Below are 144,179 nucleotides of genomic sequence, written 5' to 3'. Positions count from 1 at the left end.
GGAGCCAAGGATGCACATTCACAAATCACTAGAAATAGCTATGCAGGTCAACAAGGCCCTTAAAATAAAACAAGCACTGGGGTTCATTTTTAAAGGGATAGAATGGAAAGGCAAAGAAGTTGAGTTAACCTTGTATCAAATCTTGATTAGACCGCATTTGGGTATTGTGAACAGGTTGAGATTCTTTTTTCCTAGAAATGAGAAAGCTGAGGGGATGGATGTCTTTTTAAGATAATGAAAGGATTTGATAGGGGAGATGATAAGTAAAAGTTTTCAATCATGGGGGAATGCAAAACCAGGGGCCCTAAATATAAATATATTATATTTATGGCATAGTGATATTGTTGCTGAACTAGTAATCTAGCGATCCAGGGTAACACGGAAACCGTGTTCGAATCCCGCCATGGCAGATGGTGGAATTTGAATTGAATAAAAAATCTGGAATTAAAAGTCTAATGGTGACCATGAAACCATTGTAGATTGTCATAAAAACCCACCTGGTTCACTAATGCCCTTTGGGAAGTAAATCTACTGTCCTCACTTGGTCTGGCCTACATGTGACTCCAGATCCACAGCAAAATGGTTGACTCTTAAATGCCCTCTGAACAAGGGCAGTTAGGGATTGGCAATAAATGCTGGCCAAGCCAGCGATGCCCACATCCCATGAATGAATAATTTTTTTTAAAAAGATAGTTACTGATAAATCCAATAGGGAATTCAGGAGAAACTCCTTTGCCCCAGAGCATTAAGAAAGTGGAACAGGAGGAACAGGAACAACAGAAGAAAGTTGACAATGAGAACCCAAATGGGTTCAGCAGCCTTACAGCAAAAGTGCCAGGGTAGTATCAATGTGCCAGACGACCAGGTACATGTCAAATCCCAATCTAGAGATTAAATTTACAGCGAAACAGAAATTGTGGAAGGGCTCGGAGAATGGCAAGGAAATATTCACTTTTGCAGAAGCAGGCTAAAGTTATGCCGTCAAAGTTAAATCTCCCAGAAACCGAAAGAGAGTTTCAACACTGAAATTTCAATGTATAAAAGCAATTGCAAACAATTCAAACATATAATTTCCTGAACTGGTAATCTTATGTTGGTGTGCAAGGGGAAGGCTGCAGCATGACAGAGCAGATAAAGAGCTTTGGGTTGTAAAAGTTAGCTGGGAGACGCACAGAGGAGCTGCCATAGTGACAGCTGGCGGATGGAGGTTTAGTTTGTAACAGGCTATTGGTGACAGAGAAATATGGAAATTCAATCAGTAATATTTGAATGTAGACTCAAAAATCACAATAAAAGGAAGGAAAGTTAGTTGGGTAACAAAACGTTGGCCATCCACAAGATATTCTCTGTAAGATGTAAAAATCTGATTCACACAATCAGATATGCACATACAAACATATGAATTAGCAGCAAGGATAAGCCACTCGGCCCTTCGAGTCTGCTCCACTATTCAATAAGATCATGGCTGATCTGATTGTAGCCTCAACTCCACAATTTGCCAACTGCCAGTAACTTTTGACTGCCTTGTTAGTCAAGAATCTACCTACCTCAGCCTTAATAACATTCAATGACCCTCCCTCTGCTGCTACCCAGGGAATGGAGTCCCAAAGACTCACAGCCCCCTGAGAGAAAAAAATTTCTTCTCATCTCCATCTTCAATGGGAGACCCTTATTTTTAAACCACGGGTAGATTTGTCCCAGATTTGCACAAAGGGTGGTAGTGGGCCGGCCACAATGGTGGGCTTTTGCGCTATATTGTCCCATTCCCAGCCTCATTAATACTGCGTTCCCAGGAAACACGCCTGATCGCTGGCAGGGCGGCCTCAGATTTGCCTGCCCCGCCATCACCTCACGCCTTCAGTGAACCGGGTGCCATATTTAAAGGGTGCCTCTGCACAGAGTTAACATTCTCTCAGGCATCAGAAGCTGCTGCAAAGTCATGGCTGCCAAAGGGAGGAAACATGCTGCCCCCAAATTTAGCAACGTCTCCCTCGGGCGCCTACTGGACACAGTGGAGGCCCACCATGAAGTCCTCTACACCCACTCTGGGTGAAGACCAGTAAGCAAGGTCACCATCCAGCATGGGAGGTGGTGGTCAGTGGCGACACCATGCAAAACAGGACAGTCATCCAGTGCCAAAAGAGGATGAATGATCGCCTCTGTTCTGCCAAGGTAAGTCACTCTTTTCCTCACTCTCAACTCAGAAACTCACAAACCCAGCACAAATCCACAGGGATCTCACTCTTTGCCAGTTGAAGGGACATCACCATTCACTCTCTCGCACACACCTTTATCTGCCCTGCAGATCGTGTCCTCATCCCATCCATGGCACCACTCACCACCCACACATACCAGGCATCCTTAACACCTGGCCTGGCAGGCATCCTACTTACGCTTTCTCTATCTGTCTTCATGCAGGACAAGCTGGCACACAACAAAAGGGAGAGGTTGCAGACTGATGGAGGAATGGCCAACATCAAGGTCCTCATAGACTTTGAAAACAGAGTCATCCAGCAGGCTGACAAGGATCTGGACCATTCCTGTGCCGACGGTGAGGTTGGCGGTGCTCAACCAAGTGAGAATCCAGCAGTACAACATCCATCAGACAACTATGCTGTGAGAGAGTTCCCCTGTTCCTCTGTCCCCTGCCATGCACTATTTATCTCTCCTTGCTTTGGCAGGCACATCTGGGAAACAGCCGAGGGGGTCCATGACCCAAGTCCTCGATTCAAGCCCCGAAGGCACCTCGGAAGAAGAATCTAATGACACCTTCATTGAAGACCCATTACAGCACTCACCCACACCCTCCACCAGTGCAGAGACACACACCTCAGTGTGATCTAGTTCTAGAGTAGCCTCGGGAACACATGGTGAGAACGTCACACTGTCTGATCCACAACAGGTGATGGCAGGGACTTCCGAGGCTTCTGGCCCTTAGAGGACTGCTGAAGCCCAGAAATTTCAAGTCAGTTGAGAAGCCTCTGAACTCGGCCATACTTCAGGTGCTGGAGTTGCAAAGGCAAGCTCGGGAACATCAGGAAGGGATGTCCACTGCACTCCTTTGATTGCAAGGCACGATGGAGGAATATGTCTGTCTTCAGGCTGAGGTGATAGCGTCGGCATGCCAATGCACCGAGGTCAACACTGGTAGGGTAGTAGCCGCCATGGAGACCTTGGTCCAGAACTCCATCGCTGAAGCCATAGTTGACCTCCAACAGTGTCAACGCAAGAGGGATGCGGGGAAGCTCAATCTCACTCCAGCTTCCCCTTCTCCTCAAGGAATCAGACAGGGGCTCACGGGCACCCATAGGAAGGAGGATCAACATGTGCACACCCTGGGGCCATTCATCCAGGTGACTCTGGGAGTGACCGGCCCATCCGAATCCCCTCTTCCTGTGACCTCAGCAGCTTCAGCTCCACAGGTCAAGGAGGGTACCACTACCACACAGCAGGACCCTGAAAACAGGCCAGGGCCCTCCAGAGGATGCCCACCAAGGTCATCACAGCCAGGGCATAACTGTCAGCAGGCTGCCTCCATCTCCGCTGTGGATGTCCAGGGAGAACCAAAATGTACTGGCAGGGTTAGAAAGGCTAAGAAGATGTAGTTGTGCAGCCTGGGCATGGGTGTTAATCACTTGTACATACTGATCACTGTTGTAAATAAACTCCCAAGAATGTCCCCTGCCAATGGCTCCTTGTTCAGATGAGCAGTGTTCATGTCACTCAGATGTGAAACCTTGGTTCCTGCACAAGATAAAGGCAGGTGTCTCAGTCCAGGGCCCCTTCTCTGTGCAGTGTGTAACCTTCAGACCATAGTGATGGTCCGGCTTCACACTCACTGGCCACAATAGTGATGCCTGCATCTCAATGGTGCTTGTCATTGCTGCCAGAATGTTGTGGGCAGGCGTCACAGAGTTCCATCATTCTTTCTGTGTGCTCTCAGCACCTTTGAGGTGGGGCTGGCTCCCATCTCTTCAGTATCTGTGCCTGGTGATGGTGTGTACCTGAAGGGGGCTGGTGCTAAAGGCTTACAAAGGATCAGGTGCATTTAAAGTTTCACTGCTGCGTCTCCACAATATGACTCTGATCACAGAGCACAAGCGAGCTGCCCTAAGTCAGACAGGAGTCAGACATCACAGAGGCTATGTGAAGATCTATGGAGTGTCCTTGCTGCATGTCATCATCATCCTCCTGGAATCTAACGGCTATTAAGGCCTCCGCTGTGTCCCCATGGCCTGAGCACTGACGGTATATGCACTGCCATCAGCCACACAAGAGTCAAACGTTTACAGATGCAAGGTGAGGATGTCAGTAATGTCCTCACTGCATTATGTCATCATCCTCCATGAATTCTGAGGCTATGAGGGCCTCCCGAGCGTGCCTGCCTCGTTTGGCCAGTACGATGGTCTCGCCTTCGAGGATCTCATTATCGTCATCCCCTTCGATGTCCCCCTCATCGGAGGAGACATGCAGCTCTTCCATCTCCTCCTCAGCCAGGTCCTCCCCACCGTTGCAGCGCCAGGTTGTGGAGCACGCAGTGAACGACGATGATGCACGACACCCTCTGGCGACTGCATTGCAGTGCGCCACTGGACCTGTTGAGGCACCGGAACCTTACTTTCAAAGTGCCTATTGTTTGCTCTACCAAAGTCCAGGTTGCAGCATGAGCCTTGTTATATCATCTCTATGCTGCAGTCTGAAGCCGCTGCATGGATGTCATCAATCACATCCTCTGTGGTTGAGCCCTTGCTCCCAAGGAGCCTAACCTGCAGCCTTTCTGAGGTCCCAAGCATCACAGAGGCCAGTCTTCAGACAATTCAATTTGCTCCACGTGATATCAAGAAATGGCTGAAGGCACTGGACACTGCAAAGGCTATGTGTCCTGACAATATTCCAGCAATAGTACTGAAGACTTGTGCTCCAGAACTAGCTGTGCCCCTAACCAAGCTGTTCCAGTACAGCGACAACTGGCATTTACCCGCCTTTGTGGAAAATTGCCTAGTTATGTCCCATGCAAAAAAAGCAGGACAAATTCAACCCAGCCAGTTACTGCCCCATCAGTCTACTGTTGATCATCAGTAAAGTAATGAAAGTGGTCATCAACAGTGCTTTCAAGCAGCACTTGTTCAGCAATAACCTGCTCACTGAAGTCCAGTTTGGGTTCTGCAGGATCACTCAGCTCTTGACCTCATTAAGCCTTAGTTCAAACATGGACCAAAGAGCTGAACTCCCAAGGTGAGGTGAGAGTGACTGCCCCTGACATCAAGGCAGCATATTACCCAGTGTAGCACCAGGGAGCCCTAGCAAAACTGGAGTTAATGAGAATCAGAGGGAAAATTCTCCACTGGTTGGAGTCATACCTAGCATAAAGGAAGATGGTTGTGGTAGTTGGAATTCAGTCATCTCAGCTCCAGGACATCTCTGCAGGAGTTCCCCAGAGCAATGTCCTCAGCCCAACCATCTTCAGCTGCTTCATCAATGACCTTCTTTCCATCATAAGATCAGAAGTGGGGATGTTCGCTGATGATTGCACAATGTTCAGCACCATTCGTGACTCCTCAGATACTGAAGCAGTCCATGTCCAAATGCAGCTAAACCTGGACAATATCCAGGCTCGGGTTGATAAGTGACAGGTAACATTCGTGCCACACAAGTGCCAGGCAATGACCATCTCCAACAAGATAAAATCTAACCATCACCCCTTGACGTTCAATGGCATTACCATCACTGAATACCCCACCATCAACATCCTGGTGGTTACCATTGACCAGAAACGGAACTGGACCAGCCATATAAATACTTTGGCTACAAGAGCAGGTCAGGGGCTAGGAGTCCTGTGACAAGTAACTCACCTCCTGACTCCCCAAAGCCTGTCCACTATCTACAAGGCACAAGTCTGAAGTGTGATGGAATACTGCCCACTTGCCTGGATGAGTGCAGCTCCCACAAAACTGAAGAAGCTGGACACCATCCAGGACAAAGCAGCCCGTTTGATTGGCACCACATCCACAAACATTCACTCCCTCCTCCACTGACGCACAGTAGCAGCAGTGTATACCATCCACAAGATGCACTGCAGGAATTCATCAAGGCTCCTTAGACAGCACCTTCCAAACCCATGCCCACTACCATCTAGAAGGACAAGGGCAGCAGATAGATGGGAACACCACCACCTGAAAGTTCCCCTCCAAGTCACTCGCCATCCTGACTTGGAAATATATCGCTGTTCCTTCACTGTCGCTGGGTCAAAATCCTGGAACTCCCTCCCTAACAGCAGTGTGGTTGTACCTACACCGGACTGCAGCAGTTCAAGAAGGCAGCTCACCACCACCTTCTCAAGGGCAACTAGGGATGGGAAATAAATGCTGGCCCAGCCAGTGAAGCCCACATCCCATGAATGAATAAAAAAATGTCAGGGAATTGAGGCCTGCAAAGGAGGTAGGAGTCGTGGACGCTCCCTGGGAATCATGTCCAGACCTGTAGGATGCGTTTGTGGTGGTCGCACACCAGATGAACATTTCTGTGAGTGAGAGCCTCTGCGGTTGATGTAGCTGACTGATTGTTGCCACGGAGATATGAGTGCCACATGAGTGCGGTCGATGGCACCCTGCACCTGTGGAAAATCAGAGATCTGAGCAAATCCCAGCTCTCTTGCTTCTTGGCTTTCGTGGTCCCGGGTGACATGCACAAAGCTCTGTGCCTTCGTGATGATGGCGTCCATGACCTCCTGGATACACTTGTGTTTGGAGGCTTGTGAGATTCTGCACAGGTCACCTATGGAGCCTTGGAAGGAGCCACTGGCATAAAAACTGAGCACTGCGGTCACTTTCATGGCCACTGGCAGTGAATGCCCTCCATGTCCCCATGGCATTAAATCCTGCAGCGGGTGGCATATGTGACCGACCAGTTCTCTAGACATACGCAGTCTTCGGTGACACTGCTTCTCAGTCATCTCTAAGAATGACAAGCACCGCCTATAGATCCTGGATCTAGCGAGGTGTCTTCAAGCTCATTATGGATCTTCAGCTGTGTGCGCAGCAGGCTCTGCCGCCCCTTCACCTTGAAGGAGATACTCCCCCCTTTGCCAAGCCAGGTGCCTCTGCCATTTTTAATTCATTGTCTTATCCCCAGTTAAAAGCTGTGGAAAATTTTCGATTTTTTTCACACCACCATTCCCTCCCCCCGACCCCAGACCCACTGGGGCCATCTGTCACTTGCTCATGTTGCTCTTTCCAGAGTGCTTGCCCTGGTCCGGCCAATATCACATTCTACTTTCAACTCTTCATGTCACCATTAGCACCTCCTTTATCCAGTATCACCACTATTAACACCCCATTGACCTTTTGTTTATGATGTCTTTTGCAACCTCTCCTTTGCCTCCACCTATCGCCGGCCTTCTATCCAGCTTCCCCTGTTCCACCCCCTTTAAACAGTATATATTTCACCACATTTCTACTTTCCTTTAGCTCTGAAGAAGAGTCGTACGGACTCAAAACATCTTTCTCTCCACAGATGCTGTCAGACCTGCTGAGTTTTTCCAGCATTTTTTGTTTTTGCCCCTGCAACTCTCTCCTTCTTCTTCTCTGGTTTCTATAAGCCATGAGGCAGACCACTAAATCACCAGGCGCCATGATTCTGATGTTCTTCTCCTGCAGGATCAAAGAGAGAGATGTGTGGGTTAGCATAGACATACTATGAACCTCTCTTGGTCAAGTCTGAAAGCCCCACGGATGCAGGAGAGTGCTGACCACCACTTGGATGACCCGTATGTAGTGCACTCTTTGGCTGTCCAATACCCCACCCTCCTCCGCCCCACTCCACTTGACTGGTTGGCGGCAGCTTCAGCCATTGGACTGCATGCTGTCCTCTCAGCTCAGGCACAGGCATTCTCCTAACCCACACTCCAAGACTGTGCTGTTAGCTTGAACCATAACAGATACTGGTCCAAACCTTAATAAAGACATTGCAAGGAGCTGTGTGCAACTCCACCAGTGACTGCGCCAAGGCCACCTTTCGCAAGGGGATTGTACAACTTGCGCAGTCGGCCAATTGCACTGCTGCCCTCTAAAATGTACACTAATTTGCAGTCTACACCCAAATGGTGAAAGGTTCTGAAACATTCAGTGGCACTTTCATGCTTTTATGTTGCTTGAGTTGGCAGAAAAGCTTCACAGGCCCAACTCCAAGCCTGTAAATGGAGCTGCTGCTGAACAGTCTCAATGCTGCGCAAGGTTGTGTGCACTCACCTCCATGTCCCCCTTGGAGTTTAGGTCGCCAGGTGCATGCTTTGCTGCCAGACCTGCTGAGTTTTTCCAGGTAATTCCCCAAACACTCCTTTCAAGTGAAGCAGCATTTCACTTGCATTTCCCCTAACTTAGTCTACTGCATTCGTTGCTCCCAATGTGGTCTCCTCTACATTGGAAAGACCAAATGTAAACTGGGCGACCGCTTTGCAGAACACCTGCGGTCTGTCCGCAAGAAAGACCCAAACCTCCCTGTCGCTTGCCATTTTAACACTACACCCTGCTCTCTTGCCCCCATGTCTGTCCTTGGCTTGCTGCATTGTTCCAGTGAAGCCTAACGCAAACTGGAGGAACAGCACCTCATCTTCTGACTAGGCACTTTACAGCCTTCCGAACTGAATATTGAATTCAACAACTTTAGATCTTGAACTCCCTCCCCCATCCCCATCCCCTTTCCGTTTCTTCCCCCTCCCTTTTGTTTTTTCCAATAATTTATATAGATTTTTCTTTTCCCACCTATTTCCATTATTTTTAAATCTATACCTGTAATGCCCTGTCAGTCTTTCCACCCCACCCCCACTAGAGCTGTACCTTGAGTGTCCTGCCATCCATTCTTAATTAGCACATTCCCTTAGATAATATCACCACCTTTAACATGTCTTCGTTCCTTTGTCTGTGACATCTTTTGATTATCTGCTCCTATCACTGCTTGCTTGTCCCTACTACCACCCCCACCCCCCCCCACCCCAATTTCTCTCCCCCCACCCCACCCCCCACCTTAAACCAGCTTATATTTCACCCCTCTCCAAACTTTACTCAGTTCTGCTGAAGGGTCATGAGGACTCGAAACATCAACTCTTTTCTTCTCCGCCGATGCTGCCAGACCTGCTGAGTTTTTCCAGGTAATTCTGTTTTTGTTTTGCACGCTTTTTAAAGGCAGTTGTGAGCACGTTGTTCTGAAGTCACGCTGGGGTGGGTGGTAAATTTGACATGGGGGGATGATTCCAGCAAGCAGAGCTTATAATTAGATGCAAATGTATTAAAAAGACATTCCCGACGTATGGCAGTGGGATATGCAGCCCACCATTGACGGGTGGAGCGGGCAATCGCAAACTGGTTTCATGATGGTGTAAAACTGATTTTTGGCTTTCCTGCCATACTGTCCGCCCTCTCACCCATCATGACGTCCTACACCAACGAGGCCGGAAAACTCAAGCCTGTATCCCCGAGTTCTAGTCTGTCCCACAAGGGGAAACATCCTTTCAGCATCCACTCTGGCAAGTCCCCTCAGGATCTTATATGTTTCAGTAAGGTCACCTCTTATTCTTCTAATCCCAATCCCAGGTATCTGTTAAATGAACCTTCTCTGAACTACTTCTAACACATTTATATCCTTTCTTAAATAAGGAGACCAAAGCTGTACACAGTACTCCAAATGTGGCCCACCAACATGTATACAACTGTAGCAAAACATCCCTCCTTTTATATTCCATTCCCCTTGCAATAAACAACAACTTTCCATTTGCCTTCCTAATCACTTTCAGTACCTGCATACTGACCTTTTGTAATGCATATGCCAGGACACACATGCCCTTCTGTACAATTGAGTTCCACAATCTCTTTGTATTTAAATAATGTGCTGCTTTTCCATTCTTCCTGTCAAAATAGACAATTTCTCTATTTCCCACATTATGCTCCATCTGCCAAGTTTTTGCCCACTCACTTATCTATCTATGTTTATTTGCAGACACATTATACCCTCATTAAAGCTTACTTTCCTACCTATCTTTGTGCCATCAGCAAATTTAGCAACCATACATTTGGTCCCATCATGCTTCATTGATATAAATTGTAAATAGTTGAGATCACATCATTGACCCCCATGGTACATACTCCTCTTGTCATATCTTGCCAATCTGAAAACGATACATTTATGCCTACTATCTGTTTCCTGTCAGCTAATCAATCCACTATTCATGCTAATATGTTACCCTCTAACACCATGAGACCTTATTTTGCATAGTAACTTTTGATGAGGCACCTTGTCAAATCCCTTCTGGAAATAAGTACAGCACATCTACATGTTTCCCTTTATCCATGCTGTTTGTTCCTTCCTCAAAGAACTCCAATAAATTAATCAAGTATGATTTCCCTTTCACAAAATCATGTTGACTCTGCCTGATTGCATTGAGATTTTCTAAGTGCCCCACTATAAACTCCTCAGTAATAGATTCCTGCAATTTCCCTACAGCAAAGTTAAACTAACTAGCCTGTAGAGTCTTACTTTCTGTCTCCCTCCTTTCTTGAACAGAAGAGTCATATTCACTATTTTCCAATCTGATGGGGACCTTTCCAGAATCTTGGAAATTTTGGGAAATTAAAATTAGTGTGTCTGCTATCTCAGCAGCCAATTCTTTTAAGACTCAAGGATGGAGTCCATCAGGGCCTAGGGACTTGTCAGCTTTTAGTTCTAATAATTTTCTTAGCACCCTTTCAATGTGATTGTAATTATTTTAAGTTCCCCCCTCCCTTTCACCTCCTGATTCACATTTATTTCTGGGATCTTATTTGTATCCTCTACAGTGAAGACTGATGCAAAATATCTGTTCAGTTCATCTGCCATTTCCTTATTTTCCATTACTAATTCCCCATTCTCACTCTCTAGAGGACCAACTCTCACTTCACTTATCCGTATCCTTTTTAAATACCTGTAGACACTTTTACTATCTGTTTTTATACTTCTAGCTAGCTTTCTCTCATACTCTAATTTCTTCCTCATTAATATTTTAGTCATTCTTTGCTGGTCTTTATATCCTGTCCAATCTTCTGAGCTGCCGCTCATCTTTGCGGAATTATACACATTTTCTTTAAATTTGATTAACTTCCTTAGTTAGTCCTGATGGTGCGCCCTTCCTTTAAAGTCTTTATTTCTCACTGTAGATAAAGTTATCCATTCCAAAAACTAAGCACTGTTGGAATTAAAGGAAGGACATTTCATTTCTAAGCATTGCTGAAGATCGGCTGAATTTCTGTTGCATAATAATCTCTTACAAGGAATGTTAAAACTGCACCCTCTGCCTTTAATTTCTAGCTGGAAATGAGGGCTTTAACAGGAGCTTTAGTCATGAACAATGTAAATATTACCTCTGCTCAACCTGATATTCTAATAAAGTCGTTCCAGAAATTAGAACTCTACGCTTCTGCTGAAGTTATACAGGTCACTTTGAGGTTATACCTAACAAAGTATCCTGGACTTTAGTGAGTGTCTCTTGCAGGTGTGCATGGAACTTTTTTTTTGTTATGGCTTATGGCTTAATGTGCTCACTTTCACCTTCGTGGCTAAGCTAGGTTTTTGAACTATAAGCAATGATTATGCTGGACAGCATGTTGAAGGTCATTGTAAAATCCCCCAGCATCAGAAGGATCTATCATTGCATTACTGTTGAGCAGTGAGCACACAGTATTTATAAGGCGTCCCTATGTTCAATGGTTATTGCAAATACTCTACAAAGATAGATTAATAAAGAAGATGGTCACCCCACTGGACCGAGTCCTCAAAAGCTGTATGAAGCTAGACATTATTACCTTAGGCCTTCTAATGCTACTTTTGAAATATGTCTAGGGACAGAAATTCCAATTCCAATTGCAGTGATTTCTTCATAGAGATTCATTATAGTTCACAGCAGCTGGTAAGATTATTCAGAACCATGCTGTGTACAGTTCAAAGCTCAAAATAAATGGAGTTTATTTGAGGTAGCTGTTTGCTTAGAGATGAAAAGAACAAATTAGTTTTATTGATTGAAGAGTTTATACAGCACTAACAGATCTCCCATGGAAGTGCTCACAGAATTCCTGGATTCTGCAGCCTTGTTGGGACAACTGATTTTATGTCTTATTGATATCCCAGATCTTAGTGGGCATAGGGTGATCGCAAGATGAAGATGACAAACAAAACTTTCTCACAACTTTCTGACATTTTGCAACTGCTGAGAGGAGTGGGCGAAGGGGTTGCTTGAAATAGATTTCAAGATTTCCATCAGAAACAGGACTAGTTGTTTTACAAAATCATTCAAGTAAAGCTTATATTGATTTTTTTTTTAAAAAAATGCGGCTGTAGGATAATTTTCACTTTGGGTCTGGGTAGGACATTGGCAGTTACAGCTGATGTGAAAATTGGCCCCACTTTGTTTGAGAGAAAGGAAAAAAAAGAGAAATAGCAGCATCTTGGCCTTTTTGTTTTGGTTCCTATCATCTTCAGAAAGTGTGTAAAGCTGCAAGGATCTTTCCTTACAGTCAAAAAGTTGAATCTTGAAACCAACTAATTAACTCACTTGGGTTTAATTGATAGTTAAAAGAGTAAATGTCCTAATTGAAATTGTTAACATGTGCAAGCCAGTCACAAAAATAAAGCTTCCTCTTTGAGTCATTCACTCAACAACTACATTGTCTTCTCCCCTTGCTCCACCTTTAACCACCTCAAGAGGCGTCAGCTGTGGCTCAGTTCATAGCACCCTCGCCTTTGAATCAGAGGGTTGTGGGTTCATGTCCCACTCCCGGAAACCAAGAACTGTGATTGTACTCGAAAGAGTTGCAATTTGTGACTGTTGATAACTCGAAAGAGTTCCCGGAAACCAAGAACTGTGTTTGTACTCAAAAGAGTTGCAATCTGTGACTGTTGATAACTCGACAGAATTTAACCACCTCAAATTTAACCCCTCCACTCTCCACCACTCATACTTTCTCCCCCAGAGTGTGGATGCTGAGATGCTAGAGACCAGCTCACTCCTAACCAGTTTCACTGCTCCCCTCCCCTTCTATTTCTGCCTACGTGTTCCCTTTGAAGAGGTTATTGTAAAAAGAAATCAGAGTAATTTTAAATGAAGAAAGACACAACTCTTGTCTCTTTCCTTCTCTGACCCAAGTCTCTCTTTCGCAGCCACTTTCTCTCTTACTCTTCACCCTTAATTTAATATCAGAACACAAAATCATTGAGGCCTGCCTGTTTGGCCCCAGTGACCCCAGACAGAATTTAGTTGGCTGTGAGGATGCACGTCCATTGATGCATCCTAATCCTTCAGATGCAGCTCTGGCAGTGGCCACTGCTTTTGGTGGCGCTGCTGAGCTGCCAGCATTCTGATTGGCTGGCAGCCCTTGGGGGCTGGTGGCCATCCTTAATAGGTGTAGTAAATTGTCGAGCTGCCCTGCCTGTTGCCCTCTTTGTTCTGCTGGGTAGGTGTAAATAAAGTTTGTTCAATAATGGCTGCCTGCGGTTGAGGTTGGGTTAGTCTTGCTGAGTACAATACCCAACAGGAAGATGATGACGAGGCTGGGATGGAATTTTCTTTTACATTCCATTTGAGAAATTAAGGACTGAAGAATGATGTGACACATTTCTGGAACTCGATTGCTCCATATTCACATCATATTCACACACATTGAGTCAGCACAGTATACAGCTGAAAAAATGGCACTGAAGCCATATTTGGGAAAATACAGGAATTCAAACTCAACAAAGAGTGTGGAATAAAGGATTAACTAATAATAGCTACTGAGCATGTGCATAAGGAGCTATGTCATCGTGACTCACTGCAAGATGAGTGAGAAGTACCTTAGAGAAGAACTGTAGTTATCTCCTGATGTTCTATAACCTTGTAACTAGTTAGTGATGTAAATAAAGGTACTTTGAACAAAAGACCATTGCTTCTGGCAAGATCTCTTTCAGAGTCAGAAACTAAAGTATCCTGAGACAAACCCACAATAACAGAAAGAGAACAGCTGTAATTACAAACAAAGGTTATACTTCTAGCTGAAAGTAAATAAAATAGGAGATGAGGATAAAATAAATGTTTTCCTCACCATTATGGGGCCAGATGTTTTTGATGTGGTGTCCAAAAATGTTGTCTGTGAAGCCCTGGTGCTTGGGACTAAGCTGAAATTAAGGAGATCCTGGTCTCATTTTATGTCATGACTAAGGATGACATTGCACTGAGAGTTATATTCCGTGAAAGAAAGCAGTTGCCAAGTGAGACTGTTGCAGATTGCGTTCCTGAATTAACAAATCTCTCTTCAATATGGGCAGGGCACAAATTTAGAAACCAACCATATACATATCCAAAGGAGCCCTAATTAACAAAGGCAATAAGCTGACATGGAAGGAGGCCTGTGATTGGGCCACAGCCAAATGGAAATGGCAGAAAGAGATAGTTACACATTGCAAGGTTGTTCTTTTCCTGAGCCGCAGGGGAGGTCCACCGGATTTCAGTGGGATCTACGATCCGGAAGCCAAGTTCACAGTCTCAGAGTCAGAAATTTAGATGCTAAATTTAATTTCCCTTCCTGCCACCCGAAAAGTCGGTGGTCAATTCGTTGTTGTTGTTCTGGCTGCCCCACAGCCATTTAATGCTCCATTACATGGAGGTGGGACTACTGCACCTCACTCAGGAGGAAGTCCTGCCTCAGAGAGCTGTCGGCCAATCTGATTGGCCGGCAGTTCGCTAGTCCCAGCAGTGCCAGAAGCTGCAGCGGACTGGGCTGGGACTGCAAGCAATCCCAGGAGCCTAGGACCAGGTAAGTATGGAGCCTCATGGCAGAGAAGGGTAGTGAGGCCAGGAGGGTGGGCAGATTGGGGTGGGGGTGTTGGTGGAGAGGGCGGGGGGGAGGGAGCACCTGCAGGAACCAGGTGGGTTGGGGGGAGGGGAGAGCCAGATGTTGAATGGATTTTGTTGATGGAGGCAGCCCGTCCTCTTCCCACATGAGACCTGAGTAGGGTCACTTTCTAGGTTCCTGAACTCCTTCTGTCAGCCTGCAAATTGAGGCTGAGCAGGGAACAGCCCTTAGGTGGTCATCAATTGGCCACTTAAGGGCCTCAACTGTGGCAAGGACAGGGCTGGGGCCTGCCTTGGACTCGCCGGTCCCACCATAAAATTGCAGAGGATTTAAGGGGCTCAGGAGCCTGGTGCGAAGGCCATCCAAGGAATTTTTTGGACCTCTTCGCCTGCAATCTCGCCAGTGGGAGAACACAAAATTCCACACACTCCCATCCGCCACCCCTCATTTCCACTCAGTATGACTGTGGGGAAGTTGGTCATATGTTGAAGGCATGCAGACGTAGAGGAAACAGTAAAGCTCCAGGTCATGGTAAAGCTCCAAGTCACAGCCATGCACCAGTTCGAGGTTGTGGTAGATCTAAAGTTAGTTCAGGGGCCTGGAACTCCTCGAATGTGCCTATGATAGATGTGGAAACAGAAGTTGATGTGATCAGGCAGGAAGGTCAAGAGTTGTATTCATTCAGAGAGAAGGAAAACAACACATAGAAAATGAAAGTAATAAAGCTGAAGATAAAATTTCAGCGCCCAAAGTAGAAATGAGAATCGGCGATTGACAACGTGCCTTCATCGTTGGTACAGCTGCAGCCGTGTCTGTTATGTCAGAAGGAGAGTACAGGACGTCTTACACAAAACTGATGTGAAGCTGACTAGTTATTCCAATAACGGTATTCCAGTATTAGGTGAAGTTAGTGTTAGAATGGAGTACGATGATGCATCCTATTACTTGCCATTGATAGTGGTAGGAGGGAACAAAGTCTCCTTGATGGGGAGAAGTTGGTTGAAGAAAGCACAGTTAAACAGGGCCGAGTTATTTACACTAGGGATCAGTAAGAGTACGTCTGACATTGAGGAAGTGCTAAGAGAGCACAAAATAGTCTTCGAGCAAGGACAACCAAATGATCAAATTGGGCATTACAGGGCCAAAGTCAAGATAAAGGACAAAGTACAGCTGACATTTTGCAAGCTAGGCTAGTGCCTTATGCACAGTTGGAAATAGTAAGTAATGAGCTAGATAGATTAGAAAGAACACGGGCATTAAGAAGCTGACGAGCAGTGAATGGGCTGGATGCAGTGGAGCTGTTCAAAAAGCAGACAAGTCTGTTAGAATTTGTAGAGATTTTAAACATATGGTAAACAAAGCGATTGAAAATTACACTTACCCACTGCCTTCCAGCAAAGTTATGTTTTCTAATTTAGCCTATGGAAGTGCGTTAAGTAAGGTAGATTTGTCAAAAGCATATTTGCAATTAGAATTAACTGACAAAAGCAAAGTACTGCTTACCATCCATACAAAGAAGGGTTGTAATGGTATGGAAGGTTACCATTTGGGCTATCTACTGCTTCCACAGTGTTCCAGAGCATCACGGATCAGATACTAAGTGGGATGAAGGGATTGTGCTGCTTCTTAGCTGATATTCTAATTAGCAGGTCGGATGTGTACAGGAGGCCATTGTTATCAGGGACCTCTTAATGTAGAGGTGATTCACCCAAGCAGCCTTTAGAATCTGAATAGACATCCAGCAACATGTCCCAGGCAAGTTGCTGCCACATAAGTGGCCATTAACGTTGGCGTTGCACATCTTCCAGGAGCTGCCCATCCCTAACAAGAGAGAATGCCAATAGCAACGCTTGACATTCAGTGTAATCAACATGGCTGAATTCCACATCATCATCATCCTTTGGTTCACTATTGTCCATTGATTGTCCTTTAGATGTCCTTAAAAGCTGGGCCTGCAGTCATACGTACGAGGCTGACAATTAGCCAGAGACAACTTCACCTTGTGCCTAGCCAAAGTGTGTCCATCATGTTAAGAGTGCGTGCATGCAGTGTGAGTTCAGACTCAGGACTTGCAGATATGAGTGCATAGGCTAGCAGAGATGAGGCGATTAGGCACTGTGCAGGAGTAAGCCACACATGTTCTTGCCACACCATCCACTTTCTTCCGCAGTCACCTCCCTCTAGCGGCACACAGTGATATCAGTGTGTGGCATCTCCAACATGCTGTGCAGCTACTCACCAAGGCTCCTTGTCTGCACACAGCCTCTACCACCTAGGAAGACAAAAGCTTCAATCACATGGGAGCTCCCACATATGCAAGCTTCATTCAGACACATCATACGATGACTTGTGGAGCAGCTACTGTGCTGTCACTGTGCCTTTGACTGCTTGCTGCAGAGCACTCAGGGTAGAATTACACCAGATGGACTGCATCTTCTCAGTAGTCAGATCCTTGCTACTTCCTCAAATGCGCCTATGGATGGACAACAAATTTTAGATTGGCCCTCCACATTGCATCCCTTGGTGGATTGCTACCTTCTCTGAACATCTGGATAATGAACCAACCTTCCACTGCCAGACATGCATGGCCACACACTTCACACTCACTCTAAGTGATGGACCATAAGACCATAAGACATAAGAGCAGAAATTGGGCCATTTGGCCCATCGAGTCTGCTCCGCCATTCAATCATGGCTGATAAGTTTCTCAACCCCATTCTCTCGCCTTCTTCCCGTAACCTTTGATCCCCTTACCAATCAAGAACCTATCTATCTCGGTCTTAAATACACTCAATGACCTGGCCTCCACAGCCTTCTGTGGCAATGAATTCCATAGATTCACCACTCTCTGGCTAAAGAAGTTTCTCCTCATCTCTGTTCTAAAAGGTCTTCCCTTTACTCTGAGGCTGTGCCCTCGGGTCCTAGTCTCTCCTATTAATTGAAACATCTTCCCCACGTCCACTCTATCCAGGCCTTTCAGTATTCTGTTAGTTTCAATCAGATCCCCCCTCATCCTTCTAAACTCCATCGAGTATAGACCCAGAGTCCTCAAATGTTCCTCATATGTTAAGCCTTTCATTCCTGGGATCATTCTCGTGAACCTCCTCTGGACCCTCTCCAGGGCCAGCACATCCTTCCTGAGATACAGGGCCCAAAATTGCTCACAATATTCTAAATGTGGTCTGACCAGAGCCTTATAAAGCTTCAGCAGCACATCCCTGCTTTTATATTCTAGTCCTCTCGAAATAAATGCCAACATTGCATTTGCCTTCCTAACTATCGACTCAACCTGCAAGCTAACCTTAAGAGAATCGTGGATTAGGACTCCCAAGTCCCTTTGCACTCCAGATTTCTGAATTCTCTCCCCATTTAGAAAATAGCCTATGCCTCTATTCTTCCTACCAAAGTGCATGACCTCACACTTCCCCACGTTGTATTCTATCTGCCACTTCTTTGCCCATTCTCCTAACCTGTCCAAATCCTTCTGCAGCCTCCCCACCTCCTCAATACTACCTGTCCCTCCACCTATCTTTGTATCATCTGCAAACTTAGCCAAGATGCCCTCAGTTCCTTCATCTAGATCATTAATGTATAAAGTGAAAAGTTGTGGTCCCAACACTGACCCTTGCGGAACTCCACTAGTCACCGGCCGCTATCCTGAGAAGGACCCCCTTATCCCTATTCTGTGCCTCCTGCCAGACAGCCAATCTTCTATCCATGCTAGTACCTTGCCTTTAACACCATGGACTCTTATCTTACTGAGCAGCCTCCTGTGAGGCACCTTGTCAAAGGCCTTCTGGGAATCCAAGTAGATAACATCCATTTGCTCTCCTTTGTCTAACCTACTCGTTACCTCCTCAAAGAATTCTAACAGATTTGTCAGGCATGACCTCCCCTTGATGAAACCATGCTGACTTTGCCCTATTTTACCATGCACTTCCAAGTATTCTGAAATCTCATCCTTAATAATGGACCCTTAAATCTTACCAACGACCGAGGTCAGGCCTGTAATTTCCCGTCTTTTGCCTCACTCCCTTCTTAAACAGGGGGGTTACATTAGTGATTTTCCAGTCCTCTGGGACCCTCCCTGACTCCAGTGATTCCTGAAAGATCACCACTAATGCCTCCACTATCTCTTCAGCTATCTCCTTCAGAACTCTGGGTGTAATCCATCTGGTCCAGGTGATTTATCCACCTTCAGACCTTTCAGTTTTCCTAGCACCTTCTCCTTGGTAATGGCCACCATACTCACCTCTGTCCCCCGACTCTCTTGAATTTTGGGGATGTTACTCGTGTCTTCCACCTTGAAGAATGACGCAAAGTACCTATTCAGTTCCTCTGCCATTTCTTTGTTCCCCATTATTACTTCTCTGGCGTTATTTTCCAGCGGTCCAATGTCCATTTTTGCCTCTCTCTTACCCTTTATATATCTAAAAACAGTCTTGCAATCTTCTTTTATATTACTTTTATATTATTTATGGACTACTGGCTGCATTGCCACTGGTAACAACCTGTTGTTTTTTGTTTACCTGGTAATTGTAGCTATTACTGTACAATGACAGGCCACCACATCCATCACAGAAAGTATATAGTGTATTTGCAACATGCAGTGCAGTAACTATTAACATGGTGATTGTAAATAACACCACTGTGAACTGATTGGCCCTGCTGCTGTGAACACTCCTACTTAGTGCCCCCCCCCCCGCCCCCTCACCCCATGTTGCTGTAGAGGAGGTGGAGGCAGGCTGCTCAGCTGTACAGCATTGAGGGTCCTGGTGCCTGGCCACTGGGAACCTAGCTGAGACTGCAGCTATGCTCTCTATTTCCAGGGGGGCACTGGGATATGTACTGCAGTCGAGGGCTCTGGAGGAGGAACGGGAGAAGCAGTGGAAAATGAGGGTGCAGAAATGTTCTCGGAACTCTCTTCCCCTCGCCAATCTCCACACCCCTGGATTAGCTGTCAGATAAGTTGGTTGGGGTTGACTGCTGGGGCACAGCAGGTGGTCCTTCCAGCCACCATTGCGCAAACATCCTTTGTGGGCATGCAGCTCCTCACACACTCCATGAAGATCAATACTCATGCTCTGAATGGTCTGCTCCAGCCTATTGAGCCTTGAACCCTTTGCAGGACATCACGTTGTTCTTGCTGCATATGTGTCTCCATGAGGTTGGCCGTTATCTCATGGATGGATCTCATGCGATCAAACCTCAGAGACATGGTTGAGCTCATCACTGCGATAGACACCTCCTCTGCATGAGGAACAACGGCCCGATGTCCGCACATCTGCTGCAGCTGCTCCAAGTGCTGTGACCCATAAGATGACTCCTGAATCCCTATCTACTGGAACATCATCCGCCGAGGGGGACTATGCACCGATGTCTCTGGCTCAGGTACCTTCTCTTGCACTCTGGTGCAGTGTCCTTCACCATGTGGCGCCAACTCTAAATGCGCACACATATGCGGCTGGTCAGATGTGACAGTGCTTCCTCGGGCATTTCTCCCTCCTCCTGATGCCCGAGGGAAGAGCCAGCCCCGGGCGGGGGTGGTGGGGGGGATTGGGGGGGTGTTGTTTTGTGGGGATATGGGCGAGCGTCGCTGGGATCTATGCAATACACAAAGGGAGGAAATAGAATAAGACCTGGACATTTTTAGAGCACAGATCCCAGCCATTGCATTCATCCATTTTAGTGAACCCTTATCACGCAACCCATCCTTCACAATCCCCCTCTCCGCCAAACCAACTTCCCAATCTGCTTCGTGCACTAACAGGATCACCTCCACCATGATCAAAAGTGGTTCTAACACCACCTTTGGCACCTGCTATGGGTGATTCACCATCTTTGATAATGAGCTCAGAATGTACCCTCACAATCTCTAATGCCGTCTCCTCAACTGAGTGAATTGCCTTAGCTGCCCTGACCCACCCCTGGCCCAGGCCATCTCTCTGGCATTGTGAGTACAAAATACAGAATGATGTAAGTCCATTCTGTCCTGCATCCAGGAGTAAAGCTCATCAATGTGGCAGTGGGTCACAGTGGACACTCACACGTCACCCCATAACTACTTGGACCTACATGCATGCCTTAGCCATACACTCGTCCACACTATCGGAGCAGTATGTGCCAACTGTGCTCCAGCTAGTCCATCATTCAGCTGTCTTCCATCACAGGGGCATCTGTGTTTTTCTGCCAAACAACTCACCTTGCCGGAGGACAGAAGGTTGTGGAATCACTTGCAGCACTGGCTCCATGAATGATGGTATTCCCCTGCTGCATTCACCATGGATGCAAGCTCCTGCCAAGCTCTCTTTGTTACACTGGGTGCGTTCCTTCATCCTCTGGGAGAGAGAATGTCCCTCCTGCGTTGCACCACCTAGACCAGAATCCTGAGGCCCTGGTCGCAGAATCAGAATGCCATCCCTCCAGCACCTTCTGCATCTGTCTTCCCCTGAGACATGCTGGTACAACAATGAAGAAAACGCATGAGCAATTAAGATTTCTCGCTTTGTTCAGTGCACCATCTAACCTGTATCCGTTCACATGCAGCAAGCTGATTTTCTAGTTACACACAGACTGATGTTGCTGATGGCTGGTGGACACTGTGAATGCTTGGTGTCCTGGCATTTGCTCTAGTCATGCCAACATGGCATGGTGTGTTCCTGAATGCACATGACCCCTGATGGCTTGGCTTCTCCCTCGAGTCACACTTGTCTGTGATGACAGTGTGCTACTGTGTGGGTAATGGACAAGGCATATTTGGGTGCCCACACCCTGATAAATGGTTGGTGAAAAGGTAAGTAGAAGGGCAAAGGTTCTGCTGGCAGCATCTAAAAAAGCAACCCCTGAGGCCTGCTGAAAGTGCCAAGATGCAGCCATCACCATGGCTGGGTCTGGTGAAGCTTTGCTAACATTAAATTACTGCTGTGTGGTCCTTCATTCCACAAGACCAATAGGCAGCACTAAATTCTATAATTTCCTATGGAAGGTCCATGATGGGCCTTCTCTTCCAGGGTACCTAACCAGTTAGCCAACAATTACATTTCTTACACACCTGACTGCTGACAGATGCCTCTTCCCTTGAATCAGCAACGCCACAACATTTCCTCCCTCACAGCAGGAACTGCATCCCCTCGTATTGGGCCCGAGACGTGATCCATTCATCATCAGAGCCTGTGTTATGTCTTCGGGTTTCCATAAGTTAGAAATAATCACACTTTAGACTCGGCACATGACTGCAGTGCAGCAATGAAATGAGATACCACCAGAATATATATTCAAATAACAATTAGCTCGCAGCTCTTTACAAATAATATATAACATTCCTCTAATTCAGTAAACCATGAGATACAAGATCCAGGTATAAAGATTCATCACCTGGTGAAGGTAACGCCTCTGAAACTGATCCAAATCAGAGATGAGACCAGCAAAGATGAAGAGTTACAGATGCTCACCCAGCAAGTGATCCAGCAGTGGCCTGATAAGATACAGCAAACACAACCAGCAAAATGGCAGTACTGGCCTATCAGAGATGACATCTCACCAGAAGATGGTGTTCTGCTGGCCTGACCCAGAATAATTATACCCAAAAGGATGCAGGAAGAACTTCTCCCAAAGATACATGAAGGGCACATGGGAATGGAGAAGTGTAAACTCAGAGCCAGATCAGCTGTATACTGGATTAGGCTCTAGCCTTTTTGATGCCGTGGGTTCAGATCCCACCCCTGCCACCATGTTATGTCTTCTGGTTCCCATAAATTAGAAATGATCACAGTTTAGGCTCAAAATGCTGGAGCTTCATCGAGTGCATTTCTTTCTGCTCCCCATGTGGCTGGTAGATTGGCATATTGCTTGGTATTTGGCACATGACTGCAGTGCAGCAGTGAACTGTGGCACCCCCAGAATTCACATACAATTGGTTCCTAGCTCTTTCCAAATAATATAACAATATATAACTGTCTGTCTCTGCCACTGATCTGCTTCCCGGGTCCACCCTGCCCCCTCTCCCCTCCCCCTGAGAGAAAATCGTGTGTTTTAGTCACTTTTTAACCAAGGTGCAGCCAGCAATTTGGGAAATTTCCAAACACAAGGTACCCACCTCAGCAATGAAAATCTGACCCGTAGGGAGACGAGAATGAAGGGGAGAGAAAGTGGATGGGAGGGGAGGTGAAAGAGAAAGGAGGAGCAGAGGAGGGGGGCAAGGATGATGAGGGGATAGATAAGGAAGAAGGAGGGGAGGAGGGATGGGAGGTACGGAGAAGGAATATGAGTTGGAGTGAGGCAGGGGAAATGGAACAAAGGTAGAGAGATGGGGGAGAGAAGGCATAGAGAAGGGGATAGCAATGGGGCAAAGGAAGAGAGAGGGGGAGACAGGGTTGAGGGTCATTGCTGTGGAGTTCTCAGATGGTGTTATTCGCTTCCTAGGGAGGTGAGGCATGACTTTGTACCTCATTATTGGTGATGTATGTGATGTATCTCAGTACTGGTTGAGAGTTGAATTCTTTCCTTATAACTGTTGTTTCTTCAGACTGAGTGGGGCAGTTTTTGCAGCTTTGGCACTGGTCTGATTTATAGGAGTGCAATGATTCAACGTGCAACTTCTTGCTTTCCTTTTATTGATTGGGTGCTGCAGCTTTAAGTTGGATCGGGCAGGAATGAACCACCTCCAAAATTGTGCTGAATGATTGTCGTGTCAGTATCCGGGACAGGATTCTCGAGCAGCAGAAGTGTTCACCAATTTCTGTTATGTTTCCATTGCCTCTGCGTTATGACTGCAAGTTGAGCAGAAGCAATCATGTTATCAATCACACCCTGCTGATAAACTCTCTTCATAAAATCGTTAAAGTATTTTGCTCCAATCTGTACCAGCTAACTGTAGCTCTTTAATTCTCCATATGAATCACAACCATTATTTAAACAGAAATGACTTCATGTTGCAATCATAACTGGATAAACATGAAACAATAATCCATGAAATATCTTAGGAATTGCTGAGGTATTACTGGGTGACTATATTTCATAAATTTAATGTAGTAGGTCACGACTTTTCAATGCTTCTCTATTATATAAAGAGAGCAGATGAAAGCAGGTAAATAATACAAATGATACCAAATTTGTACATGCCATGAAGTTATTTAGGTATACATTTGGTGGATAGAATAAACACTATAATGGCCTTGTTCCAAAATTAACCAGGATTCTCACACATCCCAAGCTATTGCCCTGCCCCATTACTTTCTTAGCCTAAAAAAATTCCCCTTTTACAATGTTCTGTCCTGTGCTGAAGGCATTAATTCTTCCTATGGTACCAATCAGTGGGTATCAACAGTTACCCGGCACCTTCCTCAGGTGGTCAATGGTTAGGTGTGAACCAGGCAGCGTCTATCAGGTGGTTATTTAACCACGAGGGGACCCTGGTTCTCTACTCATCCAGTGTCTCCACATGTTTCACAGGAGGAGTTGTTAGAATGAGTTGTCTTTTCCTGAGTTACCTCAGTAACATTGAGGCCAATTGGTATACCCCTACTGTTGTTCATCGTGTAACAACAAATTTAACGCAAATTCAAAATCAAATTTGACACCATCTTTGTGTCCATCACTACACTGGACACCATAGCTACTGAACCTGCAGAGCAACCAATCTAGTATTGTTTAATTGCAGCACTTAAACACAGCAGTGTCCATCTATAATATTCTAATCAGTTTCTGTTTATTATTGATGCTTCTGCTATGATAAAAAAGATCAAATTATGTAATATTTTATTTGAACATGTCAGTCAGTCTAAATAGGTCAATATTTTGGGTGAGACTATTTATATTACAAAATGAGTGTCAGCTTGGAGAAAGAATAATGTTGGAAAGAGGCTAAGGGGCATATTTTCACTACTGAGGCAAATAGTTTGAGTCAGGAAATTTCCCAACTCAGCAAACCCGCTTTGGTTTAAAGGGACCAGTTAGATCCTATCTTCACTCCAAGGAGGTGAGGGCAGGTTGGAGTTGGGCCCTCTGACCCGGAAGCAGATTCTAGATGGCCACAAGGATGAGCAAATGCTGAAGTGGGCAGGTTAGCAGGCCAATTTCAGTTCTCTGGGACTTCATCCCAATTGTTGTAGGCCCTCTAACCCTCATCGCTCACCCACTTCATTCCCCCCATGCTGACCCAATGCCTCCTCCATGCCAACTCTTGCCCCATACCCACCCCTTACGGCCCCCTCATACGCTCCCATGTTGCCTCCATAGCCACTCATCCGGTATCCACCATGGAGTCATGTGGTGATGAAAAAAATGAACTTCTAACAATCGAATACAGCCCTCACTCCTAGACACTTGATAGTGAAAAAAACTCTCATTCAAAAAACCCATTCAAAGCCTTTACCCCTCAAGTGGTTAAACTCTTATAAAAACAAACCAACTTCTATTCAGGCCCCTCAGTAAAGGCAGCTAATTCTTTAACAGCCTCGTTAAACAGTCAATAAAACTGTGAACTCATAACCCCTGCTGAGATAATTTTAGCTTTTGAAACTCAGTCAAGCATTCATAATGACATAATAATAATTGCTCTTGGGAGGTGTCACCAAAGAACTCTATTGAAACTGCATGGCCAGATGGTAATTTTTTTCTAACCTATATCAGATGGCCTGTCAATATGCCCAGCAGAGGGTTTTCTTAAGCTCTGACTGATACCTTCAGCCTTTTTGCCCATGTTTAAAGAGCAGGAGGATTTTAAAAAATCAACTCATGACAAAAGCTTCAAGAACTTTTATGTCTACTCCATCATTTCCCACACTGTGAGTTGGGGTCATTGCAACAACCAAAATAAGATCTGTTTGAACTCAGCACTAAGTTCAAATGGCCCTGCTGAGTTAGGCTTTCCCTCATATGTGATTCATGCCTCGTCTCCTTCCCTGTGCCAGCAAAAATTGGATCTGTTGGAAATGGTGGGTGAGAATTCTCAATATGGGTCCCACCCACCTTCTCTAAAGGTCAGTGGAGTCTGCCCAATTCCATAAAAATCCAACCCTAAGTAACTGGTAGTGATGAACTTGGTCACAATTAATTGTGTGAGACCATCTACAAAAAACACCACAGGAACTCACCATGCCTCCTTAGATGGCACCTTCTAAACCACAATCACTACCATCTAGAAGGCCAAGGACAGCAGACACACGGGAACACCACCAACTGGAATTTCCCCACCAAGCCACATTTCATTCTGGAAATATTGGAAATATATCACTGTTCCTTCACTGTCTGGGTAAAAATCATAAAACTCCTTTCCTAACAGCATTGTGAATGTACCTACACCACATAGACTGCAGTAGTTTAAGAAGGCAGCTCACCACCACCTTCTCAAGGGCAATCAGGGATGGGCAATAAATGCTGGCCTAGCCAGCAATGCCCACATCCCAAGAGTGAATTTTAAAAATTCCAAGAAAGTAAGCAAATGTCATCAACTTTAAAAAAATGAGGTGTGAGGAACATTTGCATTTTTAGATAAATTAGGTTAGTTTGAATTTCAAAGAGATGATAAGATGTCACACCTAGCCATAAAAACTAAGCCAAACTGTGTTTATTTTTCCCAAAGGTTACTGATAATATGCGTACTATGAAGGATTTATATTATGAGAAAAGTAAAGTTGCCAAGACATATTGGAACAATGGAATTTACATTAAAAATGGAGAAACATGTATAAAGAAGATGAGGTTATGTGTAAGGGGGAAGGACTTCTAAGATCTAACAAGTGTGACAAGCCTCCAGCCTCTATGCATCAAGTTGCTGTCTATAGGAACCGAAGATAAGAAAACTCATTGTGAATCTTCCTGTCCAGGGTATTGTGTTGCTTTGCCTGGGTCTGTTGAAATCTACGTTGTTTTACTGCTGCTTTAATGGAGGTGTAACTGGGAGTCAGATTAATTAGGGGAGTTAGGAGTTATCATAGTAGTCATTTGTAGACATATGTATGTGCTTAAAATCTATTAATAAATGTTAAATTTAGTTTTGTAAAAAAACCTCTAAGGCTCGGTGGACTTATTACTACTGAATTCAAGGCACACATCCCAAAATAAAATACAAATTGCAAAACAGCTGTGGCAGCTGTTTCAATTTTCCCTCTGGGATTTGAGCAGCTCGGCATTTACCATCCACTGTGGCATAACAGTTACAACGGGTGCAATTTCAAATGAGAATTGGAACTGGTCCCAGCCGAGCCATTCCCAGTCGGCCAGTTGAGCTGGTCCCAGTTGGCCAGTTGAGCTACTCCCAGATGTCCAGTTCTCAATTGGCCGGTTGAGCTATCCCCAGTTGTCCAGTTGAGCTACTCCCAGTTGAATTCTTTCGACTTGAGTCGTCAAGCTGGTTCTAATTGTGTCCTGTTAGCCTGGTTAAATTTACTGGTCCTGGTTGATCAAGTCTTTTAAAGGGACACTGACTGTGGGGCCAGGTAGAGGGTGGGGTGTCGGTGACCGTGAGTGCAGGGGTTAGGGGTTTGGTAAGTGTTGGGGGGCGGGAAGAAGGGTTGAGAGGGGCAGGGGTTCTTTTAATTGAGACGAAGGGTGGGGGTTATAACTGTTTTTGTTGAGACCTTCCGCAGGCCAACTCACTCAATTGTTGTGCCAGTTGAATCACTGAAACTCACCCTGCAGACTCCCAGGATTGGTCTCCACAAGCTATCCTAGAAAATACAGGACAGAAGGCACCCCTCATGGGACAAACAGTCAATGGACAACCCCTGGAAATATGGGACAGCTAGTCACCCTGCAGCTATGTATTCAAAACTTGCAAAATGGAAACGCTAGAAAATTAATCCATTACATTCACACAAATATCACTGATAAATGAAAACAAAACTAACAATAATGTGTCTGTGTGTGCTATAATGGACTATAACTTGACTAGAATGCCCTGATGCATGAAAACACAAAACACATGATGTGAAACCCAAATAAACCATGCAGGAACCAAAAAATAACATAGTTAAAGTTCAGACATGTTAAATTGCAGCAGTTAATCAAAACCCTAGTTAAGTATTGACATTTACATGTTGAATGCTTTACTGGATTTTTATCTCTTATTGAAGTGCTGGATCTTCTCGAATATAACTCTTTCTTGAAAACCTCCTCTCCTGGGTCTGGAGGTGGCAGGTAAAACATGCTGCAAAGTAAAATCAAAAGTTTAAGCTTGAAATTAGTTGGGGACTTCCAAAGCAGGTTACAAAATGTCTTCTGCTGTGAGAAATTGCAATAAAAAACCACAGCGTACTAGTTCATTGGACCCACAGATGCCAACAGCCAAAGTCTTGACGAATGATGAATTTGTCCTTTGGCCGTGTGACTTATTCTACATTCCCTCTGGTATCTCCATACTACCTGACAGTTTTACCTGTAAGTAAAAAAAGGGACATACTCAGTATCCTACACGTAAAATAGATTAACTAGACTCTACATGTTGAATAACAGTTCAATCTCAATGAATGACAAATCATTAGTGATGGAGACAAGTTTAACTCTGCCGTCATAATGATCCGTCATTTTTTTTGCTGAAACCAACATTGATTATCAAAGGGAAACAGAGTTAATGTTTCGAGTCCGTATGACTCTTCTTCATAGCTGTGAAGAGCTCTGAAGAAGGGTCATACGAATTCGATACATTAACTCTGTTTCTCTTTCCTCAGATGCTGCCAGACCTGCTGAGCTTTTCCAACATTTTCTGTTATTGTTTCAGATTTCCAGAATCTGCAGTATTTTGCTTATATTTATTTATATTGATTATAAAATGTTTTGAAAATTAACTCTAAGAATCATTACCTTGCCATCAATTGCTCACTGGCCTCTTTGTGCTCGACATAGGGGGCTTGCTGACTCTGCCTGTCTTGTTGCAGGGGGTGCAGACATCTCCAACACTCTTTCCTTGTGTGGTGCTGGTGCTGGTGCATCACCTCACCTAGCCACATGATGAGAAATAATTTGCATCAGTCATATGTCAGCGTTGGGAAGCTGTTGCACAAATCCAATTCACTGGATCACCTGTTTCCGACTAGGCAGAGCTGCATTAGTCGCAGAAAGAGGTGCACTATGTAACACTAAAATAGCAGATGTAACTCACCTATTTTTTGACAGTTCCGCAATTTCCTCTTGTAACTTGTGGCTCATAGCTTCCACTTAATAAGTGTTTGTGCGTGTGTGTGATGCGGGCAGGGTTGGTGGGGTTGTGGTGGCGGTGTGGATGGAACCAAACATTTCAATGGAGGGGATGTTGGGTGTTGGGGGTGGTGGAGAAAGTCTTTCAGTGGGGAGGTGGATTATGATGATCGCAGATGGGGAGGCAGCATTAACATTCTGTTGAAGAGTTTGACGGTTGTGGACTCTCGCAGAAATGTTTCACGCTGCTTAGTAAAAGTCTTTTGAGGTTGTTGGGGACAGGGGGGGGATGTTTGAATATTGCAGGTTCTTTTAGTGGGCCTGTGCTTGCAACAGGGGACTTCTTAAATATTCGGAAAATGAATATTAAAGGAGGGCCCGAGGGACTAAAGCAGACAGGCTGAAAAAGGTAGCTTCAGTCATTCCATTCTTGTCTGGATGAAGTTACTGATCAAGGCTGGATGTTGGAAAAGCTGTCTGATCACACAGTGGCAGTGAAGGCTTCAGGAGGGATGGTGGCGAAGTAGAGCTGGCTGTCACAGGCATTCATGTGGAAGCTGACTGCATGGCCTCCATTAGAGTGAGTTTTCTGAACAGGGAGCAGGAGTTGTGGTCCCTGCACACTGTGAGGCTTTTCCAGTGGGCTTCCTGCCCATATGTCAGCCTGATTGACAACAGGCCTGTTGGGCAGGGATTGCGCTGGAGAAGGCCATGGCCCAGGAGCAGGTAGGGAGCTTCGTGCTAGGGTAGTGGCAAAGTGGGGGAATGGGGGTTCCGATTTTTGTGGGGGGGTGTGGTTTGATCTTGGCTGGGGTAGGGGGGTAGGGGTGATGGGGGAAGGGTGGGGTGGGGAGCGGAGGAGGGGTTATGTTAGCAATCCTGATGGGGTAGGGGCGATGCAACAGGCTCGCTTGGGAGGTTGGTGGCAGGTATTCCTGCTTCTCCTGGCCCAAGCAGTGCTGGAGAAGCTGTTACCTATTCCGTGCAGCACTCCTTGCCTCCCTTTTGCTGCCTGGTTTCTCACAGGTCAGGAAACCTAGACGGCCAGGGTTAAGTCTGGAAGATAAGTTAAATCTGGGGCATGCTGCCTCATTATAATGTCATATTTATTGCCCGCTCTCTATCCCGCCTATTAAAAACAGAGATAGGCTGCTTTGAGGCGGATTAAGGTCGGGTTTGAGATTTCTTAAATTTTTGCATAACGCTCGACCCAAGCTCACCTAATTGTGAAGTTAAATTTCCCCTCCATGGTTTTAGATCATATCACCAAGGGGTAACCTCTAAATAATGAAGAGGGAAAGGCCAAAGATGGATACCTGAGGGGCTCCAGAAATAATTGTGCAGAGATAGAATGAAAAGCCATTGTGAGAGCTGCTCTAGCTATTACTGGATAAGTAAAGACGGAATTAAATCAGAGCAGTCCCACCAAGCTAGACAATAGAGGAGAGGGGATAGAAATTGATTTAAGGCAAGCTGCCAATAAGCAACATGACAAGCACTGGAAGCTGCCAATCCTAATCAAAGGTTAAGCAGATTCAGTTTCTAGTTGCAGGCAGATCAGTAATCAAAGGGGACAGATTTTAAATAATTGCCAAAAATCGAGGGATGAAATGAGGAGAAATATTTTTACAATGAGTTGTTATAATCTGTATGCACTGTCCAAAATGATAATTCAAAAGAGGATTGAAGGTATACTTGAAAAGGAAAAAATGCATGCCTGTGAGGAAACAGGAATGGAATGAATTGGATAGCTCTTCCAAAGCATCGGCACAGACACAATGAGATGAATCATCTCCTTCTGTGTTGTATGATTTTATGGGTGGACAAATATAAACAGTAAACTGAACACAGCCCTGGAAATATTACTTTCAGATTGATAAGACTAATGTTTTAATTGACACTACGATAAAAGCAAAATACTGCAGATGCTGGAAATCTGAAACAAAAATAAAAATAGCTGGAAAAACTCAGCAGGTCTGACAGCATCTGCTGAGAGAAATACAGTTAATGTTTCGAGTCCGTATGACTCCTCATCAGTTCTGATGAAGAGTCATATGGACTCGAAACGTTAACTGTATTTCTCTCCACAGAATCTGTAAGTCCTGCTGAGTTTTTCCAGCTATTTTTATTTTTGTTTTAATTGACACGTTTGTCTGAAGTAAATCTGCATTGTAAACCTCTTAGTGATATAAGAAATAAAAGCAAACTTACCTGTACTGTATGTGTTACTAAAGCACAAATTGCTGTTCCATGGAATAGGGATACATGCAGCCAATAGAAAGGTATTGGGCTTATTTTTAGAATACTATTCAAATTTGACACTCGGTCCATTCTCTGTGCCTCATCCTTGAGCTTTTGTTATCGTGGCACATTGCCCTCCTAAAGAACAATTCTTCTACCCTTTCAGGAAAGGAATGAGAACATTTCTTACTTTAGACACCAGAACATTGTACAAGCAGTGCTGCTTCCTTGGTTTCTCTCATTCTAAGTATTTCTTAATCATTTGTTCCGCATTCTGTCTGAATAATCAGTTAAACTAATTGGTCTTATTTTGCTTAATGATATGAATGGGGTTGAAATCCTAGTTTAAAAGTGGAATATGGTTACACATAATGATCCTAGAAAAAAAAATTCAGAGCTTTAATAAATAACAAAAACTGGAAGTATTTTCTGATTTGACCCAACATAATTCCCTCCCGGTTTATAAAGATCAAGATTATCCAAGTGGAATGAATGACACAAAGGCACTAATTTCCCAATAGCAGTTTCATCCTTAAACACTTCCACTAAGTGGTTTGTCATGCATTGTGTTTTGAAAGAGCCTCTTGTGCCTGAAGTATATCTAAATCACTTTGTGTTGGTCCTTAACATTGTTATTATTTGCAGGAGTGTGCCCCTGAGAGGGTTTAGAAAAATGATAAGAAATGCAATTTTTATGATGTGGCCATGTAAACATTGTGTTAATAAGTAGTAAGCAGAACCTTTATGAAACAAATAATGACCCAAATTTTGCAGTAAAAAAAGTGAAACTACCAGCACTCTGCATTATTAAAGAACGAAAAGGACAGCAACTTCTGCCAAACGTATAATGCAGTTATATGTGGAAATCAGGAAGTTGCTGTGTGAGATTCCCTGCCTCTCTAGAAGCTTTGCTCTACTAATATGTCACTGAGAGACTCAGCATTGAAGTACACAGAACAAAGTGAATTGGACTTTGACTAGTTACCCACTAAGCGCACCAGAAAAAGAAGACATGTCATTTCTAGTGTAAGTGGATATTTAATGGCACGATAAGTCTCCCTGGACGCTTTAATTAGAAGTGTCCACCAACACCAGGAGGTTATTTTCCCCAGGGATGGATTCAGGAGGTCCACCACCCTTAACTCGCCAACCAGTAGGTGGTCGCAGAGGAGGTCAGCTCTGCGGGCAACCACCAGAGAAATGCCATCCAAAACAGGAAGAGCATGAACGATCTCATCTGGAACGCCAGGATAAGACAATCTTCAGCTTACTCCAAACTCACACTCTCATAATGGAATTATGCACTCAAAGCATCACACAGCTCAGGGATCTCACACAATATTAATAGGGAAGATATCAGCTTTGAAAGCCTGTTCATTGGCATCTCATCTGTCATCCTGCACAAACAGTGGCTGGAATTTTCCGTTCCCATTGGTGGCGGGCGTGTTTGGTGGCATGAGCTGACAATATGGCGAGAAGGCCAAAAATCAGTTTCACGGCATCATGACACCAGTTTACAATCGGTCACTCTGCCCATCAATGGCGGGCCACGTTTCCTGCTGTCAGACATCTGGGATATCAGTATAATACATCTGCATATCATTGTAAGCCCAACTCGCTGGAATCATCCCCCCAAGTCAAACTTATTGCCCTCGCTGGTGGGAAAACACGTCAGTGCAAACATGTCTTTTAACGTGCAGAAGTTGGGATTTACCATGAGGGCCTTGCTCACATCGCGGGCATCCAAGGAGCAGAAGATGCTGAAGCCTGGAGGAACGTCCATCGTGTGCTGGGTGGATCCTCATGTGCATAGTTCTGCTGCAAAACACCTCGCAGGAGGTGAAAAGTCACCATTGGGGGTCTGCTTTGGGACTTCAGTGTCGGCAATGGATGATCGTCGAGGGGGTGGAGATGAAGGTCCAGTTGTGAGGGGAGAGGAAGATGTACCGGAGTTGAGAGAGGAAGGCCTAGGTTTGACTGGGAGAGGAAGGTGTGTTGGGGTGGGGGTGAGGTTGGGAAGGGGAAACGAAGGGGTCAGGGGGTGGGTTGGGAGGGGAGGAGGGAGTACGAGGGAGGAGGGTGTAACGGGGAGAATATTGCAACTGGGGAGGTAGGTGTAAGGGGGGAGGAAGATGTAAGGGTGGAGGAAGGAGTCAGGAAGGGGGAAGGACCAAGGGCAGGATGGAGTCTAAGGGGGGAGAGCCCGGGAGGTGGGAGGAATAAGTGGGGGGGAGGAGTTCTAAGGGGGGGAGGAGTTTCAAAGGGGGAAGGAGTATGGAAAGGGGGATGTCTGGGTGAACGTGCAAAGTAGGGGTCTGTAGAGTCAATGAGTGCCTCCTGAGCAGCGAACTGAGGGTGGGCGTTTTAGGAAGCAATGGTGAGAATGACAGGGAGCAGAGTGAGGCGTTAGAGAGGGAGGGTGAGGGTGCAACAGTAACAGTTGAAGGGACAGCGAGGATGGTTGGTGGGGACTGGGAGACAGACACTGACCCTGGGGGTGGGAAGGAGGAGGTCGGAAAGGTTAATGTGAATGGGGGTGGGGTTTTCTGGAAGTTAGGGAACATGCATGTTCACCTGGACATCCCCGAAAGTAAAGAGTTGTGGCTGGTAAGTCGTGGGGGGGAGGTGGTAAATGATGCGGGGGCTGTCGACAGTGATGGAGGAAAGGACATAAGCGACAAGCGGAGAGGAAAGGACTGGGGAGCTGAAAACATACTGTACCAGTATTATGATTGTTAAATCAAAAGTGAAAGGGGGCTCATGGCGGGGGAGGTGGGGGGGAAACAGGTGCTGCATGGGAGTGTGATCATTGGGTGGACGGAGATGCAGATCAGCTCAGATGGACAACTGAAAGAGAACTCAGCAGGCAGCACTAAAAATGCTCAGGACATTGAGGTGAGTGTGATGGAGGGAGAGTGCTTGTACGAGGCTCCGAAAGGCCCTGCCACACACACGCTTCTCCCTCCAGAATCACTTGTGGGCCGGCTGCGTGCAGCTGAACTGCTAGTGGTTGCGGGGGGCGGGGTGCAGCGGGATGACTCAGTAAGCCTGTAAATGAAGCTGAAAGACACCATTACACATTATTCAGTGAAAGTGAATATATTTTCAGATTGTAAAGTGACAAAGCAACCAACTGTAATCAGAATTTTTTAAACTTTTCTAGGCCTTAGACTTCTAAATGCTGCCCTGATATCTGCAGCAGGGGTGGAGACAGCCTGTGCAGTGGTTGGCCCTGTTGCATCTGATGACTTTGGCATAGGTCCTCTGGACAGCTGAGGCCTTGGGGGCCCCAGCTTGCTTTGGCTGTGCTCCTGCGGACCAGCCACTCCCTGTGCAGCGACACAGGACAAGGTTGAGGAGGTCACAGGCAAAGGGGACTTGGAGGGAGCATACAGCTTCTGAGATTCCTGAGTGCATGACCCAGGGTTGCCAAGCTGCCGCTCTTCCTCCCTTTGGGTGCCCGAGTGCCCCGACCTGACTCCTTGAGGGCAAGGAGTACCTGGGGAGACGTCGAACTGCCTTGTTTCCCTCTCGCTTTACCACCGCAGGAACTTGTGCATCGCTACCGCGAGGGAGCGCAGGTCTGAGTGCATCTCCGCATTCTGCTGGACCAGGGCTCCATGGCGTCTGCCATCCTTCCCATGGAGACATCTGTGTGTGCACATGTGGGCACCACTTCTTCAGAGAACAGGTGGACGCACTCCTCCAACCCATGTGCCGCTCTGTTGAGGGCTTCTAACAGCTCCGCGTGATGTTCCCCTGCCTTCTGCAGACTCTCCACAATGAGTTGGAAGGCCGAAGCCAGAGGCTCGCCACCTGACTCGGGCCTCACAGATGTTTCTTCCCCAGCAGTACTCCGAGTGCCAAGGAGCTCGGCTGAACTTGCCTTTTCCTGCTATGGACACGTATCCGTGCGGTGATCACCAGATTGTGAACCCGATCCTGCTCTAGGTCTAGGTCCCAACGCACTGGTGGAGGGTGTGGGTAAGTGCTGTGATGGGTCTTCCAGGCTGCTGGGGAGAATGGGGCTAGCCATGACATCAGACAGAACACGGACAGGCTCCTCCAGCCTTCACTCCAATCTGTTGACTGCCCCTTGCAACCCTGCCTGATGTTGCACCATATTTCCAGCATGTTTGCAACAGCCACTTCCAGAGGCCTCCCACCAGGTGCCTCTTCTCCTCAAGGAGTCAGGCAGGGCCTTTGGGAAACCACAAGGACCAGCAGCAGGACACCACGGGACCATCCACCCAGGTGACTCCACTAGTGCTCAGCTGTTCCAATCCGCTCTGTCTGTGACCACAACACCTCCAGCTGTACAGGCCAAGGAGGGTGCACCTGCCTCACAGCAGGAAACCCATAGCAGGCCCGGGTCCTCCAGGGCTCAGCCCTTCAGAGGACACCCGTCAAAGTCATCAAAGACAACGGGGCCTTGCAGTGAGTAGGCTGCCTCTACTTCTGCTACAGATGTCGGGGATCCTGCGGGTCTTGCTGGGGCTCCCCTGGACCATGGTCCTCAGGCCACGCCTCCTCGCGAAGCTGTGCTAGGCGGCGCTGGGCCCTTCTTCTACTCTCCAATTGAATCACTGCCATCAAGAAGGCAGCATTGAGCGCAGACTCCATTATTCAATCCTCTTTCTCCCTGTAGACAGATAGATCCAACAGATTAAATAGTAATGGGCAACTATAGTAGATCTCCCAATTACGAACAGAAAGCCACTGTCATGCCCTAGAGCTGTGTCTACACTACTCGCCTTTCCCTGATCCGGCATTCAGCTGAGGTGCAGCCTCACAGATCTAGGTGACCAAGATGCCACCCCAGCTACTTGACATCTTAATCCCAGAGAGGTTGGAAGAGGCTTGAGTGCATCCAGGATATGTTCAACCTTACCAAATGCACTCCTGCTATGTCTGATCTGGTAAACTGATTTTGCCTAACCTGCACTTCTGGAATGACTGGATGCCCTTTGACCCGTTAGCCATGCTAATTGCAGAAAGCACCTTAGCGGCTTTCATTGGTCATCTTGCACATTATCCAGCAACTGTGCTCCTTCACGGTTGGCTGCATCTTCCATCTCACATTCTTCTCCGTTAATGCTCAAATTCATCAACTTTATTGTGAACCCAATGACTCCTGCAGTCTCACGTTAAAGCGCTCCAAATGTCAGTGGCTCCAATTGCACCTTCTCAATAAACTCTTCCTGAGTTCTAGCAGCTCAGACCCCATTTCCATGCTGTTACTCTAAGCAGTGTGAGGGTGCCCCTGTTAGAGCCCCTGAGTCCAGCCGTCAGCTCCTCCCACACTGCCTCAGCCCTCTCCATTGCAGATTCTTTTCCAGTTTCAATTTTAAACTGCATCATAACTTCAGGGTCTCAAGATGGTGGTGCTGCATTTTTACTTTGAGACCAGCTTCGACTCTCCCCTGCTAGAGTTTAGGTTTCTCCGATCTCCCTGGAGCCTCACGATATGCAGGTAGGAGTCTGTCCTCCCCCAGCCTCCCCCAGTAACCCTGGATCACATTGTCATTGTTGCAGGCATTCCTGCCCTCCCCACTGTACCCAGCTTTTGATGTCTCTATGCTTCATGTGGAGTTCTCCCCTCCCCATCTTGAGACTGTATGCGCAGCCACATACAGGGTTGAACCACCACCAACCCCAGGAGAGTTTCGAGTATCCCCCCACCTTTATTAGATTTTCCCCATTTACAGGCTACAGATGCCTCCCCTGACCATGATCATCCCCATCTGCAGCCCAGAGACACCCTGTCTCTGACTGTGAGACTATGACCATGACCTGCACACCAAGATGTGCCTGATCCCTCCCTGGAGCAGGAAAGCGACGTGTGTGCCAAGCATAGCCCTGTAGCATGGCACACAGAGCCCCAGGACTGCCTTTAATCTCTCACCCTGACTGCAAGGTCCACAGAGACCTAGAATTACCTTTAATCTCACCCTCACTACGAGATCTGCAAAACTCCAGGACTGCCTTTAATCTCTCACCCTGACCTCTTGGCATCAGACCAGGGACTACGAATGTCTTCCACTCAGCTCTCCAGCTCCTTAATGAATTACCACAAGACCATTTCCCTTCCATGAGTCTCCATGCAACCCTCCCCTCTTGTGCCACACTAAACCCTCCCTCCCTTTATGCTCTAGAATTGGTGTACATCACCCCCACTTCATGCAAATCGAATCCAATCTACCCCCTTCTGTGTCTGTGTCTTACTGTGCCATGGGCTCCAGCTTCCCCACCACCGATCTTCCTGCCTGCCATCGTTCCACCCACCACCCCCCCTCCAACTTTACCAAGGCCCCTTCACCCTTATGTATCTGTCATCTCTCCCCCACTGGTCACCACACTGGTCCCTGTTATAGAGTGCAGCCCTGCCTGAGACTCACAGCACACAATGCTGCCCTGCCGGAATAGTGCGGCAAACGCGGTGAGCAGCCCAGCTCCACACGTGAGGCAGCCACGGTGAGCAGCCCCATCATGCACCCCCAGCGGTGTGGGCTAACACTGGCATCGGTGAGGAACTGGAGCAGCGCTGTAGCAGCTAGGCATTAAATGTTGCACTCACCTCGAAGTCACAAGTTAAGTGAGGGTGGGCAGCTGCACGCCATTTATATTCAGTCGTGATTAGGCTGGTCTAATTTCACGTTGATGTGGCACATAATTGGGAGGGGTAACGTGATTCCAACGAGTTGTGTTTTTAATGAATATTCATAACATATTAATGGATGCAAATGGCGTTCCCGACATGGATCAGCGGGAAAGCTGGCCCACCATCTTCCCATCATGAAATGGTGAGGGGAAAATTCCAACTCATTTTTCCGCTGGCAGGGATCCAACTTTTGGCCTCATTCTGAATTTTCCACTCCCGACCGCCACAAAATCCACTGTGGGTGGGACCGGAAAATTCCACCCGTAAAAAACTAAAGCTGTCTTATTGGATGATATCGCTGAGCAATAACATGTAGATAGAAAAGAGGTGGGGAGGGTGGGTGCAAGGATAGATCCTTGGGGAATGATCCACAGGTAATGGTGCAGGAGCAGTAAAAGGAGTCATCGCAAGTAATCCTCTGGCTACGATGAGATAGATAGATCCGGCCGAATGCAGTCCCACGCAGCTGGATTATGGCTTTAGAACACAATGTTGTGCTTAACCGTGCCAAAGGCAGCAGGGAGGCTCAGAAGGATGAAGACGGAAAGTTTACCTTTGTCACAGATACATAGGATGTCATTTGTGACTTTGATAAGAGTTGTTTCATACAAGGAAGGAGCAGAAACCTGATTGGAGGGTTCCGGGAAAGGAGGGAGACACTTTTACATGCTTTGGGGAGGAAATGGCTGTATCCTGCACACTTTGTGAAGGGTGAAGGCTACAGGAAGATGAATGATGGTAGGGAGGCATGGGAAGGATACCCCCCAGTTCACTGACTAATTGACATCTTGCACCCATCCCTCTCAGTCTCCATCCACAAATGTTCTCAACCCATCCTCGCCACACATCCCACTTCTCACACTCACACTCTCTGCTTTCTTGTATTGCAGGAGAAGAGAACACACAACTCCAGGGAAAGGCAGAGAACTGGGGATGGACCTGCAGCCAGAACCACCCTGACCATATTGAAGAAGGATGCATTGGAGATCGGCAGGGTGGCACAAACCGTAGGCGTCAGTCCTGGGCAGATGGGGCTGTCCCACATGCCCGGTGATAACATTAGCTACCACACTGCCACTTGACACATAACAGTCACATGCTGAACTGATGCCACCGCTAACTGAAATGACACGGTGTGCACGTTGTAGAGTCTAATTCCTTTCCCCATGACAGCAACAATTCATGTCCTTCATCTCTCACAGACCCTTCAACAGTGACGGATCAGCTCCACCAGGAGAAGGTTGAGGTGCCCTCAGAGGAAGACGAGCTCTCTGAGGATGCACCATCACAGGACTCATGCACATCCTCCACTAGCACAGATACGTAACTTAGCGGGGATTGCAGTAGAATTAGCTAGGTTGTCACATGATGTAAGCAGTTGCAGGGAGCAGGGTCAGTTCCTGACGGAGGGCACAAGACACTTCAAACTGTGCTCAGCTGAACATAGTTGCTGAGTCTCAGGGGTCTCCCAGGAAGAAGGTATTCTAGAGCCACATGGGAAATGTTAGCATTTCCATACCCTTGGCATCACCTTGGAGAGAGTCTGGAGGGGTACATCTCTATCTAGCAAGAGGAATGCCTCAGGCATTAGTGCCATTGTCCACCTCCATGGAAAAAGTGGCCACCTGCATGGAGAATCACGTATGGTGGGAAACCAGTCCCAGTCTAATGTCCTGCACATTCAGTCTGCCACTTCCTACAAGTTGGAAAAAATCCTCACTTGGTTGTCATTGCTGTTTCTGCTGCAGATGGTGCTGTTAGTCTTGGTGTGGCTTTAGGTGCTGCTGTTGTTGTTGCTGCTCCTCTTGTTCCTCAGTAGAGTTCCATGCTATAGCTGCATATGTTACTCCTGTGCAGTGAAGACCTGACAGCAGGGAAGATCAGATCAAGGTGATTAAAAGTCCAATGTGGGCAAAATGACTTCCAAAATGTTGGAAATCACCTGTGAAGCAGTGAAAACACATTCCCGGCACTATAGTCCTGTGAGCACAACCCTTTCCCACTGTTTAGAGGTTTTCTAGACTGTCAATTTCATAGCTCACTGATTTCTTGCTGTGCTCTAGACTTTTTGACCCTGGCGAATTCCACACAGCTCCTGAAAACTGTAAGATAAAAGCAAAATACTGCAGATGCTGGAAATCTGAAACAAAAACAAAAATAGCTGGAAAAACTCAGCAGGTCTGACAGAATCTGTGGAGAGGAATACAGTTAATGTTTCGAGTCCGTATGACTCTTCATCAGAACTGAAGAGAAATAGAAATGAGGTGAAATATAAGCTGTTTAAGTGGGGTGGGACAGGTAAAGCTGGATAGAGGGCCAGTGATAGGTGGAGGCAAAGGAGAGGTTGCCAAAGATTTCATAAACAAAAGGACAAAGGGGTGTTGACAGTGGTGATATTAGCTAAAGGATGTGCTAACGGTGGCATTAAGGGTAGAAAGCCCTCACACCTTCCTCTCCCTCCCAGAACCATGACAGGGTCCCCCTTGTCCTCAGTTATCACCCCACCAGCCTCCGCATTCAAAGGATCATCCTCCGCCATTTCCGCCAACTCCAGAATGATGCCACCACCAAACACATTTTCCCTTCACCCCCCCTGTCGGCATTCCATAGGGACCATTCCCTCCTTGGCACCTTGGTCCACTCCTCCATCACCCCCTACAGCTCAACCCCCTCCCACGGCACCTTCCCATGCAACCGCAGAAGGTGCTACAACTGCCTCTTTACTTCCCCCCTCCTCACTGTCCAAGGGCCCAAACACTCCTTTCACATGAAGCAGCACTTCACTTGCACTTCCCTCAATTTAGTCTACTGCATTTGTCGCTCCCAATGCGGTTTTCTCTACATTGGAGAGACCAAACGCAGACTGGGTGACCGCTTCGGTCTGTCCGCAAGCATGACCCAGACCTCCCTGTCGCTTGCCATTTCAACACACCACCCTGCTCTCATGCCCACATGTCTGTCCTTGGTCTGCTGCAATGTTCCAGTGAAGCTCAACGCACAATGGAGGAACAGCACCTCATCTTCCGACTAGGCACTTTACAGCCTTCCGGACTTAACATTGAGTTCAACAACTTCAGATCATGAATTCTCTCCTCCATCCTCACCCCCTTTCCGATCCCCTTTTTTCTAATAATTATTATATTTTTAAAATATATTTTTCTTTTCCCACCTATTTCTATTATTATTTTTAAATTTATTTCTATCCATTGTTTTATCTCCACCTTTTAGCCCATTTCGATCCCTTCCCCCCACCCCACCCCAACTAGGGCCATCTGTCACTTGCTCATCTGCATTCTACCCTTAATGTCACCGTTAGCACACCCTTTAGCTAATATCACCACCGTTAACACCCCTTTGTCCTTTTGTCTATGACATCTTTGGCAATCTGTCCTTTGCCTCCACCTATCACTGGCCCTCTATCCAGCTCCACCTGTCCCACCCCCCCTTAAACAGCTTATATTTCACCTCATTTCTATTTCTCTTCAGTTCTGATGAAGAGTCATACGGACTTGAAACGTTAACTGTGTCTTCCTTTCCATAGATGCTGTCAGACCTGCTGAGTTTTTCCAGCTATTTTTGTTTTTGTTCCTGAAAACTGTACACTGGCTGTTAAAGCCAGAGTTTTGAGTTAAAGCTACAATTACTAGTTTGTCTGAATAGTTAAATAACAGATCTGACAGGTGATTGAGAAGCTGCTAGGCAATTGGGAACACGCTACATTAAACCCAGAAGTGGGTGGGATCATGTCAGTTTTTTGGCACACCTTCATTTTTCTGTCATTTAACCGCGCAATCACACCCACACCTGCTCCCACCTCCATCCTTGACAATTATAATGTTAACATTCTGCTCTATGTTTTACCTTCTGTAGATTATTTTGTATTGCATTAAATGTTCTAATTTACATTGTTTAGTTTAGACTCTGCATGCATTTTTCAATCTGATTGGTTAAGAAAATACATAGTTGCTTGCCCTGTTCAAACAGGTCCTAGAATTCCTGTAGAGGGCTGTGTGCTGAAACACGTTCCAAATCACCACAGGTTCCACTACAAATAACAACAGAAAGTCTTTGGGAAAATGCAATGAATGGCTATTCGTCATTGCCCAAAAAAATCCAGGCCTTAGTCTTAGAGTTAGAGCAATTGATTCCTTTAGTCTTTATCAAAGGCATCTCCTATTTATACAGTCACACAAGAGCCAAACTGCCCAATACTACAATAGACAGCATGGTCATTTAAGCTGAATGGAAATGTCATTTGCAAGCAATCAAAGCATTCTGAATATCATATATCCTTATTTTAGTATCACATGAAGTTCATAAGCATCAGTGTTGGGACCCTTGCTCTTCCCGATATCTATTAATGACCTAGGCTATGGTGTGCAGAGCAAGATTTCAAAATTTGCAGATAATACTAAATATGGAAAAGTCATCAACTGTGATGGTTATAGTCTTGAACTTCAAAAGGACATAGACATGTTGGTGGATTCGACAGCCAAGTGGCAGATGAAGTTCAATACAGAGAAGTGTGAGATGATTTGTTCTGGCAGGAAAAATATGGAGAGACAGTAGAAAATAAAGGGAGAATCTCCAAAGGAGGGGCAAGAACAGAGGGACCTTGGCGTATACATACATAGGCCATTGAAGGTGGCAGGGCATGTTGAGAGAGCAGCTAATAAAGCCTATAGTGTCTTAGGCTTTATTAATAGGGTCATTGAGTACAAGAGTAAGGAGGTCATGTTGAACTTGTATTAGGCACTAGTTAGGCCTCATCTGGAGTACTTCATCTGGTTCTGGGCACCATGCTTGAGGAAGGATGTCAAGGCATTGGGGAGAGTACAATGAAGATTCATAAGAATGATTCCCGGGATGAAGAACTGTAGCTATGGGATATATTGGAGAGGTTGGATTCTTTTCTGTGGAGAAAAGGTGGCTGAGAGGAGACTTGATAGAGGTATTCAAGATCCTGAGGGGTATGGACAGGGTAAATAGTGATCAACTGTTCCTGTTCAAGAGAATATCAAGAACTAGAGGGCACAGATTCAAAACAATTGACAAAAGGAGTAAGCATGATGTGAGGAAATATTTTTTCACCTAGATGGTAGTTGGAGTCCGAAACAAACTTCATGAAAGGGTTGTGGAGGCAGGTTCGACCGAGGCATTCAAAAAGGAATTGGAATGCTATGTGAAAAGAAAGAATATGCAAGGTTACAGGGATAAGGCAGGGGAGTGGGGCTAGGTGAAATGCTTTCAGAGAGCCAGTGCAAACTTGATGGGCTAAATGGCCTCCTTCTGCACTGTAAAGATACTGTGATGCTGTGATTGAGGGTCCTTATTATATTTGAACAATGGCTTAACTGCATCTCAAACTCTAATGCTTTGAAATATCAAGGAACAATAAGAAAACAAGAAACTCTATTGCAAATTACAAGCTTGTCATTTATTAGTGTTAGCAATTATGTTCATGATGAGAATACAACATTGACAATTTTTATTTTCTAACATTTGTCAAATATTTATTAATGAACAGAATAAAAATTAGGATATGATCAAAGGAAAGATCTCTTCCATTCCGTCTACTCTGAGTAGATTTTCCAGTGGGGAATAATGCCATGTTTACCTGTCAGTGTAGTTGTAAACAGGCAGCATTTTCTAAACTATTTAATAATGTAACAGGTTACCCACTGGGGAGGAACTAATCTCCCTATCTATGTGAACTATTCCAGCTCTACAATGCTCCAGGAACTCTAAATCCCTCCAATTCTGGTCTCTTGTGCACTGTTGACTTCCCGTGTTCCACAATTGGTGTCGGATGTCTAGACCCTAAGTTCTGGGGCAGGATTTTCCCCTTGGCAATTTGGGGGTGGGGCCCGCTTGCCGAGGGGAAAATGTCACGGGATTTTTAGGAAGGCGGGCGGACAGCGAAATCAGCTGTCCACCCGCCGATCTGTCAATGACCAATTGAAGCCATTGATAGGCTTATTAAGATAATTAAAGACCTGCCTGTCCAAGCTTAAGGCTGGCGGGCAGGCCAAGGGCCCCAGCGGGCTCCAGATTATTCATGAACCTTCATCCACTGGCGGGATGAAGTTTCATGTCAGTTTTTTAAACATTTAATAAATTTTATGTGTTCATTATTAACATGTCCCATCTCGTGTGACATTGTCACATGAGGGGTACATGTTAATAATTTCAATATTTATCTATTTTTACGCTTTACTTACCTGTCACGAATCTCCCTGAGACAGGACTTTGCCTCAGGGAGCAGTGCGCTCATTCAGGCTTCCTGTCAGGCAGGCTGCTGGGCAGGCCTTAATTGGCCCGCCCACTCAAAATGGCGGCGGGTCCCGTTTCGGTGGCGGGGGTCAGTTGTCCACCCGCCGCCGAGCCGGTGGGGCCCGCATGCCATCCGAGGGCAAAATTCTGCCCCTGGGATTCCATTCTTAAACCACTTTGCCTCTCCACCTCTTCTTTAAGATGCTCCTTAAAACCTATCACCTTTGACCAAGCTTTCCTAACGTCAACTTTCCTAATGTCATTTTATGACTCAGTGTCTATTTTTTTGTTTGATTACATTACTATGAAGTACCTTATGATGATTTACTACATTAAAAACACCATATAAAAGCAAGAAACATAAGAAATAGGAGCAGAAGTAGGCCATTCAGCCCCTCAAGCCTGCGCCAACATTCAATAAAATCATGACTGATCTGATCATGGTCTCAACTCCACTTTGCTGCCCATCCCCCATAACCCTTGACTCCCCTGTAGACCAAAAGTTTGTCTAACTCAGCTTCGAATATATTCAATGACCCAGACTCTGCTCTGTTCTCTGAGGTAGAGAATTCCAAAGATTCACCACCCTCTGAGAAAAGAAATCCCTCCTCATTTCCATCTTAAATGAGAGATCTCTTATTCTGAAACTGTGCCCCTTCGTTCCAGATTCCCCCACGAGGAGAAACACCCTCTCAGCATCTACCCTGTCAAGCCCCCCTGAATCTAACATGTTTCAATAAGGCCACCTCTCATTCTTCTAAACTCCAATGAGTATAGGCCCAACCTGCTCAACTTTTCTTCCTAAGACAACCCCTTCATCCCAGGAACCTCGTGAACCTTGTTGGTCAAAGATGAAATGTTTTCTCAAAGCTGTTACATGTTTATAATCATGTTATAATCTTGTTAAAAGTTTGTCATTAAATCTTGCAGTTATTAGGATCATGGAGAGGACAAAAGTTAAACATGGTGCACACTACTAATGATGCTGGCAGAGCTCAATTTAATTTTCCACTGTTCTGCTACATCTTTCTCAGATCAGTCTCCATGGAAACTAGACGAGCTATTTTATGATGGCATTGGGTGGGATGAGGAGAATTTTGCAAACAATCAAATGAAGAATAATTTACTTGGGAAGCACTGAAAAGAACTAACAAAGCAATAGGTCTTGGAGACACTATTAATATGGAGCATCCTTTCCATCAGGGGAGACTCTGCACCATCATAGGAACATAGAAAACAGAAGTAAGCCATTCAGCCCCTCGACCCAGTCCTGCCATTCAATTAGATTATGACTGATCTGAACCTCTACTCCATATACCTGCCTCTTATCCATATCTCTTGATTCTCTTACCTAATAAAAATCAATCACAGTCTTGAAAATTTCAGCTGATGCATTGTCCACAGCCTTTAGGGGTATTGATTTTCAGATTTCTGCTACCCTTTGTGTGGAAAAAGTGCATCCTAATTTCACTCCAAAATAGCCTAGCTCAAATTTTAAAATTATGCCCACTTGGATTGTATTCCCCGATCAGAGGAAATAATAGTTCTTCTGAATCTACCTTATTGAACCCCTTTATACTTTTTAACAGCTCAATTAGACCATAAGACTGCGGAACAGGAGTAGACCATTTAATCCCTCAAGCGTGTTCCGCCATTCAATGAAATAATGGTTGATCTGCGATCTAACTCTATATACCCTCTTTTGCTCCATATCCCTTAATACCTTTGGTTAGCAAAAATCTATCAATCCCAATTTTAAAATTAAAAATTGACCTAGCATCAGTTGCCAGTTGCAGAAGAAGAGTTCCAAACTTCTATTGTCCTTCGTGTGTAGAACTGTTTCCAAATTTCATTACTTAAAGGCTTGGCATTAATTTTTAAACTACCTAGACTACCACACCAGAAGATATCATTTCTCCCAAACTACCTTATCTGCTCTCCCTAATATCTTGAAGACATTTAGTTCTCCCTAATATCTTGAATACATTTATCAAAATGCCCCTTAACCTTCTAAATTCCAGGTAATATAACCTTAGTTTGTTTATTGCCACCTTATAGTTTAACCCTTGAAGTCCAAGTATCATTCTAGTAAATCTACACTGCACTCCTTCCAAGGTCAATATATCCTTCTCAAGGTATGGCACCTGAGCTACTTGCAGTGCTCCAGGCGTGGTCTAGCCAGGGCTTTCTATAGTTAACGTATAACTTTTACCCCGAGTATTTTATTCCTCTGATATAAAGGCAAGAAGCCTATTGGCCTTTTTGATTATTCTCTACACCTGTTCATGACATTTTAATGATCAAGTTCTTGGACACTCAAATCTCTTTGGATCTTCATGGTTTCCAGCTTTTTATTGTTTAGAAAGCACCCTGTTTTATTCATTTTAGGTCAAAACTGGTTGATCTCACATTTGACTACATTGAAATTCATTTGCCACAGTTTTGTCTATTCACTTAATTTATCAATATCTTTTGCAAAGATGTATTTCCCTTTACGCTACTTGCAATACTGAAAATTTCAGTATGTGGCTTTATATCCCATCATCTAAATCATTACCGAATACAGTGAATAGTTGAGGCTCCAACACAGCTTCCTTGCAGAAGACCATGAATCATATGCTGCAATTAGAGCATCTGCCCATTATCCCATGTCTCCTGTTGCTTAGCTAATTTCCAACAACAACAAAGGAGCAAAATACTATGGATGCTTGCGATCCGAAATAAAAATAGAAAATGTTGGAAACACTCAGCAGATCTGGCAGCATCAGTGGAGAGAGACAAGTTAACTTTTCAGGTCCGTGACCTGCAGAGCCAAGTTCCTAACCAGGTCAATAATTTGCCTTCAATTGCAGGAATTTCCATTTTAGCTAACAGTCTCATATGGGGTCTTTATCAAATGCCTTCTGGAAATTCACATAAATAACATCCATCAACATTCCGCTATCCAATATTTTAGTCACCTCTTCAAAAAAATTCAATCAGATTCATCAGGCATGACCTAACCTTTATCAGTCTATGCTGCCTCCTCTCTAATCAGCTGACAAATTTCAACTTGTTCGGTCACCCTGTCTTTAATTATAGACTCTGGCAATTTCCTGACAACAGATATTGTGCTGCTACCATGGTGAGCCAGCGGAGGGAGTGAATGTTTAATTTGATGGAAGGGGTGCCAATCAGGTATGATGCTTTGCCCTGGATGGTGTCATGCTTCTTGAGTGTTGTTGGAACTGTACTGACCTGACAAGTGGAGACTATGTCATCATCTTCCTGACTTGTGCTTCGTAGATGGTGGAAAGGTGGGAAGCAAGAGGGATGATACTCGCTGCAGAATTCCAAGGCTCTGGCCTGCTCTTGTAGCCACAGTATTTATATGGCTGGCCCAGTTAAGTTTCTGGTCAATGGTAACCCCAGGATGTTGATGGTGGGGTTTCAGTGAAGGTAATACCATTGAATGTCAAGGGGAGATGGTTATATTCTCTCATGTTGGAAGTGGTCATTGCCTGGCACAAATGTTGCTTGCCACTTATAAGTCCAAGCCTGGGTATTGCCCAGCTCTTGTCGCAAATGGACTCAGATTACTTCATTATCAGAGGAGTTGTGAATGGTACTGAGCATTGTGCAATCGTCAGTGAACATCCCCATTTCTGACCTTAGCCAAAATTGTACATCAAGGTAAAACCCACCTCCTCTTGGCTGGGTCTTATCAGGGTGATTTAGTGGCCATCAGGAAGGGAATTGGCTCATAGATAGACTTCTGCACCAATCTGAGATGGGGCCCTGCTTCTGAGAGATGCTGACTAATTAGATGGTTAGCAGTTCCATAGTCCTGCCAGCACCACTGGGAGCAGTGGTCACTGCTGGGCCTGCAGTCAGTCCCTAATCTGAGGAGCCATGGAGATGCAGATCCATGGTTTTACTGGAGCCAGACAGGTAGGCACTGGTGTGGGATGTTTGGAGTTGGGTTTGGGAGGGCAGGGGGTGAACATGTGGGGTGTGGGGGCTTCTGTTGGGCATATGGTGCCCAAAGAGGAGGAACGCCCCTCTGCCCACAAAAAGGCCAGCGGGTTACAACAGGCAGCCTCGCTATGTGCCGTTGACACCTCCATTAATTGGCCACATAAGAGCTTCATTGGCCCAAAGGTGGGTATGCTTCCCCTCTCCCCTTCCAGCGAAAGCAATTGGCAACTGGCATGGCTTCGTTGCCATGGCACCTGATTTCAGGGCCCACCCCACTTGCTAAGCCACTCCTGGTGGGGTGGGGTGAGGGGGGCATAAAATTCCACCATATGCTGGTTGGAAAGTCATTGATGATGGTTGGGCCTAGGACACTACCCTGAGGAACTCCTGGGGCTGAGATGATTGGCCTTTAACAATGACAGCCATTTTCCTTCATCCCAGGGATGACTCTAGCCAGTGGAGAGTTTTCCTTGTGATTTAAATTAACTTCAATTTTTCTATTGCTATGTCACCCTCAATCAAATACTGCCTTTATGTCAAAGGTCACTGCCATGTCACTAGCATTCTGGCCAATCTGTGCTGTACCGTATCAAGACCAATATATCAATCCTGCGATTCGGTGCTCAAAACAACAAGTACTACTCCAAGTGGCATCTGAACAAGGGTTTGTCTGGATAACTGAAGCGTAATTTCCTCACTATAGCTTTTTTTTTCCCTCTTCTCCTGATTTGGAAGGTTTGAGACTAACCTAATCAGATGGTTAACTCCAAGATAGAAGTAAAATGAAAATGGCCAGGAGTTATTCGCTAATGAAACACATCACTTCCTAACATTGCTCAATGCTGCCAGGTTAATGATGGGTCCTTTTGAAGCTATAGATAAGTTACACCTTTTTGCATTTCAAATATTTCCTTCGATTTGCTTGTATTTATTTTGACAATTCAATCTCTGTTACAAACACGTGGCACTTATGGAGGTTTCCAAGCCTTACTGAGAAAGGTAAAAGAAACCAATTGGAAAATTGATCAAAGGAAAAGGATTAATCAAGATTGTTCTCTCATTTTAGGAGATGACATAGAATCACCATCATAATGATACCTTCTAGGACTTCCAATTATGAAATAATTATAACTAATGAGGTTGTGGTTGTCTTGCTGCCCCATCAGCACAGGAAATTAATGGCGTTCCTGGAAGTAATCTCTGAATGGCCCTGTAAAATGATTGTGAAACTGCAATCTCAGACTAATCTCATTCTATTCTATTGTAAGATAGGACACTAAGAATATTTATCATTTCAGAGATGATATGGTGTGTGCAAAGGTATTAAAGCATATGGCACTAGTAATGAAGGTGAAAATATAGAGGGGCTTTCAATATGTTTTATCTCTCCCACTTTCTAACCCTAGCCCAGAGTCATGACTTGAAAATGTGCTGACGATGTCATTGTGAATCCACTACATTGTTGAAATTGCGACAGAATTATTTATAAAATGGATTCTTACAATTGACTATTTCTGTTCCTAAAGTAAAACTAAATATTGGCCAATGGCAAAGCTAAAAAAAAAAAATTAGAAAAAAGAATGAAGAACCTAAATAAAAATGCTTTATGAAAGGTTTCCTTTTAAGACAAACTCAACCTGTAAAGTGACATTTGGATTACAGAAGTGGAGAGCCCAGAACGTTTTGGGGTAGGAATGGGCCATGGTCTGTTGTCAGGCATGCGTCCCATCCAGAGACCCAAGGCTTGCATGCAACTGGATCATTTCAATAATTTGAGTGAGGTGTCCCTGGAAGGACAACTGGCCTCCAAATACAGTTTGGTCATTGCCTATTGATCATTTTTGGGCCACTTGTCCCAACAGCAGCAGCCCTCAGGTAAGTCTTCAGGTATGGGCTGGCAGGAACATGGGAAGGGGGTTTGATCAGGGGGTGAATCAGTCCTCCGAAGTGCTGTAAAGCCAAAATAATCACTCCTGCTCCTCCTAGCTCCATTCAAATTTAGAGAAAAAAAACAGAAATTACTCTTCTAGATCACATCATCCCTGGAAAACCTTAGCAAAACAGGAGTGATACCTGCTCTGCTTAAGGCATCCAGTTTCTTAGATGGTGCCTAAAACAGAGATTAGGGCTGGAATTTTCCCATGGGAGGTGGACCGAAGGTGGACCAACTGAGACTGTTGCCGCCTCCATCCCCAGGCTGCCGGACAGCGTAATGTTGCAGTTGCCGGGTTCTTAACCAACCTGGAGCCAGGTCTGCCACCCGGTTAGGCAAAGCTGAGGCAGGAGTGAAAGCAGGCTGATTCCAGAGCAAGCAGATTAAAAAGCTTTCCTTTCCTACCCATTCTCAAATATATCAGCCTGGACCTTCGAATGGATATGTGGTGAATGTTGAGTTATATACAGAAGGCCTCAAACGTATTTGAAAGTGTAAGTATTTTAAAAGTATGAAAAAAAAATTAAATCTATTCACCCATGCAGCCACCCCCCACACCTTTTACCACACCCACCCACCCTCCCCATCCCACCCCATCCAACCATCCCCACCCAACCCCTCTCCAACCATTCCCACCCAAACCACCCCCTCTCCAACCATCCCCACCCCACCCATCCCCCCAACTATCCCCACCCACTGCACCCACTCCCCCCTCTCCAGCCATCCCCATCCCATCCCCTCTCCAACCATCCCCACCCCACGCACCCCCTCTCCCACCATCCCCACCCACCCCCTCTCCAACCATCCCCACCCAGCTCCTCTCCAACCATTCCCACCCAAACCACCCCCTCTCCAACCATCCCCACCCCACCCATCCCCCCAACCATCCCCACCTACTGCACCCACTCCCCCCTCTCCAACCATCCCCACCCCACCCCCTCTCCCACCATCCCCACCCACCCACCCCCCTCTCTGAAACCATTCCCACTGCCCCAATCCCCCCCTCCAACCACCCCTACCCCACCCACTCCCCCGTCTCCAACCACCCCCTCTCCACCCCACCCAACCCCCTCTCTCCAACCATTCCCACCACCCCAACCCCTCCTCCAACCATCCCCACCCCACCCAACCCCTCTCCAACCATCCCCTCCCCATGCACCCTCTCTCCAACCATCCCCACCCCACCAACCCCCTCTCCAACCATCCCCACCCACAGCACCCACTCCCCCCTCTCCAACCATCCCCATCCCATCTCCTCTCCAACCATCCCCACCCCCCAACCATCCCCACCTCACCCCACCCCACCCCACCCCCTCTCCCACCATCCCCACCCACCCAACCCCCCTCTCTCCAACCATTCCCACTGCCCCAGTCCCCCCCTCCAACCATCCCCACCCCACCCACTCCCCCATCTCCAACCACCCCTCTCCACCCCACCCAACCCCCTCTCTCCAACCATCCCCACCCCACTCACCCCCTCTCCAACCATCTCTACCCCATGCACCCCCTCTCCAACCATCCCTGCTCCACCCACCCCCCCACCCCCTCTCCAACCATCCCCACTCCATCCACCAACCCCCTCTCTACCCATCCTCACTCCACTCCCCCATCTACCCCCCTCTCCACCCACCCCCACCCCACCCTCTCTCCACTCACTTACTCTCCACCCCCTCTCCACCCACCCCATCTCCAACCATCCCCAATTTTCCTTCTGGACCGATGATAAGGACCAATTTATTATCCATTACTTATTATAGAGGACGCTCACTGCAACACATAAGGTGAGAATGAGATGGCTAGCTCCTCAACTCACTAATCCATGGATTGATGTTGGGGAGGGCTTGGTGTATTTAATCATTTTTAGTTGTGGCTTTGACAGATAATATACTGCAGTGTATACATTCCAGAAAGAAAATGAGAAATCTGTTGTTAGAACAATGCTGATTGTATCACTTATAGCAATCCAGGGTGTACCTTAAAATAAACTGCTAGTGCTTATAAAGACAGACAATGGCAATGAAGATAGCTTAAGAATAGTGATTAGAGATTTATGAAAAACTTTGGATGAACTAACGATGAGTACAGGAAGTATGAATAGGATTCATAAATCCCTATAAGCTATACACTCAGGCCTGTGTATGCGTGGAATGGGCTCAATTTACAGGCCCTCAACTTCCCTGAGAATTTTCATAATCCATACAGGAAATTCTGGGGCATAGTATTTCCAGTTCACGTGCAGAATAATTCAGCATTGGTTAATTCATCAATAATTAATTTAACAAATAATCAGACGGTTCCATGAGGTGTCAGGCTGCCCAGCCCTCCTTCCAATTCTCACACTCTCAGGAAATCTGGGTAAGACACAGGGGAAAGATGCAGGTTCCGGTGATGCTGACACGTACGGCCTACGCAACTATAGAAGCTGGTGAGAGGAACACGTTACACTTCAATATCTCTTAACCATTCGGTGCCCCTTCTTTTCCCACTTCTTGACAGTATGACACCCAAACTCACCCTTGCAGTGCAGAGGACATCATTCATCCTGTTTCTGCGCTGGACCCTGTCCCTCAGATGGAGCCCACGGCTGCTCACCCCTGCGATGACCTCCGTCCAAGCCTTTGAGGTCATTCATGATATCCTTTTGCAGCCATCAGCTGGAAATGATATTTCTGCACTCCTGAACGGCCTGGGAGAGGTCACGCAGCACGCTCTCGCTAAAATGAGGGGTGATGTGCTGGGTACATTGTGACATCCCTGAGCACAGCTGAATGCCTTGATGACACCAGCTGAACTGTTACGAAGGCGGAGATTTCTTCTATAATTTATTGATTTACTATGAGACGCAATTTAGAGAGGTAATCAGTACAGCAAAAGCCAGGCGCCTAGAAGCAAATTTGCAATCCAGCCGATCTGTACTCAATTTCTTGCAAACTCTTGGTCGATTTCTCTGGCCTTCCTTCCAGGGCCTACTAAAGTTTTTTGGTGCAATATGCACAGATCCCACAATGCCAGTTCAATAGCAATCATCCCTCAGAAAGACAGCATCCAGAGTTGCAGTGGTTACACAGGGACTTCTCCCCTTTAAATATGGCACATTTTCCTGCATGGAGATCATGATGTCAGAGCTGCCCCCGCCACATGATCCGGCAGCAAACCTGCATCATCCATATTCATGAATTTGCCACCACGTGATCAGGTTCAGGTGGCCACATCCTTCCAGTGCAAAATCTGGGGCCCACTGGCAGAATAAGCGGCGGTCACAAAAAATCCAGCCCACGGTATTTACACACTAGTCAATGGCACAAGTGGAAAGCAGACAAGTGGCAGCTGTAGCTGGTTTGCTGTCACTGTGAAAGATATTAAATACAGTGAACATTTAGTCATTCCGGGCCTAACAAATTGACTAAAATCTCTCACAAACATGGAAGGGATAGTCAAAAGCAAGGTCCCCCTCAGAAGCAAAATGTGGTTGCCTGACAGGAGAGGCTATTAAACGCTGTTTCTGCTGTTAGCTAACAGCTGTCAGGGGGCAACCATTGAATGCAAGGTAGCATTCATTGCCTTTTCAGGTCTACCCAATTATCTATATGGTAGAGAATTAGCCGAGACTCTTGCCATCAGAAAACTATCGCTTAGTTCTGGTTGATAATGTTTCTTGATTTTCACAGTTGAAATAATGGAATTTTCAACCCTGTAATTAGGAAAATAATTAAAATAAATTAGTAAATAAATACTGTAATAAATGCTTTATATGGAGTTTAATGTATGTCAGTGCAGCTCGGGCATGTGGAATGTGCATTTTGCGGGATGTAGGAAGTCGTGCATGCACAAAGTGCCCTCGATGACTACATCTGTAGGAAGTGTTACCAACTGCAGAAACTTGAGCTCTGTGTTACAGAGCATGAGTCACTGTGGTGCATCCGCAAGGCTGAAGATTATGTAGATGGCACGTTTAGAGAGGTGGTCACACCGCAGCTAAGAAGTACATAGGCAGAGAGGGAATGGGTGAGTGCCAGAGTATATAAGGGAAATAGGCAGGTAGTGCAGGAATCCCTTGAGGATATCTTGCTCTCTAACTGCTTTTCCATTATGGATACTAGCGAATGAGATGGTTTCTCAAAGGACTATAGCAAGAGCCAAGTTCATGGCACCACGAGTGGCTCAGCTACACAGGAGGGGAGGAGGAAGTGTGGAAGTGCTATAGTAGCAGGGGATTCCATAAGGGAGCAGGCAGGCGTTTCTGTGCCCGTAGACATGATTCCAGGATAGTATGTTGCCTACCTGGTGCCAGGGTCAAGAATGTCACAGAGTGGTTGCAGTACATTATTTTGGGGAACGGTGAACAGTCAGAGGTTGTGGTCCACATTGGAACCAATGACAAAGGTAGGAAAAGGGATGAGCTCCAGCAGATTTTAGGGAGTTAGGAAGGGAATTAAAAAGCAGGACCTCAAGAGCAGCAATCTCAGGATTCTTCTCAGTGCCACTTCCTCGTGAGCATAAGAATAGGAAGATGGAGCAGTTCAATACATAGCTGCAGAAACTGAGTAGGAGGGAGGGCTTTAGATTTCTGAGGCACTGGGATTGGTTCTGGGGCAGGTGGGATCTGTTCAAGAAGGATGGGTTACACCTTAACAGGATTGGGACTAGTGTCCTCATGGGGAGGTTTGTTAGTGCTGTTGGGGAGGGTTTAAGCTAAATTGGCAGGGGGATGGGAACCTTGGGGGAAATTCAGAGTGGAGAGGAGAAAAATTGGCAGTGGGAAGTAGTGAAATATCAACTGATAAGTAGGATATATCAGAGATTAGTGTCAAGGTAGGTAGAATACTTGGAGAGTTTGAAAATTAGAGTAGGCAATAGTAAGCCATTAGATGGGATCACAATAAGAGGGAAAGTTAGAAAACCTAAATCAGGGATAATGTGCATGCATGCGAATGCACAGAGTGTGGCTAGTAAGATTGGTGAACTGCAGGCACAGGTTGACAAATGGAATTATGATATTATTGCTATAACAGAGACCTGGATCAAAGAAGGGCAGGACTGGGCATTAAATATTCTTGGGTACAAGGTGTTTAAGAGACTCAGGAAAAGAAGAAAAGTGGGGAGGGGATAGGGGTTGGTGGGGAGTGGAAATGTTGATTAAAGATGGCATTACTGTACTGGAGAGAGAGGATGTTCCAGAGGGGTCAAGGACAGAATCTCTCTGGCTAGAGGTAAGGAATGAAAAAGGTGCAATAATATAGGCCGCCAACTAGTGGAGGGATATGGAGAAAAAAATTTGCAAAGAAATTGCGGAGAGGTGCAAGAAGTATAGAGTAATCATAATTATCCAAATATAGACTGGGATAGGAATAATACAAAGGGACAAAAAGGGCGAGAGTTCCTCGAATGTGTCTAAGATAATTTTCTGCAGCAGTATGTTTCCAGTCCAACGAGAGGACATGCACTTTTGGACCTTGTTGTGAGTGATGGCCGAGTGGGTACAATTGATATAGTTGATCTACAGACATTTCTTGGGTAGAAACTGTAAGTTTATTTACAAGGTATTCAGCAGCTTTCAACTCAAACTCGATCTCGACATTACTAACTACTGAGGTAGCCCATGCTACTCTCTATTGGGTACCAGAGATCATGTGATCTTCTTTAACAAGCATTATTCTTAAAGGTATACTACACGCTAAATAAAAAAAGAATTACTACAGACTTGGTACTGGGGAATGAATTGGCTCAAATGGATCAATTATCAGTGGAAGAACCTCTAGGGCTTAGGTTAATCATGGAAAAGGACAGGGAACATCCAGAGCCAGGATATTTAATTGAGGGAAAGCCACCTTCGATGGGATGAGAACAATGAGCCACCTTCAAAGAAAAAGTATTGCAGGCAATGTAAAGATATATTCCCTTGAAGGGGAAAAGTAGGACAAAGAAATCCAGAGCGCACTGGATGATGAGAGAAATAGATGTGAAGATGAAAAGGAAGAAGTGCATGCACGACAGATGTCAGGTAGAAAATACAATAGGGAATCATGCTGAATATAGAAGGACCAGAGGGGAAGTGAAGAAACTAACAAGTAAACCAAGGAGAGAGCATGAAAAGAGGCTGACGTGAACATAAAATGGTCTTCTATAAGCACGTAAATAATAAGTGGTAAAAGAAAGAGCAGGGTCAATTAGGGACAAAAAAAGGGACTTGGATGTGGAGGCTGGAGAAATGGCAGAGGTGATGAATGAGTACTTTGCATCTGTTTTTATAAAGGAAGAAGATGTTACCCAAGCAAAGGTGACAGAGGAGGTAATTAGTACACTAGAAGTACCTACAATCGAGAGTAAGGAGGTGTTGGAAATGCTATCTTTACTTAAAATAGTTAAGGTACCAGGACTAGATGAGTTTTTTTTTATTTCATTCATGGGCTGTGGGCTTTGTTGGCTGGACCAACATTTATTGCCCATCCCTAGCTGCCCTTGAGAAGGTGTTAGTGAGCTGAGTACTTGAACTGCTGCAGTCCATGTGGCGTAGGTACACCCACAGTGCTATTATGAAGGGAGTTCCAAGATTTTGACCCAGTGACAGTGAAGGAACTGGACACTGTCCAGGACAAATTTCCAAGTCAGGATGGTGAGTGACTTGGAGGAGAACTTCCAGGTGGTGGTGTTCCCATCTACATGCAGCCCTTGTCCTTCTAGGTGGTAGTGGTCGTGAGTTTGGAAGGTGTTGTCAAAGGAGCCTTGGTGAATTCTTGCAGTGCATCTTGTAGATGGTACACACTGCTGCTACTGTGCATCGGTAATGGAGGGAATGAATGTTTGTGGATGTGGTGCCAATCAAGTGGCTTGCTTTGTCCTGGACAGTGTCCAGCGTCTTCAGTGTTGTAGGAGCTGCACTCATCCAGGCAATTGGGGAGTATTCCAACACACTCTCTGACTTGTGCCTTGTAGATGGTGGACAGGCTTTGGGGATTCAGGGGGTAGTTACTCATCACATGATTCCTAGCCTCTGACCTGCTCTTGTAGCCACAGTATTTATACGGCTAGTCCAGTTCAGTTTCTGGTCAAAGGTAACCCCCAGGATGTTGATAATGGAGGATTCAGTGATGGTGATGCCATTGAACATCAAGGGGTGATGGTTAGATTCTCTCTTGTTGGAGATGGTCATTGCCTGGCACTTGTATGACGTGAATGTTACATGCCACTAAGCCTGGATATTGTCCAGGTCTTGCTGCATTTGGACATGGACTGCTTCAGTATCTGGGGAGTCATGAATGGTGCTGAACATTGTGCAATCATCAGCACACATCCCCACTTCTGACCTTACGGTGGAAGGAAGGTCATTGATGAAGCAGTTGAAGATGGTTGGACCTAGGACACTACCCTGAGGAACTCCTGCAGTGATGTCCTGGAGCTGAGATGACTGACCTCCAACAACCACAACCATCTTCCTTTGTGCTAGGTATGATTCCAACCAGCGGAGAGTTTTCCCCCGATTCACATTGACACCAGTTTTTCTAAGGTTTCTTGATGCCACACTCGGTCAAATGCTGCCTTGATGTCAAGGGCAGTCACTCTCTCCTCACCTCGGGAGTTCAGCTCTTTTGTCCATGTTTGAACCAAGGCTGTAACGAGGTCAGGAGCTAAGTGGCCCTGGCGGAACCCAAACTGGGCATCAGTGAGCTGGTTATTGCTAAGCAAGTGCTGCTTGATAGCAATGTTGATGACCTCTTTCATTACTTTGCTGATGATGGAGAGTAGACTGATGGGGTGGCAATTGGCTGTGTTGGATTTGTTCTGCTTTTTGTGTACAGGACATACCTTAGCAATTTTTCACATAGCCGGGTAGATGCCAGTGTTATAGCTGTACTGGAGCAGCTTGGCTAGGGGCGCGGCAAGTTCTGGAGCACAAGTCTTCAGTATTATTGCTGGAATGTTGTCAGGGTCCATAGCCTTTGCAGTATCCAGTGCCTTCAGCCGTTTCTTGATATTACGTGGAGTGAATCGAATTGGCTGAAGACTGGCATCTGTGATGCTGGGCACCTCCAGAGGAGGCCGAGATGGATCATCCACTCAGCACTTCTGGCTGAAGGTTGTTGCGAATCCTTCAGCCTTATCTTTTGCACTGCTGTGCTGGGCTCCTCCGCATTAAGGGTGAGGATATTTGTGGAGCCACCTCCTCCAGTGAGTTGTTTAATTGTCCACCACCACTCACGACTGGATTTGGCAGGACTGCAGAACTTAGATCTGATCTGTTGGTTGTGAGATCACTTAGCTCTGTCTATCACTTCCTGCTAATGCTGTTTGGCACACAAGTAGTCCTTTTTTTTTTGTAGCTTCACCAGGTTGACACCTCATTTTTAGGAATGCCTGGTGCTGCTCTTGGCATGCCCTCCTGCACTCTTCATTGAACCAGGGTTGATCACCTGGCTTGATGGTAATGGTAGAGTGGGGAATATACCGGGCCATGAGGTTACAGATTGTGTTCGAGGACAATTTTGCTGCTGCTGATGGCCCACAGTGCCTCATAGATGCACTGTCTTGAGTTGCTAGATCTGTTCAAAATCCATCCCATTTAGAATGGTGGTAGTGCCGCAACACGATGGAGGGTATCCTCAATGTGAAGGTGGGACTTCGTCTCCACAATGACTGTGCGATGGTCATTCCTACCGATAGTGTCTTGGACAGATGCATCTGCGGCAGGCAGGTTGGTGAGGATGAGGTCAGGTATGTTTTTCCCTCTTGTTGGTTCCCTCACCACCTGACGTAGACTCAGTCTAGCAGCTATGTCATTTAGGATTCGGCCAGCTCGGTCAGTAGTGGTGCTACCAAGCCACTCTTGGTGATGGACATTGAAGTCCCCCACCCAGAGAACATTCTGTGCCCTTGCCTTCCTCCAACATTGAAGAGCATTGATTCATCAGCTGAGGGTGGGCGGTATTTGGTAATCAGCAGGAGGTTTCCTTGCCCATATTTGACCTGATGCCATGAGACTTCATGGCGTCAACGTTGAGGACTCCCAGGGCAACTCCCTCACGACTGTATACCACTGTGCCGCCACCTCTGCTGGGTCTGTCCTGCTGGTGGGACAGAACATACCCAGGGATGGTGATGGTGGAGTCTGGGACATTATCGGTAAGGTATGATTCTGTGAGTATGACTATGTCAGGCTGTTGCTGTGAGACAGCTCTCCCAATTTTGGCACTAGCCCCCAAATGTTCATAAGGAGGACTTTGCAGGGTCGATAGGGCTGCAATTGCCATTGTTGTTTCTGGTGCCTGGGTCGATGCCGGATGGTCCATCCGGTTTCATTCCTTTTTTGTGTCTTTGTAGCAGTTTGTTACAACTGAGTGGCTTGCAAGGCTATTTCAGAGCCAACCACATTGCTGTAGGGATGACAGATTTCCTTCCCTAAAGGGCATTAGTGAACCAGATGGGTTTTTACAGCAACTGGTTTCATGGGCATCATTGGACTTATAATTCCAGTTTTTTATTGAATTCAAATTCCACCATCTGCCATGGTGGGATTCAAACCCAGGTCTCTGGATTGCTAGTCCAGCAACAATACCACTACGCCATCACCCCTCCCCCCCCACTTTGATACAACCAAGGGTACTGAGAGAAGTGGGAGTGGAAACTGTAGAGGCACTGGTAATAATCTTCCAGTCTTCCTTAGACACAGGGGAGATGCCAAAGGACCGGAGAACTGCAAACCCTTGTTCAAAAAGGGGTGCAAGGATTAAGCTGGCAACTACAGACCAGTCAGTTTGACCTCAGTGGTAGGGAAACTTCTGGAAACTATAGTACAGGAAAAAAATCAATTGTCACTTAGACAAGTGTAGGATAATTCAGGAAAGCCAGGATGGATTCATTAAGAGAAAATCATGTTTAATTAACTTGCTGGAGTTTTTTGAGGAGGTAACAGAGAAGGTTGATAAGGGAAACGCTGGTGATCCGGTGTATATGGATTTTCAAAAGGCATTTGATACAGTGTCACACAACAGACTAGTGATCAAAATTCTGGGTCATGGAATAAAAGGGAAAGTAGGCCCTTGGATAAGAAATTAGCTGAATGACAGGAAACAGGAAGTTGTGATAAATGGTTGTTTTTCAGTTCGGAGGAAGGTTTGTAGTAGAGTTCCCCAGGGGTCAGTGTTGGAATCCTTGCCCTTCCTGATATGTATTGATGGTCTAGACTGTGGTGTGCAGGGCATGATTTCAAAATTTGCATATGATACAAAGATTGGAAATATTGTCAATTTTGATGGGGATAGTCTTGAACTTCAAAAGGATATAGATATGTTGGTGGATCGGGCAGACCAGTGGCATATGAAGTTCAATGCAGGAAAGTGTGAGGTGATTCATTTTGGCAGGGAACATATGGTGAGACAATATAAAATAAAGGGAGAGCCTCTAAAGGAGGTGCAGGAACAGAGGGACCTCAGTGTATACATACATAGGTCATTGAAGATGGCAGGGCATGTTGAGAGAGCAGTTAATAAAGCCTATAGTATCTTAGGCTTTATTAATAGGGGCATTGAGTACAAGAGTAAGAAAGTCATGTTGATCTTGTATAAGACACTAGTTAGGCCTTATCTGCAGTACTGCATCCAGTTCTGGGCACCATGTTTGAGCAAGGATGTGATGGTACTGGGGAGATTACAGTGGAGATTCATAAGAATGATTCCAGAGATAAAGAACTGTAGCTATAAGGATAGGTTGGAGAGGTTGGGACTCTTCCCTGGAGAAGAGAAGGCTGAGAGGAGATTTGGTAGATCCTGATGGGTATGGACAGGGTAAATAGTGAGAAACTGTTCCCACTCAAGAGAACATCAAGAACTAAAGGGCACAAATTCAAAATAATTGGCAAAAGGAGTAAATCTGATGTGAGGAAAATAATTTTCACCCTTAGGGTGGTTGGAGCCTGGAACAAACTTCCTGAAAGGGTGGTGGAGGCAGGTTCGATTGAGGTATTCAAAAGGGAATTGGGTTGCTATGTGAAAAGAGAGAATGTGCAAGATTACAGGGATAAGGCAGGGGAGTGGGACTCGGTGGACTGATCTTTCAGAGAGCCAGTGCAGACTCATGGGCTGAATGGCCTTCTTCTGCACTGTAAAGATACTGTGATACTGCATTGTCAGTTTGTCTTAAAGGAAAGGAGGGATATTCATCCAGCACTCGAGAAGAGTTTAAAAATTAGAAGAGTAAGAAAGAAAGCCAAGTGGAACATTTCACTTCAATATCTGATACATTGATGAAGTAAGTCACAGTTAAGGTGATTAAAACATAGAATAAAGTGATAAGATGTGGATAGTCATTTGGTAGTGCAGAACTTGAGTATTGCTGAAAAAAGAGACATGTTTAAGCTTTTTGTCTTGCAATCATCAGGACGCTCGCAAGAATACCGATATAAGGGGGAAAACAACAATTTATACCATAGGTGAAGAGAGTGCTGATTGGTTGGCAAGTGGGTTTGCCGTGGAGAATGCAACACTGATGGTGACTGACAGTTACCTGCCAAGCATTGTTTGAAATTTAGACCAGGCAGCTTGACCCTGATTGGTCAAGGCATTGCCCTGAGGAATGAGTCAGTGAATGGCTATCACTTATTTTGTTTAGCTGAAACAGGCACAATTTTTTGTACTTGTTCTTTCTGCTTTGGAGATAGAGTGATTGATGTTATATGGAGAGCTTGGCGAGCTTTCAGAGAAGAGAGGGCCGAAGGAAATATTACTTGAACATTCAAAACTCTTAAGCAAGTAGAAAAATTGAACCGTAATAATATATTAGAGATTATTAAAATACTGAAACTAGGGACGAGGCCTCAAGATTAGAACAGGCTTCGATGTAACTACTGCATGCATCATTTTGCACATCGGCATGTGGGGCCCATCCCCGCACACTGGACGGAAGGTTTAGGCCAGTGTTTTTTTTATGTTCTTTTGTGAGATGTGAGCATTCCTGGCAAGGCCAGGATTTGTTTCTCATCCCTAATCGCCCTAGAGAAAGTAGTGGTGAGCCATCTTATTGAACTGTTGCGGTCCATTTGGTGCTGTTAGGAAGGAGTTCCAGAATTTTGATCCAGCAACAGTGAAAGAATAGCGATATAATTCCAAGTCAGGATCATGAGTAGCTTGGAGGGGAATTTACAGGTAGTGGTGTTCCCATTCAATTGCTGCCCTTGTCCTTCTAGGTAATAGAGGTCATAGGTTTGGAAGATGCTGTTGAAGGAGCCTTTACGAATTTCTGTAGTGCATCTTTCACAATGGCTCATGTGCTTTGGGTAAAACCTGTACTTTCTTTTGGGATGGTCCCTTTAAGACAAAAATGAAACTATGATAACTCTGTCAATGTGTCCTTTAATTTCTGGGAAATGCCCCTGTGGCCTGATGTTGCCATGGGGATGAAGGTTAAAAAATAAATGATAAATAGACAGCTAATTGGAGGAACAAATTACAACCTGTCTCAGAACCTCCAGTTCAGAAGCATTCATGCAAAGTGAGGCCAGCCAATATCTCTAAAAAAAAACAATTTCTGTTTGGAAGTGAAAAGAAAATACAATTCCATATGCTCTTGGTGAGACAACATGTGAGGGAGCTAAATGTTTGTATCATAGGACAAGACCATGGATGCTTTGATTGCTCAGTTGGAAAGGAGCTCTGGAAAGCTATGGCATCAAGACTGTCATGACCTGAGAGACAGAGAGACAGAGACAGGGAGAGAGAGAGAGAAATTGTAGGTGAGCACATTGTCAGAGTTAACCTTATCTGGAAACTTTGGGTAGAATACTGCTGCTGGTGAAAGTGACAGCGACTTGAGGGCCAAACCCATTGAGTGGGAAATGAGAGATCCTACAAACCGGAGGCCAAGTTGGAAACACTGTGAGATTGCACGTGATGCCACATTTGTGTGGGTAGTGATGCAAGTGCTTGTAACTATGTGAGGCGTATCTTTGTTGCATTTACTGTTTATGTGAAATTTACCTATTGATTTGAAGTATTGATCGCCTGTTAATTAATGATTGAATTATATTGGTTTGTTCACTTGAAAGTTTTAAAAAGTGAAATCTCATCAATCAGTTTTCTTTCCATTGGCTTCGTGAGAATTCCTTTCTTTTAAAAGGTTATCGGTCTCTATGGCTATTCGTAGCACTTGTATACGGTACACACTGCTGCCATCATGCGTCAATGGTAGAGGAGCGAATGTTTGAGATGGTGGTTTGGGTGCTGACCAAATGGGCTGCCTTATCCTGGGTGGTGTCAAGCTTCTTCAGTGTTTTGGAGCAGCACTCATCCAGCCAAGTGAAGAATATTCCATCGCACTCCTGACTCATGTCTTGAAGATGGTGGACAGGTTTTGGGGGGCTTAGGATATGAGTTATCGCTATAGAATTCCCAGCCTCTGACCTGCTCTTGTAGCCACAGTACTTATGTGACTGGTCCTGTTAAGTTTCTGGTCAATGGTAACCCATGTTTATGATCTGCCATCTTTCACATGTATGTTCATACCTATGTACGTATGTTCATGCTAGTTAAGTAGGTAAATTTTATCTGTTTTTAATGCTGAATAGACAACCTAAAAGTTTGAATATTACTTAAAAAGTAATGTACTTCTGCAATTTTAAATATTTCTGCGATGCACAAGACCTTCTTTGGCGTTTAATACCCAGGTATTGTTATGTTGATTTCCTTCTCAGTTGTTTTTAGACAACAGATCAAAGAGTTACTTTTCTGTAAACACTTTAAGCCAACTCCCTTCATTCACCTCAATGTGTATTTATTGTACTTTTCTTGTAAGACTAACATCTTTAATTGTAATAATGATGAAAAGAATGAAGAAACATATTGTCATGTATTTCTCCTCCTTGCAAATATATTGCCTGTGACCCAAAGTGTTAGTTACTCCTTTTTAACATGGAACAGCTAAAAGGCTTCTTGATCTTCCTTACTTAATGTACTTTTGAAGTAGGTCAAGTAACAGCTGTGAACATTGATATTGATACCACTGGCAGTTATCTGCAGTAGTCCTCATTTTCTGTAGTCTCCGCTGAAAATGCATTGGCTGCTGGTTGCTATGGGTGGTTAGAAGCAGGACACTTCAACATTCAGCGAGATTTTTAAATGCGCCATATTTGATACAAGATCAGTTCTGTAGAGATGATTTATTTTGCTAACAGCACTTCTCTCCATAATTCAGATCCCATCAAAGTAGTACAGTGATCATAAAGAACTCCCTAATTAACATGTGGAACAATGTTACTTTCAAAAGTTGAGGAGATGAATATTGCCACCTTCACATTAATGTTATTGAATAGTGCTACCCACTTATGCATAATACCATACACCCCTTATAAGAAGAATAATGAAAGAAGGAAGAGAAGCAGAAATAAGATTAAAAGAACATTGAAATGATTTACTCCTCAGGGTATATGTTTTCTTCTGTAATGGACAGATGTAATCAATAATAGAGGTGCTTTCAGGAATTTATTAAATGCAAAACTGGTAAACTAATTTAACAATAACAAAATAATAATGTGGTTAGGGATTCCTCACTGCCCAATATCAGTCAATATGTATGAATTTACATTTGATCAAATACTAAGCGTGCATGTCTCCTGATAAGATGCAACTTTAATTAATACTATTCACGCAAAGTTGGTGTACCTGAAGCACTTAAATGACGAGGATTTTTAGTGCTTAATTTTTCACCGCTTTCATGCTCTTTCTAAAAATATTCTCAATTCACGAGAACCTGAAGCTCCTGAAATAGAAGTGGAGCTAATTTTGTGCCCTGATTTCCCACTTGTGTCTACCATATTGTGATATCCACAATAATAATCCACTGTTATTATTCAGATAATAAATAAAATGCTGAAGCCGACTGCATTTTAGAGTTTTCCTTGCGTCATCTTTTATTCCACCATTCACCCTCTCCAACGTAACACTGCCCTTTTGAAAGTGGAAGACCGCAAACTGTCCTGAATAATCCAAATGCGGCCTCATCAGTAAGCTATTCAAGGTTGGAATAACTTATTTCATCCTGGTAAATAAGTGCTTTGGAACGCATCCTAGATAACAGATTGGCATTGATTGGAAATTGTCATTGAGTGATTAATAATCAGAATCAAATCCTGTTCCTTCACTTTTGTCCCTGCAATGTATCCTGGCTATGATGACAGAATTATGTACATGTCTTGGCAGAATTTAGCCTCGGATGAGTTGTGCATTCTCCTGAAACATGTGATTCACCTGAATTGCTCATGTGGCTGGGATTTGGACTCTAATATCTGATGGATGGTAGAGATTGCACAGCAACAATTAATAATATTTCCATTCTTCCACAAAAATAGGCCCACATTTATTAATTCTATGACCAGAGCAATCTGTCCAATATTACAATGACACCCAGGATGTCGAATTGTAGATTAAGGTCATGTATTATTGAAAGGTTCATACAAAGCTGATTGCAAGTTCTGATTTCTGGCGCCTGGTTTTTCCAGTTGCATACAAGGATATAACAAATGTCCCTAGTTAAAGTTGTACTCATTCCCAACATTCAAAGCTTTTATGAATGACCATGCCAAATCAATGTCATTAGAGTTTTATGATACTTCTTTTTGCTCTAAAGTGAATCCCAAATAGACCTCTGGGACAGCTTTTTATAAAATGGGTTGCAATAAGTAATAATGGATTATTTGACCAAGAATAATTTATATTGTGTGATTAAATGTGCATAATAAAGTACTGTGAGAATAATTGATCCCAAATCTGCATTGCAAAATGAATGAGAATCAACAGTAAATAGGCTAAACGATTAATTTACCAATTATTTGAAGTAACTGAGAATCTTATTTAATCACTCATAGCAGCAAGTAAAGCTGCTGTTCTGATGTAGAAGGTTGTTTCAATCAAGTGTTGAATAAATCACCACAGATTTGCTGGCATAAATTCTTTCAATTAGTGTGATTTGTTCCAAAGCCACAGGCAAAGGGTATAACAGCTGATTCATCAATCAGTTGGCTATCAGTAAGTGCTTCATCAATTAGAAATCATTGATTAATCGCTTCTTTATATTTGACTCACTGATTTCACACTTTTCTCCTGTTTAAAAGATGCTACCAAGGTAAAAAAGAGAACATTTATACCACTTTTGATGACCTTGGGAGTCCTGCTCAACGCCTGACCAGGGTTCATCACCTGTGTAGCAGGCAAGAGCAGGGATTCAGTGGCAGGGAGCCTTGGGATAGATCTTCAGTAGTCACTGGCAGGAGGGGTTTGGAGGTGATTATAGGCAGTTGAGGTGTCAGTGTGATCAGGGTGGTGGGTTTCAAGGAAGGCCAGGGGCTCAAATGAGATTGGGGGAAAGCTGGTGCTGGGGATTCCAGAGTTATCAGGGAAAGGCTGGGGCTGGGGTTCCAGTGAGGTTTTGGGATGGCCAGTGTTGGGGGTTCCTGTGAGACCAAGGCAAAACCAGGGCTGCAGATTCCAGCCAGGTTGGGGGTAGGCTGGGCTGAGGAGGTACAGGGACTCTTTGAGGGATCTGGAGGTGCACTCCTGCTCTTCCTGGTCCACATGGAGTTGAAGGCTTAACACAAATAAATGTTTCAGACTTAACTTCTTCAGGCCAGTCAGCAGTTTCCACCATGGTTCCACTGCCAGGCAGTTGACTGGGTGGGGGTCCCCATGACATGAAGTTAAAATTACATTGCAACACCAATGACATAATTGGGTCAAAGTTTTTGAGTACTAAAAATGCCTTTGCATGCCTTCAGTGAGAGCCTTGTCGATGGCATAATTCACTGGCATAAAAGTTAGGGCAGCTGGAAACACAACAGGTTTGAGACAGGGGCTTGATTTTAGCCCATCGCAGGCACAATTCTTGCTTAGTGAGGGGTTCAAAATCACTACCCGAGTTATAGGAGGAGAGCATTCAGCTCCTCACATCTGTTCTGCTGCCAAGGCCTTTGCAGAAGTGAACTCCGGATTTTCACTACCATTTCTTGAGTATTGCTGATAAAAGAGACATGCTGTCAAAGCTGTTCATCTTGCTTTCATCAGGACAGACACAAGAATGCCAAATTTCAAAGGGAACAACAGTATAAATTGAGGTGCTGATTGGTTGGCAAGATGGTCCGATTGGTCAAGATTTTGCCATGATGAATGCACCAGAGAGCTATTGCCCCCCACCATGCTTTAGTTAATTCAAAAAAGGTGCAGTGTCACTGTATGCGTGATGCATAGTGAGCAATGATCTGATCGGGCATGTCAATTGCCTGCAGGAGATCTTCAAGGGGAGACCAGATTATCATGATCAGATCATTGCAGGCTGTGTATTGCGCATAGTCACGAATGTGCCTCAGACTGCCACTTTCCAATCTGAAATGTGCCCAGTGTACCTTAAATTACCCTGGAAGGGTGAAGTATCTCAAAAATTTGAACAACAGGTGAAGCTAACCATTTCACTTTGCTTCTATGCAGTGGCAACACAAGGGGTATTTTTCACTAACAGGAGGCTGTCGACAAGTCAAAAAGACTTTCTGCTTACCACACAAATGAGTAACGTGGTATATGAATTTCAGTGCCGACATAATGCCTGGTATGTAGGCCATATGTCTCAATGATTGGCAGATTGTATCAAACAGCATGTCCCTTCAGCTGTTCGTTACAGGCAGAGTAGTACTGACTACTTAATCAGCCTGTGCTTGCAAAGCTCGGAACATAATGGCTAACATTAGATGTGATTGGGCAGCATTTATGAACAACCCTGAGTGTGCTCAGAATTACACTAACAACCAATTTTGGATTATCTTTTGGGCTTGCAATGTAACTCATTTACGCCTGCTAGAATCTACATATATTCATATTCTCTGCAGGAAAATGGAACATGTCCAGACATTGCACCTTTTTTGAAATATCAAAAGCATGAGGGGCAATAGTTCCCCAGTGTATTTGTCATGGCAATGTCATGACCAATCAGATTTACCTTGCCAACCAATCAGTACCTCTTTTCTGATGCAGTATAAATTGTTGCTCCCTTTGAAATTTGGCATACTTGCATCTGCCCTGATGAGTTTAAGCTGTAAAGTTTCAACAGCATGTCTCTCTTTCAGTAATACCCAAGTTCTGCACTACCAAGAGACTATCATTTTTGGTGTAAAAATTCTTTCTGATTTCATGGCTAAATGTCGTAGCTCGAAATATAATCTCATATTGCCTTGCCCTTGTGTCCTACATAAGAATATACAATTGGGCTCTGTAGGGCTGTTGGCGCCGGAACTGTGTTGTGTTTTATGCCTCAAAAATATGCAGAGATGACACCAGTTTCAATGTCTAAACAGGAGTTTTATTCAATGTGTTTAAGATTTTTGCACTCTCATGCTTAGAGAGTCTTGCTTCAATTTAGTTTCTACTTTCTCAGTAATCACACCCAGGCTTGACTAACAACACACAGAGAACAGTTAACAGACACATGCAATCAAACATTGAACCGTTGAATACTACATCTTTACATCTTGTAAACTAAAATACCTTATTTTAAGTTGTTTATTTGTTCACAGGATGTGGATGTTGCTGGCTAGGCATATGTCTCGATGATTGGCAGATTGTATCCAACAGCATGTCCCTTCAGCTGTTCGTTACAGGCAGAGTAGTACTGACTACTTAATCAGCCTGTGCTTGCACATTTCGGAACATAATGGCTAACATTAGATGTAATTGGGCAGCATTTATGAACAATCCTGAGTGTGCTCAGAATTACACTAACAACCAATTTTGGATTATCTTTCGGGCTGGCTAGGCCAGCTTTTATTGACCATCTCTAGTTGCCCTTGAGAAGGTGACGGTGAGCTGCCTGCTTGAACCGCTGCAGTCCGTGTGGTATAGGTACACCAACAAAATTCCAGAATTTTGACCCAGCGACAATGAAGGAACAGTGATATAATTCCAATTCAGAAGAGTGTGTGGCTTAGAGGGGAACTTGCAGGTGGTGTTCCCATGCATCTGCTACCCTTGTTTTTTGAGATGGGAAATGGTTTGGAAGGTGCTGTCGAAGGAGCCTTGGTGAATTGCTGCAATGCATCTTGTAGATGGTACGCATTTATGCCACTGTGCATCAGTAGTGGAGGGAGTGAATGCTTAAGTAGGTGGGGTGCCAATCAAGCTGACTGCTTTGTCCTGGATGGTGTTGAGTTTCTTGAGTGTTGTGGGAGCTGCACTCGTCCAGGCAAGTGAAAAGTATTCCATCACACTCCTGACTTGTGCCTTGTCAATGGTGCACAGGCTTTGGAGAGTCAGGAGGTGAGTTATTCACTGCAGAATTCCTAGCCTCTGACCTGGTCTTGTAGCCACAGTATTTATATGGCTAAACCATCATAAACAACAAACATACATACGTCAAGTCATTCCTTAAAGACTACTGTGTTCATTTTATCAAAGTACTGAAAACCTTTGAGATATGAATATTGTTGAAGGCAGCACTGAGATCTAAAAACTTGAATTGTGTTTCTGCATGATCGACTCAATGAGGTTAATGATCAACATCACAGTCGCTCATCAGAAAAGGAAATGTATTCCCATCATCACTGTCCTCAAAATATTCTTGTCTGCTCGCTATCAAGCATCTCACATTCCATTTTGTGTTGTCATCCAACAGATAAGCATTGGTACCTAGCAACCGTTTGATCTGCTTTGGTCCTGACAGAGATGATGAGAGTTTGTGGTCGTGGTCGTAATTTAGTCATTTGATGCAAATGCAATCTCCAGTTTCAAATTATGGTTCTCTTGCACGTGTTTGTTTGTCGAAATATGCTTTTGCTTTACCTTGTCGCTTTGCTATTTCTCCAGCTTTCACTCAGACATTCTCATTGGAGAGTGATGGTGGTTTAAGGATGGTCAGCGACATGCAAAAGTTAGGACCAGTCATAAGTTTGGCCAATATCTTACCAGTCAGAGAGTGTGGGATGGATCAATATCTATGAATTAAGATATGAATGGATTGTTCAAATGTTTAACCTTCAACATGCTAATTCTCTGACTGCCCTTGTTCCACCTGTTGAATTGTTGACATCATCATTGGATTGTGGGCTGTATCGCGATGTCAGGTGGTAGTGAATTCCATAGCTTGCTAGGGACTCCATGAACTGACTGGAAACAAACTGCGTTCCATTTTCTGTCGTGATGGTCTCCGACAAACCCCATTTTGTAAACAACTTTCCTAAAATGTCAATCACCAAAGTGGTAGTTATGGGTTTGTTAGAGCGATTTCCAGCCATTTGCTATGTAGATCATGAACAAGAAGCATAAAACATTGATTGCTGGGGCAGCTTGCACTTTTCCAACAACTTCGAGTTGTTGCCATTGTTTTGTTGGTCATGGGGGTGATTGTAGAGGTGGGAGATATGATTTAACAAATTTTTCACTAAGTGTACAAGCTATGTGTTGATCTATTGCTGGCCACCATTGTTTCTTGGAATCGTTTCATCTTAACAACAGCTAGATATCCCTCATGGGCAGGATGCAATACACGTTGCTGTAGCACTTTTGGGATAACCACACGAGTTCCATATGTAATACGGTTGTCATCAAACAATATGAGTTTACTGCGTGCTCTGTAGTATGGGACCAGTTCTTCCTTTATTTCGTGAGGCCACTTGGTTTTTAAGTACTGGCTTATTTTCTTCATAATGCTGTCTGTTGATAATTCTGCTTCAACTCCTCTTGCATAACAAGTCGTGTGCAAAATCAGCACAATCATGTAGTCTTCAATGTCACAAGTCGCTCCACTATTGCCAACGCTGTCTGCGATAGTGGCACGGCTCAGCATGTCAGCTACTCAGTCGCGTGAACCTGCGAGATAATCAACCACAAAATTGTACCGATGAAGATGATCGGCTGCCAGAAAGAAGCAGCGATTGGCTTCTGGGTGATAAGGGATACTCACTATACATCGGACTAATGACTACCCTCTGCCATCTGACCTATAATGAGAGCCATGCAGCAACCAAGGACGTCATGGAGCAGAGCATCGGCATCCTGAAACAACAATTTCTGTGCCTGAATGACTTGGGTGTGCCTTTCATACCCGCTAGAGCATGTGTCCAAGATCATTGTGGCCAGCTACATGCTCCACAACCTCACTATCATGAGGGCACAGTCTTTGCCATGTGGTATTCAGGCAGAACCTCAGCAGGAGGAAAAGAAGAAGGAGAAAGATGCGGCAGGGATGAGGTATCCAGGAACTCATCACTCCAGGCGAATGCTGAAACTTCGGTTCCACTGAGATGTTATCCCAACATCACTGTTCCTCCAAAACTCCCTACATTTCAATCCATCTTCTATGTAGCCTTTCCGCATCCTCCTGGCCTGAAATTAATCTACAAAACACCTTTCCATAACAACTTTATCTAAAAGCACTTCCAATAAAACATACAAAACTGAACTATTCATAGAATTATATCATGGTTACAACACAGCAGGGAGACCATTTGGTCCATCAAGTAAGACCATGCTGGCTCTCTGCAAGAGTAATTTAGCTGGTCTCACTCTCCTGCCACCCTTTCCCTGTAGTCCCATGGGGTTTTTTTCTTTGCAGGTGCTTCCAATTTCCTTTTGAAAGCCATGTTTGAATCTGCCTGACATCACACTCTTGTTCAATGCATTCCAGATCATAACCACTTGCTGTGTGAAAAAGAGTTTCCTCATGTCGTCATTGTTTCTTTTGCCAATCACCTTAAATCTGTGTCCTCTGGTTTTCTCGACCTTTTTCACTAATGGGAACAGTCTCTCTATACATTTTTTGTCCAGACCCCTCATGATTTTGAACACTGTTATAAAATCTCCTTTCTACCTCTTTTCTAAAGAGAACAACACGTGTTCCCTCAGTGTCTGTCTTTTATGGGTCCCTTTCCTGTCCTAGTTAGTGCTAACCTCATGGTTGCAGCATGACTGGCGGGAGGCTGCTCACCTTCAATGGGGAAGACTGCAGATGGCCTTGCAGGACTCGAGAAGCCCTGGGCCTTGAGGGCCCGGCTTCAGGCCGCATCACCTTGGCAGGGATGGCAGCAGTGTGGGCTGGCTGGCTGGCTGACAGGCAACATCAAGGGCAATGGTGGAGTGGCAGGGGCAGGAGGACAAGTGCTATTATTCTGAGAGATGACAGCAGGTTCATGCACCACAGAACCACTGTCATCTCCACAGCACCTCAGCAATCCTCAAAATCTGTTGGGAAAGAGAATGCTAGAGTGCTCTGAGAGACTACAAGCCCCTTTGAACACTGTTATCCTATACCATAGTGACAGCAGTTTGAACTTACATGGCACCAAGCATGGATCTCATGACTTCAGTCTGAGCTTCCACTGCAGCAGCTATTCATTGGGTGGCTTCTGCTTGTGCTGTAATGAAAACTGAGAAATCAGCCATGAGATGCTGCTTCACGGGTGGGTCTGCAAGTACTCCCATGGAGTTAGCTCCCACTTCCACATTGGAAAGGATGGGCTTCTGATGTGCCTGGTGTGATGCCTGTGGTAATATGCCTTTAAGGGATTGCAGAATAGAAGTGTGCCCTGCGATCCAGTTTTAGTTTCACTTTTGCTTTCCTCAGAACACATACACACACCTCTGCAGCTCTGGTGTCTTCAAGCTCTATGCCTTTGTATAAATGTTCCCATGTGCTTAGTCTCAATAAATGAACCCACAACATGTTTACATGATCTCTTATGAGTGATTGGTGCCTTTACATCATTATAAAAACACAACAACGGCCAGCGCCAAGTTGGAGCCAGACTCCTCGATAGCATTTGACAGTGACAAGAGGCTATCTGACTGGCCTGCCAATACACTCAGCATCTCTGTGTGCATGACCATCAGCATTGCCCTGCATACAACCTTATCTAAGTCCATTGCAGCAGAACTCATCTGCAACCTCACCCCCAAGTGATCTGGTGCATGAACTATCCTTTCTCCTGACCTGGCTGCAGCCCACTCATGCCCAGTGACTCACTACTTTCAGATCCAGTTTTTATATTAGCCCCTTCAGTGCCAGTAACTGAGCTGGTGGCTGCAAGTGTCAGATCAAGTAGCAGTGCTTGTTCCTCAGAAGCAAAGTGTAGCTGTAGCCCATTCCACGGCGTTGTACTAGCTGGCCAGGTGGCAGTTCTTGGGTATATAATAGCAGAATTGCAGAAGGACTTGACTGTGTGAGAGGCTGGATGCTGTTCAAGAAAGTGCAAGATTACTTTTGTAATAGTGTCCAGACTCCCGGAGAGGAGCAACGTGGGGTTCCCTCGGACTCTCCAACCAGTGGGCGGAACCCCATTGTCAACATTAAATTCCACCCAATGTTTAGACTGCAGAATGTTAATATAAGGATTAGTGTTCCTGACATTAGCAGTGCGCTAGAACAGTGTAAAGCACAAAGATAGAAAAACTAGAGTATAAATGAGAGGGAAAGTTGTACCAGTTAGCCACGGATTAGGATCACACATACAGACTGAATAGTGATGCACAACAAAATATAGAGTTGTTTATTGTTTGTTTTTGTTTGGTCTCCACATTGTACAATTGAATATACCACAAACAGTACAATTTACAATGGTAGAAACACATGTAAATCAGCATTTCACATGGAAGGAGTGCTTAGGGACAATTGAGAATTGGCGATTGGGTAATTGTTAATGTCTGTTGTCATTGCACTGGATAGTGCCAAAAGAAGGGAAGCTGAAGTTATGGAGGAGTAACTAAGAGTCAGGACAGAAGCAGAGAGGGGAACTGAGGGGAAGATAACATTTGACAACCTTCTCATGCTGCAGATGGCATCTCCTCTGCCCAGCCTTTGCAGTCAATGAAAGCAATTAATGTCCTCCCTGTAATAGGAGTCAGCAATCCTGCATGCTGACATTTCTTATCATTCTCTCCCGCCCTGTTTAGTCCAGTCCTGTTAGGGGGTGTTCATAATCTGCCACTTACCAATTCTGATTCTGGCTGGATCGACAGCCAGGTTAATGTATTAACCTATCTCTTCTCTTTTCTGATAATAATGGGCGTGTTGTATATTTCCAGCATCTTCTGTTTTGATTTTATGCTATTGCCATGTGAACAGAGTATGTATTTTTTGATTCTTCCAAATCATATTTATAACTGGGCACAAAAATTTGGAACTATCAAGATACTGGCTGGTTGCATCAGCACCAATATATTAAGCTGGGCTCTGTCATTGAATGCATTGTGTTAAACCATAAATTGCATTTTATGTTTGATGCATTTTGTATAGATAGGCCCAGTAAATACATGCCATACAGTATTGGAACTGACATTTAGTACACATGCAATTTACTAAAATTAGTTTGCCGATGCCATTTTTTTTAATGTTGGTTTTGAAAGCTGGGTATTACCTTCAGATACTAATTGGATAAATAGACCAGAGCTCTCTTTCATGTTGACACTTTTAATGCAATGCAGCCTGCAGAATATTGCTGAAGTTCTTTGATTATGACCCCTGACACTGTCACTTCTAATGTCCATAAATAACCTGAGTGTCAAAAATGATAATGTCATCAGGAAAACTGCAGAAGAGCAAATTGACAGATCTGCAACAGAATCTTTTAGCTGAAAGGCAGAGAGCTTTATACTGCAAGGCAAGATTGAGGTTAGCCAGTTCAAAACATTAATTACTCAATTGTTTTTCTATCTCTGATTTCCACATGTCAGAATGCATTTTATTCAAATTAATATCTTTTGATTTGCAACTAACCAGAAAACATAATTCTTGTTTCTAAAGGCAAACTTACTTCAGATTTATATTGGTTCGGGGAATAGGAAACTAGCATAAATTAAATACTAATCTGAAGTGAGAGTTTAAGATCTGTAAACTTATAGTACTGAAAGGATACACACTGTCTTGTGTATCTAGGCAATGCATTGACCATTCATAACTGTCACAAAACTCCCATATTTTTTGTAATATTTTTGTGGAGTATTGTAAAATAGGCTTATGTTTGTGTGTGTGTGTGTGTGTGTGTGTGCGTGTGGATGGCTCTGTCTGTGTGGCTGATTTAATTGAATTAGAGTTGGATAGACTGCAAGGTTGAAATTATAGAAAGAATTGGGTGTAAAAAGGGCATTTGAAATGCTAGTGAATGTGCTAGGGTAAAAGTCTCAGCAGATAGGGCCTGAATGAAATTTGCATGTTAAGATAAGTGGGGAGTGGTTTGGTTTTCAAAGAAACATGATAAAGTTTTACAACTGACAGGATAAATAGGCAAGGTTATCACATTTATTTTTCCAAAAAGGAAAAGGGCATATTGACAACGCAAAAGATTTTTAAATTATGGGAAAAGTAAATTCCAAAGACATATGGGAACAATAGGATTTACAGATTAAAGAGGAAGAAATACATTTAAAGAAGGATGGAAGGTTGTATCAGGGGTGGCCATGTAAGACCTAAAAGATACACCATGTAAATAGACTTGGGAAACAGCCTCTAGCCACTTTGCAGAAGTCTGCTTGTCCAGTAATCAAAGTTGTGTTAAAATCCTTTGGAATTCCACTGTCAAGTGAATGCCTCTGGTAACCTTGCTGGATTGCCTATCTAAATTTAAAATCTATTTTAGACTGTTGCCTTAAAGGGGATGTATAGCTGGAAGTCAGGTTGTTATGAATTTTGGAATTTGTTATAATAAGTAACGATATAACTGTAATCTTGTGTATGTGTTTTAATTATTTGTTAATAAATGGTTTAATTTAATTTTTAAAAATCTCCAATGGTGTTAATGGACTCATTACTTCTGAATTCGGTGCACAAACCTTCTCGTAATAAATACAAATTGCAAAACCATTGCGTCGTCATGGCCAAGTTTCCCTTGTGGATTTGGTCAGCCTGGCAAATACCACCTGCGGTATCATAACAAAAACATTCAAACTGGATGCCCAGCAGGCACTGATTGTTCAGAGATCCATTCAAAGAAGATACTTGAAATTCTTTAAGTAATTTGTTACGTCTCACACATGTTGCCTTTAATTAACCCCTACCTGTGAATATGAATCTTTCAGTGCAACATGGGCCTGGAGCCATGGGCGAACCATCATTTCACAAGAGTACGTGTTCTCAGACCAGGCTTGGTTGCACTTTGTCACCATTTCTGCACAGCAGAGTTGAGATGGTGCATGTTCCAATCCAGGAGCTGACCCTTAAAGCAATGTTGCTTATAGTTGGCCAGCAAACAAGAAATCAAAAAAAAAAATTGATGCTGCTGCTTTGCAAGGTTAATCATTGTCCTCAAATTAGCTTCCAGGGTGCAAATTAGGCCAATCTTCTTCTGCCCAGTGGGCACGCTTGCTGAAGAGTTCCATGACATCAGCTGAGTATGTTTTCTGTTGGACCACAGGAGTGTTCTGCAGCTCATGGTGAATAGGAAGTGTCATGTCCACAGGTAGTAGCTAATTAATGATCCTAACCTGGCTAGGACACTGGAAGCAAGTACTTTATTGAAAAGACATCCCTTCCCCAAGGAATGCATCATGAAAATGAGATTCTGAGAAGCTCAAACTCATCAACAGAATAAAGAAAAATAAAAGATTCCCCAAAATAAATCTGACCAACTACTAGCAAAAGGAACATTTGAACCTTCAGTAGGGAGCTGAAGGGAATTGTTGTTGCCTTGTTTCATTGTGTGCTTAGGCACTTATTGTTTATTGGATCATACTCAGTGGCCTTGACTTTTCACATTCTTTGTAGCTAATTAGTGCTGTGACTTATCGCAGTGTCCCATGCCTTGGAGTGCAAAGTTACAAAGTACAACTGAACATGCTAAATGTACAATTGCACTTTTCATCTGATTGTGTCCACAATATTGCAAAAGCAACTTGCATAGAAATGCGCTAGTCACAATATGGACAATGGTCATTCGACCTAGCCAGTCTATGTAAGCATTAATTGTCCACTAAAGCAAATAGTCCACTTCCATTTACCCATCCTGTTTCAATATCCCTTTATCATCATTTCCTTCATCCACCTATCTAATCTAATCTTGAATGTTCGCATAGTTTCAACCACTAACCCTTGAGGTGAGCTCCACACCCTCACAAATCTCTGAGTAAAGACATTCTAAATTCTTTACATTTAATCTTGTATCTATAGTGCTGAGTTTTTATAATGAAATAAAAGGCCTTAATCACTCATAAGAAATTGGGTAAACACGTTGTGGGTTCATTTATTAAAGTTAGGCATATGAGAACAGGTATACAAAGGTAGAAAACTTGAAGACATCAGCAGCAGAGCTGTGTGTGCTGTGTTCTGCTCACGGGCCAAAGTGAAACTGAGACTGAGCCACATGATACACTTCCCTTCTAGTGATGATATGCTGCTATCCCTTAAAGTCACAGTACAACATATAGAAACTCATTTTTGAACCCTCAAAAATGCTGATAACAGTCTGCTTCTATTTAGAATAGCAAAATACTGCGGATACTAGAAATTTGAAATAAAAACAGAAAATGCTCAGCAGGTCAGGAAGCATCTATGGAGAGAGAAAGTATCAATGGGCTGAATTTAATGGGGCGCCATGATCCCTGCCACCCTGGTTAAAATGTCAGGGGGGGAGTTCACCCGTCCTTCTGATGCCTGCCCCACTGCTGTTAAGTAGGACTTCCACCCCCACCTTGGAGCAGTGGCCACTGCTGAGACTACAGCCAGTCCCAAAAAAAAGAGGAGACCAGACTCACAGGTGAGTCTGGGGTATCACCTGGGCCAAGCTGGCAGGCCTCAAGGAGACTGGAGTGAGGGGTGTGGGATGTGAAGTTCTTGGGGCAGAAACAGCCAGAGACACCCAGAATTTATAACTGTATGAGCAAATAATAGCTTCCTTTTATTTCTCTTGTTGCAAACTCCCTCTTCTCATACAAGTGTATATGGTAGTTCCAAGCAAACAAATTGTATAATGCACTTTTCAATACACTACATCCCTCCCCTCAATTAATGAGATACACCACTTGTTCCAATGATTTGTCTCCAAAGTGTAAGCAATAAACTTAAGCATAACTTGAACATACAAATTACTACATATTCTACCTGTTGTATTAATTTAACAATCGATTCAGTCACCTACAATAAGATGAAAGATTTGTTCACCACCAGAAAATAGTTCACTTCATAACATAATTACTGAAGTATGGTGGACTTCTTCTCTCATGAGTGGGCTATCATCTAACATCAGTTGTGGTCTCATTTATTGTATGTTCTTCATCTGAGATGTCCATGTCGAAATTGGATTCAATGCTTGTGAATGGTGTTTTCAGTGCTTTGAAGAATGACATGTTTCATGTGATGATTTGTGAACTGCGCTTAACAGTGATCATTGATCATTTTGTGTTAGTCACAACAGCCAAACAGCTGTGCGCCCACCGACCTGTCAACGACCAATTGAGGCCATTTAAAAAGTCATTAACCTAATTAATGGACCTGCCCGTCCAACTTTAGGGTTGACGGGCAGGCCGGGAGCCCTGGCGGGCTTAAGAAAAAGCATGAAACCTCATCCACGGGTGGGATGAGGTTTCATGAGAGTTTTAAAATTTTAAATAAAGGTTTGAGTTTAAGTGATGGACATGTCCCAACTCATGTGACAGTGTCACATGAGGGGACATGTCAGGGAAATTTTTTAAACATTTACGTTAAAAGTTTTAATTCTGAGCCAATCTCCCTGAGGCAGCACTTAGCCTCAGGGAGATCAGTGCACTCATTCGCATGCATGCGCAAAAGAGCACACTGCCAGCTGAGGGAATCCCACCCCCTCGGCCCGCACAGGGGGCGCATAGCGCTTCCTGGCAGATGTCATGCTGGGCGGGCCTTAATTGGCCTGTCTAAACAAAATGTCGGCACGCTCCCGATTGGGGGCGCCGATTGGAGGCGTGCCTGCCTGCATCCGCTCCTGCACTTCCCCCCCCCCCGACGGGGGGAGAATTCTTCCCATTGATTTTGTGTTCTCTATGTGGTTAACTCCTGGGAACCATAGCTTTTCCTTAAGGAGTTGTTTGGTTTTGACAGTTCCCTGGTGACCGTCGTGTGCTATATCTACAACACAATCCCTCAATGAGTGAGGTATGACAACGCAGTTGTTGCACAGCACAAGATCAGATGTGGTTGTAACGGTGAGCTCATTTCGCATTTTGAAGATTTTGTTGTGTGTTTGTGGACTCTCAATCATGTCTTTCCAGTTTTGTGATTTCATAGCCATCATACATTGTTGCAAAGGCATATCTTGTTTTGTTGTTGCTTTGATGTCAGCTGGTTTTAGCGACTTTGGCATCACATTTATGCTTATGTAGTTAAGATGTTGTTCGGCAACCTTTTCCTCACATCTAGTAGGACTGACTGTTGGCAATAGATGTCTCAAAAGATAATCTGCTGGCTAGAGCTTGCTGATGCTCAACATGGAGCTTGTACTCTTGTAGTTGGAGCATTCAATGCTGTATGTGAGTAGGACGTTTGCTATGTTGATTGTTGAACAAGCTTACTAGTGGTTTATGATTGGCTATGACTTCAAACTCCCTTCTATACAAATAGAGATGAAAATGTAAGAAACCCCATGAGATTGAGAGTGCATCTCTCTCTGTCGTGAATAGCATTACTCTATGGGTATTAGCAATCTGTTTGCCATTGCAACACTTGATGGGTTCCATGCCTTGTCTTTTTACATGCGAACTGCACCTAAGCTAACCGGGCTTGTATCCTTCAACCGGTTGGGTGGTTTTCTCAGGGTTGAAATAAGCAAATGTACAACTTGCTGACAACCATTGTTTGACCTGGTGTACAACCTGTTTGTGTGATGTATTCCACTCCGACTTGTAGGTCATGTAGGTGGGCAGATAGTGTAGATTGAAGTGAGTACAGTACATGATGAGTCGTAGCAGATTCCAGATTTCCTGCACATTTGTAGGATCTGCAGTGTTTGTAATGGCTTCAACTTTCCATAGTTTGCCGCTGAACACATGACCAAATAATTAAATTCTGCCTTCATTAAACAAGCATTGCCTTTGTTCAAGGTCAGGTTACATTCTCCAGACATTGTAGGCATGCATGCAGGCATGTCTCGCATTCACTTTCACTGGGACAATAGATGGAAATATCATCACTGATGTTCAACATTGAAGTCCTTGAAGTGCAGATTGAACCATATGCTGAAATACTTTAGCTGCTGAACTGAATCCAAAGTTGAGCCTCTTGTATCAAAAAAGTCCACTGTGAGTAGAGAATACTGCGAGCTCAATTTGATGGTATCCTGCATTGAGATAAAACTTAGCAAAGTGTTTAGCACCATGCACTTTCTCTATGATATCATGGTTGTCTGTGTCAAGTGTCTTTCTCATTGTAGGGCTAGGTTTGATGACCGTATATCAACATAGAATCTAATGCGGCTCTCGTTCTTGGGTTGCTTGACGACTTGTATGGGTGAAACCCAAGGGATAGACTCATCCCCAACTTTCTCAATAATGTCAAGGTCAAGTAGACACTGAAGTTCCTTCTCTGTCTAATTCCTGACATGAAATGGTATTCGCCACTGTTGATGTGGGCACATTAGGGTTTACATGCAACTTGCAAGTAAGACCTTTCAGTTTGCCGATACTGGTCAGCATACAATTCAAGAATGTTGTTGGTATGCGTAAGAATTGTAAGTAACAACAATCACGTGCAGATCTGCTGCAGAGTGGAAGTGGATAAGCATGACACATTCCCCAGATATGACATAAAATACACACTTCATTCTGGTGTTTTTGAATGAGGTTGAAGTTTCAAGTGTCCTGGGAATTTTCAATGGCTCGCCACTGCTATAAGGGAAAATTTTACTATTTCCTAGTGTGCAGGGAATGGGGTGATCCTGAAGTTTGTTGATGTTTTGTTTCCCATGACATTGTCAGATGTTTGTGTATCTATGAGATCATCTACGTCAAACAGCCAATGGTCATCGTCACATGTGGCTAGTTGCTGTGTTTGAGAGAGAGCAAGAAAGCACAAAAGTATATTCAGGGTCTCCTGTCTCTGCAATGGCTACATTCTCTCACCCCTTTTGCTGTTGTACATGTACTTGGCACCCTTCCATTGGTATTGGCCTCGGTAGTTGATTTTGCTGATGAACGACAAATACAAGAAAAGTGGTTGCGTTTCCCATGGGCTTTACACTCTTCACCAGCTACAGGACACTCTGTGATGTGGCTAACAACCACAACAGTGGAAACATTATTTGGACAAGTCACAACTCTGTTTGTGGGACTGCTGTTTGTTGCTTTGCAGGGGTTTTCCTGGCATGTGAGCGATGAACAGTGTTTACAGGATTTGAACTTGGGCATGAAATAGTTTGTTTGTGCATTTTTTGCTGAGTCATCATTTTGCTCAGGCGTAAGTGTCTCAAAAACGTCTTCCAATTCTTCACTGCCATAGTGGAGAAGAAAGGCTTTTTTCCTTTTGTCATTTGTGATTGCAAAATCTGCCATTGTGTCTTAAAAACCTCACAGCAACTTTTGTCAATGTGGGAATACAGATGATGTCTCTGAATGCACATCAAAAGGTGGTAGATTGGGCATAGGCAATGTCATATTCATCAGCAACGCAGTGACGAAACTTGTCTGTGATGATCTAAGATTATTTTTTTATGTATCAGGATGGTTATTTTTACAAGATCAATGTGTATGCATACACTATGCAGGCTTTCCTGTTTATGAGATCCAAGCTTATGTGCATTTAACAGCCTGAGTGTGTTTTTTTGAATCTGCAACTCAAAATGCTGTTTTCTCTGCAGAGAGTAGGCAAAACCTTCCAAAAAGATTCATACCTGAAAGCAATGCTTCTTATTTGTCATCATCCTCATCCTCATTGCGAAGTTCTTAGGATAGAAACAACCAGAAACACCTAGGGGAGAATTTTCTCCCCGACGGTGGGGGGGGGTTGGGTGGGAGCGGGCGTGGGTGGGTGCACAGCCAATCGCCACCCATGATCGGCTGCACGCTGCCATTTTATGTGGGACAGCCAGTTAAGGCCTGCCCAGCGTGACATGTACCTGGAAGTGCTGAGTGCTCCCTGTGCGGGAAGGGGGATAGGCTGAGTCGGGGCCTGTGCTCTTTCGTGCATGCGAAAGTTTGATTTTTTTTTATTTTAATATAAAGAAAAATTTATAAGACATGTCCCCTCATGTGACAGCGTCTGAGACATGTCAATGGACTTCAATTAAAACTTTCATTCAATTTATAAACAATTCACGAAACCTCATCCCATCTGTCGATGAGGTTTCATGATAAATGTGAAGGCCGCCTGGGCTCTTCGCCTGCCTGCCAACCTGAAGGTTGGACAGGCAGCTCCGTTAAGTATTTCAATTACTATTTAAATGGTCTTAATAGGCCTTTGACAGTTCGGTGGGCATGCAGCCGACTCCGGTGCGCACCCACTGAACTGAAAACCAGAATGACGCGTGGTGACGTCGGGACGCATGCCCGATGTCACTGCGTGTCATTTTACGTGTTGGCGGGTGAGCCCTGACCCCCCCCGCTCACCGGCCCGAAGATTTTGGCCCTAGTATACCTACATGAGCAAACATTGGCTTCCTCTTATTTCTCCTGTTGTAGACTCCCTCTGCTGTGTGTGGTAGCTCCAAGTGAACAAACCATATAAAACAATTTTCAATACACTGCATGGGGAGCCCAGTTTGAAAGGTCAACAGTGGAGGGTAAATGGGGGAAATGACCTGAGGACATGAGGGGGGCCCTTTTCCAACATCAGGCTGTGCAGTTAAAGCTGCCAGGCTTCACACATGGCGTAGGCCTCTCCTCGCTACGGTAAAAGACATAAATTTAGGATGTTAAGTGGTCCTTAATTAGCTACTTAAGGGCCTCAATTGGTTCAATTGGTGGATAGACTGCCTAACTGCTCTCCCGTCCTATGTATAATTGCGGAGGGGGCAGGGCCAGGTGGGCAGGCAAGAGGCATGGAATCAACTGGATTTTACTTGCCCCCTGCCTTCAAACCTGCTGCCATGGGAACGTAAAATTCCACCCAAAGTTTCAGGTTGATGACCTTTCTGATGAAACCCTGTCAACTCTGTTTCTCTGATGCTGCCAGATCTCCTTCGATCTATCCTGTACCATTCCTTCATAATTTCAAACAAATCTTTAGTTTTATCCTATAATTGATGTATATATAATGAACACCACCCAATTTTTCAAGTCTTCCTTTGTGTTTGCATTTCGTCATACCAGACCACATCCTAATAAATGTGCCTTGTACCCACTTTAAAACCTGAGTAGCCTCTCTGTAGTGCGGAGCCCAGTACTACACACAATACTCTGATGGTTTTTTTAAGGTTTTATGTAGGTTTATCATTAACTTTTGACTTTTATATTCTACAGCTTCTGTGATTAAAAGCTAGGATTCCATTTTTTTTAACATTTTTAGCAATCTGAGGTTCCCTTCTTAATGCCCTATATGAATCTACACCCCCAAAGCCCTCACTAATGCAAAAACACAATACTGCAGATGCTGGAACTCTGAACGAAAAAGCAAATCAAAGTGCTGGAAATACTCAGCAGGTCAGGCAGCATCTATGGCAAGAGATAGAGTTATCATTTCAGGTTGATGATTTTTCATCAGAGCTGAAGGAAGATAGAAGTGTAAGAACTTTAAACCAGTAGAAAAGGTAGTGGGCAGTAAGAACAAAAGGGAAGGCTCATGATTGGGTGGAGGGACAGGAGAGATTAACTAACAAAAGATTTCATGATGCAAAAGCCAAAGAGAGTGGGAAAATGTATAGTAACGAGACAAAAATTGTGCCCAAATGAGATGTAAAATTTTCAGTAGTGGGGTCATGGTCCATGGTGGGGTAGGCAATAGTGTCTGAGAGTTGGCATTCAGCCTTTACTAGTTAGACGTCAGAACACCAGATAACAACAGCGCCACCCTTATCAGCAGGTTTGCTGATGTTAGGGTTGGACCTGAGAGAACAGAATGCTGCAAGTTCAGAGTGAGACAGGTTCGAGTGTATGAGAGAAGCAGAGAAATTGAGATGGCCGATGTCGCCACTATAGACAGAAATAGCGCTGTATGGTTCTGCGATATTTTTTCCTTTGTGTGTTATTTGAAACTCCTACTTATATTTCAATGGGAAAGCCCAGAGACACAGCATAAATGTCCATCTATACCATTTCTGCAGTATTCCTGATGATTTCCTGAGCAAACAAAAAACTTGATGGGAATTCTACCTCATGTGCAATTGAAGCTGTTCTGTGTGACCAGGCCTATTTTGAAGGATGTTAGAAAATCAAATTGCTGTAAAGTTAACCTGACATCTTAATCTAACAGAAGTTGAGGGCTTCTGAACTAAGGCACGGGATTCACATGTGAGCCCTTGATTCCTGGGCCTGAATCTTGCGCTTGTTGGGCGTGTGCGATTGGCGGGTCCGGAAGCAGACGTGACATGTGCTTCCCGCCGTGATGCGCTCACCGCTGCAATTTCACGCTGGCTGGCCGATTAACTGGCAGGCAGCGTGAAACGAGAGCTGAGAAAGGCTCAGCGTTGCCGGGGGTGGGGAGTGGGGGTGCCAGGGGTGCGGGAAGAGGGCAGACGCCAAGTAAAGTGAGGGTACGGGTGGATACTCCGTGAAGGCTGACAGCTGCTGTGGAGCTGCCTCCAGGGAGCCGCAGTAATTCAAAAATAAAATGAGGTCGATAAACTGCTGCAACCTGTGTCAATGTTGTAAATTCAAGCACCTGACAGCAGGCTACATAACACTTCTTCCCTCAAACGTTTTCTTTTATTTTATTTACCGCACACTTCATCCCACCCTGGATGTAGTTTTTAGTGAAAATGTGAAAGCCGCCTGGCGTTTGGCCGGCCTGCCAATCGTGAATGTGGTTGGGCCAGGTAAAATTGCTGACACTTGGCTCCCTAATGGGCTTACTTGCCCACTTAATTGTCTGCGGGTGTGCTTCCGACCCCCATGTGCGCTCGACGGCCGTAATGTTGCGCGCGAGCATGTTGACGTCGGGACGTGTGCCCGACGTCTTCTCGCGCGATTCCAGGTCGGGTGCACGGCCGCACGTTCAACGTAAAATTCTGGCCCTGGCCCGTGAAACTCCAGAACCCCCCAGGGCCAAATTTAACATCCACAGGAGTCCAACAGTAATCCCACGCGGGCATTTTTGTCGGACAGCTGGCAAATTTAAGCCATCGGGTCTTATTTGAGTGCCACCAGTCAGCTGCTTGACCATTTCTGGTAGGAAGCAGCAGCTAGCCAGCCAGGTTGGGTGGAAGGGTGGTGGGAAAAGAAGACTGGGCAGCCCATAGGCGACCTGTAGGCACCAAGGAAAATTGTCAGGTTTTCAGGACTAAGGGGTCTTCTGCCAGTTATTCAAAAACAGCAGTCAGGAAACATCAAGACAATCCTGGGCTGATGTCCTTGCAGGGAAAAAGATCTGCCTTTAGAGATTTTGCTGTTGCTGGCAGCCCCACCATCAACTTTCCCATTGAAAGTGGACTCAGACTCAGTGTGTTATGTAAAACCCACTTCTTCTGGCCACTCCTCAAAATGAATGCCTATGGTGACAGTAGAAGAAAACCAGGGTGGGGGGCTGTTCTCAAAACTACTCTTGTCTCATTTTACATGGTAATCCTTTGCCAGTGTCTATTGTGTGAGAAGAAGTGAACTGGCTCCCCTTTTTTCAGCCCCCTCGTTTGATCGTAACTAAGGGTTTTTAAAATAAAGACAGAAAATTCTGGAAAAACTCAGCAGGTCTAATAGCATCTGTGGAGAGAGAAACAGAGTTAACGTTTTGAATCTGTATGACTCTTCTTCAGAGCTAAAGGGAAGTAGAAATGTGATGAAATTTATACTGTTTAAGGGGGATGGAGCAGGTGAAGATGGATAGAAGGCCAGTGATTGGTGGGGACTAAGGAGAGATTAACAAAGATTTCATGTACAAAAAGACAAAGAGAATGTTAATGGCAGTGGAAAGAGCTAAAGAAGGTGCTGATAGTGGCATAAAGGGAAGAAAGCTGAATGTGTTAATAGCAGAACAAGGGTCAGCACTCTGTGAAAGAACAACATATAACAAGTAACAGATGGCCCTTTGGAGGTGGGGTGGGGGAGGGGGTGGTAGTTGGGGGAAAAGGATAGAAAAAGCGATAAAAAGGGGCTAAAACAATAAATAAACAAATACAAATTAAAATGACAATAAGTGGATAAAAAATAAAAATAAATTTAAAAGAAGGGTCAAACAAACTCAAAACATTAGCTCCGTTTCTCTCTCCATGTACGCTGTCAGATCTGCTAGGTTTTTTCCAGCATTTTCTGTTTTTATTTCAGACTTCCAGCATCTGCAGTACTTTGCTTCTATCAAATGTTCTTTTTAATTTATTTTCCCCGTAAGTGCCTTTTCCAATCCAAGTGTATTTATTTTTTAATAAGGAGCCAATTAAACCAGGTTTCCTTCAGTCAAGGAAAGAATAAGTTTGTTAGTTACTGGATCCAAGAAAAAATAATAAAAGGTACAACAACTCACACACACAGACCTCAGAACTAAGAAAAGTTATGGTCGAAATAAGTTAAAAGAATATACGATTAAGCCCGTTGCTTGTGCTTGAGGTGTAGATTTTTGAACATTGCAGCTGTTTGAAGTTAGCAGGCTTCCTTTAAAACCTGGAATTGACTTGAAGTTCAGAGAACTGCTCTTTGCTGGAGGTAATATTTGCTTCAGAGAGAGAGAGAGAGAGAGATTCCTTAGTGTTTCCTTCAGCTGTGCTTCCAGATCACTTTGATTTTTCTCTGTTTCTGGCTTGGCAAAACAAATTCTTAAACCTCCTGTCTGTATATTCCAAAAATGAATTCGACTAACGTATCTTGCACTCAATGTTTTCAAACAGGTAATTGCATTTTTGACCTTTCATCTCAGAAACTTTTGACATATTTCAAGATGGTAGAAACCAATGGGAGATGGGATTATTTCATCCTCCATAGGAGGTTTTGAATGTCTGAAATAAAAATAGAAAATGCTGGAAAAACTCAGCAGGTCTGGCAGCATCTATGGAGAGAATAACAGAGTTAACATTTCAAGTCCATACGACTCTTCTTCAGAGCTGAGAGAAACAGAGTTAATGTTTCAAGTCCATATGTCTCCCTCAAACTTCCAGCATCCACAGTATTTTGTTTTTATCTTCATTTAAATGTCTGTTGGGTATCTGGCTGGTTAGCAGTTCCCAATGTCTTCACAGAATTGCAGTTGATTAAAGTCTAGCACTTAGCATTTCTAATACCTTTTGTTCAAGAGTCCCCTTTTGAAGTGGACCTTGACACCCCCAGGTGTGAAATTCCATGAGCAACATGTCAGCAGGTCTGCAATGCAAACCATATAGTAACTTTCCAGAAAAAGTAAACTTAGAACCCCAGACATCAGGTGACTTGTGGCAGCCATTTTTGGTCAGTGTCTTTTCTTGTATCTTTTTTAAAAAACAGATCCTCTTTAAACAGTTCAGTATGTTTTTTGGTAAGTTGGTGAAGCTAAAGGTAGATCTCATTCAGTCACAATTTTTCGTCATCATGATACTTTGCTGACATTGATTTACACTTGATGTAAAAGGGACAGAGACACAGGTCATACATCTGCTACCTTGCCAATAAACCTATAACGTGATTGTAAAATTTATTCTGCTATTTACCTGCACAAGTAAAAGCTAAAGCTTTTGAAAATAACTGGGTTGCAATGATGGATTTTGTGTGTACATTACTGCCTTGCTAAATTGAAAGTAGGCCAGAATATCAAAAGTCTTGATCTCTGTTCTTATCCGTCAGTTCTCCATTCCATGCATCATTTGTCATGCATGTGTACATGTATGGGTCAATTATTGCTTACACTTTGTGCAGGGTCCTTAGCACAGTGACTAAAAGAATTATCTTCCTTTAGTCACAGATTGAAGATTGAAGTTTGAACAAAGCCTCACATTCAAATCTGCCACTGCGTGCCTAATGGGTATTGTCATTTTTTCACAAGCTATTGGTGGGGTAAAATTTTGAGAAGGAAAAATGTATCTATCTCACACCTTCCACTTGGGAGGGAAAATGTAAGGCTAATGTTGGTGATAGATTAAGTAATTGAAGATCAGGTAAGGTTTAAAAAATTACTGAGAATTTTAAGATACAGTGTGTACTTTCAGGAAGTGAAGATGACTCTATTGTTTTAAAGCACAGTATATACTCTGCTATTATAATGAACATTGCTTGAGGAAGCAGGGACTGGTTGGTCTATCGAAAATACAAACGCTACCTTTTGTTGCTTTTGTATTTTAGAAATAAAATCTATCAACCACAAAATATAAAATTGTTTAAAATTTACCAAAGAGTGCTATTTATAATGTCAACAGTTTGCACAGGGGGCATTCTCCTGGACCCTGAGAACTACACCAACAGTCGGTACTATTGGCGATGGGAGAACTACATTTGGAAGGAGCGTGCACAATTCTATATTCTAATAATTTGTCACTGAAAGGCAAATAGGAATTACAAATGAGGTCATTTTGGCAAATGCAGTCAAAGCCACTGTACCCAATTCTACCCAATCCAAAATGTCACACACACACCTGCAACTTTGCAAATGGGGCAAAGAAAGTCTTGAGAAACAGGTTACCTGGCAGGCAGTTTTTGACAAGTATACCTGTGAAATCAAAAGTTCACACCCTCTTTCTGACCTTTAGTTTCTTGTCTCTATCCCATGCTTCACTCAGTAGGGATAATATTAAACTTTCTGAAAAATGGGCAATCAACAGTTGAGAATTGATGGAGGGGGTGGGTGTGGGCGGTGGTGAGGGCACTTTAGCTGCTCCATTGATGCCCAGAGCATTGCACTGATGCAATCAGGCAGAGCTGTAGGCTGGCTTTAGTACGGAAAACAGGGTCCTCCACGTGTTTCATCAGTCTGGACAGAGGGGTAGAGTAGTCATGTGAGTGTGTAGGCAGTGGGTGTGGACGGTAGGTTCATGCCTGCTGAGACATGCAGCATTGTTAGCAATGGTTGTGTACTGCAATCATGTTGATCAGCCGACAGCACAAAGTTAGCATGCTGTCTGCATCATAATGAATGAAAGTAGGTGACCACCCATCACAGGCCCTGTGCTGATTTTCAGGAGTTGTTTAATTTAGCCCCCAATTGTCCACCTCAAACTGTGATATTTTTCAATGAATGAGTGTTGCACTGAATGAGTCCTGCTCTTTTGCTGCAGGCACTGTGGAGTTATTGTGTTAAAAAAAAACTCCTCCATATATGCAGTGCTTTATTACAATTCTCAGACATCTCTCAAAGTGCTTCACCTAAAATGAATTAGTTTTTCAAGCAGCAGCAGCATCTATTTTGTGCACAACAGCAATGAGATGAATGACCAGTAATCTGTTTTTGACAGTGAGAAATGGTGGGTAGGATGCCAGCAGAGCCTTTGAATAATGCAATAAAAGCAGAAAATGCTGCAAACACCCAGCAGGTCTGGCAGCAGCTGTGGAGAGAGACACACAGTTAACATTTCAGCTCTGAGACCTTTCATCAGAAGCTTAAGTTGAGGCTGGAGACGGTTGCTAAGGAAGGTGATGTGGCTGTTAATAATGCCATGGGTTCTCTAATAGCCATCTTAGGCAAGATGCCTTTGCTTCACATGACCTCTGCCCCTGGATAGCATATCTGACAATGTAGCACTGAGTCAGTACAGTGCTGGTTTAGATTGTGTTGGTAAATCCTAGAGTACAGTTAAAATCTGTAACCTTCTAACTCTGCAGAGAGAGTGCTATTAACTGAGCCAAGTTGTCGGTGTGGCAAAATATAAGTATTTTTTCTAGAAGAGGGAAATACAGAGGGATGAGGCACCTCCCACCCCTAAATGGATAGTTATAACCCCCTAGAAAGAACAATGGGGGTGAAATATATCTAAAGTGATAGGCTGAAACGAGTGATAAATATCGCCAGGCCGTTTCACAAACCGCCTGAGTTTTTCCATTGATTTAAACCAGGGCCTGAGTGATGAAGCCACTAGAGCTTTTTGACCAGATGAAGGCAGACCAGCACCAATTGGGAAGGCCAGGGGGAGCAGGCGTTCTCCTCTGGGCCACACAAAGAGGGCCTTGACTCCCACTGTCCCAGATTCCCTCCCCATCCTTCTGCAAGGCTGTCCCCAAAACCCCTTCCACTACTTACTTAAGTGGCAACATTCAGCCAAAGCCCACCTGATCTCTGGCTGTTGGTACACGCTCTGTGCACTCTTCCTATCCATTCTGAGTGGGACGTGAAGAGGCAACAGTTTAAGTGAGGATGGGCAATTGCAAAAACCCTTCTGCTGCCACTGACAAGCAGGAAAATAACTTGCTGGAGCAGTTCTCCACCAGAAACCCACTGTGGGTTGTAGAAAAAGACCTTAAGGTTAATTCTCAAATGAAGACATAATGCATTTTATTGTCCTTTTCATTTTAAAGGTGATGTTACCATTCATGGCATTTTGCTTTGGAATTATTCTGTTTCTCACTTGACTTAGTTTCAGAAACAAGGCAAGTTTTGCAGCAAAACTAATATATGGGGCTGATTCTAAATTTGGGTGGATATTGAGAGGACGGTGGGGGGATTGATGGCGTAACCCATCTGTTGTTGCCAAACCTGGTTCCCAAAAGGTGAAAGTTACATTTTCTTTACATTTTTAACATTGTGCAAATGGGTAAGAAACTGTTTCTCCGGGACGAGGTTAGCGCCCTCCCATTTGACAGGCAGAAGGTGGAGTTACGGGAAGTATGGTAAGTATGGTGCTGATAGTCACCCTGAGAAGCATCCATAGTGGCAAGTGCATAGGCAGGATACAGATAAATAAAATGAGTTCCCCCTGACCCTGTAAACTCCAGTGAGGTCAGCGTTGGTGGTCACTATTTCTGCCAGGATTGTATTTCAGGAATTTTCAGGCTCAGGTTCTGCAAAAAAATGAAAATCCCCGATGTTTTCCCTTCTCAGAGAGAAATCATGCAAAACATGAGAAACCATCCATCATCACCCTATATACATCATGGTCATTCTGTGCAACAAATGCTGTGTTTAATAAGTAGAAGACTAGTTAAAATGAAATCCCTATGTATACCCGTAAACGTGGAGTTAAACATATGGTGGGTGCAGTTTCCATCTGTCCTCATTAAGAAGAAGCAGAGTCTAATGATATTCAGTCCATTGTCATGTTTATTGATTTTATGATAAAACATGTCTTGTTCAGCTGACCAATTAACATTCAAATGCATACACGTTAACTGTTTGCATACTACATTGCTGCAGAATTTCTAGGATTCCATTTATTTAAAAAAATGCTCCTTTTTAGACTTGGGGGCTTAGCACTTGCACAATTTAAGAATCAAAAGGTTGTACACGATTGCTAAAATAGCAGCTGTGTTGGCAAATGCGAGTTAATGTTTTGAACAGCAGACCTTGTAACTATCACCTAGTCGATTCTCTAACTGCTTAGTGCACCTAATCCCTTAATCCCACAGCTAGTACAGGGGCTTGCTATGTATACCTGTATCTGAAGCAGAGTAGCATTTGCATTACTACTTTTTATAGGTAATTAGCATTGACTGTCATTTTAAAGAGATTTATGCTAAATTCTCCATCTCAAATGCCAAGATCTGTCTAGAAGGCAAAGAAAAGTTTTCTTACAAATAACTGTTTTAGTGATAGGCTTTCCTGAGATAATCTGCAAGAGGTTGAGGCAGTTTCTGTTTTTAAATCACAACACACTTCATCGCAATACAATATGTTATATTGATTTTGGTTAAAACATTTCGACACACTATGGGGTAAATTTTCATAGGCCCCACTTTGGGAAACAGGGTAATGGGACCACTAAAACGCTAGGGAAAAGCTTGCCACCCAAATACCTCCTCACCATCCATCTTCCAACTTCAAGAGAGGGCAAAACACCCGCCCCAGTCAGGCAGCATGAACACTTCCTCTCACCCATTTCAAACCTCCCGGCAGCTATATAAACTCCTGGGAGAGGCAAACGAATAGAGAAAAGAACCTGGGGCCAATATGGGAAGAAATACTCTGGAGAATGTCCCTCCATCTCCCTCAGGCAATTGGAAGATTCGGAGATTGCCCGGGTTAAGTGTTATCAAGAACACACTTCCCATCAACACGATGCCATCTCTGCCCCAGTTCACTTTTGAAGGCATGCAGAGAGTCAGCACCCACCAGGCCAGCCAGCAACATACTCCAGAAGCTCACACACAAAGCAAGACCCTGTTAATGTGTAAATCAGGGGTCTGATAATGGAAGCAGGACTTTGGTTGCTATGTTAGGATAGTACTGGGTAAAGCATTTACTATGCACACACAGCATTGTCTCAGCAAGCAGCAGATGAGTTTTCGTTTAATATTTTAGAGCCAAGGGGAGCAGAAGTGCTGCTCTGGGCTCCACAATGACACCCTGGACCCCTGCCAAACTAGGATTGACTGCCACCTTCCTCACAAAAATCCAATGCCCCAGACGTCACCTACCACCTTCCAATCTGAAGTTGGTGTAGCAGCTCAATACTGTGATGGCCTGGAGTCAGCAGGACATCCCTTGGCACTTGCTTTCTACCTGCAGGGTGCTGGTCCTTTGGTGATGAGGCCAGACCCTCAAAGTGGGCCAACCCTCATAACGGGCCTACCAGGCAACCAGTCGGTGTGCTTCGCCAGTCAGCTACCTGGTGGCTAAATTCAACTCCTATCCTTCTGTGAGGCTTATACACAAAAATGAGCAAATGATAGCAGTGCAGGGATGTGCAAGCATGCCAAGGTACCAAGGCACCACCACAGATTAGTGCAATAGCAGTTCACCTGTGTGTAGGCAGGATATGGCTCACATCTAGTCTTCAAACTCTCTCTTTATTGCAGCCATATGTGTCCCTCTTTTTTTCATTAATATTAGTTTGGTCAGTGCACCTCTGATTCTTATGCTTTTCTTTCTTAAAACCAAACAAGTGATTAAAGATACCCTTCCTCCTCCTCTCCATGTCCTCCTGGTATTGAAGTAAAGATTCATTATACAGCCTTTTAGCCAACTCATGCTTTCCCAAGTCCTCGAGATGGCGGGACTCCCGAGCTCTCTCGGTCTTTCCTTCCTCTTACAATCTACATACTTTGAATGACCAAATCAGTACTTCCTAATTTATTTGGTAGATCCTGTAATACAAGCATGAGTCCTTTGATTTAGTTGCACATATTCAAAATAAATACTAGTTCAAATTGGAACAACCTACTAATATTAAGTCTTAGGAACCAATCACTTATGCTAAGAGGGTGACATTTGCCTAGAGCACAGAAGATCTATTTTTGCTCAAAACTTTTTATACCACTGTGCACAACACACGGGCCAGGATTTTACAAAACTCCAGCAGGTACGTACCCGACCCGACCTTGTGTGGAATTGTACGAGATAATGTTGGGCATGCATCCCGACCTCATCCCGCTGTTGCACCATATTAAGGTCGGTGGGCATGCGGGGAAGTTGGAAGTGTGCTTGCCGACAATTAAGTGGGCAATTAAGGCCATTAAGGAGGCAATTAGTACAGATTTTTACACGGCCTGTGCGCTTTTATACTTGGTGCATGGGCCAATCGGCCAGGCAACCTTCACGTTTTCGCTCTATACTCGATCCAAGCTGGGATAAAATGCTGGGATGAAATAGAAGAAGATGTTTGAGGGTTGAGGTGTTATGAGTTCTGCTGTCAGTTGCTCGAATGTGCATTACAGACAGAGCTTGCAACATATTTTTGTTCAAATTTCATTGGAGCAATACTGCAGCTGCCCAAGGCAGCTCCACAGCAGTTGTCAGCCTTCAGGGAGCTCATTGGAGACGCCTGCCTGGACTCTCACTTCTCTCAGCGCCCGCCCTCTGCCCCCGGCACTGAGCCTCTATCAGTGCACGTTTCATGCTGGCTGCCAGTTAATTGACCAGCCGGCATGATATCATGTGTCACTGTGTGCTTCCGCCCGCAATTGCAACGGTGCGTGCACAACGAGTGCGAAATTCTGGCTCAGAGTTTGATCAAGTAGAGTCAATATGCATTTGTGAAAGGGAAATCATGTTCAACTAATTCATTAGAATTTTTTGAGGAAGTAACAAGCAAGAAGGATAAAGGGGAACCTGTAGATGTTGCTATGAGCAAGGAGAGTTAAAAGGACTTGAAAGTTCCATGATTGTGGGAAGAAAACACAATGTAGAAAAATATTTGCTGTTTCCTAGTGACAGTGGTCAAGTGACACAGACACAGAAAAAGGGAAAAAAAGGAGAGTTCAGTGTGTATCTGAAAGAGGGAATGACAGGAATGCAAGATCTCTGATAAGAAAAACTATGAGGCTGTTTGAATGATCAGTTATAGAATTCAGTAAAGTGATCAGTTCAGCGGAAGTGCTACTGGAAGACTGAGTTTAGGGAACTCATTTTGTTTGCTCTGTAGTTGAAGAAACAGTGAGTGCGGTATTTGGGTGTCTTAGGGAGAGATATGAATTGAGTGAGAAGCATTAAATGAATACTCAGGAATTCACCAGAGGAAAACCATTTACAACTGTGCCAGTCCCAAGCGAGAAGACTTTGTGTCAAACTAGTAATAATTCTTCAGTGGCTTATGTGTCTGTAAAGATATTGCTGGGGTAAAGGAATAGTGAGAATTTGAATTGTCTTCTTCTGTTTGTATTGAGATCTATCCAACCTTTTTGTCTGGTGTAATATAGTTCACCTTTCTTGTTTTAATAAACATTTTATTTTTTGTATTAAAAGCTCGTCAGCAGACTCCTGTGAATTTGTTCAGTAACTTTCCTCCACAGTTTCTAAAAAAAAGTTAGGGTCTGTCAAGCCAGGTTTCATTCTGGAATCTGACTTGTCCAGTATTAACATAATCTGGGATTGTAAAAATGTGATGTTGTTAGATTTCCAGAAAACATTTGATAAGGTGACATGTCAAAGGTTACTACACCAGATAACATTACATGGTATAGGGGGTAACATATTAGCATGGAAAAGGATTGTTTAGCTAACATAAAACAGAGAGTAGGGATAAATGGTTCTTTCGGGTTGGCAAACTGTAGCTAGTGGAGTGCCACAGGGATCAATTCTGGGCCTGAACTATTTACAGTCTATGTCAATGTACTGAATGTATGTGTAATAAACTTTTGCACCAGATAAATTTCTTGTTAGAAACAGTTAGCTTTATTTACAGAGCTCCTGAAAAAGCATATACTTGAACCAGGGCCTCGACGATACAGCTTCACCCCTAAGATTCCCATATTTAAGGCTGATTCATCAGTACAATCATGTGATCCCTAAAACAGTATGAAAAGTTTTACTTACAATCACTACAGTATGGTAACTAAATGTGCTGATAACACCAAGATAGGTAGGAAAGTAAGTTGTTAAAGGGTGGTAGAGATTCTGCAGAGGGATTATAGATAGGTTAAGTGAGTGGACAAAAATCTTTGAAGGTGGAGTATAATGTGGGCAAATGTGATTTTGACCACTTTGACAGGAAGAATAGAAAAGCAGTGTACTATTTAAAGAGAAAGATTACAGAACTCAGAGGTACAGAGGCATTTGGGTGTCCTGGAACATGAATCACAAAAAGTTAGTTTGCAGGTACTGCAGATTAGGAAGGCAAATGGAATGTTGGTGTTTATTACCAGGGGAATGGAATACAAAAGTAAGGAAGTTTTGCTGCGGCTGTACAGGATCTTGGTGATAACACATCTGGAATACTGTGTACAGTTTTGGTATCCTTATTTGAAAAATAATATAATTGCATAAGAAGCAGTACAGAGAAGGTTCATTTAATTCATTCTTGGGATGCGGGCTTATCTTATTAAGAATGGTTGAACGGGTTGAGTCTGTACCCCTTGGAGTTTAGAAGAATGAGAGGTGATCTTATTGAAACATATAAGATCCTGAAGGGATTTGATGGTGTGGATGCCGGGTCGACTTTTCCGCATGTGCGAGGGACTAGAACCAGTGGACACAGTTTAAGAATAAGTGGTCTAATGTTTAAGATGGAGATGTGGAGAATTTTTTTCTCTCAAAGGATCGTTAGCATGTGGAATTCTTTTCCCCAGAGAGCAATGGAGGCTGGGTCATTGAATTTATTCAAGGCAGAGTTAGACAAGTTTTTGATAGACAAGGGAATCAAGAGTTATGGGGGGCAGACAGGAAAGTGGAGTTGAGTCCACAACCAAACCAAAACCTTATTGAGTGGTGACCAGGCTCAAAGGGCTGAATGGCCAACTCTTGCTCCTAAGTCCTGTGTTCCTAAGAGTTCTTTAGTGAAACTGAGACTTCTGAAACACTGTTCCATGATGAGTTTAAGGTGACATAATTATTCCATGATCATCCCGGGATATAGCCTCCTGCTAAGAACCCGACTCGCCCTACATATTCTGGCAGCTTGTCCTGCTTTGTGTTGCGTCTGATCATTTTCCTTTGTGAAGTAATGCAGCTATAAATATGGAGTTATAAAATTTAAAAGAGTGATTCTCCAATGAAATACAGATTAAAAATTAAAAGCAGAGTTCACCTGCTGAACAAAGGTTCAGAAGTTTATAAACATGCCTGGGCATAATTGTGTGCTCAAGAACACCATCATCCAGTGGCATAGGATATGGTATATCCTCCAACACAAGGCAGTTCCTGAAAATCAGGAACCCACCCCTTCATCACCTTAGCAAGGCATTGATAAATTGTAAAATACCATAATCTAGCAATGGATAATCTTAAGGATGTCCCTAAATCATTTGTTATCTGAATCCTGGAAACTAAATTTAGCGAGGAAGTGACCACCATCTGCACCTTTCAGTATCTTGTTTGCTCAAAGGACATTGACTAAAACAAAAGATGTTGTCTAGCATGTATGCTCACATGCTTCCCGCTGGTTCAGCTCTTTTATGGTATAATTATTGGAACCACACAACAGAATTTTTAGATTCATTGGATTCACCCCAGCATTTCTCATGGTAAAGGTATAGCTACTGTAGTTTAGCGATAATAGTTCTCTCCTTACTTGGTATAAAGGTATCTCGCTAGACTCTGTAGCTTTCTACTTGGGGATTTAAGCTACTTTAAATATTGATGGATATCTTAAATATCTCTCTGTAACATTATTTAGACTTAAGGTTCTCTAATGGAAACAAGATTATACTTTCTTTTCCTAGAACTATCAATGTTGTGATTGACTTTCCATCAAATGTTAATTATAAGTTTGGTTCTTTCATAAACTTTCGTATAGTTCGGAAAATATATTGTCTCATATAGTCTTCTGTGTCCAAACTTGAAAACCCATCTCTGTACCCTCTTCAGTGAAGAGGTACAGTGTTGAGGAGAGATGCCCAGACCCTCATAATATCCAGGTTGTTATAATTTGGCTAAAACTTGTTAAAAGGTTATCTGGAGAACGGTAATATTCTCTGGTGGCTCCTTACCTTCAGGAAGAGTTAGATCAGTTCTTCGGACCCATTTAAATGTCTATGAGCCTTCCTTTCTCAACCTTAAGTGAGAGTTATCATCCGGGAGTACGCCTGACCTGGAATAGTCCCAAAAATGGGTTAGAATTGTAATCCACTTCACCATGTCATGCTATAATCCAAGGGAGATCCTATGACTGGAAGCAAGTATTTTGTGTAGAACCCTTGAAGTCAGGACAAAGACCTTCAACACCTGCCACACCACTCCCTGTAGACTTAAGCAACTTTACAGAACTATACAAACCACAAACACTTCGACAAACTCAGCAATGCTCCATAGAAATCATTCAGCATTAACCTGTGGGACACTCCTTCTGCTGCTGGACACATGGTCAGATAACTGTATTTTAAGAGAGGACATTAACTGGAGAGTTCAGCTCTAAAATGCTATCACTGTTGAGCATCAGGAAGGATAAGAATTTCCTGGATCTTGTGTTCCAGGATGTGGCCACCCCTACAGGCAGTGAGAGGTCAGGATAGTAAGTGGGAGGCCATCTGCAATAATAGGAAGATGCAGAAAGTTCAGGAGTCTTTGGGGTGTGTGTCACTCTCAAACAGATACTCAGTATTAGAGACTGCCGAGAGTGACGATTCCCCGAAAGAGTGCAGCCCAGACCATGGCACCAATGGGCAAGAGAGGAAAGAGCAACGCATAGAGATGCAGTCACTATAGGAAATTCTATAGTTAGGCAGGCATTTCTGTAGCTGTCATTGAGTTCTGCATGGTGTCTTGCCTCCCTGGTGTCAGGATATGGAGGGGGTGCAAAATAGGAGGAAGGGGATGAGCCACAAGTTGTGGTACACATGGGTAGCAATGGCATAGCGAGGGCAGGTATTGAGGTCCTAAGGTCAGATTTTCAGGAGCTAGGGAGGAAGTTAAATAATAGGGCCTCAAGCGTAGTGTCCCGGCCTGAAGACAGGAAGGAAAAAATATATATCTATGCCAACCTGGCTAGTCTACAAAATTATTATCTTTTTTTTAAATGGACAAAGGCTTTTCCTTGACTAGCCATGACTCATACCAGAGGAATTTCTAACCTTCAGAAACTAGCAGGGACCTTGTTATCTTTAAAGAGGTGATAATGCCCCTGTGACTGAAGAAAATCAAATTCCAAAGAAATGCACCAACACCCCTTAACATTTCTAAGGCAGAGCTCTAGCCAATAAAGACGGTATGTTTGCAAGGACAAAAGGGACTTTGACTCCTCCATTAAACACCTCAAGATTCCAGACCTGGGAAAATACATCCTTTGTCCAACACCCAGGAGAAGGAGTGGGAGGTATGTCACATGACATCCCCCAAGCTGCTAGAACCTGTAATATTACCATGTGCAACTGAACCCAGGCAGTCTACCATTTTACCATCAAACAGGTAGCAGCAGAAAGAGCTCTGTCCAGGTAAATTGCCTGGCTCTCATCTATACTGTGAACTACTGGAACATCAGAACTCCTGCATCTGTGCCTATAAGACTCATTCAGCACTATGTGCCTTCTTCCATCGGGGAAGTCATTGTTTCTGGGAAGACCCTGCAACAGTTTTGGCCTGTTAACCTCTGAAGGAATACCCCATTGAACTTTTGAATATTCTGGACTCTGGACTTATGTGAAATCCTAACTCTTATATTTATCATGATCATTTCCTGTACCCCTTTCTTTTATCCTTCTTTTAATGTATGAGTGCAAACAGGGGTGAATGTTGCAAAACCCCTTCCTGCGTTTTGTAAAAATAAACCAACCCTCTTATTTTTACCTAATCTCGAGTTTGCTGTGGGGTTATTAATAGAGGATTGGATCATTCCAAACTGAAAGGTTAGGGAAAACACACCACCATTTATAAAGGGGGAAATCAGAAATCTAAAACACCTTTCTGTTTACGGACAGCTGGTGAGAGTAGAAATCAGGGCTGTTTAAATTAATCCCCTTCCTGTCCACAACAGTAGTAATCTCTGTAATACACCCAGTGCCACGTGCTAGTCAGAGTAGAAATAGAAAGATAAGGGGATCAATGGGTAGCTTGAAGCATGGTGCAGGAGGGAGGGCTTTGGATTCTTGGGGCATTTGGACCAGTTCAGGGGCAGGAGATGCCTATTTAAAAGTGACGGGTTGCACCTCAATAGGACCAATGTCTGCGCAGGGAGGTTCACCAGTGAGTTTGAGGATTTTAATTAATTTGGCAGCGGGATGGACACTGGCATATAGAAGTAGAAAAGGAGAATAATGTGCATAAAGTGAAAGTGGTGGACATTATTAGAGGAGTAAGTAGTACCATATTAGATAGAGGTAGACTAAGAAGGATTATGCAAATGCAAAGACAGGATGCATTTACATAAATGCACAAAGTGCGGTGAATAAGCTTGGTAAGTTATATGCGCAAATGGCCGTCTGGGAATATGATGAGGTGGCAATAACGGAAACATGGTCTAGAAATGATGAGGACTGGTTGCTTAATATACCGGGATATAAAGTCTTCAGAAACGATGGAGAAAGGAAAGAAGGGAGTAGGGTGGCAGTCATGGTTAAGGAAGGCATTGTAGTTGGAAAGAGAGGATTTCCTTTAGGGGTCAAAAAATAGATTCCATTTGGTTAGAGTTGAGGAGCAAAAAAGGTAAGATCACATTACTTGGGGTATGCTATAGGCCCCCAAATAGTGAGAGTGTCTGGGATTGTGCAGTCCCAACAGTGGCGGACATTGTCGCATGGGGGACGGGAAAATTTGGAGAGTGGCCAAAAGTCAGTTGGCCCTGATGATGTGCCCGCCACTGGCTGGACCAGAAAATCCCACCCACAGGAACAAATCTGCAGGGAAATCACAGAGATGCGGAAGGACTATAGAGTGGTGATATTGGAGGACTTTAATGACCCAAATATTGATTGGGATAATGTTAGAGTAAAAGATAATGAGGGGAGGAATTTCTGAACTGTGTCAAGAGAACTTCCTTGATCTGTATGATCTCAGGCCAATTAAAATGGAGGTACTGCTGGATCTGGTGCTGGGAAATGAAGTGGGTCAAGTGTCTGAGGAACATTTTTCTATCATAACATTTAGATTAGTAATAAAGAAGAGCAAGGAAATAATCTAATTTAGAACTTAAAAATTGCAAGAGGGCTCATTTCAATGCGATGAGAGGGAATCTAGCCAGGATAAAATGGAACCAGAGAATGATAGGAAAAACTCTAATGGAACAATGGGCGATCTTTAAGGAAGCGATCCTTCAGGTACAGGCTAGTTACATTCCAACAAGAGCAAAAGGTAAGAGAGCCAAAAACAGTGCTCCTTGGATGATGAGGGAGAAAGAGATTATGACAAAACAAAAAAGAAAGGTATATGAGACATGTCAGGTGCGTTTTCCAAGTGAAAACCAGGTCAAACACTATCGGCTGAGATGGGAGATGAGGAGGAAAATAACACCAGCAATGACAGAGTATGAGAATAGAATGGCAGTCAACATAAGAGGGAACCCAAAAGTCTTCTACCAGCATGTAAATGGTAAGTGGGTAGTAAGAGGTCGAGTGAGTCCTACTGGGGACTTAGAGGTGCAGGGCAGGGTGTGAATACTTAACGACTTATTTGTATCGATGTTTACTGAGGAAGTGGAATCTGACAAAATATCTATAGAAGTGAAGATAGTGGAGGCAATGGATAGTGTGAAAATTGAAAGCAAGGAAGTAATAGAAAAGCTGGCCATGCTTAATGTAGATAAGTCACTTGGTCCAGACGGCTTGCATCCCAGGTTGCTTAAGGAAGTAGGGGTGGAGATAGCAGAAGGTCATGTCTTAATTTTTCAAACTTCCCTAGATATGGGAGAGATGATTGGAGAGTGGTTAAAATGACACCCTTATTTAAGAAGGGATGCAAGGACAGATTTAGCAACTATAGGCCAGTTAGTCTAACATCAATGGTGGGTAAGGTTTTGGAACCCTTAATCAGGGAAAAAAAATCAACAGGCACTTGGAGAGGTTTGAGTTCATTAATTAGAGCCAGCATGGATTTGTAAAGGACAGATTGTGCTTGACTAATCAAGTTGAATTTTTTGATGAAGCAACAGAGAATGTTAATGAAGAGAATGCAGTGGATGTTGTCTATAAGGATTTTAAGAAGACATTTGACAAGGTACTCCAAAAGGCTGGTTAATAAAACTAAGGCCTATGGAATTGGAGGGCCACTGTTCAATGGATAATAAATTGGCTTTAAGGACAGAAAGCAGCAAGTCTTGGGAGATGGTTGTTTTTAGACTGGCGGGCATAGGTAAGTGGTGTTCACCAAGGGTCAGCGCTATTGTTTGCTCTCTATAAATAACCTGGATCATGGAATTTAGAGTAAAGTTTCAATATTTGCCGATGGACTTGGAATGAGTGCCAGACAGTGAGGATGAAACGAAATGCCTGCAACAGGACATAATTAGGCTATCAGAATGGGCAGACAAATGGCAAATAAAACTTAATACAGAGAAATGTGAGGTGATGTATTTTGGCAGAAGGGATGGGGAGCGGCAATATAGACTTAATGGTACAATTCTAAAGAGTGTGCAAGAACAGAGGGGCCTGGGTATGCATGTGCATGGATCTTTGAAGGCAGAAGGACATTGAGAGAGTAGTTAGCTAAGCATATGGAATCTTGGGCTTCATAAATAGAGGCATTGAGTCCGAAAGCAGGGAAGTTTGCCGAACCTATATAAAGCTCTGGTTAGGCTTCAACTAGAGTATCGCATCCAGTTCTGGTCATCACACTTCAGGAAAAATGTGAAGGTACTTAGAGGGTGCAGAGAAGATTTATCAGAATGGTTCCAGGAATGGGGGGGTTTTAATTGCAAGGTTAAGCTGAGAAGCTGGAGTTGTTCTCTTCGGAGCAAAGGAGTTTGAAGGGAGATTTGATAGAGCTGTGCAAGGTTATAACAGGCTTAGATAAGGTAGACAAGGAAAAGCTCTTCTTGTTAGCTTAGTACAAGATCTAGGAGACATTTATTTTAAGATTTTGGGTAGGACATGCAGAGAGAATGTGAAAAAGAAATTTTTTACGCAGTGAGTGGTAATGAGCCGGAACTCGCTGCCCATGAGGGTGGTGGATGTAGAAAGAATCAAATGATTTCAAAAGCAAATTGGATGGGCACTTGAAGGAAATAATATTCCAGGGATATGGAGACCAAAAAGGGTATGGAACTGACTGAATTGCCCCATGGAGAGCTGACATGGACTCTATGGGGCGAGCGGCCTCCTCTGTTCCTAAATGACTCGATGGAGTCTATTATGTTCCCAATGACAAACAATGGGGACAGGAGAGAATAAAAACCGTTATATGCTTTCCAATAAGAAGTAAAAGTACAAATGCAAGACCTTTGTTTCTTTGCCTTAAAGGTAATCTGAGGCAGTCTTTTTTATATAAAGTATATAAGTGCTTTTATATAAATAAAATTTGTACAATGGTATTCCACGTTATAGAACTAAACGCAATGTAAAAATCTCACTGCACTCCTGTGCTTTTCTGCAAAGGGCAAGATCACAAAATGACAGAGCATGATCTATCCTAAACTTGTAATCTGCCCTCAGGCCCAAAACACTTTACACTTCAGTAATCTGTTATCGTGGCATAGAACTGACAAGTAATAAACTGAATATGTGCCCAGCAAGACACTAGATTATAAGTAAGGCCACCGTAACACAAGAGGCTGTAATTTCTTCTAAAACAATGCACTGACAAGCAGATAAAGGATTGGTCAGTTTTACCATTTGTATTCTATTGGGAAATTTTGAGCCACAAATGGATTTTAAATCAATAAATAGAAAAGGATTTGTATAGCTGAATGGCTAATTTTTCTTCTGAACTACATGTATTCCTTCATTTACAATGGATTATTTGTGAAACTGCAACCAAGCTGTACCCAACATTCCTCGATGGTTTATTGTTTGATATACGATTAAGTCACTTTGCGTATTCTCTTTTCCCCGAGGATAGCAAGACTTACGAATGAAACCTTGAGTTAGGCGCCCCATCTATTCAATGCATGAACAGTCCTCACTGCATGTGCAGAATACAGTAGACCCATATACCCTTACCACATTGATCTCTGCACTAACTTAACCAACCTAACCCGTGATTTGCTTGTGTCCTCTGACAAGCAGGCAGATGCAAGATGCGGCCACTCCTATATTCAATGGCAATTCTTTCAGGTGCAAAATGGAACAAAGAACCCATCCCCAAATCCTTCCTGTAGCTGCCCAAACAAGAAAATTCATTGACTACTACAGAGTAACAGGGTGCAAATTCTAATTGTAGCAGTAACAGTCTCGCATGATTTAACTGCAGGTCACTAATGTTGGCTACAGAACTTGGGCTACAATCTATGCTCACACTTGGAAAGTTGGTCTTCTGTCCTGAGATTCTAGTGTTGTGTTGAACCATGCAATTTAATGAATCCATTGCAAACAACTGTGACAATCTAAATTATAGATTTAAGGTGATTGGTTTAAAAAAATAAAGGTGACATGAGGAAAAACCTTTTTCTAATGCGGCGAGTGGTTCCAATCTCAACTGCACTACCTGCAAGAGTGGTCGTGGGAGATTCAATCATGTCTTTCAAATGGAAACTGGACCAGCACCTGAAGAGGAAAAGTTTTCAGGTTACAGAAAAAGAGCAGGGGATTGAGACTAGCTAAATTGCTCCTGCAAAGAGCTGGCACAGACTCAATGGACCAAATGTCCTTCTCCTGTGCTTTTTTGTATTTTTTGTATTTTTTTCAAAAGATGAAGGGTTTAACCCCGCAAAACATTGGGACTCATTCTACATTGTGTCCTACCTCAGTGGAGATGGTGAGAGAATATGAGTGGCTCAAAAGCAGTAGCCACAATGAAAAGCTGTCAAGAATCAGCCATTTCCATGCTGGTTTGAATTTAAGGGCAACCAGTCCAGATGTGGACTGCGATGTGCTGTTAGGATGCCTGTTTTCATTAGTAATTTCAAATCTCCGAAGCATCACAGTTCCAATTTTTAACATTATTGCTTTTATTATTAGTTTATACTTGTAATGTTTATGCCATATCCCCTTTTCTGTTTTTCAAAGCGGTTATGCCATCCCTCATTCACAGTGTGAATCTTCTACCTATTTTAATGGTCTTTTGCAAAATATTCCACATCCTGCCAGCTCCACCTACTGCTCTGACTTATATTTCTTCCTTGGTACCAACGATATCAATATTTTAATAGCTGTGTTTATTTCTACCTCTGGTAAATATTCCCTAATGCTTCTTCTGTTAATATAAAAGAACTGAAATTTATTTTTGAACCTTTCTTTAGCCAAATATGACCCTTTAAATATATTTGCAATCCACCTTCTTGATCAGCTTTCCCTCTCCAAAGCAGTAAACATGTGTTCATCCATTTTGCTAATTTTCAGTGGCAAATTCTATACCTACCCCCAACCCCTCATCCCTTGTTCGAATGAAGTTGGTATGTTCGGAGTAGGTGACAGAAATGTTAATGATCATCTGGAGAGAAATAGACTCACTGAGGGATTGTGTACGTGTTAGGTTTGAGTGGAATGATTCTCCTATGTTATATAGATTTTGTGTGTTATAAGGAGATCTCCACATAGGTGGAGTCTATGATATGAGGAGGGAGATGTTCCTCAGCTCTGATGAGGATTGAACATTTATCTAGTTCTACGCCGTTGTTACGGGTGGCAGATATTGGAGTGAGGTTGTGTCAATTAAACTGAGAATAATATAGATACCAATGGCCAAACTCGATTGTTCAATCAGATCAGTGTAAATACCCAGCCTCAGTTCAATTTGCAAGGCAAGTTCTTTGTAAGAATCACTTTCCCAATGCATGCTTGCTTTTTTAAAGGATTGATGAGTGACTCCCGAGTACATGCAAAGTTCAGCTATTTCTGCAGTTACAGTCATACATAAGACCTTTTGAGAAGTATAAAAAAAAAAGGCTGGCCAAAATTACGTTCCTTAGCACCTGGCTTTACTGCACTTTGAATGGTGTTTTGCCTCCAAAATGTCACGTGCGGTGATGCCGTATTTCTGATGCCGTATTTGTGAGGGTGCTAGCGGAGTCGAGGAGTGTCTGCTGGAAGTATGCAGAGCAGACAGATTGTGACAGTAGTCAACGTGTAATGCTGATTTGAATCCAGCGCTGTCAAATTGGAGCTCAATGCTCCTGCCCTCTATTAAACTTGCACAACTGAACATGCAGGAGGAATGCCACGCCATCGCTATTTAAAGGGATCATCAGCTACTTTCAGGTTAGATGCTGATTCATTTCTACAATTACTGTAATTGTAGGTGTTTTCTTGATTTCTAGACTTCTTTAAAGCTGCTAAAGTACATAGGAAATGGTGTAGCATGTGCTGATGGACTTTGTCTGGATTTCAAGCATTCGAGGATATGGGTGCAGTACTAAGCATTCTTCTTTGATTACAGCATGACGTGGAGTATAAGCAGAGATGACAGAGAACAGGATAAGCTGTTGGAAAAGGGAGGAGGAGAAAGGAAGAAGTACCCTCAGCAGGAGGCCAAATCTGCCCAGGTCTTTATGGAGCAACTCTCCTCCCTGAGCTCTGTGAGAAACAGTGCATTGGACATCGCCACTTCAATAAGGATGTTCGCACTGGAATTTGCCATTTGCTGCAGCCAGGTGCAGTCTCAGAACAGGATGGGGATGGCATTGCCATTAGCTATGAAGGTGACCATGCTATTAAATGTTAGTGTATTTGGCTCCAGGCTGGAGCTAGAGATATTTGCAACATCTCCCCATTTGCCATCTACTAAGGGAAGTGATTTAGGCTTTGTGATCGAAGACAGCGGAATACATTTTATTCCCTCTTTCCAGAGAAACCAGCAGAGCAAGTAAGCAACTTCATGAGGATTGCAAGCTTTCCCATGTTGCAAGATGCCAGTAACTGCATGACGTTACTTTGCGAGTGACAAATATCAACTCTGAGATGTACTGCAACTGAAGGGGACTCCACTCCCTCAACGTCCAGCTGGTGTGTGACTATACACGATGTATCATGCTCAGTATCCTGGCAGCAGCTGTGGTGCCTTTGTTCTGTAGCTATCACTGTACCCTCAACGTTTGAGCCATCTTGGTAGACCAGATGGTGGCAATTAATTGACAAGGGCTATCCTTTGATGACATGGTTCATGACTCCAGTCCGCAACTCACAAGCATGCACACACGGGCAGCATGCTATAACAAAAGTCATGCTGCCAAATGAGAAGACAGAAGATAGTGAAGACAATTGTGAGACTTAAACAACACTTCCTCTGTGGAAGAGCCCTCCAGTAGATTAGGCGTCAAGGTTCCTGATGGGGTCTGCAGCACGCATCATGAGGGAACAACCTTTGCCATGAGGTATACAGTGACCAGTTAAGGAGGAGGAAGTAGGAGGGAGGAAGCAACCAACACAGCCCTTTCCTGCCAGGCTATCCTTAATTAACTCATCCGACTGCAAAAGCAAAAAACACAACCCAGATTTCCTATTTACCAATAAGTCCCACAACACAAACATTTTAAACCTGGTTTATAAACCAAACATGCAAATTCCAACTAATCACTCATGTGCATTCCATTTGTGTTCATCTTCCATGTGCCTTTGCCTTTTTTTGTGCTTCTCAGCAGTGCTGTGCCAGTGGCTGCAGCATGACTAGTGGAAGGCTGTTTATGGCCTTGATGCGTAACCTGGAGCAGCTATGGCCTAAGAACATCTGACTTTGGATTGTAGCATCTTGACATGGACAGCAGAAGTCTGGGCTGACAGGCACTGGAGGAGTGGCAATGGTGGGTGCAGAATCCTGCTCCAGACACCATGAAGGAGGCTTCATAGCCTTGAGTATATTAATAGTCTTTATTAACAACTCATAACTATGTACATATTTACAGTAGAGGGTACAAGTTGACTCCATTCTAGGTCTTTACTTCATCTCTAGACTGACCCTGGATCTGGGTCATGTTCCTTCTTACATCACTGTATGGCCGGTACTGTACTCTGTCCCACAGTAACCCTTTTTGTACCAGACCCTACTACTACACCCCCTCCCCAAGTCTTTATCCCGTGGATATAGAGTTACTTTAGTTTATTTCCAAGTCTTACATTGTTATAAGTCTTGTGCATTGACCTTATTGTTACAACCTTAATCCTATTCTAACAATTTTGCTATTACAGTATTAGCATTAACAACATTCTCACTACCTTATCCCCTCCCTCCAAATCTTTGAAGCTAGAGGTTCAGGTGGTATGGAGGCCTTATAACCCTTCCATATCTCACTCACCATTCTGCCAGGAGAGTGGTAGGCTCTGGTATTGCTTGTTTTTGTCGCTGGCTTGGAGGTTGGATTGATGTTTGGGTATGGTTTCATGCATTTCTTCCATTGCTTGAGGTTAAACCATGCCTGAATGGTCTGGCTGGCTTGGTAGTGTATGGTTGCTGTTTGCCTTGACTGTTGCCTGTAGGGTAGATGAAAATGATATGCATCAGCTTGATCTGGAATGAAAATGGAAAAACCTGCTCCGCAAAAAGGGGAGAGATCACAGGTGAAATCAGAGTCTGAATACTGTTACGGACAGCAGAGAGAGACAGGCAAACTGTTCCTATTTCCTCTTACCACCTGTCCGTAAGCAGAAAGTGTTTTGAATTATTTTTTTAAATATGCGGTGCCGTGTTTTCCCAATCCCTCAGTTTTTGTGATCCAATTTATTAATAACCTGCAATAAACTCAAGTTAGGGTTAACTTAGAAGGTTAAGTTTATGTACATTTAAAAAGCCGGGGGGAAATGGTCTGCAACCTCCCACTCCAAACACACACACCCACACACAGTAAAGTCAGTGGGGGGATGGAGAATAGAAAAAATGATTTTTACATATGAAAACAGCAGAAATGTATACTAATTCATATGATTTCCAGAGACCCAAGTCAAAGTCCAATGAGGAATTCTTTCACATAGGTGTTCGAGTTCAGCTGGCTGAAGACTAGAGTTGTAGTATTCGCTGTTCAGCTGGTGCTGACTGCAAGATGAAGTAGGTACACAGAGACTGAATTAGTTGTGTAGGCGATGGGATGAAATCTTCCATCAGAGATAGACTTCAATGTACAGGCTGTTTTTCTGCCTGGAGGGATCTGCTTCTTGGTGGTTCCCCAGCTGGATGTTACAGCAGACTGACTATTTCTCAGTACTCAAAGGGATATAGGGATTTGAAAACGGTCACTGGAGTCATGTGACCTTGCTTCTCCACAATAATTTCAAAAAGGGTTGTTTATCCTATGTCTGGAATTGGCTTTTATTTCAGGGCTGATAATGTCCCTGTTGAAAGAGCTACCATCTGCATTGAGGGTCTGGTGCTTGGGAAGCCATTGTCTAGGCAGACCCATTGACTCCACGAGCAAGGTCAGCTTATTTAATGCAAATGATGCTCTTGTGGTTCCCCTTAAAGAGCTCTGGACAGTCCCAGGTGTAATATAAGTCTGTTACTAGCTTTCTAGGCATAATGAGGTTAATGTGCAAGCCCCCTGGCCTTTTGTGATTATAAGGGACTGTACAATGAGAGATGAGATTCCAGAAGTTGAAAAAGAAAAGAATTATTTTGTTCTTGAAACTCTGACGGTTCTCAGACAAAGGGCCAACCCTGTGGTCAGGTGAATTGTAGGAGCCATCTTTTTGCTTCAGCATAAAGTCCATTTTTTAAAATTGCAATAAGGATAGAGTTTTGAATGTTTGGGGCGGAATCATCCCAGATTTGTGCTAAGTGCAGTAGTAGGCATGAAAATAGTTGTTTTACCTGCCGGCCACAATGGTAGGTTTTTGTGCCATATCATCCCATTCCTGGTGTGTCCTGTCTCATTAATTATGCATTCATGGGAACACTCCAGATCGCAGGCGGGCAGGCTCAGATTTGTCCGCCATGCCATGGCCTCAATGCTTCCTCGCTCCAGGCATCATGTTTAAAGCGCACCAAAGCACATGCCTACTTCATGTCTACAAACCAGGACTGCTCCAGGCAACAGATGGCCCTAAAAGCAAAGAAAACACCAGTCCCCAAATTTAGTGACACCTCTCTGGGATGCCTGCTGGATACAGTGGAAGGTCGCCGCTATGTCCTTTACCCAACTCTCGCCCAGCAGGTCCACCAGAGTCACCAATCGGCCTGGAAGGTGGTGGTCAGCACCATCAGAGCACAAAGGAGGTCAGCCATCCAGTGCAGGAAGAGGATGAATGATCTCATCCATTCCTCCAGGGTAAGTCAACCACCTCATCACTCTCAACTTCCACACTCACAAACCCATCACATATCCACAGGGATCTTACACCTCAAGGGACAACACCACTAACTCTCACACACACCCTCACATCTCCATCAAGCTCATATCCTCTGGAGCTCACATCCTCATCCTGTCTATGGCTCCACTCACCGCACAAACATTCCACACAGTGCTATGTGCCCTGCTCATACTCTCTCCATCTGTTTTCATGCAGGAGAAGCTGACTCACAACAGCAAGGAGAGGTCCCAGACTGGGGGTGGGGTGGTTGGAGTGGCCCACATTAGGCTCCTCACTCACTTTGAAGAGCGTACCATCACGCTGACTGGTGAGGACGTGGACCATGCCTGCGACGACAGTGAGATTGGCAGCGAACAACCATGTGAGGATCCTGCACCCCATCATCCCTCTCTCAAGGCAACTGGGAGTGCTCGCTCTCTCCTGCTTTTGACCCTGCCTCTGGCTCATGTGCCTTCTTACATCATTGTGTGGGCAGTACTGTACTCAGTCCCACATTAAACCCTTTAGGTGCCAGACCCTACTACTACAGTGGGAAGACGAATGTTGTCACCCTGAAAGAGAGAGCAGGCTCATGTTCCATGGTGCCACTGGTGCACCACCAGGTAGCACCTCAGCAATCCTATTAATGCATTGGAGGACAAATTGCTGGACTGCTGAGACTGCCTGAAAGCCTCTTTGCATGTTGGTATCCGCAGCCATGCTGGCAGCAATCTGAGCTTGCATGGAAGCAAATTGACCTTACATGACTTCAATCTGAGCTTCTCCTGCAACATCCAAATGGTGGCTGGCTTCTGTTTATGAAGCAGAGACATCAGCCATCAAACCCTGCATCATGGCTAGGCTGCAGATGTGCTGATGAAATTGGTCCCCACTTGCACCTGGAAAGGAGAGCTACAAACTCTGTGCAAAGCCCTGTGCCAAGCTTCTCCAAGCTCCTTGTGATTGACCGTAGGCTTTCTGCAGGGCCTGTTAAGGCACTAAGAAGTTCATTGTACATACGCATCAGGCCTCTTCTGCAGGCCACCCCATCAACACCCTCACCTGAGTCTTCTTCAGCAGAATTCATGAGTGCCCTTGCCCCCCAGTGAGGTGGAACTTGCACTACCCTTGTCCCCTGCCCAGACTGCAACTCACACATAGCCGGCCTCTTACCACATTCAAATACTACCTCTAAACTAATCTCTAAAGTACATGCTGTGTCAGTATTTGAGATGGTGGCGGCGAGTGTAAGAGAGAGTGACAAACTTTCTTCTTCATCACGTTCTTCCTTCTCTCCAACCTCTTGCTCTTCCACCACTACCTGGCTCGGCTGCAGTTCTTGGATATCTGAAAGGAGAAAAGCACAAAGATAGGGTTGTGGTGATGGGAAGAGGAGGAAAGGAAGATTTTCACACTTTTACCATCTGCAGCTTGTAAATTAGAAGAGATCGTGTGATGAACAGGAAGTGGGATGTGAGGAGGATTAGGTGGGAGAATACCGTCACCTTCAATGGTTTCAGCCCTGCTGCTCACCATAAACTTAGTCATGGCTGCTCCAATGGTAGTCATCACTGTCTCCTCCATTGGGACAGGGACATGCAGCCATGCCTGTTCCTCGTCACTTAGCCCCTTCTGCATCCAGCTATGCATCTCCTTCTCCGCAGGAGTGAGGGATATGGTGAAATCTGTTTTGCTGATGTGGATTTCATGGTTGAATATCTGAGAGCGTGTGCAAGCTGAGAGATGTAGATGTAGGCTTGCTTGAGGATGAGATGAAGCTGTGGATACTAGGTATGAGTCTTGTGGGATAGATTGTTGGTAAGTGAGTGATGGGGTTGTGTGTTGCATTGAGCAGTGTGAGAATGATGGGGCAAAATTTTAACCTTGGTGGGCAGGCAAGCGCCCAACCTGCTCGAGCATAAAATGACACGCATTGACGTCGGGCGAGCATCTCGACGTCAACGCACAGTCACGTGATATTTCAATCGGCGGGCACGCGCCAGAGTCAGCAGCACGCCTGCCGACAATTAAAAGACCTAGTAAGGCCATTAACAAGATATTTAAAAGAAATTTTTCCCTGCCCGTCCAACCTTACGGCTGGCAGGCAGATGAAAAGATCAAGCGGCCTTTGTACTTTTTAAGAAACCTCATCCACGGGCGGGATGAGCTTTCCTAAAGCAAATAAAAATAAAATTAAAATTTTAAAACTTAATTAATAACATGTCCATGTCCGTGTGACAGAGTCGCGTCAGGGGACATGTTTTATAACATTTTTAATTAATTTTTTTTTAATCTCCTCAACTCTGTGCCTCAGGGAGATTATCAAGCATGCACTCGCCCCGCTCGTCCTCCTCCCCCCACCCGCACAGGCAGCGTTGAGCGCTGCCGCTTGCGTTTCACACTGGGCGAGCTTTAATTGGCCCGCCAGCATGAAATTGCCTTCCAGCCTCGATCGTGGGCACCCACCGAGCCTGCCTGACAAGGGCAAGATTCTGCCCATGGTGCAATTCGTGGAATATGGCACTTAAGGAAACGTTCACTGACCTTGACCACTTATGTGAGATTATTAATATTTTGCGGTACTGCATCCAGGTCCTCCAGGCTTGACTTTTGGCATTTTCAAACATGGTTACTCAGTCCCATTACCTTTACAAATTTTGCTTGGAGTCCCTGCTGGCCCCCTGTGGCTCAATAACATCCTTCTCCTCTCCACCTCCTGCACCAAGGCCTGCAGTATTGGGAAAGCTTGGAGCTGCTTTCTGCCATATTAACTGTTCTCCATATCAAAATCACTTTTAAAGCCACTTCCAATACCTGCTCCAACCACCATGCACCTCCCCTTCAAGGTGGTGCAGGCTGGCTTTAAGTAGTGCAGGCCAGCTTGTGCTAGCTTCTCATGATTCTGTTCCCTAACTCAGGCATGCAGCCACTCAACAATGCATTTAGCATTGGCTGCATGCTGCAATCATTTATTTAGGGAGCAGGTAATCCTGCATTGCCATTCCCATGCCTGCTTTCAGGCTCTGTCCAACTTCATGGCCAAGACCACCAATTCCATCAAATTTTGTATTTATGAAGAACACAGAGATGCATGTTGCGTTATTTAGCTTGCTTACAGTTAATGAGCTTCACCATATGGCAAATTAACAAAGAATGAATTGCCTCTGAAATATTAACCAGAGCTCTAATTAATGCATTCAATGCTCTATATAAATAGAGTATGAAATTGGAAAATTAAATATATTTTAAAATCTCAGGTAGGATGCACTTCTAAATTCTCTCCTGTCATTTTAAATGACTGTTAATTAGATTAATAACCATGTATCATACAAAATGCAAATTAAGGTTCATTTATAAGAATTCTCCTTTACATTGTATTTAACATTCTTTATTACAATTTGGAATATTTAATGACATACTGTAATTAAGAAAAAAATCTATTACATTATCTGAATATCCCTGCAGGGAATAACTCGCACAATACTGGCTTAGCACATCTCAAAATACAGACTATAACTGCTATAATTATATTTCAGTGCAATGTACTGTCACCGAGTTCCAAATATGTTTTCCCTGTGGATCGCCACCACTCCCCTCAGCCCCAGCTTTGTCTCCATAAAAATGTCTAACCTGTTATATGTACTCCGTGTGGCGTTATTCTACAGATGTGTAATCCTTACTCTAAATGGATTAAAACAGAAGCCTGAGAAATTTGATGCAACATTGTTAGGCATTGAACTATATAGCCTTGCACGTGCGAATCCCAGGCTATCATGCCTAAAATATCTGTGGAGGTGAAGGGTAATCAGTGTTGATCACCACAAATTAGGACTGGAGCTGCTCCTGATTGTCACTGTCCATGCTGATTTAATGTTTTGCCATCACAATGATAAAAGCACATCACTATTGTTACCCAATAATTGACTGAGATGCTGCAATTACTAAGATTTGTTAATCAATAATCATAATTAATAATTGATTAATAAACTTGGTTAATCAAAAGATATTGCTGCTTGGATGAGCCCTGTCATGTTTGCATTGCTGAGTCGTTAACCTTTGAGCATGTTTTCAAATCCCATTAAATGCGCTACACCGTGATTTCCAATTCTCATTTCCCCCCATTTTATTGTTCTCACACAAAATCTATGCTTAATTCTACCTCTTTATTGTATGAAATTTTAATGTAATTGAACTGTTTATTCATAAAACTCTCTTCTATATAGCCTACATGTCAGGTTCCAGAGCTCTTTAGTGTCACTCATTGTTCATTCTTTGGCTGAAATCATTAACATGGGAATTAGAATGGCTGATACCAATAATCGCAGTATCAGCTAACATTTTCATTTATAGAATTACCTGGAAAAACTCAGCAGGTCTGGCAGTATCGGCGGAGAATAAAAGAGTTGACGTTTCGAGTCCTCATGACCCTTCAGCAGAACTGAGTAAAGTTAGGAGAGGGGTGAAATATAAGCTGGTTTAAGGTGGGGGGAGAGAAGTTGGTGGGGTGGGGGGTGTGGTGGTAGTAGGGACAAGCAAGCAGTGATAGGAGCAGATAATCAAAAGATGTCACAGACAAAGGAACCTGTTCCTTGTTCCTTTGTCTGTGACATCTTTTGATTATCTGCTCCTATCACTGCTTGCTTGTCCCTACTACCACCACCCCCCCCCACCCCCCCACCAACTTCTCTCCCCCCACCTTAAACCAGCTTATATTTCACCCCTCTCCTAACTTTACTCAGTTCTGCTGAAGGGTCATGAGGACTCGAAACGCCAACTCTTTTCTTCTCCGCCGATGCTGCCAGACCTGCTGAGTTTTTCCAGGTAATTCTGTTTTTGTTTTGGATTTCCAGCATCCGCAGTAGTTTTTTGTTTTTATTTTCATTTATATTCTTGCATCCAAAATAACAACTTCGCCTCCTGTATGCTGTTGATAGTCACAGTGAGACTGGCATACAGAGAAGCTATGTTGAAGGCACTGACATGTGTATCCTCAGTTTTGTCAATAATGTCCTCAAGGGTTTCGAATATAAATGTTTCATAGAAACATAGAGGTTTACAGCACAGATGAAGGCCAATTGCTCCATAGCCTGCTCTTTGTTAAAATAATCTAAATTAATGTCATTACTTTGCGCTCCCCTTATTACCTTGTAACCTCCTCTAATTCATTGCTACTCAAAGCCTCCTGCATAGATGCTCTTAACCTTTAGCCAACAACCTGTCTTGCAAACATACTGGACTGAATTTTAGGTCCTCCTACCCAATAAAGATGGAATGGCAACATCTTAAAAATAGCGTAAACAAACCAATCGCCCTAGCCCCAATGTCACTGCAGCCACCTCCATTTTGTTGGGGTCCACCAAACAGGTGGTTCAGATGAATGCCTGAAGAGGGCACAGAGCAGATTTAGATATTTAAATCGGAGTCCCACAATATAAATAGATCTGCATGGCTTTTTTTAGACTGCACTGCTCATGCTCCACCCAGTACCAGTTGCCGGCTAGATCAAAGAGGTACTAACAGGTCCTTTATTTTCTGGGATTGAGAGGAGCATGAATCCAATTAAAGACTACATAAGGTCCACCTGAGTCACTTACAGTTCAACGTCCCAGTCTCATCCCCCATTGACTATCTTCCTCTGGCCTGAAAGCCGGCCAGGCCATCCAAGATTGATGTGACCCTGAGATGTCGGGGACTCAATTTCCACCTGCGCCCCACCAGCTCAATATTAATAGTGCTCAGTTCTCTTGCTATCACCATTCTAGAAAGTTGTTGTGTGCTTTCACAAAAAAAAACCCAACCCAGGCAGCATGCACCATATCATGTAATATTATGCCATGCAGACAAGGATGGTTTGCCTTCTGTGAGCAAGAACACCAGGTTCTTGCTTATACCAGGGTTCTTACTTATAGGGCCAAGTTTATGTTGAGTCATGGAGACCCCGTGGACCTTTAAAAATGGCAGACAGGCCCACGAACTGGAAGTCTCGCCCCCATTTGTGACAGATCTCATTTTGGGAAAGAGTATGGTGTGTGAAAATGAATGGGGTGCAAATTATAAATTGTCAGGGCCGTTTAAACTGGGTACAGGGGAGAAGTAGATCCCATTTTCACTCCAGGAATGGCCTCAACCTACAGTGCTTGTTCCATAGTTTTATCATGGAGACATAAATGCTCTTGAAGGGCAGATAAGGTATGTAGAATTGTCAAGCTCTCAATTTATATCTCCTGCCCTTTAAGATTTGGAAAAAAATGCCTGCCTGTGTCTGTGGGAGTAAAAAAACAGTTCTAGCAGTTTTCAGAAATGTTTATTGACATAACTCTAAGTGCTATCATTATAGCATTTTTACTGCTTAACTGCTTCCACAACCTGTCATTATCACAGTGGGGAGACTAAGTTTACAATTTGATTGACAGCTCAAAGGGGTTACTAAAGGATTAGCTGTCTTTGATGTGGGGTTATGAATACAAATATTTGTTTTTACAAGGGATTGAGTACTTTGAAGGGATTTAAATGTACTGAATCAGCTGTCATGAATGAAAGTGTTTTTTTATATATAGCGAAGTCTGTAATAGATAATTAGAACTTTATTTTAATTAATCACAGCATGGCTTCTGAATCTGCCCATGGTGGATACTGGGTGAGTTGGCATGGAGAGTGTAAGGAAAAAGGGTGGTGGGGGGAGGGGGGCGTGGGTTGGCATAAGAGTATGAGGGGCCATTATGGGAAGATAGAGGGGCATTGGTTGGCATGGATGGGGCATGGAGAGTGGATGGTGAGGAGGTGTGCGGGATGAGGGCTAATATTTAACAATACAACTGGGACAAAGTCCCAAAGAACCAAGGCTGGCCTTTTAACCAGCCCTCCCCAGCACTCAGCAGCCCCTAAGGCCATCGCCAATCTGCGTCTGGGTGCCGTGGGCCCAACTCCATTCTCGATCACTCCCTCCCCCAAACAGAAAGAAAGTCCTGCCATTCAGAGCCATTTCTCCTGGGTGAGTGCACTCACCTGGGAAATTTCCCAAATCTGGCTCATAATTCCTATCCAGTAAAGGCAGCTGGAAAATACATACCTGTTTGGATATCAGTTGAAGTTAGGTTCAGGTTCCAACTGTGTAAACAGTTAGAGTTGCCTCAATGGGAGGGTGTAAAGGAGGAAAAGAGCATCAGGTGAAGAAAATGCTCTTGCCATGGTCTGTCCTTATGGGGCTTCAGGCCGAATCTTCCTCCGCTACCTCACCCAAAATAGCAACGGAAATTTCTGGAAAATGGGACAGTGAGGCATCCCACCCTGTCCTTGTCTTCATTCAATCCGGCCAGCACAAATTTACAGTGGAGGCCTAGATCTCTGGTGAGGCTTACAACACCCAGGCTGCTGTGGTCTTTGGGACATGCCTGTGCCTTGACGATCCCTCAGTGCGTTTTGTGTTGTTGTCCATTTTACAATGTATTTTAACAATGGAAATCCTGCTGGGTTCCCATTATGTACCAGCAATGAGCTCAATTCAGAAGAACGGATAAGGATTACAGAAATCCTACCCATGTTCAAGGCAAAGGAGAAGCAACGTTAACATGCACTAAGCTGGGGGAGAAATGCTGCGAGTCCAGTAGGTGATGATACAGTTAATCCAGCCCATAGTTTTGTGCAGGATAACTTCACTAAATTTATTCCTAGACATTGAGTGGAATCATCCCAAATTTGCACTAAGTGTGGTAGCGGACAGATAAAAGGATGTTCTACCCGTTGGGCACCGCATTGTCCCAAACCCACCACACTAATTATGCATTCCCATTTGTTTCCATGGTGGGTGGGCTCTCATTCACCCACCATGCCATCACCTCGGCGCTTCATCACACCGGGCGCCATATTTAAAGTTCAGCCGTGTGCACACCTCTCAGTGCTTCCAGCTCACCACTGCTGCAACGAAGACATGGCCCCGAAAGGCAAAAAGACTGCAGCCCCCAGGTTCACTAACGCATCCCTCGGGTGCCTTTTTGACGCAGTGGAGGCTCACTGTGATGTCCTCTACCCCCACTCTGGCTGCAGAATGGGCAACATCACTAATCCGGCTTGGGAGGCAGTGACACTGATGGTCAGCGGCAATGCCCTGCAAAAGAGGACAGCCACCCAGTGCCACTACAGGGTGAATGGCCTCATCGCCAGGGTAAATCACTGTTCTCATCACTCTCAACTCACACACTCATAAACCCATCACACATCCACGGGGATCTCACACCTCAAGGGACAGCACCATTAACTCTTACACACACCCTCACAGCTCCATCAGGCTCATACCCTCTCGAGCTCACATCCTCACCCTGTCCATGGCTCTGCTGATCACACAAACATTCCACGCAGTGCCAAGTGCCCTGCTCACACTCCCTCCATCTGCTTTCATGCAGTAGAAGCCTGCTTACATCAGCAGGGAGGGGTCCCAGACCGGGGGCTGGAGTGGCCCACATTAGGACCCTCACTCACTTTGAAGAAAGTGCCATCACACTGACTAGTGAGGAGATGGACCATGCCTGCGGTGATGGTGAGGTCAGCGGCGAACACCCTCGTAAGGATCTACACCACATCATCCCTCCCTCAATGCAAATGTGAGTGCTCTCACTCCTGCTTTTGACTCTGCTGCCATGCACTAATTCTCTCTACTTTGGTTCACAGGGAGCTCTGCCAAGCAACTGACACCCTCAGCCAGCCACTCCCTCAGCTCCGTCCACATCCTCACCTCCAGCCAAGAGGACATCTCCTCCATTGATGTGTTAGAAATAAGCAGCCCGGAAGACTCATCACGCGCTTACCCACACCCTGCATCAGCGCAGAGACACACACCTCAGTGGAACCTTGATGTAGAGCAGGCTCAGCTTCACAACCTGGTGGTCACTGCAAGACATATGTCCACAGCAGCAGGAGGCAGGTTCATGCAAGCTCCCCAGCACTCGGAGGCCTGCTCGGGATCAGGAATCTGTGAGGTCCGATTCAGATGACGAGCCTCTAGATTTGGTCTTCCAAGTCACCCTGGAGAGTCAGCAGAAGGCGTGGGAACATCACACAGAGCTGTTGGAAGCCCTCAGCAGAGTGACATGCGAGTTGGAGGAGTGCGAACGCCTGCTTTCTGAGGAAGTGGTGCCCACATGTGTATGTATGGGGGTCTCCTTGGGGAGGATGGCAGACACCATGGAGACCCTGGTCCAGCAGAACATGGAGATGTGTGCAGACCTGCACTCAATCGCAGGAGCCATCGGTGAGTTCCTGCAGTGGCGACATGAGAGGGCAACGGGGCACCTCAACGTCCCTCCAGGTGTTCCTCCCCTCAAGGAGTCAGGCTGGGGCCCCGGGGCACCTGAAGGGAGGAGTAGCAGCAGCTGGACACCCCTGGGTCATCCACTTAGGAATCTCAGAGGCTGTCCTCTCCCTCTAAGTCCTCTTTGCCTGTGAGCCCCTCAACCTCGTCCTCTGTCACCGCAGAGGGAGCAGCCGGCCAATGAGTCATTCTGGAGGGAGAAGTGTGTGTGTGGCAGAGCCTTTCAGAGCCTCATCCAAGTACTCTCTCCCTCGCACACGGATCCTTCACGTATCACACTCAGCTCAATGTCCTGAGCAGTTTGAATGCTGTCTGCTGGGGTTCGCTTTCAGTTGTCCATCTGAGCTGACCTGCATCTCCGCCCACCCACTGATCTCACTCCCATACAGCCACCATGATTGTCATTTCACTTTCAATTTGGACAGCATGGTCTGGATTTGTTTACTCATGCGCTCCCCCATCTTTTCCCCTCCCCTAGTCACCCATTTCCATTCCCCCATCACAGTTGATCCCCCTGGCTCCACCTTCCAATTCCCCTCCATAAACTACCAGCCACAGCCCTTTTACATCAGGGATGTCCCTTCCTTCCCAAAAATCCCACCCCCCATCCACATTCACCTCCCCAACTTCCTCCTTCCTACCCCCATGGTCCGTGTCTGCCTCCGAGTCTCCACCAAACACCCTCACCATCTCTTCTACCGCTATCACCGAACCCTCATGCTCCCACCCTACTGCTTCGCTCTGCCCTGGGTCATTCTCACCATGCTCTCATGCTATGCCCACCCTCAGTTCCCTCCGCAAGAGGCAGTCATGGACCCATCAGACCCCTCTGTTGCATGTTCACCTGCACACCCCTCCTTTGGACTCCTTCTCCCCTTGGAACCCCTTCCCCCTTCAGACCCCTTCCCACCCAGAACCCCTTACCCCCACAACCCCTTCCCCGCCCTTAGCCCTCCCATCCCCCCCAGATTCCCTCCTGCTTAGTCCCTCTCACTTCCTGACTCCCTCAGAGACTCCTACTTCTACCGCCACACTTAGTCCTTCCCCCTCACCGACTACTTCCTCCAGTCTAATTTCTTCCTCTAGCTCTACTCCTTCCCCCTTCCTGACTCCCTCCGGTACCCTCACTTCTTCCTCCACCCTTACTTCCCTCCATTCTCCACAATCCCTCCTCTCCCAGACTCCCTCCCTTCTCCACACTCCTTCCACGCCCATCCACCCCAGACTCCCCCTTCTCTCTGCCCTCCTATCTCCCCCAGACTCGCCCCCCCCCTCTGTGCACTCCTTCCTCCCCTTGGACTTCTTCCTGCGCTGTTTCGCAGCAGAGCCATATCCATGAGAATCCACCCAGCATGCCATGGATGTTCCTCCTGGATCCCATTGCTGTCGGGCTCCAGCATCTTCTGCTCCTCGAATGTCCCAGATGTGAGCAAGGCCCTGGCAGTAAGTCCCAACCTTTACACGTCACACTTGTCAAGACTTGTTCTGCACCAGCGTATTTTCCCGCCAACACAGGTGGACGATCCAGCCTGCCATCGATGGGCTGAACAGACGATCGCAATCTGGTTTCACAACGTCGTGAGACCAATTTTTGGCCTTCTCGCCATATTGTCCGCTGATGGCACCGAACACGCCTGATGCCAGTGGGCACAGAAAATCCCGACTATTAGTTTAAAGAACAAGGGAATATGGGTGAATTTGTGACATAGTCACATTTATGGATGAGTGTGCTCATGAAATTTGTGCAAGAGAAGCTAATGCCTGAAGTTTACGTACAAACATATGAACATACGAATAGGAGTGGGAATAGGTCACTTGGCTTCTCAAGTCTGCTCCGCCATTCAATAAGTTTATGGCTGATCTGATCCCCAATAAACTTTCATCCCTTGCTTATCAAGAATCTATCTACCTCTGCCTTAAAGATATTCAAGGGCTCTGCCTCAACCACCTTTTGAGGAAGAGCATTCCAAATTCTCACGACCCTTTGGGAGAAGTTTGTGACAAATCATTTGCTGTGCCCCTTGTCTGGACATAACAGGTAGCATGGACTATGAAATAGGAAAACGTGCAGTTCTTACTATTTAGGACTTGACACCTAAAGATTATGGGAAAGACTTGAAAGGTACAAAAAACACAGAGGACTACTGCTGAGAACCGACAATAGAGTGGCAACTATCTGGAAATTATGGTTGGAAGACAAAAATATGACAGATTATGTTTAGAGGTCATTTCTAGAATGGTTCCAAAAGACTGCTTAACCAGGAGTGCACGGCTCTGAGTCCACTGGTCCTGTGGGGCTGCTTATTTTGTGACCTCACGTTTGCAGAGAAACTGTTGAGCTAGTGGGAGCATGGATGCCCCACTAACCTGTGGGCAACTTTCTAAAGCTGATGATCAGCCAACACTCTGCAAGCATGTGCCAGTCTAGCCAAGCAGATCAGAGAGGGACAATGCAAAGGAGGTTTACTGTTAACAATGCAATAAAGTGGGGTTCAAAGAGTTAAGTTGCTGGTCTGAAAGAAACATTATGGCCTAATTAGGAAGGCTGATTGCAACTGTGAGACAAGAGATAGCAGCATTCTTGTGCCTGGTTACAGTGAACGAAGGTTTGCATAATCGAGGGTGTGGTCTGACACTAGTATATAAATATGTCTCACAGATTGATCGGTTGAGATGAAGAAAGGTGGGAGACAGCCTGTGTGAAGAATAAACACTGGTTTGGATCTGATGGGCTGAATAGCCTGTTTCTACACTCTAAAGTTCTGTGTAACTCTGTTCCTTGTAGTGCAACTCTATCTGATGTGGATAAATACATTTACTGAGGTCAAGATTACTCACACTCATGGTTTTTGATTAAATTAAACCTCCCCTCGACCAAAATATGGCTGTAGACCCAATGCTAGAAATACGAGTCTCAGCATCAGTGCCATTCAGAGTTTTGCTAAGAATAGATTTGGATGATGGCCAGCTTACTGAATAGGGAGAAGTTAAGGCTGCAATAAAGAAACTGTCCTCTTTAAACCCCATTCACTGAGCTGCGGTGACTGCTGATGGTGTCTTGCACCTGTCCAAACACAGTCAGGTGGTCCATCTGTCCATACATATGGGACCTGCTATTTTAACCTCAAGCGCTGTCAAAGCATGTGGAGTTCCAGCATATCACCTGTAAGTGTTAATCAGTATGTGGTTACTCAGAGGAAGCTGAGCAGCGCGAGTGGGTCAAACAGGACAGGATGACGTTCAGCATGCTGATCCTATGTAGAGGGATTTTGTGGAGTTGGAAGGAGACCAGAGTTTACAGGGTCATTTTAATCCCTCGACTCCCACCCCACCCCAAAACAAAATGCTATCAGCTCGTTAAGGGTACCCAGTGCAGTGGCAATCCAACACTACATGTTATAAATGATAAAAAAGCATCATTTGCTTTGTCTTATTAAGGGAAGAATTCTGAAGCAGCAGGGTTCATATCTTTAGCACATTAATGAAAGCAGAGTAAACTTTGCATTGGAGCATGGTTACATCAGATAGGTGGTGGTCATATGTATGGGGACTGACAGCAATGAAGCCTGCACAAAGCGTTCAGCCACTATTATCAGAGAGAGCTGTGCAGTGTAAGGCCATTTGTTTCAAGGTTAAACATGGGTACAATGCTGTCAGCCAGCTAGGCAATGTCCAGCACAAGTCACACAGCATGCAAGGCATAAACAAGTAAAGGATTCTTGAGTATTTGGAAAGCTCGTTTCTCAGGCAGGATCCTATGGTGTGTGGGAACGTGGGCAATTAAGTCTCAGCAAAACACTGTGAAGTTTGGACCTCACCAGTTCCACAGTAATAGTATTGACAAGTATCACCATCACCGAGAGGGGGAAACGGTAAGATGGCAGTCATGTGACAGAGTGGAAGTCTGCCCAGTTTCAATTCATAAGAGATTCCAGTGCACTTTGCATAATTTTAGCGTGCCCGTATTTGCAGATCACTTCATTAGCTTGGACCTATTGCTCCTGTTATGACCCTAGACCAGTACCCCAAGCATTTGGCAAGATCTGGTTAAGGACTAATAATGTTTTGTTTAAAGTAGACAAAGTTTGAAATTTAAGACACTCGCTCAGGTTTTGAACAAACAAAGTAAACTTTACTGTACAAGGTCAGAAAGATTAAACAATTTTCAGTATCTTTCTTATACCCTAACATTCCTATGTGGTACATGTTAATTAATGGGCAAACTGTGGTTGGACACAGTACACTGTACAAAAATAACAAAAGTGATCAAGATAGGTCCCACGGATTTCTCAGCAACCCACCTAGATGTCAGTAAACACTGTGAGTCAACCAGTCTCTTTGAAACTCTGTCTCCCTCATGAGGGACTCTAAACATTTCACTTTCGAAGATCAAGCCTCTGAATCCCCTCAAAGCTGCTCCAGCTCAGGCTGCCTCAACAACTACACGCCACCCAGGGTTTCAAACTCGTCTCCCAAGACTCTGCACTCCCAGATTTCTGAGTCTGCACTCTCGCCTTTGCCTGCTGACAGAACTTCAGCTTTTTAATTGCTGGCTAGTTTCACTGGGCTGGCATTGCCTCTGGATTTCACCAAGCTCCAATCTCCCTAGCTACACCAAGCTATAAATGGCTCCCAGGGCTTCTTCTGAGCCCTAACCCTTTGTAGCACAACGTAAATGACTTTCTGCCACCTTTTCATCTCCCCAACAACTTCTGAGCTCTAACTGCACAGAACCAGCTAACAGCAACAGTTTTGCTGCCTGGAGCCTGCTAACAGCGGCACCATTTCAGTATTGTCTCCTTATTTAAGGAAGGATGTAAATGCATTAGAAGCAGTTCAGAGAAGGTTTACAAGACCAGGGATGGGCATGTTGATTTATATGGAATGATTGGACAGGCTAGGCTTGTACCCACTGGAGTTTAGAAGAGTAAGAGGTGACTTGATTGAAACCTATAAGATCCTGAGTGGTCTTGACACGGTGGATGTGGAAAGGATGTCTCCTCTTGTGGGAGAATCTGGAACTAGGAGGTCACTGCTTAAAAATAAGGGGTCACTCATTTAAGACAGAGATGAGGAGAATTTTTTTCTCTCAAAGGGTCACGAGTCTTTGGAACTCTACCTCAAAAGGCAGTGGAAGCAGAGTCTTTGAATATTTTTAAGGCAGAAATAAATAGATTCTTGATAAGCAAAGGGGTGAAAGGTTACCAAGGTTATAATCAGATCAGCCATGATCTTATTGAACGGCAGAGCAGGGTTGAGGGGCCAAGTGGCTTACTCCTGATTCGTATGTTAGTATGTTTATATGGCCTTTTCTTCTGCTGCAGAACACTCACTCCAGCAAACACACAGATAAATTGAAACCCTAGAATTTTCTTAGGCTTTGCCCATCTCCATGACAGTGTAGCCTTCCAGGACTCGCTGCATACTTTTAAATTAATTGTAGCTCTAACTCCCTAATCAAAGCAACTTCCTGGGCTGCATTTCTTTGTAAGCAGTGTAGACATCTTGTCTCCATTTCTCCGGCTAAGTAAGCACATCTGCTGTTTTATGATCTTACCTTTCCAGCTGTTAACTCCTTAAGTCAACATGGCCCCAACCTTTTAAGTGTAATAGTTTTCAAGTTGCTTTAGTTGCATTTATCCCATTTTGCTGAAAAAAGAGACATGCTGTCTAAAGTTTTCATCTTGCACTCATCAGGATAGATCACAAGATTACCAACAGTAAAGAGAACAACAATTTATACTGCATGAGCAGAGAATGCTGATTGGTTGGCAAGTTGACTCTGGTAGAGTCAGATGCAGCGTGGCTCACTTATGCGTGCTAGAAGACACATATATTCACACACAGGGCCCTGTCCTTTGTAGGCAGAGGGAACATGTCCACCCATTGTGCCTTTTTCAACTAAACAAAAGCTTGGAGTCACCTATTACATGGCTCATTCATCATGGTAATTCCTTGACCAATCAGAATCGACCTGCCTGATTTAAATCTGAAGAGTAGCTTGACAGTTAATTGTTTCTTTGTGGCAATGCCTCTACCAATCAGAGTATAAATTGTTGTTCCCTTTACTGTTGGTAGTGTAATCTGTCCTGATGAGTACAAGACAAAAAGCTTTGACAACATGTTTCTTTTTTTAGCAGTACTCAAGTTCTACACTATCAAATGACTATTTATCCCATTTTCTACAGTGAGCCTTTAATCTTCCCAGAACTAAAATTTACCTCTAAAATATTACTATGAGCCATGAACTAGGTTTTTATAACATTCCCCACATGCAGGCCTTCTCTGTTGGCCCAAGTGAGCTGCAGCAGTGCTAATAGTTATCAATTTCAAGGCCATCTAATTGTGGTCCAAACACAGAAGCTTCATCTCTAATCCCATTGTCCTGATATAAAAAAGGATTTACATTTTTGGTGGTCTGTTATCATCATTGTGAAGCTTATTAGATAATTAGGTACAAGCAATAAATGCTGGCCTAGCTAGCGATGTCCACATCCCATGAATTAAAAAAATTTGAATGTTCACAGATAATGCTGGAGGCAAGGCCATTAGTAAACATTACCTTTTATCATGAACATTATACCAACTACGTATAATACAGACTCAGCACGAGACTCTACATAGAACTATCTCTTTTCATGTTGTGTGATCTTACATCATTGATAATGTAGAACATATATTTGCATATTTAACGTTAACCTTTTATACAACAGGTCCTGTCACCTGGAGAGGGACTGGGTATAGGTGACTAAGGCCCACGGTTTTGGGTGGTCCCTCAAAATGGCACCCTTCAAGCACTGAAGGTGTAGGGCAGAAGTGAGGCACCAGGGCTGGTGTATGCAACATCCCCTTCATCAAAATGTCTGCTCTTTGCTAGCTCCCTCCTCAGGAATCATCAGAAATTCTTGAGTAATGTAAAAGGGAGCAGGTACCAACCATTATATTTTCCTGCCTTGTTTCCTCTCCCATATATCTGGGAACTAAATGCTGAATGATGCATTGGGCAAGAAAATTAGCTTAATGGGAACTTGTCACTGTAGGCGGAATTTTCCATGCCCGCTAGCAGCGGGTGTGATAGGTGCCGAGCGCGGACAGGATGGCGCGATCTGGTTAAGCGGGAAAGCAGGTCGTGATTGTCCGCTCAGCCCGCTGATGGCGGGCCATGTTTCCGATCAACGGTTGGTAGGAAGCTCATTGTAATACATTAGCATTTTATTAAAAGGCCATCCCTCCAGCGTCTGGACCCCCGCCAGATTGTCCATCCACATTGGCAGGAAGGCACGTCAATGTGCTTCACAATAGCACACAGGCAATGTACACTTGGCGGCCTTCACTTTGGGGAAACTGAGGCGAGTGAACAGCATCGTTTTGCACAGCTTGCCAGGGTCGCCTGTTGGTTGCAGGCTTCAGGGGCGCCTGGGGGCCTGGGTGAAGTGCCACCCTGCCCCAGAGGCGACTGTTTTCATGATGGGGGGAGTGGTGTCCGGGGGCAACTGCTACCCTGCCACAGAGGCGACTATTTTCGGGGGGTTGGTGCCCAGTGCAACTGCTGCCTGCTGCCTGGCCCCAGGGGTAACTGTACGTGGGGTGGGGTGTTCGGAGGTAACTGCTGCCTTGGTTTTGGATCCCATGCACAAGCAATCAAGGTGGGGGGGCAGGGTAAGCGAGGGGAGTGGCCATGCATTAGGGACACCTGTATAAACTGACCATTCCTCTGCAACTGAGACAGTTCAGGCGCAGCCACCTTGATATGATTGGGGTCAGGCTCCTAGCCCTGGCTGCCCACGCAAGCAACGCGGAGGCACCCATGTGCCAGCAAGCCCTCCAGACCTTGCCCCCCGCCACCCCGGCCCAGACTGCGAGTCTGCGACCACTTTACTGGACCGTGCAACAGTTTGACGCACAAGTTGTACAATCTCCTCGCCAACACTGGCCTTGTAGCAGTCACTGCTGGAGGAGCTCACAGCCCCTCGCAATCTCAGCATCCTGATTAGGAGCTGTGTCTCTCCCATGTCAGGGCAGCCATGCAGCGCACTCATCTGTGGCCATCCGAGGGATGGCTAGCACTTCCCGGGAAGCGTTAAGGGGCGATCACACAGGGCCAGGAAAGGTGCTAAGTACAGCCATGATAACCACGTCTCTCTCTCTTTCATGCTGCAGGAGGACCACGTCAGGATCTCGGATCCTGGTGACCTAGCTGTATGCCTGATGGTCTACAGGGAGTGAAGACAACGGAGGAGAGAGCGACTCAGGTTCCTGGCCACGCAAAGGCATGAGCAGCAACCTCAGGAAGAAGGGGCAGCAGGGGCTCCTGCACACACTGCCCAGAAGTGACAGCGAGCCGTGGCCGGTTGGCGCCTAGTGACACCCAGGGTCTAAAGAGACTGCCTGCCATTCCTGCAGTTGACTGAGAGCTAGTGTCGCTGAGGACTGCGCATTCTAAGGAACTAGCCGCTCATAACTGTCACTTACTGCAGGACTTGGTGCCAAGGGGACATGGAGGGCATCCACTGCCAATGGCTGTGAAAGTGACTGCGGCGCTGAATTTCTATGCCAGTGGCTCCTTTCAGGGCTCCACAGGTGACCTCTGTGGGATCTCACAATCTGCCATCCACAAATGCACCCATGAGATCACGGATGCCATCTTCTCCATGGCACACAACTTTGTGCATTTCGCCCGGGACCGGGACAGCCAGGATGCATGGGCCATTGGATTCGCCCAAATCTCGGGATTCCCACAGGTGCAGGGTGCAATTGACTGCACCCATGTAGTGTTCAGGACTCCGTTGCTACACAATATGGACTACATCAACCGCAATGGCTTCCACTCACTGAACATGCAGCTGGTATGCGACAACCAGAAGCACATCCTGCAGGTGTGCGCACGGTTTCTAGGGAGTGTATGACGCGTACATCCTCAGTCGCTCGCAGATCCCTGCAGTCTTCCAGGAAGCCCCACAGAGGCTGCAGGGATGGTTCCTCGGGCACAAGGGCTACCAGCAGAGGCTATGGTTGATGACACTCATGTGATGGCCTCAGACTGCAGCAGAGCAATGGTATAATGAGGCTAATGCTGCAGCTCGTTTCTTGGTGGAGTAGATCATCGGGATGCTGAAGATGAGGGTCTGGTGCCTGGAATGGTCTGGTGGAGCCCTGCAATACAGTCCACAGAGGGTGTCGCACATCATCCTCTTCTGCTGTGCTCTTTACCACCTGGTGCTCCAACTGGGAGAGGAGCTGGCTGAGGAGGAGATGGAGGAGCTGCATGTCTCCTCCAATGAGGAGGACGGCAGTGGGGATGAGGGTGAGGACGCCCTTGGTGGTGACAATGACAGGGATGAGGCTCTCACACTGGCTAGATGGGGCAGGCGCGCTCAGGAAGCCCTCATTGCTGCTAGATTTGTGGAGGATGATGACAACATGCAGTGAGGTGACCTCATAGATCCTCACAGCACACTTGTGAATGTTTGACTCCAGTCTGGCTTATCGCAGCACGAATACCCTCTGTGAGAATGCTCCTGTCATGGAGAAGCAGTGGAGGCCCTAATACTCGCTCAATTGCAGGAGGATGATGACAACATGCAGTGAGGACACTCCATGAATCTTCACATAGCCTCTGTGAATATCTGACTCCTGTCTGGCTGAGGGCAGCTCGCTTGCGCTCCATGACCAGGGCCATCTCAGAGACGCAGCCATGAAAATTTAGATGCACCTGATGCTGTGTCCGCCTTCAGCACCTGAGCCCTTCAGGAGATGGTGCACAGCATCACTGGTTGCAGACACTGGTGTGATGGGAGCCAGCCCCACGTTAAATGTCCTGAGAGCAGATAGTGAGAATGCGAGAACTCTGTGGCGCCTGCCCACTATATTCTGGCAGCAATGACCAGCACTGCCAAGGTGTAGGCATCAATAATGTTTCCAGGGAGTGTGAGGCCGGACCATCACTTTGGTCTGAAGGCTGCACAGAGCACAGGGGAGAGGCCCTGGACTGAGACACCTGCCTTTATCTTGTGCAGAAAAGTTTCACATGTGAGTGACAAGAACACTGCTCATCTGAACAAGGAGCCACAGGCAAGGAAACATTCTTAGGTGTTTATTGACAATAGTGAACAATATGTAGAAGTGACCAACACCCGTGCCCAGGCTGTGCAACTACTTTTCCTTAACTGCCCTAACCCTGCCATTACATCTTGGTGCTCCCTGGACATCCACAGCGGAGGTAGAGGCAGCCTGCTGACTGTGATGCCCTGTCTGTGATGACCATGGTGGGCGTCCTCTGGAGGGCTGAGACTTAGAGGGCCCCGGCCTGCATTCGGGGTCCTGTTGTGTAGTAGTGGCACCCTCCTCGGCCTGTGGAGCTGGAGCTGCGGAGGTCACAGGAAGAGAGGATTCAGATGGGGCCGGACACTCCCAGAGTCACCTTGGTGGATGACCCTAGGGTGTGGACATGCTGATCCTCCTCCCTGTGGGTGCCCGAGGGCCCCTGGCTGACTCCGTGAGGGGAAGGAGTAGCAGGAGTGAGATCAAGCTGTCCCGCACCCCTCTCATGTACATACTGTTAGAGGCCCACTATGGCATCAGTGATGGAGTTGAACCTGCGCAGCAGTGTAGGAGCGACGTCCTGGACCAAGATCTCCATGGCGGCCTCCATCCTGCCAGTGTTGACCTCGATGCGTTGCAAAACCAGCGCTATCACCTCCGCCTGAAGACGGATAGGCTCCTCCATCATGCCTTGTAATGTGAGGAGTGCAGCGGATGTCCCTTCCTGATGTTCCCGGGCTTGCCTTTGCAGCTCCAGCAACTGTGACATGACCGAGTCTAGAGGCTCATCACCTGACTCGGACCCAATAGGGTCCTGGCCTCCAGCGGCCCTCCAAACGCCGGGGGCCTGGTAAGTCCCTGCCGCCCTCTGTTGTGCATCAGATGAAAGAGTGTAATGCCTGTTTTAGATATGCTCCAAGCCATTGAGTTTCTCTGAATGGGTCATGCACTGGGACTGCTCTGTTCAAGTTTTCTGAGCATGGACAGGGCCCAGTAAATGAACGGGGCCAAAAACGCAAGCTGATGTTGAGCCTGGTGAAACGGAGGAGATCATTCATCCTCTTGCGGCACTGGGCAGCTGTCCTCTTCTGAAAGGAGCTGGTACTGACCACCAATGCCACCGCCTCCCAAGCCAGATTGGTCGCATTGCTGTCCATCCTGCATCCAGAGTCAGGGCAGAGGACATCCCGGCGGCCTCCACAGCATCCAACAGTCGCTCGAGGGGTCCCTCATCAAAACTAGGGGGCTGCAGTGTTTTTTCCTTTGCTGGCCATGTCTCCTGGGCGGCGGTGGTGAGCTGGTAGCGATGAACAGTGCGCTGGCGGCTGCCTTTTAAACATGGCGGCTGGTGGGATGCAATGGCCGGGTGCTGGCGGGAGGGCGAATGAGAGCCTGCGCACCTTGGAAACGGCGTATTTCCTGGAAATGCATAAATAATGAGGCAGGTTTGGGACAATATGGCGTAAAAACCTGCCATCGCTGCCAGTGGGTAAAACATCGTTTTACTCGCCCGCTACCGCACTTAATGCAAACCCGGGAAAATTCCACTCTGTATCTCTGTTGTCACTGCTTTCTGAGATCAGCCTGCCTTTATAGAGGGAGAGGCAAATCCATCTATTTAGCTAGTACGTAATGTTACTTCAAAGTGACTTGACTGATTCCCTTTGCAGATTGCTTTCCATGTATCGATGGGCCGAATGGCCTAATTTCTGCTCCTATGTCTTATGGTATCACAACTGACCATGCCATCAAGGTCGACTCACACCCATTGCAGGAGTGTTGCTTTGTTCTACAGATATTGGAAATTGAATTCATTAAACATTTGGGCAGCCCTTGTGCCTTTAAATCCAGCTTTGCCTGTAATATATTGTTTCAATACAGGAATAGGTGAAACACTGTCATACTTAGTCTTCAGTGTGACTGGAAAGCATCAGAAATTGGACTCCAATCTTTGGCCCATCCCTGGACAACACCACGGGAGATATATTTGTTTATTGCTTACGTTCTTTGGATTATTGGATTAATAATTTAATAATAATTGAATAATGATTTCAGAAATAATCTATTCAGTTATTTTTATTTGTAGTTTTATTAAGGTGAAGAATCATAAAGCAAGGAATTAGCTATTGCTTCATCAAATCTTCATTTTTTAGTTTTAATAATTTTAAAATAAAAAAGGGTGCAATGCTGGACAAGTCAGTTTTAATTTGAAAGGCTGTGTAAAATATTACTTAGAACATCGCATTTAATTTTAACACAGCTCCAGACAGTGCAGTATTTTTAATTCTGTCAAATAACCCATTGGAACAGGTGGCAGAGCAGCCGCCTCCTATCCAGATGGTTAAAGACTCAGTCCCCACTAGACTATCACTTGCACTCACCTGGTAAGTTTAGTCAATGCTCCACTGGGGCCCTAGTTAAACTGCCTTGACATGAAAAGTCTGCTCAATCTTGGAGACCAGACAAGCTAAAAGTGTTGGCTTTTCCCACTGAGTGCACTACTTGTCAGTTAACTGCAGAGCTGTATTGATGGGCCTGTGGAAAATGAATGGCCCAGGTTGACTTGTCTGCCTCACTGAGGGATGGAATGTTTTTCTCCTTTATGCTGAAAGTCACAATTGGCCATGTTCCCATTAGTTATAGCATAGGCTGCAAATTCACAACTAATGCCCAGGTCATGTGGCAGAAGCAGTAGAGCATGCTGTTCCTGTCTTAAAAACTCTTCTATTCCCTCTCCAGTGGTGAACCAACTGAAAAATCAACCTTCTCAATTTGTGCTTGTTTTAAATTGAGGTAGAAAACCTGGATGAACCTCAGTATGGACAGGAATATGTGACTTCTACACTTCAAATACATCATTGCGTCCCGACTACTGTACTCATGCTGGGCCCCATAGGAACTCCCCACCATCAACACTTGAGGTGCAGATGGCAACACAAGTGCAACTATAGCAAGATTTTTATTTTACTGTGTGTGGAAAAAAGAAGTATAGCAATCAGAAATACCACTTAAAAAATCCTATCTGCCTTGCAAAAGTCTTTACCATTTCTTAAAGGGATATCTACAGGAAGGACAGTATTTGAAGTACACAGTACTACTTAAAGCGAATATATGCATATTATTTTTTTTAATATAAGAACTATTTCCTTATCTTGGATTTTTCCCACCAATTTCATACAAATGAATGGAGTCACTGGAGCTGCAACAATAGCCTGCATTTATATGGTGACTTTAACATAATAAAATGTCCCAAGACTCTTCACAGGAGTGTAATCAGACAAGGATTGATCAAATGATACCTGGGAAGGTATGGGGATAACCCAAAACCCGAACCATGAGGTGAAAATTGGTTATGTCCCATGTTTTGGTCCTTAAGTGAAGGCATTCCCCAACCAGCACATGCAAGGTTTTCCCAAAATTGAGCCTTGGGCATTGCTCCAAAAAGTTAAACAAGTTGCCAATGCCTTTTTGAAGCAGGCACATTTCAGGGAATTCGCCTTCCAAGCATTTGCCCTCAGGTAATTCCCATAGACTGGAGGAGGAAATGACAGAAGTGGGAGCTAGGAGGAGAAAACCTGCTCTTCATGGCTCAACATCAGTTTGCCTTTTTGGTGTCGTTTATTTACTGGGCCCCATCCATGCTCAGAAAACCTGAACAGAGCAGTCCCAGTGCATGATCCATTGAGAAATTCAATGCCTTGGAGCAGATCTAAAATAGGCATTACATCCTTCACTGAATTGCTCTTCCTCCCTCTTCTTCTTACACCCTTTCTTCTCGTCCTCTCCACCACCTCTTCATGCCCTGCATCCATGACCCTTCCTCTCTCCCGCTCCTCTCTCCATCCCCTGCTCTCTCCCACACCTCTACATCTCTTTCTTAACTGCTGAACCCTCTCCTTCTCCTCACCTCCATCCACTCCGTTCCTCCTTATCACCTGCCTCCCCACCTCTCTCTCACCCTCTTGCCCCTTCACTCCTTCCTCCGCCCTTCTCTCTGCTTCCTTCCCCTCATTAATCCAATTCAATTACTCTCTCCCTCCACTCTGCTGGACCTGAACTGTGCACTTAGTCTCCACAATCCATGAGCAATTCCACAGAAGATCAAGCAGTTCCTAGGGAAATGCTCAAAGTTCTAATGGATATGCTCACACCAGGATATCAGCCTTTCCTCATGAGGGTGTGAATAGAATGAAAAGAGGGGGGTGGTGGGAGCATACAGGTAATATTACTGGACAAATAATCTAGAGACCTGGATTGATGCTCCAGAGATATGAGTTCAAACCCTACTACCGCAGCTGAAAGAATTAGATTCAATCTGAAATAAAATGCTCATTCGTAATGAGCATGAAACTACCAGGTTGTTGTAAATACTCATCTCGTTCACTGGTAGAGTGGCCATTTGTCTGGTTTTACATCAGAAGGTTCAGTTTTTAGCTGGTCTGCCCACTGTCCGGTACTGCTTTCTGCCCAGCAAGTTGTGCCTTACATTTAATGCATTACCGCTGTGAAGCACGGGCAGGGGCCTGTGTTCATTCCTTTTCTTAACTGCAGCAACCTCAAACTAAACACTTCTTCCTGACTCGTGCTCAGTTGGTCAAAGGTCAATGTCATTAAAAAGTTAATAAAGGGGAAGAGGTGAGCTATATTTACGATAGCCATGTCATATCTGGGGGTAGCCGGACCATGCGGCACATTCACTTTATGGTAATATCAGGGTTGAAACTGGAAAGGGCCTCGAGGCAGAGGCTGAGTGTCCATGCTGCCAGTTCTGATTTGTCCTCTGTTATGCCTCACCATTGTGCCTTTGTGTGTAATGATTTCATAGGACCTTGGCTCCGAACAAATCCTTGTCACCTCAGCTGGTTGCCACAAAACCTCTGTGGGATCCTGGATGCAAACTTGTTGTCCCAACTATAAACTTGGCAATTTTGTACCCATATTTTTATTGTGCACGTTGGTCATCTTCTCTTGAAATTTTTAAAGTTCTTTTGTAGTTTCTGAGAGAGTAGAGTGGATAAGAGTTGGTAAATTGGTATGCACTGGTCTGTTGAACATGAGCTCTGCTGATGATGGAATAGTTGCACTTATATGTGTAGCTTGCAGATGTAACAATGCAATGTATAGATCTTGCTTGGTCTGTCTACATTTGATAATTAGGGATTTCACTGTATGAATCATTCATTCAGCTAGGCTGTTAGATCTAGGATAATGAGGAGAAGAAGTAGTGTGATTGATGTTCCACTTCTCACACGTATCCTGAAATGGCTTACCAATAAATTATGGACCATTATCCGCAATGATCTCTCTAGGCACACCAAATAAACTTAAATAGCACTTAGAGTGTGCACAGCAGATGCGCTTGATGTATTGTGCAATTGTCGAATAGTGGGGTATTTGGTAAAGTAGTTGATGATGATGATGAAGTCAGTGCCATGGAATGAAAGAGATTTGATATGATTTTGGACAAAGGATGGGTAGGAACTTCATGCGGAATCAATGATTCTTTGTGCTGACTTGGCATATGCTCTTGACATACCTTGCACTTCTTGACAACAATTTCAATGTCATTGTTCATATCCAGCCAATAGACTGTCTCTCTTGCAAGCCCTCTTGTCTGATTTTTGCCCATGTGTGAGCGATGAAGTTGTTGAAGAATATCAGGTTGCAAAGATTTCTGTACGATGATCTGTCTGCCTTTAAAAATGACTCCCCGGGAGATGCCGAGTTCGTCCCTGTAAGGCCAAAATGGTCTTGCATGTTTGTGGACATGCTGAATTGAATCAGGCCCCTCTTCGATGATGGTTTTTCATAGTTTCTGTAATGTGGAATCTTTCGACATTTCTTCTTGTAGCTGCTGGCATTTGCATTGCGCAAAGTGTACCAGACCAGTTGACAGACTTGCATTCTCCTACAAGCATAATGTTGTAGCTCCCTTGAAACTGCCAATTTTGACAAAACGTTCTGGGTATTTTGATGTTAGGTCATGAACTGAGGTGATATGGGTAGTTTCTGAGGTTGATCTGCCATGTGAGGTCAGACTGATTGCATGTATTGTTATAGTGTGAGGTTGCGGCATGCCAGTATACCTGCGATTGCTGGGCCTTTAGTCTCCATGATGTAGAACATCTCTGAGATCCAGTATGATTGATTGTACTCCAGGACTGTGGATCCTGCACATGAAATTGGTGAACTGTTGTACACTGAAAGTTACACAGCAGTAGGTTTTGCCATGGCCTTCCATGTCTGTGGATACATGTCTTTGAGAATTCGCAGGGGTAGGTTGTTGGCACTTGAGCCTGTGTAATCCTTGGCCAATAGTGAGTATTTACCAACTTTCTTAGGACAGATAACTTTAATCTTGGCAATCACTTCTGGCAGTGTGATGGCATCCGTTTTCCACGAGATTGACGGTGAGAAGCACGTTCACTGCTCTTCGTCTCGTCATGCACGTCATTGTCATTTTCTGGTTTGTCGATCACCTCATGTATGTGTTTCTGACGGGATACTGATGGTAATTTATATTGCTTGAAGGTACCCGTTTTGTACGGTCTGTCTGGATCAGTGCACGGCTCTTTGTAGCTGCATCAATCTTTGCTCTAGTGCACTGCCACTGCCAGTGGCCCTTACTGCCACATGCCTTGCAAAGTTGATGGAAAGCTGGGCATTTCCTTGGTGAATGCATGAGGCCACACTTCCCACATGTTTTGCTAGGTTTGGCTGTGTTAGTGCGTCAACAATTGGGATTATACTTAGGATCTGTAAACTTCATCGACCTGCGAGGATCGTTTCATACTTACGTCCATCCTTGAGTAGCTCTTCGATGCTATACATTTTGGGCATGTCTAGCAGATTATTCTGGAACATTTCCATGGGAATGGATGCGATCATCAACTCAACAATTCTGTCTGCTAACTCTGCATTTGAAAATCACAGTATGTACCCTTTTCTCTGCATCTGCTGCTGAAGTGGTCCATGGATTCTGTGTGGTCGAAATGACACGATATTTACTCGATGAATACGGAAGTTTAACCTGATACTGAACTGGTCTTCCAATGTCGTCCAAACTTTTGCAGATCCTTTAGTTCTTCTGCTGTTAATCCTGATGTGTCCAGCCTGTGTAGACCTTCATTCCCAATTGCAAGGTCAATTTTCATGGTTTGCTTTTCTAGTTCAGACACACCTGAATCAAGAAACCACAGCTCTGTACATTGTTTGGACATTTTGAATTTGGATGGTAGGTCAGCTGCATCCCAATTCAAAATTGGGAATTTTGTGGAAATTTTGACAGTATCCCTTTGACCTTCCTTCTCCTATAACACCTGGGATGAGTGTCACTTTAGCCACTTTCACATGCTTTTCCGAAGCTCCGCTTGTTACATTCACAACCTCCTCAGGCCCGATTTTTATGAGTTTTTTTTTGCTTGACTCTCCCTAGCTTGCTATCAACCTAGCCCACACCCTGGTCAATCACCTATCCCAGCTGAGCTAACCCAGTACTGGTCCTCTCGACGCGCTGTCCCACTCACCACATCTGCTTACCAGCTTTTTATTTGAGCACTGTGTCTTCAAAACATTTCTGCGCTGTGGTTTCAACATTCTCTGATGCTGTGGCTTTGTTGCAGTCTGACCAAAACTTTGAGGGGCGTCTCATGCCATGTAGCATGACCTAAAGCTGTTTACCATGTAGTTTAGAGGGAATCACTGCCGCACGCCATGTTGTGTGTGTTATAGTGATGTAAAGGCACCAATTGCTCATAAGAGTTTGTGCAAACACGCTGTGGGTTAATTTATTCATTCTAGGCACATGTGATTGTATGTACATGGATAGAAAAATTGAAGACATCAGGAGTAGGGCTGTGTCTGTTGTGTTCTGCTCCAGGCCGAAATGAAACTGAGGCTGGATCACATGACCCACTTCCCTTAAAGCCATATTACAACATCTGGCTTGTGCAGTACCTTCACTTTATGGCAGTGCCTGGGTTGAGAGTGGAAAGGGCCTTGGGGGACAGGCTATGTGTCCATGCTGCCTGTACTCAGCTTCCCTTCAGCTTCTAGCCCATGTCTTCCCCTCACCTCCCTCTATTTCTAACTCCTGTATCGGAGTGCGTGTCAGGCTTTGCTTAACAGACCCTGCACGGTCCTGTGAGGCCTGGCCAGGTGGTCCAGTTGCCTGTGGAATGTGTGAGTGCTGAGGGCGGGCAACAATTCTGCCCCCCCCTCCACCCCTCCACCCCCTACCCTTTCACCCCTGCATTGGATGGGAGGGCCGTGATAATGTCATTTCCATGCGTGAAGTGGCGTTGGTGACATCTTTCCTCCCGTGCCAGAGCACTGCTGATCTGGTGTCTGATACTCTGGGCCTCTGACACTGGCCACCCTATTCATCCTGTTCACTTAAGAGGAGGAAATCTGCCGTCTTTATCCAGCCTGGTCTACTTATGGCTCTGGGCCTACATGTGGCTCCGGACCTACACCAGTGTGATTGACTCTTAATTGCCCTGTGAAAAGGTCTAGCAAGCCATTCAGTTTCAGGCAGCTCACCACCGCCTATAGGAGCTCTTGAGGCATAGTGGGTAGCATCCCTGCCTCTGAACCAGAAGCTCTGGGTTTCAGTCCCACCACAGGAGTTGATGGCCAAGGAAGGTGCATTTATAGTGCAGCTAAATAGGCTGAGTATCAACTAGAAACAACTAGAAACCCTTCCAACTCATACCAGTGACAGGGAGTAAGAGTGAGTGAGATTCCTGGTCAGTCATGTGATGGAAAGAACGTTGGAGCGTCTGCCATCACTATCCCTAGTTCCAGACTACGACATTCATGTAAAAGTTCATGGTCTGCCTGAGTGAACTGAAACACATCAACACCAGCTGCTCAAGGACAATCAGGGATGGGCAATGCTGGCATTGCCATCTATACTCACATCTCAAGAACAAATAAAAGGAAACTATAGCAGGACTTGGTCCTAGGGAGGTTTGGAGTGTTGGATGACCATAGGAAACTCAAAACAAGGGGGATTGGGAGCCAAGAGGCTTAAAGGCAGGATATAATTGCATTGGAAGCAGTTCAGAGAAGGCTTACTTGACAGATTTCAGGGATGAAGGGGTATCCTGTGAGGAAAAGTTGGACAGGTTGGACCTATGCCCATTGGAGGCTGGAAGAATGAGAAGTGATCCTATTGAAACATATAGGCCAGAAATGTATGGAGCTCCAGCGGGTGCATGCCCATCCTGACCTTGTGTGAAATCGCATGAGAAACCATTGGACACCGTGTCCCGACATCATCCTGCTGTCACAGCATGGCTGGGATTTTCCGGCCCTGTCGTGGGAGGAACCTGCCGCAGGCGAGGCAGCGCCCCTGCCAGAAGTCCATTGACTTGCGGCAGGACCGGAAGATCCCGGTGGCAGGCAGGTGTATAAAATCCCGCCCTACATTACAGTCAGCGGGCGCAGGTGTCCGAAGCGCATCCATTGACAATTACGCGGGCAATTAAACCCATTTAGGAGGCAATTAATAGAGATTTTATGTGGCCCATGCGCTTTTACAGTTAGCACACGAGCCAATCGACCAGGCGGCCTTCACGTTTCCGCTTCATACTTGATCCAGGGTGGGATAAAATGTCCAGGATGAAATGAAATAAATGCTGTTTGAGGGTTGAGGTGCTATGAGTCCTGCTGTCAGTTGCTTGAATTTGCATTATAGGGAGAGTTTGCTGAATTTTGTTTGTGAAAATTTCAGTGGGGCAATACTGCCTGAGGCGGCTCCACAGCAGTTGTCAGCCTTCAGGGAGCTCATTGGAAACGCCTGTCCGGACCCTCACTTCCCTTGGCACCCACCCTTTCCCAGCCCCCTTCCGGCAGCACTGAGCCTCCCTGAGCTGGTTAAGTTGCCAGCCAGCATGAAACCGAGTGTCAGTTGCGATAGTGGGCGAAAGCGCATACCGCGTCTGCTTCCGAGCCTGCTGATCGCATGCGCATGACAAGCACAAAATTCTGGCTGTAAGACTCTGAGGGCTAGATGCTCAGAGGATGTTTCCCCTTGTGGGAGAGACCAGAACTAGGGGACATAGTTTAAAAATAAGAGTCCCCCCATTTAAGACAAAGATGAGGAGAATTTTTTTCTCTCAGAGCTTAGTCAGTGAAATTCTTTTCCCCAGAAAGTGGTAGACGCAGGGTCATTGAATATTTTTAAGGCTGAGCTAAATGGATTCTTGATTGACAAGGGGGTCAAAGGGACGGGGTTAGAGAGGAAAGTAGAGCTGAGGCCACAAATATCAGATCAGCCATGATCTTATCAAATGGTGGAGCAGGCTCAAGGGGCCGAATGGCCTACCCCTGTTCCTAATTCGTTTGTTCATATGAGCAAGTGAAAATCGGCAGTAAGTGGAAACTTGGGGTCAACAGGGTACTAACTGCAATTGTAGGCTTTCTCCAAATGGTGTGGAAGGAGCCCTTCTCCCACAGACACAAATTGTGGGCTCAGGTTGTCAGGGAGAACTTCACAGCACAGCATCTCTGCTTTTTAAAAACAACACACAATATACATTTTACTTCAGCCAGGCCTTTGAAATGCTTTACATAATTATTTAAAGAAAAGCTAAATTGCCAGGAAATTCTAGGAGATAAAGAAAATATCTCACCCATATTGCCAGCTAAGTAACATTGATGCAACCAGGAAAATTTAGTATACTGCACATGATTAGACTGCACACTCCATACTCTGCTCAGAATCACAACTCTGTGTGAAAATCAAGACGTGACTCAGACTTTTGGGAGAGGCTGCGGCCTTTAGAGAAAACCGTTAATGATGATACTGAAAGACACAAAAGACAATTCAATGGACAATCACATAAGTGTGAAATAAATGTAATTATGTTATTTTGAACTACATAATCTTTAAAACTTTTAATTTTGTTTGAGCCCTTATTTTTGGATATCATCTAAGTTGCCAGTCTTGACTAACGTACCAGCCATGTCTAACTAACCCAGAAAAGCTGACCACCGAAAATGTCAGTGCTTTAAGTGATTTTATCTGATGCATTGCTACTGTCGAAAGAACCTGCTGATGACATTTCAGAAAGACTAGGTTGCGTTCAGTCAAGAATTTTATAATATAGTTTGAATAGTTTCCAATTGGCCTCTGTAGGACACAGGAAAGAAATGTTTCAACTTAAATGGCTTGAAATATGGCTTAAATGAGTGGCTATAGGAGTATTTTCCCAGAAAATATTCTCAGATCCAGAATAATATTTTTGACATCAATTGTCAGATTGCAGATGTGTAACTTTATTCAAGAATGTTGGGAATTATGTTTTAAATCCTTTACTATATAACTGACTGCAGATATGTACATTATTTTTGCATCTAAATTGGAAAACTATATAAATAAAAGACATTTGATGCTGAAATAGAAAGTTAATGGTGGGGCTATATCACATGCTTCATTTCGACCCATTTTTATCACTGGAGATATTATTGTCTGATAGAAATTCCACTTTCCCAGCTGATTGCATATTCTTTCTGTTTTCAGCCCTACCTGTACAATTGCTTTTCTGCCAATGAAAGGAGTGTGCGATGCTGTATATGTCTGAGGCATACTGATGTACTGGTACGTTTGAGCTGATTAAATGGATTGCTCAGTGAAGCTTCCTGTCAACTCTTGCAATCTCCTCAGCTTTTATCCAAAGATGTGCAAGGGCTTTTACAGAAATTTTAAGCTGAAATGACATTGCAGGAAGATAGCAGCTTTGGTTCAAATCTTTGATATCCTAAAGCTCAGGGCTATTTTCCATAAGCACCCTAACAGCGGATGTGATGCTTGTAACGGTATTTAGACTAAAGCGTTATGCGTGTAAGAGACGAGCTTTAAGCTGGGGAATCATCTATTTGCCAGAATTCTCATCTCACTCTTCCTCATTCTTTACTGCTTTTTTTTTTGCCACTCTGTACTGAGCTTTTCTTGGCATTATAACTTCAATGAACACAAAATGAGCTTTTAGGAAATAAATACTTTGGGTTTAATTATTACTCGTTTAATTCAGCAGTTCAGCATGTTAATGCAAATATATTAATCCACATTTAGTTATCTGCCTTCATTGTTTTTTTCATTTATCCAGAGATAGAGGCCAGTGCTGTGGACATAATCAGGGCAGCACTTGCACAAGAATGCAGACTACTTGGGGCAACAAAGAATGTAGCTAAGACATTGTGGCTGTGCTATTGTCATGAATCAGGGTTTAACTAGGTATTGCAGAGGAGTCCAATGGCGTAGCTAAAAGGAATAAAAGGTCACCGATTTGGAAGGCGCTGTCAAAGGTGCCTTGGTAAGTTACCAAAGCGCATCTTATATGGTACACAGAGCTGCCACTATACATCGGTGGTGGAGGGCATGAATGTTTAAAGTGGTGGACGGGGTGTCAATCAATTGGGCTGCTTTTACCTGCATGGTGTTGGGCTTGTTGAGTGTTGTTAGAGCTCCACTTAGGTAAGTGGAGAGTATTCCATTGTATTCCTGACTTGTTCATTGTAGAAGATGGTGAAAATGCTTTTGGGAGTCAGGTGAGTTATTTGCCACAGAATTCCCAGCTGCTGACCTGCTCTTCTAGCCACAGTATTTATATGGCCGTTCCAATTAAGTTTCTGGTCAATGGTGACCCCCCAGAATATTGATGGTGAGGGGCTCAGCAATTGTAATCCTGTTGAATATCAAGGGGAGGTGGTTAGATTCTCTCTTGCTGGAGAAGGTCATTATATGGAACCTGTTTGGCGCATATGTTACTTGCCACTTATCAGCCCAAGCCTGAATGTTGTCCAGGTCTTGCTGCATGCAGGCACAGACTACTTAAGTACCTGAGGGGTTACGAGTGGAACTGAATACTGTGCAATCATCAGTGAATATCCCCACTTCTGACATTATGATGGAGCGAAGGTCATTGATGGAGCAGCTGAAGATAGTTAGCCTGAGGACACTGTCCTAAGGAACTCTTACAGCAACATCCTTGAGCTAAGATGATTGACCTCCAACAACCTCAACCAGCTGCCTTTGTGTCAGTGTAGAGTTTTCCCCAATTCCCATCGACTTCAATTTTACAAAGGCTCCTTGATACCACAAGAACATTTTTTCTCTACGGCACTGTGAAGCAAAGATTCTACAAGCTGTCCTTCAGCAGATTCTTTTTGCCACTCATCAGCAATGGAGCCTTCACCTTGGGATCCACTATTAGCCTTTAATGGGAGCCAAACGAGAAGAGACACACAGGAGAAGAAGACCAAGTGGGAGGCACCCTTCATCAAAGCCTGCAGATCAGAGCACATTACAAAAATGCCTCAGGGGAGACCTCGTTAATGGTTCAGGGATGTTGATATATAGTAATGACCTGGACTTGGGTGCACGGGTGTAATTTCAAAGTTTGTGGATGAAGCAAAACTTGGAAATCTAGTACACAATGAGGAGCATGGTAACAGAGTGGTGAAATGGTCAGACACATAGCAGATGAAATTTAATGCAGAAAGTTTGGTGGGGAAGATGATGAAAGGCAATATAAATCACATGGTGCAATTTTAAATGGGGTGTAGAAAGAAAAAGGGACGTGGGTGTGCATACACAAATTTTTGAAGATGTCAGGACAAGTTGAAAAGGCTGTTAAGAAGGCTTTTGGTTTCCTTGGCTTTCGAAATAGAGGCATAGACCTGGATATTAACAGGGGTGGATTATGTAGGCTGGGGGGTCAGCGGGGTGGGGTTAGAATTTCAGACAGGAACCCCAGACGTTTCCCTACATGAGTGAAGATTTAACTCCACAGCATGCATCTTTTGTACTTGACTGATTGACAGGCTTGGCTTCCAGTCAGGTTGGGGATGGGTGGGTATGGGTGTGGGTGGGGTGAATCCATAGCAGAATGCAGGAGTAGATAGATCCAGTGGAGAGGGATGTCCAGTCCCCAGCACTGGGAAGTGTGTACAAGCCTGAGGGGATCTAATCCCCAACACTCGGGTGGGCTTCAGATCCTTGGGATCTTTATATTGGGGGGGCGGGTGGTGAGTCTGAACAGAGGGTGAGCTTGGGTGGCCGGGAGCAGGTTGAAATGGAATACAATAATGGACATCAGTGATTCTGAATTAAATGTGAAGGGAGATGTGGAGCTTTTAGAACCAGCATTTACTTAACTTTAGGAATCAGCAATTATGTGAAAATCCATTTGAAATAAATATGCAGTTACAGCCCTTCAGGACAATTATTGTAGGCCATTAAGGACAGTGATGCAAAGAGGATTTCAATAATCAGACACAAGACAAGAACAGCCTCTGTAGGGAGCTTTGAAAAAAATCAAGAAACCTAATTGAGTTGAGTAACTTTAACTGGTAATCAGACGTTGTTTGATACATTAAGCCATTTTTCTGTAACAGTTGCAACACTGATGCCTCAGAGAATGGAGGATATTAGAAACATTTACCATGCAACAATATGGGCCTCTACACCAAGGCTACTCTGTACATGATAGTAAGTGCCAATGTCTCTTTTGCCTCATTGTACCTGATTTTCAGTGGTTCAGTAATGTAATGGTAAATGGTAATGCAGTGATCAGAATCAGTGTAGGCACCATGCTATCCTTAGTTGTCACTGCAGGAGTGAAACCTTTCCAACAGTGTCTTCCATAAAGATTTTGGCTTGCTAGGCAGTAGATGAGACAGAGATTTTGACAAAAATGTAAATAAATATTTGAAGCAAGCAAACATACAAATTGCTCCAGAAAAGAGTTAACACAAACATGATGGGTCAAACGTCTTTCACATATGTTCTTTCATTTTCTATTGCTCCATGATTCTATAGCTCCTGGGCAATGTCCAGAAATAATACATTATCTCAAAATCCACTGTATGCCATGATCTCATGTTGCAAATCAATGCTCTCATATTAGCTCACCACTACAAGTCTGGTTAGTTAGTTGAATTAGTTTTAATTGGCCATGCTACCTGGATTAATCAATCGGTTTGCTTGCGTGCTCATGTCATTGAGCATGTACATTCCTCT

Source organism: Cetorhinus maximus, chromosome 18, assembly GCF_964194155.1.
Source record: "Cetorhinus maximus chromosome 18, sCetMax3.hap1.1, whole genome shotgun sequence".
In the NCBI taxonomy this organism is placed as follows: domain Eukaryota; kingdom Metazoa; phylum Chordata; class Chondrichthyes; order Lamniformes; family Cetorhinidae; genus Cetorhinus; species Cetorhinus maximus.
The sequence above is the reverse complement of the archived record's forward strand: the minus strand, read 5'-3'. Positions refer to the sequence as shown.